This window comes from Arachis ipaensis, chromosome B10, assembly GCF_059453495.1.
Source record: "Arachis ipaensis isolate K30076 ecotype BB chromosome B10, ASM5945349v1, whole genome shotgun sequence".
Taxonomy (NCBI): domain Eukaryota; kingdom Viridiplantae; phylum Streptophyta; class Magnoliopsida; order Fabales; family Fabaceae; genus Arachis; species Arachis ipaensis.
In genome coordinates this window covers 2,767,885-2,901,881 of record NC_142435.1, presented here as the reverse complement: position 1 = coordinate 2,901,881, position 133,997 = coordinate 2,767,885, and the positions used below count along the sequence as shown (strand labels likewise).

The 133,997-nt window shown below is 34.0% G+C and overlaps 5 protein-coding genes, 2 long non-coding RNA genes and 2 pseudogenes across 18 annotated transcripts; 3 read left to right on the top strand and 6 right to left on the bottom strand.

The window, feature by feature from the left end:
- Positions 1-12,612: 12,612 nt before the first annotated feature.
- On the bottom strand, positions 12,613-19,171 carry LOC107621917 (uncharacterized). Of its 5 annotated transcripts, none has more exons than XR_015903294.1 (3): positions 15,307-15,444; positions 15,161-15,214; positions 12,646-12,782 (listed from the first exon to the last, which is right to left on the bottom strand). XR_015903294.1 is itself a non-coding variant. In XM_088503362.1 (2 exons), the coding sequence occupies exons 1-2, from the start codon at positions 19,041-19,043 to the stop codon at positions 12,757-12,759; spliced, it is 672 nt and encodes a 223-aa protein (XP_088359488.1). In that variant the 5' UTR covers positions 19,044-19,171; the 3' UTR covers positions 12,613-12,756. The 5 variants fall into 5 exon arrangements, 1 of the variants encoding a protein (XP_088359488.1); XR_001615989.3 differs by lacking the exon at positions 12,646-12,782 and adding an exon at positions 14,953-15,083; XR_015903300.1 differs by lacking the exon at positions 12,646-12,782 and adding an exon at positions 14,983-15,083 and having other exon boundaries at positions 15,166-15,214.
- A 484-nt stretch (positions 19,172-19,655) lies between these two features.
- Positions 19,656-22,481, bottom strand: LOC107621994 (uncharacterized). The gene is made up of 3 exons (XR_015903317.1): positions 22,318-22,481; positions 22,172-22,225; positions 19,656-19,793 (listed from the first exon to the last, which is right to left on the bottom strand). It is a non-coding gene; the product is annotated as an uncharacterized LOC107621994 (long non-coding RNA).
- Positions 22,482-30,440: 7,959 nt separating this feature from the next.
- LOC107622864 (GDSL esterase/lipase At5g45670) lies at positions 30,441-32,280 on the bottom strand. The gene is made up of 5 exons (XM_016324919.3): positions 32,004-32,280; positions 31,800-31,924; positions 31,472-31,717; positions 31,028-31,274; positions 30,441-30,951 (listed from the first exon to the last, which is right to left on the bottom strand). Exons 1-5 carry the CDS (start codon positions 32,245-32,247, stop codon positions 30,668-30,670), a joined length of 1,146 nt encoding a protein of 381 aa, XP_016180405.1. The 5' UTR covers positions 32,248-32,280; the 3' UTR covers positions 30,441-30,667.
- Positions 32,281-48,023: 15,743 nt separating this feature from the next.
- On the top strand, positions 48,024-48,896 carry LOC107619922 (putative receptor-like protein kinase At1g11050 pseudogene; annotated as a pseudogene).
- Positions 48,897-52,893: 3,997 nt separating this feature from the next.
- On the bottom strand, positions 52,894-58,860 carry LOC107619921 (GDSL esterase/lipase At1g29670-like). The gene is made up of 4 exons (XM_016322153.3): positions 58,567-58,860; positions 56,881-57,005; positions 56,003-56,245; positions 52,894-53,526 (listed from the first exon to the last, which is right to left on the bottom strand). The coding sequence occupies exons 1-4, from the start codon at positions 58,808-58,810 to the stop codon at positions 53,077-53,079; spliced, it is 1,062 nt and encodes a 353-aa protein (XP_016177639.1). The 5' UTR covers positions 58,811-58,860; the 3' UTR covers positions 52,894-53,076.
- Positions 58,861-63,530: 4,670 nt separating this feature from the next.
- On the bottom strand, positions 63,531-66,667 carry LOC107622865 (GDSL esterase/lipase At1g29670). Its single transcript, XM_016324920.3, has 4 exons — positions 66,322-66,667; positions 65,202-65,326; positions 64,847-65,092; positions 63,531-64,215 (listed from the first exon to the last, which is right to left on the bottom strand). Exons 1-4 carry the CDS (start codon positions 66,578-66,580, stop codon positions 63,736-63,738), a joined length of 1,110 nt encoding a protein of 369 aa, XP_016180406.1. The 5' UTR covers positions 66,581-66,667; the 3' UTR covers positions 63,531-63,735.
- A 3,474-nt stretch (positions 66,668-70,141) lies between these two features.
- LOC107624267 (uncharacterized) lies at positions 70,142-77,247 on the top strand. 8 transcript variants are annotated; one of them, XR_015903031.1, is made up of 14 exons: positions 70,142-70,426; positions 70,553-70,636; positions 70,764-70,894; positions 70,987-71,084; positions 71,647-71,735; positions 71,820-71,928; positions 72,034-72,188; positions 72,275-72,345; positions 72,550-72,664; positions 72,781-72,883; positions 73,944-74,083; positions 74,593-74,789; positions 75,524-75,609; positions 76,853-77,247. XR_015903031.1 is itself a non-coding variant. In XM_088503356.1 (11 exons), exons 1-11 carry the CDS (start codon positions 70,241-70,243, stop codon positions 73,733-73,735), a joined length of 1,167 nt encoding a protein of 388 aa, XP_088359482.1. In that variant the 5' UTR covers positions 70,142-70,240; the 3' UTR covers positions 73,736-73,793. The 8 variants fall into 8 exon arrangements, 2 of the variants coding, with proteins under 2 accessions (XP_088359482.1, XP_016182242.1); XR_015903053.1 differs by lacking the exon at positions 73,944-74,083 and having other exon boundaries at positions 75,519-75,609; XR_015903037.1 differs by lacking the exon at positions 75,524-75,609.
- A 1,191-nt stretch (positions 77,248-78,438) lies between these two features.
- LOC148578959 (uncharacterized) lies at positions 78,439-80,535 on the bottom strand. The gene is made up of 2 exons (XR_015902998.1): positions 80,091-80,535; positions 78,439-78,681 (listed from the first exon to the last, which is right to left on the bottom strand). It is a non-coding gene; the product is annotated as an uncharacterized LOC148578959 (long non-coding RNA).
- Positions 80,536-84,718: 4,183 nt separating this feature from the next.
- On the top strand, positions 84,719-85,573 carry LOC107619920 (uncharacterized; annotated as a pseudogene).
- The last annotated feature ends 48,424 nt before the right edge of the window (positions 85,574-133,997 follow it).

Genomic DNA, 133,997 nt, shown 5'->3' with positions numbered 1-133,997 from the left:
TAATTTATTTAATAATTAATTTTAGTATACACTTAATACAATAAATTCATCCATGAAGGATGATCACATCATAAAATTCAAATGTATCATTAGACTATTATATTCTTTGATATATGATGTACAAAAAGTTTCTACATGTATAAATACGTTAGTGTTTGCTTTAACTCCAAAGTTTTTGTAGTCCGCCAATCAAGTTATAATATCTTAAGAAATTTTACGTCACCAAAAAAAAAAATCTTAAGAAATTTTACAAATAATAAAAAATAGCTGAGATCATACTTTTTTTTTGTTTATATTATTTAATAAGCTAAATATATTTTATAACTGTTTATTCGTTATGATATTTTATAATAATGAATATAAAATTTTTTATCGGTTATGTATTAATTATATAGTAGTTTGTCCGAATTATATAACGATTACCATTGAATTATAATGAATTTAGCTAGTGTTAAATGTAAAAATATTATATTGAAAAACTAAACTGTGACACATGTAGGGTTAGTAATGAATAGATAGAGTAAGGTTTGGATTCTATTCTAATTTTACTCGTGAATTAATTTTTTTTTTTAAATTTTATCCTACTCTATTTGTGGGTTAAAATTTTTTTAATATTAATCCTACCCACACCCACTATAACAATATAGATTATTTTTTAGGGTTATAATGTGTAAAAGAAAATTAAAATTTGTCAAAAAACAAATTTTGACACTATTTTAACTATGAAAATATGTTAATAAAAAATTTGTCAAAAATAGTATTTTTAACATATAAGTGATTGTGAAAAAAATTTAAATCTTATTTTGATAAATATTGGCTGTCAAAAATAATTTGTTAGAAAATTTTGAGAACATATTTTCTGTAATACTTATTAATTGTCAAAAATACTATTTATTTTGACACTTATTGACTATAAAATATTTTCAACAAAAAATTTTAACAAAGAATGAAATGAGATCTTGAAACTAAAGAATAAATTGAGATTTTGAAGATAAAGAATGAGTAGTATAATCCTAAACTGAGAGCAGTAGTGTGATGTCAAAATTAACAGAGCCCAAAGAAGAAGAAAAATAGTGGAGTAAATTGAAAACAAATGAGTATCAAAATTGAGGAGTAATTTTCTACGGTCAAATTGTTCATCAAGAAAACATAGAAAATTTGACATTTGTGATATTTGTCAAAAATATATATTAATTTTGACATTTAATTATGATGTTAAAAAATAAAGTGTTAAAATAACTCTATTTTCTTGTAATGACCCTAAAATTCTAAATTCTAGCCTACTCGATCCTACTCGCAGAAAAATAAAAATTTTAAACAAATATAAAATTCAATTATTCCAAATTTCATATATATTAATAAAATAGAAAATAAAGAACTAAGTTTAAATTAAAATTTAAAAAATAAAATTTTAATCTAATATAAAATTACAAATAATATGATCATCAATTAGTTTAGTAGTTATTTCAAATTTTTATAAAAAAAAAAATTATAGGTTTAATATTCACTTTTTTCACTACATACATAACTTTTACACGTATATTAATATATTAGGGATGCAGGTAGAGTAGGATAGGGTATACCCTGAACCCATATCCTATCCTACCCATAAGCAAACTCGCACCACACCCTACTCTACTCGCAGCGGGTCCGATAGACAACCTTACCCGAACGGATTTAGGGATGCTCATGGATCGGATCCGATCCGCATATCCGCGGTGTTTATTCGGATCCGATCCGAAAATTGCGGATATGGATCCGATCCACAAGGCTTTCAGATTGGATCGGATCAGATCGGATCGGATTACAGATTTTGTGTTAGTATCCGCATATCCGCGTATCCGGAAAAATAAAGAAATACATAAGTAAATATTTTTTTTATGTTTTATTTCAACTAATAATGATCATATATGTTGTATTATTTTAATTTATTATTTAAGAAAAGTATGTTTAATATTATTTTAAGAGTAAACATATTTAAAAGAATAGAAGAAATGAATTTTATTGATTTTTTTTAATAAAAATAAGCGTTTAAAAATATCTTATCCGATGATTTTAGTGCGGATCGGATCGAAATTTTGGTCATATCTAATCCGATCTGCGTTCATCCCTAAACAAATTGATTCGAGTTAGATCCCCACAAATAAAATATATATTGCCAGCCCTAAAAACATTGCCCATTAATTGATGAGATTTGTTTGCTTTCGTCTGAAAAGTTCTACCATGGCACTATAGCACGCTATATATGAATCTATCATCTCCTCTAATCTTTTGTACATGATTCCTCAGTAAATTCTTTGTACTTTAGCTAATGTCTTTGTACAATCACAAGACCGAATCAACAATTTTTCTTTTCTCATGTAATTTTTTTTTGTACTTTGCTACTTCTGCTGTTAAATCTGTTACTTGGTTCTGTTGATAAATACGGTCATCTGATTTGTTTTAACTTTTTACGAAGGTATTTTAGTTCATTTGCTAATTTTTCTTTTTCATTTAGAGCTTCACTCTGTGAAGCCTGAAAAACCAAATATGAACAAACTTTAGGATGCTATACGAAAATAACAACTGGAAACTAATGCCAATAATTGAAAAGCACGTAACAGCATAATGCTCTAAATCAAAAGTATTTTCTATTTTCACAATAAAATTTTATGACATGTTAGGAATCAGAGTACAAGTTGAATTCCAGTGCCATCATGAAGAACTATGCTAGCACAGAAAACAGCAGAACTGCATTAGCAAGTGAAAAAAAGAAAGATCAGACTGAAAAAAACTTACTTTAAGAGTCGCCAACTCATTCTGCAGACCTCTAGCAAGGCTAAGGCTTCCAACAGCAGTCGCTTTTTCTGTTTCAAGTTTTCTCTGTGCCTCTTTAGCTTCATCAAGATCTAACCGAAGCCGCCTCTTGTCCTGCTGCAGAGTTAAATTGTATTCCTTCATTCCTTTGCAAAACTCAACAGTTTCAAAAAAAAATGATAAATAAATAACAATGAGGGAATCACCAGGAATCAAATAACTGACTAGCATTATTAAATCAAGTGAGGAATACTCCAAGAGAGAAATATTTTTGCCTGACATATTTGACCAGTTTATCAACGACTATCTTTTCTAGAATATAGCACAGTATTTATAAAGAGAACAGGATGAGTGTGGCACCATTGATTTCACCAAGGAAGACGGAGAACGTTGTTCAACAACGCCTCTACGTTCTCCTTAGTGAAGTCAATGGTGCCACACTCAGAGGGCTCGGCGCTTCCGGCATCCATGCGGTTGTTAACGGATGAATCGCGTCCTTATCCTGCCTCCAGTGGCTCTTTGTCTCTCCATCTTGTCAGCTCTGATCCTTGGACGCTTATCCGAGAATAATTCTTCTGAACCCACCTTCTTCTAAAACGAAAATTATTATCACGGTCAGTGAATAAAATTGAAAACAATGAAATCGATTTTGAAATTAGATGAAAGGGGAAAATGGGGACTTACGGGAGAGGCTGCGAGGAGGCCTGTTCTAGTTTCGAGAAGCCATGTTAGGCTTCGAAAAGGGTGGATTGGTTCTATTTGGAACTTAGGGTGCGTTTACTAGGATGTCGTCGACATAAACTTCAACTGATTTACCGATGAGATCACTAAAAACTTTGTTCATCATCTTTTGGTAGGTTGTCCCAGCATTTTTTAGTCCAAATAGCATCACTTTGTAACAGTAAGTACCAGTTGGCATTATAAATGCCATCTTCTCCTCGTCAGGTCGGTGCATGGGCATTTAGTTGTACCCAGAGTAAGCGTCCATGAAACTCAGAAAACGGTACCCCGCTGCTGCGTTAACCAGGGCATTGATGTTTGGAAGGGGAAAAAAGTCTTTGGGGGTAGACCTTGTTGAGGTCCGAGTAGTCGACACACATCCTCCACTTCACGTTGGCTTTCTTGACGAGAACTACATTGGACAACCATGTCGAGTACTCGAGCTCTCTTATGAACCCAGCATCTAACAGGCTGGCCTTCTGCCTGGCCACCTCGTTAGCTCTTTCCTGTGACATTTTCCTCTTCCGCTGCACTATGGGCTTAGCATCTGGTTTTACGGCGAGCCGGTGATACATGAATTCGGGGTCCACCCCCGGCATGTCAGCCAGGGTCCAAGCGAAGAGGTCACCGTTTTCTCTAATAGCCTCTACAAGAGGCTTCATTAAGTTGTGGGGTGAGGTTTCTATTCACAAAGGTAATTTTTTTTCTCCGCGTCCCCAACTCGAAACTTCTCTAGGTCCCCCTGGGGATCTGGCCTTGGGTTGTCGTCTATCCTTGCATCTAGGTCAGCTAGAAAGACACTGGAAGCCTCTTTTGACTTCTTCCTCAGGGAAATGCTGGCGTTGTCGCATGCGGACGACCATTTTTATATCTCCCCTTATGGATCTGACAGCTCCGTCCTCTGTGACGAATTTCATAACCAAAAACTTAGTGCATATCACAGCTGAGAACTCATTGATTGTCTTCCTTCCCAGGATGACGTTGTAGGCTGTGGAGTCTTTTAAGACGACGAACTCCGGCATCCCCGACTTCTTTCCTTCGGCCGACCCTACATAGACTGGGAGGGTAATTACTCGGTCGGGCTTTATGTAGTTGTCCCCAAGGCCTATGACCCCGTGTAGGTAGACCTTGAGATCAACTTCCCTGAGCCCCAAGACATCAAATATGTTCTTGAACATGATATTAGAGTCAACCTTCGTGTCAACGAGGATTTTTTTGACTAGGCTTGTGCCAATCCTTGCCGTAATCACCATGGGTGGGTTCTCCGAGAGGTCAGTAACCATTGATCCTCTAGGCCGTAGGATATCCTAGGGGGCCCTGGATTGGGTCCCTAGGTTTCCTGATGACACGGCCAAGATTTTGACGTCTTTCCTTGTTGCCGACTTAGACTTGGAGGGGATGTCCTGCCCTACCACTACGTTGACAACTACCGTAGGGGCGTCGTACGTGTTCCCTGTGGTCCCTTGCTTTTGTTTCACGGCCCGGCTTGATCCTCCTCGGATCATTTGTGCTCCCATCTTGTCGGTTCCCTTATGAATTGGGAGAATTCAGTTAGCTTCCCCTCACAAATAGCTTGCTCTTGGGCATCTTTCAGGTCAAAACAGTCCTGAGTCTTGTGGCGAAAGCTTTTGTGGTAGTCGCAGTACAAGATCTTGTTCCCGCCTATCATGTCCTTCAACTACCGAGGCTTTGATAGGATCCCCTTGTTCGCGATTTGTTGGTACACCTCCGTTATAGGGGCTGTGAGGGGGGAAGGGTATAATTCGTGAACTTTCCCACCTGAGGAAATGGTTTTGGCTGTTTTGTCGATGCCCCTTCGCTGGGGGCCTCTCTTTGTTTTTTCGAGTAGTCGGGTTGGCGAGGAGGAGGGTTAGTCGGCTGCCGTTTGTTGGCTACCACTACTTGGCTAACTTCCTCATCATTGATGTATTCTCTCGCTACATTCTGAATTTCTTGCATTGTGCAAACAGACTTAGTGGTGAGGTGCTTCCTAAAATCCTCATTTAGTAGACCGTTTGTCAAACACAGGTTGGCTACTGAATCTGTCAGGCCGTCAATCTCCAGACACTCGACATTAAAGCTATCCAAGAACTTCTTGGTCAGTTCGCCAGCCCTTTGTGTGACCCCTAGCAGGTTAATCGGGTGTTTAGCCTTGGCGATGCATGTGGTGAACCGCGCTAAGAAGCTGCGCCGTAATGGACTCTTGCGACAGTGCATTGAACCAATGGATCGTCAGGCATCTCACCGCATCGTCCACCCCCTCGAGGTTCATTCTGGCCTCAAAATCCGTGAGATGTTCTTGAGGGTCCTTGGTCCGTCGTACTTCATGTCCGTTGCTTTGTCGAAGTGTTTCGGCAACCGAACCTGAAGGATGGAGGGGTGAAAAGGGGTTACTCCCATAATGACTGGGCCCCTTTTTTCCTTCCTCCGTTTCCCCAGGTTTTCCCGTGTCCCTCCGTTCTCTCGGGAGTGTGAGAGCGAGTTCGAGCATTGGTTTCAGTTCGCCCGTCATTTCCCTCACAGTTTCTCTCGCGACCTTCCGACCTCCTGGTGGGGGAACGGTTGCGGGACAAGCTTGGGCGCGTGCCCTGCTTCGGGAGGGGCGGTATCGGTCTCGTGCCGCTAGTTCGCGTTCAAGATTCTGCACCCTGTGCCTGAGTTCGTGCATGATCTTTGAGTTGTCATCTCCCGTTCTCCCAAAAGGATGCCTTTCAGGAGATCGGGAGTGTTGGTTTTCTCTTTGCGTCACGAGTCTCGACAGCTCACATGAGGCGCCTACAGAGCTCACCCTGCTCCTCAGGCGAGCTCCTCCTTCTTTGCAGAGCTCGTCCGAGTGCAAGAAAAACGCCGCCAATCCAGGTTCCCACAGACGGTGCCAATATTCGGTTGCTCGGGTCCGGAATGGGTCTGGTCCAATGGATGTTGAGGATCGGTGGGTCGTTGGATGTTTGGCCCGGATGAGCTCTGGGGATGAAAAGGACGAGGCTCTTCGGAGCTGACGAAGTGTGATGGAGTGGGGGGGGGTGGAGAGCCACCTGCAAGGATTCCAACGCTCAAGTTAGTGTCCGTACAAGAGGCGGCTATAGGGTTAGAGTAGGTGACGTACTTAGGGGAGGGGTAGGGCCCTCCCCACTACAAGAAAAGGCAATATTTGTAACAAAAAAATTGTTACAAAAAATTAAAATTTTGAAACAAAAGGAATTTGTAACAAAAAAATGGTCGTTGTAATATGTCCTGTTACAAAAAATTTTTGTAACAAAAAATGAAACTGTTACAATTCAAAGTAATATTTTGTAACAAATTTTTTTATAAAAAAACCAAAATTCGTTACAAAAGTGATAACAAATCTTGATCTTCAAAATATTTTTGGTGACATTATATTTTTTCCTATCATAAAATTTTGTTACAAAATATAACTTGATTTTGTAAAATTTTTTTTTAGTTATAAAAGCACAGTATTTATTTTTTAACAAATTTTTTTAATACAAATTGCATGTATAATTTACCAAATTAATTTTTTAATTAAATGATATATTAATTATTTTACTGAGCAAGTCAATATCTGTATAATATGTAAAAATATAGATAATTCAAACATGCTTTATTTAACTAAAATTGTTTCAAAACAAAATAATATTAGTGACTACATTGATTTGTTCTACAAGTTATATTTTTTACACAAGTTTAACCAAAAGTTAAAAGTCTAACATAGATTAGTGTCTCTATGAATCAAAATATTCTTGAGTCCTTTAGGTAGCATGTTGTTGAGTTAAGAAATCAACTAATTTAAATTGATGATGACAAATATTATTTTATTAGGCTAATAATCCAATTAGTTCATTATTGTGTTTAATTAGTTTTGATCATTTTGTTTAAATGATGCAGGTCAAAATTTAATGTAGCAGTAGCCCAAATAAATGGAATAAAAATCAGAAGCTCCCATAATGTGCAACACTTACAAACAAAGCCCAAAATGAAAATAACAAAAAAATCAAACGGGCTGAGTGGTAAGTGAACAAAATCCAAGCCAAATGCATTTCTCTCAAGCTGATCCCTCCAAGTTGCTACCTCCAAAACCAACGTTCACCTTCATTCGGTCAGACTCAAAGAAAAGAGAGAGAAAGCTTCGCTCATAAGTTTTTCACCATAAAAGAAAGAAAGAGAAAGTTTAATCCAAAAGGCAAAGGTCTAATCACCCAAATCAAACCAATTCAAGCTAAGTCGGAAGTTAAAGGTGATTTATTTCCCTTTGCATGCATTTTACTTTCTTCCCTTCTTCTCAAACTCTCTGCTACTCCAATTTGGGATAAATGGAGAAAGTGATTTCTGATAATCACTGTAGTGAATCAAAGGCCAAAATTATTTCTTGGGGACAAAGTTGTAGCTCAGGAGTTCAGATCTGGGTTTACCATTGAACATCTTTCATCTTTGCTATTCTGATGCATTTAGTCAAGAAAAAAGGGTCTGTTCCGAGATTCCTAAATTGAGGATTAATGAAAGAAAGTGAAAAGGTAAGCTGGTAGCACACAGCTCGAGGAGTTGACCTGGAAGAGAGTATCTCAACAACATGCAAGGAGATACAAAAGAAAATTGTTCATGCTTCTGAAGGTAAAGATAGAGAACTAGGGTTTGAATTTTTTGTTCCAAGAAGTTTTCTCTAAAGATTCCATCAACTTGGACAGTGTTCTCTAGTTAAAGAGTCATTCCACCAGAATGAGGAACTAAATCAGAGTCAAGTGAATCGGGTTCAACCTATAGCAATTAAGGCTGTTGAAGCATCAATCCCCTTCATGTTTTACAGATTGTAATTTTAATTTCAATGTATATCTTTCTGTAATTTTTTGAGTGGTAAAAGGCTGAAAGAGAGAGCTTATGAAAAAGCCAAAGAGTGATAAAAGGCTGGGAGATACACTTGAGTGAAAAGTCTAGAGTGATTTCAGATTTCTTTAGATTGTTTCTTGTGTTGTGTATCTTGTACCAGTGAGGTACCCCTTTCTTAGTTGGGTAAGCACTAAGAGTGAATAGTTAGGTATTAGCATAGCCAAGTCAAGTTAGGTTAGAACTTGAGAGGGGAAGGATTGTGTCAATCCTGTACAATTGGTGTATGTAATACTTTAACTATAGTGGAAATTCCACCACTGTTGTGGTGGAGACTAGATGTAGGTTGCATTGCACAAGGCAACTGAACCAGGATACATAATGGTGTCAGCTTCTCTCTTCCCTTCTCTGTTCTATTTTCTGATATTCATGAGATAAAATGAAATTGTCGCATAAATTTTTTGCTGCTGAGTTCAAACAGAATCAGATTGAAAGTTTGTAATTAAAGGGTTATTTCATTAAAGTAGAAGAAGGTCATAGATTCAACTCCCTTCTCTAAACCTTCTACAACCTTCACATATTGTCACCATTTTAGCACTCTTGTAAATGAAAAAAATCGAAACAAAAAATTAGAATTTTTACACTTTCATAACATTATTAACCAAACTAACAAAGCTTGGAAACTATCAATGTTGTAGGGTCAGCACCAGTTCAAAAATAATAATAATAATAAAGGAAGAGAGAGATACACACACCACATATACTAGAGAGAGAAATATAAGTTCTCCCAATGATATCAGATAATGAAAAACTAGCAATTATAAGATTTAAACTCACATAAAGCATTAAAATATTGCTTAAGCACTAAAATTAAATGAAGTTAAGAGATACATTCATAGTGAAAGCAAAAATTTCTTTCAAGTAATTTCCTCCTTTTTCTTCTAAATTTTCAATTGGAGTGAGGGGATGCCGAATAGAGTTTTTAAGAATGTATTTTCAAAAGAGCAGTGAATTTGCCTAATGAGTAAACTTATTTTGTTAAAATTCAGGCATCAACTATATTGAAGACAGATTGTGTAGCATTTCATACCAAATGTGTGCGGTAACTGGTGAAGAAAGGCATCCCCCAACATAGCTCCTACCTGCAATAGGTATAATCAATGAGAATAAAGGAAAAGAAATGTGAACCGAAGAAAAAAAAAAAGAAAAAGGAGGATATTACTATGTTGGTGATAGATAAATGCTTAGTAACTTTCTTTATCAATCTGGTCTGGCTTATATCATATTCAAAATTAGATTGTCCATGTAAAATGAGCCATGAATTACAGGATATGGTTTGAACTTATTCATAAATACTTTTGAGGAAAATAACAGATGAGATAAAGTAGTAATCTTGATGAAATAAACAGTGTGAATGAAAAGCAATCAAAAGAAGCATTCAAGGTGCCGAAGCCAAACAGAGGAGGTAGAAGAAACCTAACCCCGAATAAAGCCAAAGAATCAACTCCCTTAATACCTCTTAAAATCAATTCCAAATCAACCATCAATCAAGTTCACCATCATTACAATATATCAATCAACCAGCTTAACGGCAATCAATAATCCAATGTAATCCACCAAAATTCAGATTTCACTGTAATTATTTGTCAAACAATTCATGATCCATCAATATCACTAAATCAACAATTCCAATTATATTTTCACGGTCACAATTTAACATTTATTTAATCAATCAATTACTCACAACAATTAAACCTATTTGTAGTTATTTGATAAGCTTTATAGGCATTCTTAAATTAAAACCATTTAAAATTAAACCCCCTACCTTGATGTCGCAAGCGTATTATTTAATGTAACAATTTCACTTAGTCTGAACTCACAACAGCAGCAGCACTTTCCACGAAGGTAATGATAGTTACAGCAGAACAGAGAATTCAAATTGAATAAGAATGGAAAATGAACACAACCCTGGAAAATTCAAAATATGGCATATACTAGAATTAATTCAACACAAGCGTGGTAGTGACAACCGAATGTGAAAATGGACTGTAATCAAGGAAAAGAACACACCAGAATTGAAGTAGCAATATCAGACTCATCAACAGTAGCTTTAACAGTTTCCTAATGGCATCAACACTATCCCCTATGATGGTTCTAGCAGCAAACAGGAAAAATAGAGTAGCAGTACTAAACAAAGACATAGGTTTTCTTACTCATAACAGAAAGAGACTAAGGAAAAAGATGGAAGCAGAGCAAGGATTAAAGCTTACGAATTCAAGAAAGGAGGAATTGGAGTTGAAGCAGCGATTCCCACGGCAGCTCTATCGATGGGAATAGGACGCAACTGTAACGGTTTTGACCCTAATCAACGGCAGCAGTGACGGTGGGGCAGGATGACGCGAGGACGGATCTTATTCTTCCCCTCCTTGTTGCGTTTCTGCTTCTCTGTCTCCTGTGCGTCTCGTGCGTCTCATCGCTTCTCTTCCTTTTGCATGGAATAGCAGCGGCAATGGCCAGAGCACAGCGGTGGCGACTCCCTCAATGGCGACAGAATAGAACGCGACGTTCTCCACAATAAGCCCTAGCAGCGGCGGCAATGGATTGACAGTGGTGGAAACACAGCGGCGCGGACAGCATCTTACCCCTCTCTCGTGTGACAGCTTCGGCCCCCCTCTCTCACCTTCCATGCGATAGCGACGGCAACGGCAGCACCCAACCTGCCGGCGTTGTCTCCCTCCTTCCCTTTCCTCTTCTTCTTATTCTCTGATTTCCCCCCTTCGAGCTCCCCTTGCTCAGATTCTCCCCTGTTTCTTTTCTTCCCCTTTTTAGACGTATATGCGTTTATGTTTTGTGAAATTAGGTTAGGTTTAAGTTTTAATTTGGGAATTCTAGAGTTAGAGTAAAATATACATGAGTAATATAACAATTTTATAAAATATTTAAGATAGAATCACAATTATCTTTGAATCTATCTAATTATTTCTAATAAAATAATTTTTAAAATTATAAAGTTTAAACTTAATAAGATAAAATCACAATTTATTCATATTTAAATTTTCATAAATGTGGGATGTTACACTATTTGTGTTAGGGGGGTTAGAGTTAAGGTTAGATAAAATTAGGATATATTGTATTAATTTAAAATTTAATTTAATTTCTTAAAATTATTTTAAAAATATTATTTAATTATTAATTAGCTAATTAACTTTTAATTAAGTATTTTAATTTAAAATTAGAGATAATATAATTTACTTTTGTTGTTTATAAAATTAAAGTATTAACTTCTAAAATCTCAGTTATTTAAACTAAATCATATAAATTTTTTATTCTTTTAAAACTACTAAAATTTATAATTTAAATATAAAAATTACTCAATAATTATAAAATTAAATAAAATTTTTAGTTTAACTATCAAAACTTGGTTTAATTACTTTTAATAAAATAGTTTATGAAAATAATAAAACAAGGATATTATAGTAATTAAAAATTAATTTTAATTTAACAATAATTATATAAAAATATTATTTAATTATAAATTTTTAAATTATTTTTAAATAAATAGTATAATTTTAAGAATTAGAGATAATTAAATTAATTATTCTTGAAATAACATTTTATTATTAATTTACAAATTGCTTTCCAATAAACACTAATTAAGATAAAATTAGAGATAATCAAATTAATTTTTTTTATTCATAAAACTTAAAAAATTAAATTTAAAAGTCTCAAATATTTAAATCAAATCATATAAAATTTTTATATTTTTTTAATTACTAAACATTTAAATTATAAATAAGTAAATACCACGTTTAATATAAAAATTTCTAAAAATTTATTTTGAATAAATATAATAAATCATAAATGAATTATTATTTAATTTTTAAAATAATTTTAAACTCAAAGTGTAACACCCTACCATACTTAATCTTATGCTTAAGTCATAAGACTGAGTTAGTAAGGTATTATGACCTCTAAGAATAGTAATATATATATAATAATAGAGAAAAGATACTTAACTAGGAGCCTTGAAAAACGGGTAAAACAAAATCGCAAAATAAAAAGCGCAACGCTCAGGAAAGAATTACTTGCGTGCTAAGAAACCTAATAGGAACATGATAAAGTTAAGCAAAAGAATAAAGGAAAGCCAAGGGAACAGCATAACTAGCCCCTGACTTAGCCTGCGAAGCTAAGGCTGGCCAGAGGATATATATATATATATATATATATATATACATATGAACATACATAGGTATCCCCAAAATATACCAAAATACCAAAATAAACTCCTATCTCTCCCTCAACCTCTAAGAGGAGCAGTATACATAAGTTACTTGGAGAGTAAGCTAAATACATATATACATATATACAAATAAAAAACCAAAATATACCCAAGGACTACTTCGCTTTCCAAGATCCAGACGCTTAGTGAGGAGCCTCTCGACCTGCATCTGAAAAACAACAATACAATATGGAATGAGAACCGGAGGTTCTCAGCATGGTAAAAGTGCCACGTGTATAATAAATAAGGTCCTGAGAATGCCATAGGCAATCCTAGAACTCCGTTATTCAATTATCCAACTTAAGTACTAAACAGAAGCCATAAATAGGGGCAGGTATTCTAAATCTACCTAACTTACTCAAATTCAATGCTAATCTAATACCCAACCATTTCTCCATTTCCTCCATTTCCTCCGTCAATCATAATGCAACAGAAACAAGCAACCAAACAAGTTCACGCACAAGTAATGATCAAATAGTACAAATAGCAAGTATAACAAATAGCAGGTAATATATATCAATTAGGCATACCCAGGAAATGCATAGCAATCAATACAAACAAATGCATATGATGCATGCCTGTCCTATGGCTGATGGGGCCCATCTGTCGGTTATCCAGCCAACCCGACAAGTCTGAAAACCTTAGATTGTCCCCCGTCGCGCATCCCCAAGAGTCTATGCATAGAGTTCACATTCAATCATCATATAAATCACTCAATGGGGGTTATCCATACCCGGGAATTTATACGTGCCCGGTCACCCTGACGACGTAGGGTTAACAGAGTATCGAGAATCAACCTGGAACACGTGGTGGCGAGCCACGGTTTTTACCCAGGGAAACTCGTATCTCAGATATCATCATTCATAAGCCATTTCATAATCATAATCATTATTTAATCATTCATCAAGCCATGGTAGGTTAACTTCTTTTATCAACAACTTCCCTTTCACATTTTTCATCATCATTCCCTTATAATTCATTACGTTTACCCTTTCCGGGTCCTGACCAAACCATTTACCAACCTCTTCTCAACCTTTTTAATATCGATTAATCTTAAAATCAACCCAAATCTAACATTAAATCATTCACGTAATACGAAGATTAATCTTTGACTTCTCGGACCCATGACTATCACTAAGACATTCTCGACACTCTATTTTCTTTTCTGTTTCTAATATAGCAAATGAAATCGGAATTGCATAAACTTTATGTCCAGGCGTTCATATTGAAATAATATTTCTAAAAAAAACTAAAGATCATAGTTTTCTAATTTCTCTAGTCTCAGGAATAAAGGAAAAACCGTGACTGCTCTGCAGTGCATAAAACCAGAAAAACAGTAGCAGCATGTGATATTCAAAATTCAATATAAAATTCAAGTTAAATCCAATGACTTTAAAAATTAATGTAGTTACACTTCACTCATCCAGGTTTCTTTCTCAATTGGTTCTGAGTTAATATCATTTTTAATAAAGAAGTTACATTACCTGGAAGTTAAGTAAAAATGAGTCAAAATCTGTTTTTGAAACCAACAAGCTTAGTACCTTTCAATTTGAATAACTTTTATTACAAAACTCCAATTAAGCTAAATTTTGATTTGGAAACTCCTAGATCATCCAGAAATAACTGTGTCTTGGTTGCAACCCAATTGCTATTCAATTCTAAGAGTTACAAGTATTGGAAGTTGATGCATAGCTTGCTGAAATCTGTTTCTTTTCAGTTTTGACCACCAATATTCAAAAATTCACAACTCCCAATCCTTAACTCTCAAAATTCTGAAGTTTTAGAGCAATAAAGCAAGTTAATCAAATTTTATAACAAAATTAGTTTCACTCCAAAAATCAACTCGTAGAAGTCGCAGCAAGACAAACAAGTTGCTGTTCTATTTAACCTTTTCTGCTGCAGGACAGATTTAACAATCTAACTTTAAAAATTTGCCATAAATTGTATATTTAACAAAAAGGTCCCAAATTTTCCAGTTTAGTTCCCTATATTCCCAAGTTTAGCCCAAACTTGGTCTCATGCAATTCTGACCATTACATAATTAGTTACAGCATATGCAATACCACCACAACACAACTCTACATCCTTATTAACAAACACCAATCCTAATCCATCATAAATAAATATAAGAGCACACCATTAATAACTTCCACATCTCATAATTCCAATATATAAATCCACCAACAAATCTATCCCAACAACATTATAAGGCTAATCATTAAATACAACAAACAATTCAACTTATCCTATGGTTCCTCTAACCTAAGTTTTCACAACACCGTAAATATTAAACGTGCGAAACTTGAACCATACCTTGGCCGATCACTTAGTTCACCCAAGGCAGCCTCACAACTCAAAATCACAGCCCCTCTAAGCTCAATCAAATAGCCCCAAAGTAAGCCTTGTCACCAACAAAGCTCCAAGTAATCCAAATTCAAGTCCAATGCATAAACACCCTCTTAAACTACACCTAATACACATATATATGTTTCAATTCAGTTTTCTATTACCAAAAACAAGATTGAGCTAGGGTTAGGGTGTTCTTACCATACCCATATGCTCAATAGCTTGAGCCCACAAGTTCCGGAAGCTAACTTGAACCTAGAACATAGAAATTGGACAAGATTCACCATAGGTTTCTAAGTTTACCAAAGAAAGAGGGATAGGGATTTTGAACTTAATAGGAGGCTTACCAGTGAAATTATTCGGATAGAAAGGTAGAGCTCAACGCGCTGAGCGCGTGGCCGTGAACGGTGCGGCGATCGGAGCCCGGACGGAAGAGTTATGGTGGATCAAAGGAGGTTAAGGGTTTGGGGGCTCTTCTTTCTCCCCAAATCTGTTTTGCTGCGTTGCATGCAAATGGGGGAAGAAGGAGCTGCTGTCTTCTTTAAGTGTTTGGGTCCGGTTGGACCCACGAGCTCGGTTTGGGCTCCGGTTCAACCGGTTCGGTCCTTCCGGTCCGATTTTGGGCCAAATTTTCGAAATTGGTATCAAAATTTTCGTTTTGACGAGCTCTATCCTATTTTGATACTAGTTTTGTATTTTTAATTTTTCTATTTAAAATTTGATTTATTGACTAATTATTTTCCGATTTTAGCGGGGTTTACATTCTACCCACCAAATTAGGAATTTTGCCCTCAAAATTCAGATTCAATTATCTGAAAAGAGGTGTGGGTAGTCCTTTGGCATATTCAGAGTTTCTTGAAACCGACTTCGTCACTCGATACGTCCATCTCCTTTCATTTAAGCTGGCTTAGGTTGTAAGACATGAATTTGATTTAGAGGCATGCTTCAGAAGTTACGATATACGGAGTATGTTGGAATAGGTTCGAAAGGTGCGACAAAAACTATTTGGCACGCCACTGACCATCAATACTCTCCAAAATTTGAAATAGGCTAACTTGGCGGGATTTAACTTCTTAGATCTGCCTATCTCTTTTGTCGGCTCCCATAATGAGAATCTTTACTCAAATTTGCGTAACTTTTCCTTTGTTGTCTCGGCTATCAAATTCAGGAATTAAGACATTTGATGTTCCAGTTTCCAATTAATTCAAGGCTGTTTAGCATACTGTAGAGTCTCACCTTCTCCCTGATGTATAGTCTCGTTGGTATTCCTAATAAGTAGTTTGCTCCGATGGGCAAAACGGACTTGATCACTTGATCCACGATTCCCTAATAGTATCACCTTTTGTCTTAGACCTTGGCAATCTATTACGAAATCGATAGCTATTCCCTTTTACCTTTAATGTAGAACCTTCGACAGCTGTGGCATTTCGAATGATTTCTGGTGGTCTCTCATTTCTTTCTCATACGTCAAACTTGTAATCACATAGATTTCCACCTCGTTCTTCATTTCTGTCTGCTCAAAATATCTTCTTTGATTCGTGGTAGGTTTTAGAAATCTCAAGGTAACTTTGAAAATTTTCTCTTGTAAGCTTCGAACAACAGTTTCTTTTTTCAACTTTCGACCTCAACACATAACCCTCTCTTGGTGTCTTCTGGATTCAACCGGTTTCAGTACTCTTAGTAGCCCCTTATCACCGTTATTGCACTCCTTAAGTCTTTGACTTTACAATCTCTCTTTCGACATTAAACATATAAATCTTTTCTTAGTTCCCTTTCGTTTGCCAGACTTCGACATCCTCGGTAGGTCTTTATCGTCCCCTCACGCTTCCTGCATTTCGTCTTTGCTATGTTTTAAAACCGCAATAGATTTAGTTTGACTCCTTTAGCTATATCCTTAATATTCAATTTAAAGTTCCAACTTATCTAGCCTTTCTTTCTTCGAAATTTATATCCAAGCATTTCTCCAGAAACTTCTTACTCAGGGCATCCGTTACCACTTCACGATGTTGTATTTACACGTATCCTAAACCCCTCTGGTAATGTATCGCACTAATTCCGAGTTGTTAAATAAGTTCGGGTATTCTAATTACTGGATTTGGGGTTAATCCTTCTCTTGGAGTTTGAAAGCTCTCTTCATATTCAGGTATCTATGTAACCGGTGTATTTCTAGCGCATTAAACTAATCATAGGCTTTGTGGTCGACAAGAATTTAAAGCTCCAAAACTCTTTTTGACGGCGCACGCTTACCTGCTTCATCTTCCGTATCCAAAAGTCATGCTCTTAAGGAACCAACATCTCCACAGTCATAACTATATTTTATACGTGATACTAATATAGGCTCAAGTTAATTTTCAAAAGAACATTAAGCTCGAAAAATGAATGAGCAATACAAACGGTGTTCGTAATGAGTCAGAAAGGAAATCTTGTACACGGTTAATCAGGATTATACCGAAATAATGGAATACACAAGGAGAGGAACTTGGGTGCATCTCAAGAAAAGAGTTCAAATTAGAGACCTTTTGTAGGAAGAATAGAGCGTACAGAGTCAAAGAAGTCTCAGCTGATTCTGAAGAACATGGTTTGCGAATAGGGGCAACTCTAGTAATAGCGAGCATACAAGATTCAAGGATTACGCGCTTATACCAAGACAAGCTCAGACTCATCCTGGAAGAAACAATATTCATTCGCACAAGGAGTAAAGTTAGAAAGGTAGTCAAGCTATTTAGGAAGAGCTCCGGATCGAATGTCAATGTAGGTTTCAAAAGAAGGATTAGATCAAATCGCGAAGATTCGTTAGCACACTCTCTCTGCATAAGGTTTCCTACCGTTCTCTTCCTTCTTCTCTGGCATAACCGACGCTTCCCACAAAGAAATAGTTGGTTAGGTGATTCCCTCTTCTAGTACTCCCTTCCACTCAATCCTAAATTCTACCGATTATAATGATGTCTTCGCTTGTGGTGCGATTGAAGTTAATCTGGCTTCCGGCACTAAGTCTATCACAAACTCGCTTTCTATCTGAAATGGAAGTTCTGACACACCTTCAAGAATTGTCTTAGAAACTCTCTCGTATAGAGGTTTGATTTCATCTCCACTTACCTCTTAACAATTAACATCTAAAGGCTGTGTTCGCTCTACTCCTCTTCCTCAAAGTTTCACCGTCACTGAATTCCAAATAATAACTCCGCGTAACCTTCAACACTCCTGATTTCTTAGATATGGTCCAACCTGCTTCCACTACGTTACTTAATCCTTAACCTTCAAAAGTCTAACCACCCCTCTAAGGTAGCTAAGTGTCACTCCGTCTCAATAACCAATAGTTTTTGACTAATTATCGACTTGGACCTCATGATTACTGAAACTTGTCATACATCACGAATGAGTATTACATATTAACTGTATGCAAGGAAATTAGAAATTCAACTGATGGTTTAAAATTACCTCGGCTATGAGAATTAAATTCAGTTGCATCCCGATTTTCTTTGTATGGACAATTCCAAGACATATGCCATGGTCTCCCGCACTTGTAACATACGCCTAATCCGGCCCTGCACGGTCTGTTTGGATGGTACTTCTTGCACCTTGGGCACCTTAAATTATCCAGTTGAGTACTAGTTTTCCCTTCAGCATTCGGATCCAGACGGTTATCGTTCCTTCGGTCAGTGCTCCAGCGCTGAGAATGTGAAGCGACAAAGCGATTCTTTTTGAAAATTTGGCTCCTCGGTGTAATCTTTCCCTTTTTCTTTGTGAAGGGTTCTCGGTGATCACTTCTTGCTACCTCAGCCCTCCTTGAGCTTTCTCCCGTTGCCTGACCCACGTTAACCTGCTCCAGATAACTCAGTGGTACCCTTGTATTCGGAGCATTATGTCCACCTTCATATTCATTATCATCATTGTTGCCAGTTCCAGCTTGTGGTTGCATCCCATCCATTACTCGGATGGTCGCGACAGCAACAGTACCAATGGCAGCAGCAACACTCGTCATTGCAGTCATGATATCGGTCAAACTATCTATTGGTATGGTTACCTCATTAGCTCGCCGTCTTTGACCTCGATTACGCTCACGACCGCGCCCACGAGATGCCATTTGGTTCCTGTTCACACCAAACAAGTGATATCAAGGTGATCAGTCTCAATATCTCTAGTTTAGTATTTCAAAGTCCCAAATGCATGCTCATGAGCATTCATGCCTCATATATCAGTTAGATACCCTAAATAGCATGTATAGACACCCAGAGTATGCCCAGAGGCATAATCAGTCCGTCCCTCAGGCTCTATAGGAACGAACTGCTCTGATACCATAATGTAACACCCTACCATACTTAATCTTATGCTTAAGTCATAAGACTGAGTTAGTAAGGTATTACGACCTCTAAGAATAGTAATATATATATAATAATAGAGAAAAGATACTTAACTAGGAGCCTTGAAAAACGGGTAAAACAAAATCGCAAAACAAAAAGCGCAACGCTCAGGAAAGAATTACTTGCGTGCTAAGAAACCTAATAGGAACATGATAAAGTTAAGCAAAAGAATAAAGGAAAGCCAAGGGAACAGCATAACTAGCCCCTGACTTAGCCTGCGAAGCTAAGGCTGGCCAGAGGATATATATATATATATACATATGAACATACATAGGTATCCCCAAAATATACCAAAATACCAAAATAAACTCCTATCTCTCCCTCAACCTCTAAGAGGAGTAGTATACATAAGTTACTTGGAGAGTAAGCTAAATACATATATACATATATACAAATAAAAAACCAAAATATACCCAAGGACTACTTCACTTTCCAGGATCCAGACGCCTAGTGAGGAGCCTCTCGACCTGCATCTGAAAAACAACAATACAATATGGAATGAGAACCGGAGGTTCTCAGCATGGTAAAAGTGCCACGTGTATAATAAATAAGGTCCTGAGAATGCCATAGGCAATCCTAGAACTCCGTTATTCAATTATCCAACTTAAGTACTAAACAGAAGCCATAAATAGGGGCAGGTATTCTAAATCTACCTAACTTACTCAAATTCAATGCTAATCTAATACCCAACCATTTTTTCATTTCCTCCATTTCCTCTGTCAATCATAATGCAACAGAAACAAGCAACCAAACAAGTTCACGCACAAGTAATGATCAAATAGTACAAATAGCAAGTATAACAAATAGCAGGTAATATATATCAATTAGGCATACCCAGGAAATGCATAGCAATCAATACAAACAAATGCATATGATGCATGCCTGTCCTATGGCTGATGGGGCCCATCTGTCGGTTATCCAGCCAACCTGACAAGTCTGAAAACCTTAGACTGTCCCCCGTCGCGCATCCCCAAGAGTCTATGCATAGAGTTCACATTCAATCATCATATAAATCACTCAATGGGGGTTATCCATACCCGGGAATTTATACGTGCCCGGTCACCCTTACGACGTAGGGTTAACAGAGTATCGAGAATCAACCTGGAACACGTGGTGGCGAGCCACGGTTTTTACCCAGGGAAACTCGTATCTCAGATATCATCATTCATAAGCCATTTCATAATCATAATCATTATTTAATCATTCATCAAGCCATGGTAGGTTAACTTCTTTTATCAACAACTTCCCTTTCACATTTTTCATCATCATTCCCTTATAATTCATTACGTTTACCCTTTCCGGGTCCTGACCAAACCATTTACCAACCTCTTCTCAACCTTTTTAATATCGATTAATCTTAAAATCAACCCAAATCTAACATTAAATCATTCACGTAATACGAAGATTAATCTTTGACTTCTCGGACCCATGACTATCACTAAGACATTCTCGACACTCTATTTTCTTTTCTGTTTCTAATATAGCAAATGAAATCGGAATTGCATAAACTTTATGTCCAGGCATTCATATTGAAATAATATTTCTAAAAAAAACTAAAGATCATAGTTTTCTGATTTCTCTAGTCTCAGGAATAAAGGAAAAACCGTGACTGCTCTGCAGTGCATAAAACCAGAAAAACAGTAGCAGCATGTGATATTCAAAATTCAATATAAAATTCAAGTTAAATCCAATGACTTTAAAAATTAATGTAGTTACACTTCACTCATCCAGGTTTCTTTCTCAATTGGTTCTGAGTTAATATCATTTTTAATAAAGAAGTTACATTACCTGGAAGTTAAGTAAAAATGAGTCAAAATCTGTTTTTGAAACCAACAAGCTTAGTACCTTTCAATTTGAATAACTTTTATTACAAAACTCCAATTAAGCTAAATTTTGATTTGGAAACTCCTAGCTCATCCAGAAACAACTGTGTCTTGGTTGCAACCCAATTGCTATTCAATTCTAAGAGTTACAAGTATTGGAAGTTGATGCATAGCTTGCTGAAATCTGTTTCTTTTCAGTTTTGACCACCAATATTCAAAAATTCACAACTCCCAATCCTTAACTCTTAAAATTCTGAAGTTTTAGAGCAATAAAGCAAGTTAATCAAATTTTATAACAAAATTAGTTTCACTCCAAAAATCAACTCGTAGAAGTCGCAGCAAGACAAACAAGTTGCTGTTCTATTTAACCTTTTCTGCTGCAGGACAGATTTAACAACCTAACTTTAAAAATTTGCCATAAATTATATATTTAACAAAAAGGTCCCAAATTTTCCAGTTTAGTTCCCTATATTCCCAAGTTTAGCCCAAACTTGGTTTCATGCAATTCTGACCATTACATAATTAGTTACAGCATATGCAATACCACCACAACACAACTCTACATCCTTATTAACAAACACCAATCCTAATCCATCATAAATAAATATAAGAGCACACCATTAATAACTTCCACATCTCATAATTCCAATATATAAATCCACCAACAAATCTATCCCAACAACATTATAAGGCTAATCATTAAATACAACAAACAATTCAACTTATCCTATGGTTCCTCTAACCTAAGTTTTCACAACACCGTAAATATTAAACGTGCGAAACTTGAACCATATCTTGGCCGATCACTTAGTTCACCCAAGGCAGCCTCACAACTCAAAATCACAGCCCCTCTAAGCTCAATCAAATAGCCCCAAAGTAAGCCTTGTCACCAACAAAGCTCCAAGTAATCCAAATTCAAGTCCAATGCATAAACACCCTCTTAAACTACACCTAATACACATATATATGTTTCAATTCAGTTTTCTATTACCAAAAACAAGATTGAGCTAGGGTTAGGGTGTTCTTACCATACCCATATGCTCAATAGCTTGAGCCCACAAGTTCCGGAAGCTAACTTGAACCTAGAACATAGAAATTGGACAAGATTCACCATAGGTTTCCAAGTTTACCAAAGAAAGAGGGATAGAGATTTTGAACTTAATAGGAGGCTTACCAGTGAAATTGTTCGGATAGAAAGGTAGAGCTCAACGCGCTGAGCGCGTGGCCGTGAACGGTGCGGCGATCGGAGCCCGGACGGAAGAGTTATGGTGGATCAAAGGAGGTTAAGGGTTTGGGGGCTCTTCTTTCTCCCCAAATCTGTTTTGCTGCGTTGCATGCAAATGGGGGAAGAAGGAGCTGCTGTCTTCTTTAAGTGTTTGGGTCCGGTTGGACCCACGGGCTCGGTTTGGGCCCCGGTTCAACCGGTTCGGTCCTTCCGGTCCGATTTTGGGCCAAATTTTCGAAATTGGTATCAAAATTTTCGTTTTGACGAGCTCTATACTATTTTGATACTAGTTTTGTATTTTTAATTTTCCTATTTAAAATTCGATTTATTGACTAATTATTTTCCGATTTTAGCGGGGTTTACACAAAGTATCATTAATTTGACTTAAATATTCTTAGTAAAATAAATTTTTGAATATGAAATCTTAAATAAATATAATAAATCATAAATAATTCATTATGTTAATTTTAAAAAATTTAAAGTTTTACATTTAATATGTTGAAAGAAAATTTTTTATTAGTTACAAAAAATATTTGAATTTTGTGACAAATAAATAACTTGTTACAAAATAGTGCATTTTGTTACAAAATATTTAGAACTTTTGAAACAAATAGATATTTTGTTACAAAATATTTTAAATTTTTGCAACAATATAATCTTTTGTTACAAAACATTATAATATTTTGCAACAAAACAACAATTCGATACGCCAACATAATTTGTAACAAAAAAAATTACATTATTACAAAATATTGAAATGTTTGTAATAATAACTAATTATTGTTACAAAAAAATCATAATTTATAACAATTTTAAATTTGATACAAAATTTTTGTTACAAATACTCAATTTTATTGTAGTGCCTGACCCTCTTTTTTAGAAGGGAAATGCTAGTTGTACAATATTAATCAGCCTTTAATCAGCCTTTAATCAGATTTAAATAATATTTAATTATTTTTTTAGTGTAACATGTTCCTATTTTGTAGATACATATCTATAATTAGATTTTAATTTAAATTTAAATTTTAAAATTCACCCACTTCATTGGTGGTTACGGTGACTTTGTTTTACTTTCGTAACTTCACGTAACAGATACAATTTTTTAAATTCCTTATTCTACGGGATATTCACACGCATTAGTGAATCCCAAACCAAAAAGGACGCTCCCAGCTGAATTCTCCATCTCGTCTTCATTGGTGAAGACTATCACCATCTTCTAGCTGAAACACTCTCTCATTTTGCATTGGTGAAAGGTATCATTATTTTTCACACATGTGTTTATGTAATTTGTTAAGAAATATCATGTTCAACATTTTTAATTATATTTTAATTTAAACATAAAAACACTCTGCTGATTTAATTGAAACAAGGTTGATCTTATTTAATTTTATTAATAAAATTGTTGCAAATAAAGTATATAATCAACAATTAATTTAAAATTGTGTTGTTATTTTTCGATTATAATACATATGATAGTATGATATTTTATACAAAATATTTTTAAAACACATCTAAAACCAGTCAACTTTAATAATACAATATAAATGTTAATAATACAATTATGAATGGTCGAATATAATTATATACATAAACTAAAATATTTTCAATTGTAGTTTCTTTTTCAATTGTAACACATCTAAAATATTAAGTTATACAAAAAATATTTTTAAAACATATCCAAAATCATAAATCTAGAATTTAAATTTAAACATTAAAAAATAATTGTAACACATCTAAAATTATGAAGTTATACAGAAAATATAAAATCATAAATCTAAAATCTAAATTTAAACATTAAAAAATAATTGTAACACATCTAAAATTATGAAGTTATACAGAAAATATTTTTGAAACACATCCAAAATCATAAATCTAAAATCTAAATTTAAACATTAAAAAATAATTGTAACACATCTAAAATTATGATGTTATATAGAAAATATTTTTAAAACACATCCAAAATCATAAATCTAAAATTTAAATTTAAACATTAAAAAGACAGCGTTGTAAATGAGCTCCGAAAAGGAGGAAGGCAGCGTTGAGGATGAGCGCGGAAGAGGATGAACGACAGTGGAGGATGACTTCTCGATGTACACCTCTGAGTTTTCCATGTGCGCCTCTGAATTTTCGACATGGCGCAAACGTGACTTCTCTGCTTCTTTGAGTGTTTTGTACGAGTTTAATTAATAATTTGATAGTTTAAGGTTTATTTTATATTTTTAAAATCAAAATTTTGAATTTTGAATAATTTGATTTTTAGATATGTATTTAAATTATAATATATTAATAATTAAATATATTAAATCTGAAACAAAAATTTAAAATTTAAATTTTAAATTTCAGTTTTTTTAGATTGTATTTTGAATGTGTATTTAATTTTAAAAAGACAATAAATCTATTCATAATTTTTAGTTGTGTTTGTTTTAATTTTTTTTAATTATTGTAATAAAAGGCTGAATGTTGTACAATTTTTAAAGGATACCTAGTTGAACCGTTTTTAGAAGGACCCGGCAGACCCTCTTTTTTAGAAGGACCGAAACATTAACAATAATTTTTATTTGATTCTATGATACCACTTATTTTATCATGTAATATATTTTAACAATGAGATAGAATATTAAAAATAGACTTATTTTAATAAAACTTATATATATTACTCGTCTAATAAATAATGTGAAATTAGTTTAGCTATTTTATAGTTTAGTTAAAAAATAATTTTGTATTATAAAATATAAAGTTACTAAAATAATATGAAATCTTTTATAGTTGAATTTTATTTAATAAAATCATTATAATTTGTCTTTTGGTGACTTAAAATCATTATAATTTAAAATAACTAATTTGGCCTTCTAATTATAAACATAAGAAATATTGTCTATAATTATAATATGAAATAAAAATTTTTTGGATTTAATGAAACACTTTAAACTTTAAAAACTAAAATAAGATTACGTCCAAACCTAAGAAACTAATTTAATATTTTACTCATAAAAATAAGTGGTACAGATTATTTTTTGTTATTGTTTGAATTATTTAGCAGAGTAAAAATATAAAAAAATTTCAGGTTAATAAGGATGGAGAAAGTTAATGAGATGTGATCTTGGTGGGTATGTAAAATATATATTTTTATCTATAATAATTTTATTGTTGGTGGTTACTTTTAAGATTTTCATGATATGATAAAGTATTTTATAGGAGAGAATGTTATTGAAAAATCTGATGGTGAAATTATTATTACAAGTCTCCAATTTTTTCGGGAGGAATTACCGGCCAAAGAAGAAGACATTGTAATCTTTATATTGACAACAAGAGTATAGTAGAGTGGCTAAACGAAGAGGAAAATAAGTCTTGGAAGCAATGAAAATTAAGAAATAAAGTTCATAGAATAAAGCATTTGATACAAAATATTGAGGTAAAAAATAGGAACATTGGAAATTTTAAAGTAAGAAAAAAATAGAAGAGTGTGACTTTAATAAACAATAACTATTGGATGAAATTGATCACGTAAATATAAGTGCATGGCAATAAGAGTGGGATGAATAAAGTGAGTAGGTAAAATTAGAATGATATGAATAGTTAGCGTAATAAAATTATTTGAAAGAAAATCAAAACAAGACAAACATAATATTTAAAATACTCAACAACAGACATGAATAGATTTATTTCTATTTTGTTATTATTATATATTTTATCATAAAATGGTCAAATAAAATCTACATATAAATAATCTTTCATAAATATAATACATGACAAAATTTAATAACATTGTTTAATTTATATAACTGACCTTACCTAATAAAACAAAATTTTACTATTATTATTTGTTGTTATAATTTATTTTTAATATTTATTTATATTTTAATATATATTTTATATTAAATTATTAATAATTTATTTAATAATTAATTTTAGTATATACTTAATACAATAAATTCATCCATGAAGGATGATCACATCATAAAATTCAAATGTATCATTAGACTATTATATTCTTTGATATATGATGTACAAAGAGTTTCTACATGTATAAATACGTTAGTGTTTGCTTTAACTCCAAAGCTTTTGTAGTCCGCCAATCAAGTTATAATATCTTAGAAATTTTACAAATAATTAAAAATAGCTGAGATCATACTTTTTTTTTGTTTATATTATTTTATAAGCTAAATATATTTTATAACTGTTTATTCGTTATGATATTTTATAATAATGAATATAAAATTTTTTATCGGTTATGTATTAATTATATAATAGTTTCAATATCCGAATTATATAACGATTACGATGGAATTATAATGAATTTAGCTAGCGTTAAATGTAAAAACATAATATTGAAAAACTAAACTGCAACACATGTAGGGTTAGTAATAAATAGAATAGAGTAGGATTTGGACTGTACTCTAATTTTACTCTCTGAGTTAAAAAATTTTTTAAAATTTTATCCTACTTTATTGTGGGTTAAAATTTTTTTAACATTAACCCTACCCACACCCTAAAATTCTAAACCCTATTCTACTTTATTCTACCTGCAGAAAAATAAAAAAATTTTAAATAAATATAAAATTCAATCATTCTAAATTTCATATATATTAATAAAATAGAAAATAAAGAACTAAGCTTAAATTAAAATTAAAAAAATATATTTTAAAAAAATCTAACATAAAATTATAAATAATATGAACATCAATTAATTTAGTAGTTATTTCAAATTTTTATAAGAAAAAAATTGTGGAGTCAATATTCATTTTTTTTTTTTACTACATACATAACTTTTACATATATATTATATAAGAGCAATGCTAGAGGGTCAGCAACTTTTATGATTAGTAGTCATCAAATAGCCATCAATAATGATTTAATGGTATGAGATTTCATCCAATGGCTCACCTTTCTCTGCTGGTTATATACTGGCCAAAATTCAATAAAATTACTGACCCTAGACTTTTTCATTATATAATATATTAGAGATGCCTATAGAATAAGATAGGGTAATGAATAAACAACTTTACCCGAATAAATTGATCCGAATTAGTTTCACAAATAAAATATATATTGCCTGCCCTAGAAACATGGCCATTAATTGATGAGATTTGTTTGCTTTCGTCTGAAAAGTTCTACCGTGGCACTATAGCACGCTATATATGAATCTATCATCTCCTCTAATCTTTTGTACATGATTCCCCAGTAAATTCTTTGTACTTTAGCTAATGTCTTTGTACAATCACAAGACCGAATTAACAATTTTTCTCTTCTCTCATATAATTTTTCTTTGTACTTTGCTACTTTCTGCGGTTAAATCCGTTACTTAGTTTTGTTGACAAGTACGGTCATCTAATTTGTTTTAACTCTTCACGAAGGTATTTTAGTTTATTTGCTAATTTTTCTTTTTCATCTAGAGCTTCACTCTGTGAAGCCTGAAAAACCAAATATGAACAAACTTTAGGATGCTATACGAAAATAACAACTGGAAGCTAATGCCAATAATTGAAAAGCATGTAATAGCATAATGCTCCAAATCAAAAGTATTTCCTATTTTCACAATAAGATTTTATGACATGTTAGGAATCAGAGTAAAAGTTGAATTCCAGTGCCATCATGAAGAACGATGCCAGCACAGAAAACAGCAGAACTGCATTAGCAGGTGAAAGAAAGAAAGATCAGACTGAAAAAATCTACTTTTAAGAGTCGCTTTCTCTGTTTTAAGTTTTTTCTGTGCCTCCTCACTGCTTCAAGATCTGACCGAAGAAGATCAATGTTCTTCTGCAGACTCAAATAGTACTCCTTTGATCTTTTGTATAACTCCTGATTTAAATTCGCCTGCAAAACTCAACAGTTTCAAAGAAAAAATGATAAATAAATAACAATGAAGTAATCACCAGGAATCAAATAACTGACTAGCATTATTAAATCAAGTGAGGAATAACCTAAGAGAGAAATATTTTTGCCTGACATATTTGACCAGTTTATCAATGACTATCTTTTCTAGAATATAGCACAGTATTTGTAGAGAGAACAGGATGAGTGGCACCATTGACTTCACAAAGGAGGACGTAAGAACGCCTCTACGTCCTCCTTTGTGAAGTCAATGGTGCCACACTTAGTGGCTCGGCGCTTCCAGCATCACTTGCGGCATCCATGTGATTGTTAACGGATGAAGTTCGCGTCCTTATCCTGCCTCCAGTGGCTCCTTGTCTCACCATCTTGTCAGCTCCGATCCTTCAACGCTTATCCGAGAATAATTCTTCTGAACCCACCTTCTAAAACGAAAATTATTATCACTGTCAGTGAATTAAATTGATTTTGAAATTAAATATAAAATATTATTAAAGTTGAGATTAAAATTTTAGTATCAATCTCTAAACTAACAAATATAATACTAAATTTTAATTTTCCAATCTCTATTTCAATATCTCAAAACAAACTCTATTTTGAGATTTGTCGGAAAAGAAAGATGAGGAGAGTGGGGTGTTGTGTTGGCGCGGTGGATGGAGCATGAAATTTGAATTGGCTAATCATCCAACGATAAAATAAAATAAATAGTGATTTTGTTTTTATAACTTGAGGCCTAAATAGTGATTTTGTATTATTATTTTTTTTTTGGTCAGAAGTGATTTTGCTTTTATAACTTCAGGCTCATCCAAGGGTGATTTGGTACATTTAGGCCCATCCAAATTTGGCAATTTGCATGGAGACTAGAGTGGACAACTAGTTATTACAAAATCATAATTAATTCAATTTCTATAGGAGCATGAAAGAAAATTATGACCAAAACAAAAAATTAGTAATAATAATAAGTCCCTTTCATGTTTATTTAAAGCAAAAAATAATTTTTAATAATAAAAAATTGATAAAAAGACTTTCATTACTTATTTATTCGTTATGAGTTTATTTGGTAGTGCGTGATTGTTTGATTATGATAAATTATGAAGTATTTTAAGGACAATTAAATAATATTTTAAGAGTTAGACAAGAATGATAGTAAAAAAAGGAGAAGCATAATAGATGATTAATTGATTTTTTTGCTATCATTTGACACATATAAATAAAAAAGAATAACAGAATCTTCAAAAGTCAAGAAAGAGGAATTGTGGATGTTAGCAATAAATTGTAGGTGAGATATAAAGAGTGGAGCAGAATTGATTTTAATAGTTGTTAATGACCATATCAAAAATGACTATAGATTGATTTTTGTATTTATTTACTGACTTTTTTTTATATAGATTCATTGATTAGTAAAATTTATTGTACAATATATTGTAACGACTAAAAATTTATTCATATCTTTGAACTGCAAGACTAATCTCTATAATAGTAATTGAAATTAAACTCATTATATATAAATATAGTTACATGGTGTACCAACTAAATTGATATATAACCATATTATTTATACATAAAAATTAGTCATTAAAATATTCATATACAATATATATTAAATGATGAAATATTCATTAAAAATATGTGAAACAAAACATACACAGGTATAAACGAACACATATATTAAGGGTTAATACTTTTTTATTTTATGAATTAGAAAGTGAAAAGAAAATTTTTAATTAACTAATATTAACTAATTTTAGTATTTAGGTTTAGGATTTAAATTAAGAATATATGATTTAAAGTCTACATTTTAATACAAACAAATTAATTTAAAAAAAAAATGCCAATGAATAATAGCTCAAATGGCATAAATTTTCCGTACTCATTTAAGAGGTTGCGGGTTCGAGTCTTCATATCTTTGGTTAAAAAAAAATTTCATTAATTAAAATAAATTCTGTTTGTTTTTTTTATTTTTATAATATTATCATTAAAAAAATTAGTTAAAAAAAAAATTAATTCACTAGCACTATTCTTATTAATATTAACTAACACGTTGGATTAACACTTTATTTTTATATTATTAGAATTTATGATTTAAAATTTAGTATTTAATGTTCGTCTAAATTTTGTCGGTCAGGTAATAATATTATTCTTATATAATAAGTTTAGTATTATTCGTAACCTTTTTTTTATATAAAAAAAAAAAAACAAATTTCATCTATTTTAAAATGAATTCATTCATGTATATCAGTATATATATAAATTAACGGTTATTTTTATTCAATCACTACACAAGGTACATACTCTCTCACATTTATTTATTTATATATAAAAACACCGCTTATACGAGATATAGTAGCTAATAAACAAGCTACTCTAATCTCCCGTCTCCACAATTTAACTTGTCCATTTATTCTCCTCGATTAACACTAATAACGATTCATCGGATCATATAAGTACCTTATTTTTTTATTATTTAATTTTAAAGGGCACTAGTAGTAGTGAGGTGTGTTTTGAAGTGGTGTGGAAATTCCGGTAGCATGATATTGACTTGTTGGTCAACAAGTTGCTTGATATCCATAGGGTGCACGAATGATGGATTGGTAGCAGCATACGAATTTATTGCATTTATTTGATTCCATGCTTCTGTGGGATGGAAATCATCCCAAAACACGTACTCTTTCCTATTATTGCATGGTTCTTCATTTTCAATACACTCTCCACTCCACCCCGTAACACAGCAACCAACTGTTGAAACCGTAAAGCCTACAGATATACGTACAAAACATGAGTCCATACAGTATTTTATACAAAAAAGAACACGTATTATAATATTACGTACCAGGTGCATTGGTATTTGCAATGGCAACTGCTGTAGAGTCTATAAAGATGGATTTGGAATAAGGAGAGAGGTTGAAATTGAGAGTATCCACCAGTGATACTAGCTTGCTATTGAAAATGGACACTGCTTCATTTCCCTCTTCATAACAAGATCCGTTTGTTCCAAAAGTTCTGATGGAATTTGGAGTGCAACCTACAAGGCCCAACCCAACTATCACCAACTTTCTTGCTCCAACATCAATCAGATCCTACACCAAACAAACAATAATAATTAATCAGCAGAGAACTATAACAATGACCCTTAGCTCAAGTGGCATATGCTCTTTTTTTTTATCATGAGGCTTGAACAGGTCTTGAGTTCAAGCCTCATGTAGTGCAAACTTGATCAATTCTATAAGATATAACATAGCATATAAATTAAAGTAGAGTTGGTTTGAATGAATACCAGTAAATTGTGTTCTAAGTGTTGAATGAGAAGTTGTGCATATTGATGAGGGGTATAGATTTGGCTTGTTGGGTACAATTGTGACAGGAAATAATTGTTTATGTAATCATTGTTGCCAATGTTCACATAATACAAGCATTTGCTAAGATATTCCTGAGCTTTGTTCATACTTCCGAGTGTGCTGGCGATTCTGGAAACAATTACTCTGTGATGTGCTATCTGTAGTCCTAGACTGACCACAGCACCCTACCACCCAATGTATATATAGTTACTAAACTATATGTTATATTTAAGTTGAAGAAATAATAAAAGAAAAGAAATTAATTACTGTATGAGAGCCACTCTCCACAAGAATTCCAGCAGCACCAGATGCATAGTTAACACCTTTAAGAATGTCATAGCCACTTGTGTTTGCAAAGGGTGGGATGAATTCCTCAAATCCCAGTTGCTGACCTGAAATAATAATTTATTAATTAGTTAATGAATATTACTAATTGAAGTTTAAAGAGAAGAGAAGTGTTAGTATTGTTACTAATTATGTCAATTGTGGTTAGGCCATTGGTGAATCTTCCGGTTGGGCCAAAAGGGAAGTCAATGCCATATGGTTTGAAATTGGCTTTGGCAACGGTTGCAAGATCGTTGTTGTTTCCACTATCAGAAAGTGAGTCACCGAAGATGAAAAGGCATGGCACTTGGGGTGCTCCCTTCACAAATACCACCATAAGAAGATGCAAAACCAACCACAGGATCTTCTTCCTTTCACATGCCATTGCCATGTCTCTTAGTTACACACAATACCAACATTAAATGTGTATTTATAGGAGAGGGAGTGTTCATCATAGTGCCGAGCCAATCACAATGAGAAAAGTGTGTATCCATTATTATAATATTACTTAGAGGAATGTTAGGGGAGAGCAATTTTGGTATTTTGTAATCATCAATTAGTCATTAATAGTGTTTTTAATGGTGTGAAATTACATCTAATGGTGGGAGATGACTCACTTTTATTTTGATGGTTAAGTGCTGGCCAGAAAACACAAAAGTTGCTGACCCCCTAAGCTTTTCCTATTACTTATGTTATGTATATACTAAAATCAATCACTAAAATTAATTTATTAATATAAAATTTATATTAAAATATAAATATATATTAAAAATAAATCAAACTATATATATATTTATACATAAATATATTAATAATTAATTTTCGTAATTAATTTTGATATATAAATAATATTTTTATGGTAATATTCATAATAGAGTAGTGGGGCCTAAACAGAGAAACACACCATGTCCAAGTGATTGAAGCTATATAGTAATATTTGTTAGTATTAAAATAGTTATTTAGAAGAAGGGAGAAATACTAAATTTAAAATGTACCATTTTAATGTATAATCTAAAAATAAAAGTATTGATATCTTTACTTCTAATATGTATGTTTTTTCAATGTCCTATGAACCTATATATCTCACTCTCTAGTCCACCATCTTATCCTCTTGTTCCAAAGGCAGCTTAACAAGTTTTGTGGTCTATTGTACTGGTCTGTTTCCCTGAGACCAACGATAAATTATGTCGGTACCATTAAATGCAGAGCTAAATGTTAAAAGTGACAACTAATGTTATTTTTTTTATTTTTTTCCATAAAAAATTATGTTTGCAAAATAAAGTGTATATATGAATAATTATATATAAATGGCTAAATATGTTACAGGCTTTTTATTGAATTTTGAATTTGTCATAGACTTATAATGCCATGTTAAAATATTATATATCTAAAAAAATTAAATAAAAAATGCATAAATAAATATATGTTGAACATTAAATTAAATAAAAAAAATATATTGTAGATGGGATATTGCTCTGAAAGGAGAGAAATATAATAAATACTATACCATAATATCTATGGAAAGAGAGAACACCATAATAAGTTCAACTCAAACCACTTAAGGCAGGGAGTTATTAACTTGAACAACATCGTATATACCAACTTCGTTATTCATTGTCATTAGAAATGAAACGTAATGGGATGAGAGAGATAGCCAGATAGGAATGTACTATATGATAATGATAATTGGATCAGATCGTTCAGTTCAACTAAATTAACTATTAAACTGGTTTAATTCATGAAAAAATCTATTAAATTGGTAAAATTAATTGAGTGAGAGATGAGAGAGAGAGAGTGAGAGTGGGAAACACTGAGTGAGGTAGAGCTAGGAATTTATCGGTAAAGGATCCTGGGATTTGGAATCGAGAAGAGTATCAACCTTTGGAAAATGATTCTTTTACCGTTTTTGTCAATAATCTATCACAAGATATTTCGAAAAAAGAAAGAACTTTATCACTTGTTCCATTGGACAGGACGAATCAATGACATTTATCTTGCTTGAAAGATCAAAAATGGGAAGGTTCTTTTGTTTGCGTTTGTTCGCTATACAACGAAATGGGGGGCTGTGAAGGCTATATCAGAAATGCATCAAACGTGCATAAGGGGGAAGATAATCTACATAAGTGAGGCTAAGTATAGAAGGCCAATGGAATGGAAGAACACTGAGCTACGTAAGGGAGACATTGCAAGATCTGTTGAAGAAAGTAGGCATCCTCAGAGAGAGAAAGGTCTTACAAGAGTGGAAGAAACAAAGAAGGATACTTCTGTCAAGGACCCGCATGAGAATGGTTGGACGAAGAAGATTGAAGTCCCAATAGCAAAAGAGAATTTCGATTAGCTGCTGAGGAGCTTGGTCGGAGGAACGATGACGGCTATTGATTTCAAATCGTTAGAGAAAGCAATCAGCAAGAATTTTCCTCAGATTGTTGAAGTCAGAGAACTTGGAACATATAAAGCCTTATTAGTCTTTGATTCTGTGAAGAACGCAGAGGAAGCGTATACCTTCAAAATGAATAGCTTTTTGCAATTCTTTCATAGCGTTTGGCGATGGGAGGAATCAGAACGCAGTGAGACTAGAAGAGTCTGTTAGAATGTTATGGAGTGCCCCTACATGTTTGGTCAGTGGGTACATTCAATACGATAGGCGGTCTATGGGGGGAAGTAGTAAAATGTCATGAAATGACAAAGTCCGCCTTATCTTTCAGTGTTGGTCGAGTGTTAATTGACACTTGTGTGTTTGATATAATTAAGGAATGGGTGCATATCACTGTGGGCACTAGTGGCTTTGATGTCTTTGTAAAGGAGGTGGGATGTGAGATATATGGAAAAAAAATGCTTGACGGAAGATGCAATCGTCAGGCCAACGTGTGGAAGCTCTAGTTCACATGGTGGTGGAATGGTGGCCATGGCGGCGGTGTGGGATCCGGCGGCTGAGCTAATCATGACACGGGCTAACGACAATGATGTAGATAAGGGCAGAATGGTAACATCATATATTTTTTTGAACGAATGCAATCAAGAGCATTTAAATCCGTATCAATTGCAATTGATAACGGATTCGTTCAGAATTAAAGAAATTAATGGGGAGGCTGATTGTGAGAATTTTGATGATTGTGCGAAGATTGAGTCAGAAAGAACGGTTACACAGGTTTGTTTTGATAAAGGAAGTGGGTCCAAGAATTTTGAAGACAAGATCAAAGGACGGGAAGAGAAGGGTGTGGGTTTTGCAAATAACAAGGCCCAAAACGAATGTTATAATTCAAAGCTCCTTCTGGGCCATCAATTTGGTGGGCCTCCATATCATGACCAATTAGGTCTGCCCACTCAACAAGATTGTGCCAAGGAAGCTGGGCCGATTCGAAGGCTGCTCATGGGATCCGATTCTAGGCAGGCGGGCCCCTCTGCTGTGAATGATGAGCAACGCTGCACGAGTGGAGCGCTCCAACTCTCACATGCTCCTGTTTACGCCGCTGCCAGGGACTATGAGTCACGTTCTTGTGCGCTGCGAGGTGGCGTGATGCATGGTCAAGGCTTGCACGGCTTGGAAGCGCCAGATGGAAGCCAAGCATGGGGCGGCTGTAGTATAATGGAGAAGAGCTTGGTAGCGCCGAACATGGTGAAAGGGTACAACCAAGGGCTGGAGGAGGAGGAGTTGGCTGAAGGAAGAATGGACCGGACAAACCAGAGGGGCCAAATATTGCAATTGAAAGAGAGGGAGAACGATGTGGTAGTAGTACAGGTGAAGACAAAGCTGTGAAACATGATAACGTCAAAGAACGGGTTACTAAGGATGTTGGATCCGAAACAGGAGCAGAAGTCATAAATCAAATTGTTGACCAAAGGTTTACGGAGGAAGAACAGATGGCCGAAAATAAGGAAACATGGAAGTTAGCTGTGGAATCTGGTGCGATTTTTTATGATGAACAGGAAGACATTATGGCGATTTTACAAAGCCAAAATGAGGACCTTGCGGCAAAGAAAAGGATGGCAAAACAGAAAGAGAAAGCTAGGAGGAGCAGGCCCAAACAACATAACAAGGTGTGTAAAAATTCGTTTAAATGATTTATAGTTGCTGGAATGTTAGAGGACTAAGAGGAAATGGGAAGTTAAGTATGGTGAAAGAGTTGAAGAAAAATTATAGATTAAATATGTTAGGGTTGATTGAAACTAAGAGGGAGGTAATGACTAAGTTTGATGTAGTACGTTTGTGGGGTTGGGACTATGTAGAATCAGTAGGTGCGTCTGGCGACCTATTGTTAATGTGGGATGACTTGTTGTTTAAACGGTCGAACTGCTATAAAGGGGATGGTTGGCTATGCGTTGAAGGTTTGTTGACAAAAAATGACTTGAACTGTGCATTCTGCTTGGTGTATGGAGCACATACGCGAAGGGAGAAACTGATGATGTGGGAGGAGTTAAGCTACATTGTGAGCTTATGTCAATCAAGATCCGTTTTATTTCATGGGGACTTCAACGAGATACTAAGGTTGGAGGAAAGGAAAGGCGCTGTTAGTTTGCCGGCTATGGCGGAAGATTTTAAGGAATGGGTGCTAGATTTACAGTTAGTGAATTTACCGTTAACTGATCGGCAGTTCACATAGTTTTGAGGTTGTTCTTGTAGCCGCATTGATAGGATTCTGGTTAGTATGGAGTGGCTTGAGGAGTTTCTAGATACTTGATTGAAAGGGGGACCAAGAGGTCTATCGGATCATTGTCCGTTGATTCTAGAAGATACAAGATTGAGTGCGGGTCCAAGACCTTTTCGAAGCTTGGATTCCTGGTTTACACATGAAGGGTTTCCGAGAATGGTGAAGGATGAGTGGCGGAATTTGGGTGAGGCTCAGTTCACTAATAAGTTGCAGGCCTTGACGATACTGCTGAGGAGATGGCATAAGGAAAATTTTGGCGGCATGGATGACAGGATAAAGAAGTTCGAGGAGGAGATTAAGAAGATTGATGATATGGTTAGTGCTGGTAGCTATGACGGAACAGTGGAGGCCAGACGGAAGGCTCTTGTGACTTGTTACGCGAAGTGGTATGCCAGAAAGGAGATCCATTGGAAGTAGATGTCTCGCTCTCAACATGCTAGAGATATGGACAAGAACACTAGATACTTCCATAACCTGGCGTCGGCTAGAAGGAGGAACAACAAAATCGATTATCTAGTAATTAATGGCAGATTAGTGAGGAACCAGGCCAGAATAAAACTTGCTATTACAGGATTTTATAAAGATCTGTATCGGCATGAATTTGCTCCTATGATTGAGATCCGGGATGGGTTGGTAAAACAGATTGATGACGACGATGCAGCATTGTTAGAGGTGATGCCATCACCGGAAGAGATACGAGAGGCAATTTGGAATTGTGAGTCCAGCAAAGTGCCAGGTAGTGATGGATACAATATGAACTTCATAAAGAAATGTTGGGATGAGATTGGTCAAGAATTTATTATAGCTGTGTTGGGATTCTTCCAAAGTGCAAAGCTACTAACGGACGTGAATATAACATGGGTAGCATTAGCTCCAAAATTTGTGGGAGCAAAGGAAATCAAAGACCTAAGGCCGATTAGTATGGTTGGGTGTGTCTATAAGGTGATATCCAAAGTACTGGTGAGACGGATGCGTCCAGTGATGCCAGGCTTAGTAGGAGAGACTCAGTATGCGTTTGTAAAAGATCGCAAAATACACGATGGTGCTCTCATTGCTTGTGAGACGGTCCATTGGCTGAAATTGCGCAAGAAGCAGACGGCAATTATCAAATTGGACTTTCAGAAAGCGTACGACAGTGTGAGATGGAGTTTTGTGGATATTGTGCTACAGTAGATGAGTTTTGGTCTTAGATGGAGGACTTGGGTGAAGGAATGTGTGACTACAGCGTCTATGTCAGTGTTGATTAATGGGTCACCATCCAAGCCGTTCAAGATGGAGAGAGGTCTTGGACAAGGAGATCTTCTTTCTCCTTTTCTGTTCGTTCTTGTCGTGGACGTCTTGCACAGGATGGTGGGTAAGGCAGTCAGGAATGGCCGCATTTCTCCATTGTTGGTGGGGAGTGACAACATAGAGTTGTCGCATCTCCAATTTACATATGACACCATATTATTTTGCCTACAGGAAACGAAGACGCTAGTGAACTATAAGAGACTTCTGCTGGGATGTGCTGAAGGAATGGGTGGCAAATATATTTAGTTTGTTGGGATGTGCTGAAGCTACTCTACCTATCAGATACTTGGGAATTCCTCTAGGTACAAATCCTCGGCTGGTGAAAACTTGGAAACCAATCATTGATAAGGTGGAAGATAAGCTGAGCCTATGGAAAGCGAAGTCTCTCAACAAAGTTGGTAAGTTGGTTCTCATAAAGTCTGTTCTCAATAGCTTGCCAGTATACTACTTAAGCTTGTATAAAATGGCAAAGGCGGTTGCAGAAAAGATTATAGGGTTACAAAGAAGGTTTTTATGGAGTAAAGATGATGGGAGTAATGGTATACCTCTTGTGAAATGAGAATTGGTGCAAGCTCCGAAAAATTTGGGCAGTTTAGGGGTGGGGATGCTTTAATCAGAAATGTATCGCTTCTCTTCAAGTGGTGGTGGCGCTTTTCGAAGGAAGATTTCCCGTTGTGGAAGAAGGTGATTTGTTCTTGTAATTAGCTGAACCCATCTGTAATGTTGTCAAAACAGCCTTTACCATCAAGAGGTGGCCCGTGAAAAGATATTTGCCAACTTAATATTAGAGAACAAGAGGTAAGAGATATGATGATAAGTAGTTTGTCTATGGAGTTGGGAAATGGCAGACGTATTAGATTCTGGCAGGATGATTGGTTATAAGGTGGCTCTTTGAAAGGTAGTTTTTCAAGACTCTTCTCTGTTTCAAATCAACAAGGATCTGTCATAGGAGACTGTGGGTTTTGGGATGGGTTAGAGTGGATATGAAACTTTCAGTGGAGGAGAAAATTATTCCAATGGGAGCTAGAGTTACTCAATCAACTCCATGACAGATTACGACTAGTCAGACTAGCATCTGATAGAGAGGATACAATTATATGAAAATTTAACAGGACAGGTATTTTTTCTACTATTTCCTTTATGCAGATGCTGCAGAAAGAGACTCTTTCGAAGGACATCACAAGCTATAGCTTCACTAATACCATATGGAGAGGATTGGTCCCTCCAAGAGTCGAACTGTTTGCATGGTTCGTCTTAGTAGGCAAAGTCAACACTAAAGAGAGACTGAGTAGACTAGGAATTATACATTATAGTGATAATATTTATGTTTTGTGTAAAAATGATATAGAATTTGTGCATCATCTGTTTCTTGGCTGTGAGTTTACATGGCATGTGTGGTGCGCGAGGTTGACAAGTGCTGATAGAGCTTGAACAATTCCAGGGACGGTCAAAGAGCTGTTTGAGAGTTGGACTGAAATGCCTGGTGGTAACTCTGAGCAAAAGAAGTGGTTGGTAGGATTCTTTGCAGTTGTCTGGAACATTTGGCTCGAACGGAATCGCAGAATTTTCCAGAACTCTGTGACAGGAGTTGATGCTATTAAGAATAGATCATTTTTGAGTTATAGGGAATGGTGCGGGGTTGATCCGTTTGGTTATTGATGGCAATGACGGAGATGACAACAGATTAGATTCTTTATACCGTGTTTATGTTCTTGTTTTTGTTATTGTCTTCATTTCCTATTTGCTCCACTTTAGTGTGTTAAACTTTTTTTGTTCAAAAAAAATATATTTTACATATAATTATATTATTTTATGATATTTAATTTATCTTTTAATTAAACTTTTAATTCTTTAATTTTATCGATTTAATAACCATTAGATTTTTATAATCTTAAAACTTACTTTTAGCTTGACCACATATTGATGTCGGAGATTCTTAGTCCACACATATTTATATTTGGTATTTATTTATTGGGGAGTGCTAGTGGAACAATGAAAATTTTGAATAACATAAACAACCACCAATCAAATGAAAATACACTACACTCTAATTTAATACTACTAATTAAATTTATTTTTTTTAACCTTATTAATTCACATTGTTTACACATTGTTCAAAAATCATGTTAGTTACCTATACTTTTCCTTATTTATTTAACAGTTAGTAACAACGTACACCGATTCATTATTTTAGTAACATTATGTTTCAATTATTGTGTCTCTATAAAAAACAAAATGAATTTATCGGATAATAATATAGCAACCAATGTATACTTTCTACTTACATATATAGAGAGATCAGAATTGGAGTCATTTGATATAAATTTCAGTTTTTTTTTCTTTTTATTTTTTTAATCTCTCTCACGTAATATTAAAGAATAGGTAATATTTTTCTTTTAAAAAATAAAAAGGCAATCCATTAAGTGATTTTGGTATCTAATTTGTCCTTCATATGGATAGTGTAAAAAAAAGGTAAGTTTTCTTTTGTTCACAGTATCTTTGTGTCTCACATGTCCAAAGCTAATTTATTGTAAATTGAAATTTTAATTGAGATAAGTTTAAATTTTTATATTTATTTAAATAAATAAGTGAGTTAACTATTCGAACAACTTAAATAATAATTGAAGTGATATGATTGAAATAATTTACAAAGGTGAGAGAGATTTTGCTAAGCTGTGAAACATGGCCCATTAATTGATGAGATTTGTTTGCTTTCGTCTGAAAAGTTCTACCATGGCACTATAGCACGCTATATATGAATCTATCATCTCCTTTTCTGAATCACAAGTTTGCAACATCATATGACCCACACTAGCTAGTATCCAATAATGCATGCACCATTCATGCTAATGCTACCTAACTTTCTCACTTCTTCTATAGACTCCACGAGAACAGAGTGAAACATGTGCTCTAATATTCAATTAACAAATAAAAGTATTATTCCTTAATTAGACTCTGTTAAGCTCAGGAATAATACTTTCACAATAATGCTAGGAACCGAAATGGTTCCAGCAAAAAATTAGCTAAATATTTTTGCGTGAATTCAAAATTTTGATGTGAATAATGCTTATACTAGGCATTAGAATATTTTTTTTCTTTGTAAATTAGATGGTTTTGAATTTGTTTTCTGATTTATCATGTTTTAGGCATTTGGAGAGAGAAGAAGTGTGAAGAGACGGAAGCTAATTGAATCAGTTTCTGTGATTCACGATGCAATTTAAATCATAAATAAATAAAACTAATTACTATATTTATAATTAATTAAGTTATTCCATTTTTTGCTAATTTAGAAGTGTTCCATATACTTTTCCATATTTTAAATATTTCAGTTTTTTGTTGCATTTTTAATGTGATGTTAACTTTTAATTATTACTACATGGAATCAAAGTTCCAATCGAGACTTAGAAGAGATATCTCTTAAGCTTAAATTCAACATCAGATTTTGATCTGTTCTACATTGCCATTGCCATAATAAGGAGAGAAAATGATAGAATCTTGAATATAATCTGTTGTAATAATGAACGTGAAGAGTAGAAAAAGAAAGGGGGACAGTTGCAATTGTCTATTAGTGGTGAACAGTAAGATGCTCTGCTCTGTGGGATCATATGAAAATTTCTTGTATTTTTATTCCGTATTATTTATGTTATCACTTTGAAATCAACTTTTATTTTATTAATATTTTAAAACTTAAACTAAAAATAATGATAAGCTGATAATACTAACGTATAAGATAATTAACTCATCAGAATAAAAATATTCAAAGCATCTAAGAATTTTGGGGCTAAAACATTGTGATTTGTGTTTTTGTGACACCATAACCTCTTTTATCATTGCTTGCTTCCTTTCACCTCATTATTTTACCTTCACTCAACTAGGATATTAATACAATTAGCTTGAATATAAAATATATGTTTTTTAGTAATGTATTAATATATGTTAAAAATTTTAAATTTTGTATTTTATTCTCTTAACAAGTATTCTAAATTTGTTTCTAAAACTCTGTTTTGTTAAGGTGGATAGTGAAAAATCGTTTGCCATATATGCATATAGTTCCAATTAACCAAAAGCAAGCTTGGTAGTTGTGTTTTTCCCTTTTTTTTTTTTTGGTATTATTTTATCTTTTTATATATATATTTTTTGTGGTCTGAGTTAGTTTTTGTCATGGTATAACACGTCTCCCTCGTCCCACCCCTCTATGTAGTAGTGTTTGGTTTTGCTCTAAAGAAAAATAATTCATTTGTTTTCCCAATATGTTTTATTTTTGGTCTGAGAGTCCGGTGGATATTATATGGGCCTTAGGTATTATCTTTATTTTCAGGCTGTGGCCATTAGGGATTTAATATCCACTTTCTTTAAATTTGGATCCGATCACACGAATATCGGATATATACGTAAAATACAAAAATATTTTTAAAATTTATTTTTATTAAAAAAATATCAATAATTTTTTTTTATTCTTTTAAATATTTTTACTTTTAAAATAATATTAAACATACTTTTCTTAAATAATAAATTAAAATAACACAACATATACAATAATTACTAGTTAAAATAAAACATAAAAAAAATTTATTTATTTTTTTTTATTTTTGCGAATACAGAGATATGCTGATACCTACACAAAATATAAAATAAACAAGCAAAATATATATAATAAATATCTCATCAAAAAACTAAGGAAAGGACAATTTTTTACTGTACCAATAATAAAAAAATAGAAAAAGAAAAAAGCTTGATTTCTAGAACGTGTAAATGGGTCTCTTGGAGTTGCCCCAAACTGCTTGCTTGGACTTAGCGAAAGCAATTTTTTCCTGTCTATTCCCAATTATTGCCAACAACTTTAGAAACAAAAAACAAAAAACAAAAAAGAGAACATATTAGCTCACATCATGAATCATACACATAAATTCAATTCATTAATGCAATGAATAAATAGTTTTCACATCACAATTTTTATCGAATTATATTATTTATTTGCACTCAATATCAAATAGCTTAGCAAGTCCATTATTAAGTATGACATTCACATATAAACATATTTGAATTTTTTCTTTAGTAAATTATAATTAACAACTAGTAATATACTCAATTTTTAGAAGATAGAAAGAACTAACTCAAAACTTGAGCAGCTTCATTTGTAGCATTCTTAGTCCAAAGAGCAATTTTCTCTTGCCTATTCCTGATATTTATAATAATTCTGTAAATTTCATCACCATGATCAAATTGTTCTCCAATCATTCCCAACAACGTTAGAAACAAACAAAAAAAAAACATATTAACTTACATCACAAATCATACACATAAATTCAAATCATCAATATAATGAATCAATGATTTTCACATAACATTATCCTAAAAAACTCTAAAAATCATAAAAAATCCTAAGAAATCCTAATAAATCCTAAAAAATCTGAAAAACCCTTAGAAAATCTTAAGAAATCCTAAAAAAACCTTAAAAAATCCTAGAAAAACCTAAAAAACTTTAGAAAATCTTAGAAAATCATAAAAAACTTAAAAGATCATAAAAATATTAAAAAATTCTAAAAACTCTAAAAGACCCTAGAAAACTCTACAAAATCCTAGAAAATTTTAAAAAATTCTAGAAAATTCTAAAAAATCCTAAAAAGTCCTAGAAAACCCTAAAAAAATCCTAGAAAACTCTAGAAAATTCTAAAAAATCCTAGAAAACTCTAAAAAACCCTAGAAAACCATAAAAACCCTAGAAAATCCTAGAAAAATCTAAAAAAATACTAAAAAATTCTTAAAAAAATCTTAATAACTCCTAGAAAAACCTTAGAAAATCCCAAAAAATCCCAAAAAAATCCTAAAAGAATTCTAGAAAATTCTAAAAAACTCTAAATACCCTAAAAAAATCCTAAAAAATTCTAAACCCTAAACCAAAAAACAAACAAGCAAAATATATATATAATAAATATCTCATCAAGAAACTAAGGAAAAGACAATTTTTTATTTTCCCAATAATAAAAAAATAGAAAAAGAAAAAAGCTTGACCTTTAGAACGTGTAAATAGGTCTTTTGGAGCTGCCCCAAACTGCTTGCTTGAACTTAGCGGACGCAATTTTCTCCTTCCTATTCCCAATCATTGCCAACAACTTTAGAAACAAAAAACAAAAAAGAGAACATGTTAACTTACATCACGAATCATACATATAAATTCAATTCATTAATGCAATGAATAAATGATTTTCACATCACAATCTTTATCCGTCACTGTAAATAACTGAATTATGTTGTTTATTTGCACTCAATATCAAACAGCTTAACAAGTCCATTATTAGGTATGTCATTTACATATAAACACATTTGAACTTTTTCTTTAGTAAATTACAATTAACAACTAATAATATACTCAATTTTTAGAAGATAGAAAGACCTAATTCAAAACTTGAGCAGCTTCATTTGTAACATTCTTAATCCAAAGAGCAATTTTCTCCTATCTATTCCTGACATTTACAATAGTTCTGCAAATCTCATCACCATGACCAAATTGTTCTCCAATCATTCTCAACAACTTTAGAAATAAAAAATAAAAAAAAGAACATATTAGCTCACATCACAAATCATACACATAAATTCAAATTATCAATGCAATGAATCAATTGGTTTTCACATCACATTACCCTAAAAAATTCTAGAAAATTCTAAAAACCGTAAAAAATTCTAAAAAATCCTAAAAGACCCTAGATAATCCTAAAAACTCTAAAAAATCCTAGAAAATTCTAAACACCCTAATAAACCTTAGAAAACCTTAAAAAACCTAAAATATCCTAAAAAAAACCTAAATACCCTAAAAAATCCTACAAAATCCTAGAAAACCATAAGAAATCCTAGAAAAACCTAAAAAATCCTAGAAAATCCTAAAAAATCCTAAAAATCCCTAGAAAATACTAAAAAACTCTAAGTATCCTAACAAACCCTAGACAAACCTAAAAAACTCTAGAAAATTCTAATAAACCATTAAAAAAATTTGAAAACTATAAAAATCTTAGGAAACCTAGAAAACTCTAAAAATCCTAAAAAATCCTAGAAAACTCTAAAAAATTCTAAAAATTTTAGAAAATCCTAAACAATACTAGAATACCATAGAAAATCCTAAAAAATCCTAGAAAATCCAAGAAAAATCTATAAAATTCTAAAAAATCCTAAAGAGTCCTAGAAAATCCTAAAAAATCATAGAAAATTCTAAAAAATCCTAGAAAACCCTAAGAAATTCTAAAAAATCTTAGAAAATTCTAAAAAACCTTATAAAATCCTAAAAATCACTAAAAAAAATCCTAAAAAACCCTAACAAAACCTTAAAAAACCCTTAAAAAATCTCCAAAAAATCCTAAAAGAATCCTAGAAATTCTTAAAAAACTCTAACTATCCTAAAAAATCATAGAAACTTCTAAACCCTAAAACAAACAAGTAAAATATATATATATAATAAATATCTCATCAAGAAACTAAGGAAAAGATAATTTTTACTGTGCTCAATAATAATTAAAAAAAAATAGGAAAAAAAAAAGCTTGACATACAGAACATGTAAATGGGTCTCTTGGAGCTGCCTTAAGCTGCTTGCTTAGATTTAGCGGAGGCAATTTTTTTCTGCCTATTCCCAATTATTGCCAACAACTTTAAAAACAAAAAACAAAAAACAAAAAAGAGAACATATTATTAGCTCACGTCACGAATCATACACATAAATTCAATTCATCAATGCAATGAATAAATGGTTTTCACATCACAATTTCTAACCGTCACTGTAAATAACATAATTATGTTATTTATTTGCACTCAATATCAAACAGCTTAGCAAGTTCATTATTAGGTATGCCGTTCATATATAAACACATTTGAACTTTTTCTTTAGTAAATTATAATTAACAACTAGCAATATACTCAATTTTTAGAAGATAGAAAGAGCTAATTCAAAACTTGAGCAGCTTCATTTGTAATATTCTTAGTTCAAAGAGCAATTTTCTCCGGCCTATTCCTGACATTTACAATAGTTCCGCAAATCTCATCACCATGATCAAATTGTTCTTGAATCATTCCCAACAATTTTAGAAACAAAAAAAAAAGAACATATTACCTTACATCACAAATCATACACATAAATTCAAATCATTAATGCAATGAATCAATGCTTTTTACATCAGATTACCCTAAAAAACTCTAGAAAATTCTAAAAATCCTAAAAAATCCTAGAAAATCTTAGAAAATTCTAAGAAACTCTTAAAAGCCCAAGAAAACCCTAAAAAAAACCTAGAAAATCCTAAAATACCCTAAATACCTTAAAAAATCCTACAAAATCCTAAAAAACCCTAAGAAATCCTAGAAAAATCTAAAAAACTCTAGAAAATCCTAGAAAAACCTATCAAACTATAAAAAACTCTAGAAAATCCTAAAAAATTATAAAAAATTTAGAAAACTATAAAAATCTTAGAAAACCGAAAAAACTCTAAAAATCCTAAAAGATCCTAAAAAGCTCTAAAAAATCTTAGAAAATTCTAAAAAGTCCAAAAAATTCTAGAAAATTCTAAAAAATAATAGAAAACACTAGAAAACCATAGAAAACCCTAAAAAATCCTAAAAACCCTAAGAAAAACCTAGAAAATTCTAAAAAATCCTAAAAAGTCCTAAAAAACCTAAAAAAAATTAGAAAACTCTAAAACACACTAAAAACCCCTAGAAAATTCTAAAAAATCCTAGAAAATTCTAAAAAAAACCCTAAAAAACTATAAAAACCCTAAAAAATCCTAGAAAATCATAGAAAATTCTAAAAAACACTAAAAAATCTTAAAAAATTCTAACAAGTCCTACAAAAACCTAAAAAAATCTTATAAAATCCTAAAAAAACCCCAAAAAAATCTTTAAAGAATCATAGAAAATTCTAAAAAACTCTAAGTACCCTAAAAAAATCCTAGAAAATCATAAACCCTAAATCTTAAAACAAACAAACAAAATATATATAATAAATATCTCATCAAGAAACTAAGGAAACGATAATTTACTGTGCCTAATAATAAAAAAATAGGAAAAGAAAAAAGCTTAACCTCCAAAACGTGTAAATGGGTCAGTGTGACAAAGTATATAACTAGTTTTAATATTTTGAATTTTACTAAATAAATATAGTAATTATTTTAAATATTTTAGTCTTTTAGATCTTATTAAATAAATATAGTTATTTTAAAAAAAATTATATTAAAATATTAAGATTCAACAAGTGATTTCACAAATCGATTTTTTAATTATTGAGTTTTACCATATAAATTACACAATAATAAAAATTAAAATTTTAAAAATTTAAAAGATTTAAATTTTAAAATAACTACTATATAGATTTAAAAATATTAAATTTTTAAATATATAATCAACAATAATTTAATAAATTCGTTTAAATAAAAAAATTTACTATAAAAAAATTATAATTTAAAAATGTAAAATTTTAAAATACAAATAACAAAATAACTTTATAATAATTTAATTATTTTTATTATTTTATATAAGAAAATTTTGTTTATTAAGGTCTAAAAAATAATATTAAAATTAGTGCTATCAAAAAATATTTTAAATTTAATATTATAAAAAATATATAAAAACTAATTTGATTAATTTTTAAAAATATATATTTTTAAAAATATATAAATTTAATTAATTTATATTAAAGTCTTTCGTTATATTGTTCTGTTTGAAATTTTAATATCATTTGGCATTGACAAATTTTCTTATTTTTCAAGTCTTAATTAATAAAATTAAAAGAGTACATACTAAAATTGAGAGAATACGTGCTAAAATTGAAAGAATACGTAAAATAAAAGTCTCTTAACTGTATTTTTTATTCAATTAAAAATATAAAAAAAATAACTAATTATATTATATATATATATATATATATATATATATATATATAAGTAAAATAAACTAACCAAATTTTAAATTTTAAACTACGCTAATAAACTAACAAAATTTTAAAACTTTTTCATAGACTTATACAGGTATAGTTGATTCAATATTAACTTTCAAAATGAGCTACAATAAGCTAGAACATGATGAGTTCTTGATCTTTATGCATCCGAGCGAGGCCATGGAATCTTCATGACATCATGGAGGCATTTCAAGAATCATAAAGCCTCCTCCTCAAAAGGTTAAAAGAGCACCACATAAGGATCCAATACAGAGTCCCCAAAAAAAACAGTATTTGTTCGTAGCAAATCTACAAAAATGGATACCCAATTAGCGCCCTTTCTCCTTCTCCTCCTTATCCTCTTCACCATTTTGGTATCTGGTACTGAATCAGCATCGTGCCCCTTTGATCTCAACTGCGTTGACACCTTACCATGGGACACATCAACATACAGAGCGATAACTTAAAAAGGTAAGAGGAGGTTTCTGGTTTATGATTATATGCCTAAGGACAGCCTCAGTTACCAATTGCTGGTGCTAATAGGCTAACATGGCCACAGAGGAAGAGCATAATTCTTGATGTGGCTAAGGGACTTGCTTATTTGCATTACGAAATCAAACCCCCGATTTATCACTGCGACATTAAAGCGACCAACATACTTCTTGATAGCAAGATGAAAGCAAAAGTGGCGGATTTCGGATTAGCAAAACAGGGCAAGGGTGGCTGGCACATACGGTTATCTAGCGCCAGAGTACGCGCTATACGGCCAATTAACAGAGAAGAGTGATGTTTATAGTTTCGGAATTGTGATCTTAGAGATCATGAGTGGGAGGAAGGTACTAGACACGACTAATTCGAATTCAAACGTGGTCTTGATCACGGATTGGGCGTGGACGCTCGCAAAATCAGATCGGACGGAAGAGATTCTTGATGAGTCAATAAGGGGAGAAGGGCCAGAGAAGATCATGGAAAGGTTTGTTCTTGTTGGGATTCTTTGCGCTTAGACCTACCATTGCTGAGGCAACGAAGATGTTGGAGGGTGATATTGACATTCCTGAGTTGCCAGACAGGCCGATACCACTTGGTTGTTTCGATCTTCTCTTTTCTTTGGATTACAAAGAAGCGGAAGGTCCATGCCATATCTCTCATCTTATGAAAGAAATATGACTACGAACACAATGTATGGATAACCACGTGAATTTACTACGTTGACTTGGCCATTCCCATGATTAAAATAATTGTGACATACGCTTAAGTCGATGACTCACCAGCAAGATTTAGAAAGAAATGTAGATTTAAGATTTACACTAAATTAAAAATGTGTAGCTTTAGGATAACAAATTTCAGTCCGAACTTGATATGTGAAGACTCGAATTAGCCTTTAAAACAAGTGCCATGAATATGTTAATTTTTTTCTTTTCAATTTCTTATCCCCTTTTGTGTATATTTGTAATATGATTACATATTATACTAGTGTGCCTCCTGCATTCCGGCTGGATTCTATGGTAAAAAAAAAAAGAGCACCACAAATACTAACACAGCAAACATCAACACAAATAAAATGATCCAGAGTATTTAAAAAATTATTAAAATATATTATTTTATATGTTATTTTTAATTTATTAAATAAATATTAATTTTATTATAAAAAGAATATTTAAAAAATTATTAATTTTTATATATTATTTTTAATTTAATAAATAAATATTAATTTTATTATAATAGTAAAAAAATATAATATATTAAAATAGAGTACTATAAAAAATATTATATAAAAAATATACTAAAAATGTTAAAAAGAATTAAATAAATTTAAAAAAATAACATTATAATTTAATATTATATTTTTTAATAATTAACTAATTATCTATCTAAAAGTGATTTTAATTAATATTATTCAAACAATATTTATTTTATCAAAATTAATTTTAATATAGAATTGTCAAACATAAATCATGTTGGTATAGATTCACTTCTACCCAAAATTAATTATACAAACAATTCAACTAAGTATCTTTTAAAAATTGTACAATATTCAACCTTTTATTACAATAATTAAAAAATAAAACAAACACATCTAAATAGATTTAGTATCTTTTTAAAATGAAATACACATCTAAAATACAAACTAAATATAATAAAACTAAAATTTAAAATTTAAAATTTCTGTTTCAGTTTTATTATTTTTAATTATTAACAGATTATCGTTTAAATACACTTCCAAAGATATAAATTCAGTAAAATAAAAAATTTTAATTAACTCACACCGCAGAAAACCCTAAAAGAGATCATAAAACTTCGTTCCAATCCAGCCGTCATCCCATAGAGCTGCGCCATTCGTGGGCTTCTTCGTCCACGCCGCCGTCCTCCTCGTAGCTGCCTTCCTCCTTGGCGTTGCCACTTATCGGCGCCGCCGTGTCATCCAGAGAGCAGCACGCCGTCCGTGTGATTATTCGTCCGCGCCGCCGTCCTCCTTGTCGCCGCCTTCTTCCTCAACGCCGCCGCGTCATCCCAGCGCCGTTCTTCTGCAACGCCGTTGTCCGCCTCGCTCGTCCTTGGAATCGCCTTCCTCCTCGCTAATCCACAGCCTCACTTCGTCCTACTCTTCATCAGCGTCGCTAATCCTTCTGTGTCAGAATTGGACCTCAAGTATTTTGGATGTGTTTAAGAGAAAGTTATTCATAGTTAACTTATGTATCTGATTAGTTATTCAATCACATTGATTTTGCATGCTATGTACAACATCCTAATTTGTAGTGGAGAATGGTTTAAGTAGAAGAATAATTTAAAGAATTACAATCCTCAAATTGTTAGCACTGTTATATCGGTAATTACGGCTCCTGCAAGGGTTTAAATTTTTTATGATTTTGAATGTGGTTTAGAAATATTTTGTATATCACTTCATAATTTTAGATGTGTTACAATTATTTTTTAATGTTTAAATTTAAATTTTGGATTTATGATTTTGGATGTGTTTCAAAAATATTTTTTGTATAACTTAATAATTTTAGATGTGTTACAATTGAATGCGAATTTAGTTTTTAAAATTTAAATTAATCTTAATTATAAATGTGTATCTAAAAAATAGGAATATATTTTAATTAAAAAATAATTAAATAATATTAAAGAAAATAATAACTAATTATAAAGTGGGTAGGATATTAAAAAAATTTTAATTTTTAAAATTTAAATTAATCTTAATTATAAATATATATCTAAAAAATAAGAATATATTTTAATTTAAAAATAATTAAATAATATTAAAAACTGAGCAAAAGCTGAATTTTATTATACAAGTAATATTTTTCTTATACAAAATGACAAAATCACTTTCATTCAAATTCTATCTTTAATACACACAAAAACTATAAAGTACTAATATGCAAGTTCGAGCCAAATAGATATAAGGATCGAGTCCAGGACGTAAATTAATAATCAAGTTTCAAATTTAAATAAGATTGATGTTCTTTCTTAAAAATCGACTCGAAAGAATATTATCTATTCATTTGTATTTTTTCTTTTAAAATTAGTTTTAATTTTTTTCATAATAACTACACTAATTAAATGAACTTTTTCAACTATGAACATCATTAAGAGCTAGTTCTATGAAAGTTGAGTTTTAAATGATTGTTAACGATATATACAAAAAAGACATTTTAATTATATTGTCAAAGTTTTAAAATATGAAATATAAAAAATTAAATTTTAAATTATATGTTATTATTTAAATTACTATTTTAGTATTTTAATTTGTAATTAGATATTTTGAAACCTAATCATATTTTACAATAATAAAATATAATTATAACAACAATTATACTACGTATATATAAAATAATCACTTGTACAGAATAAATCTTAAAATACAAATTTTGAAATACAAAATACACATTAAAAATAAATTGTATAATATATATATTTATACATAAATTTATAGTAGATAATTTGATAGCTAATTTTTTTATATAAACATAATATTTTTATTATAAAAATCATTATCATATTATATATATTTCGCCCCTATCATCAAAATTTTCTAGATCCGTCAACTGATCAAGCCTATCATGGGACCATAGGTGGAACTAATTAAATACCATGGAAAGTGGAAACATTCCAGTATTCATCAAATGTCAATGTGAGCTTAAACAGAAAGAGTGTATATAGGCCGTTATACACCATCATCTCAGCTTATCGTGAAGATGAGTATGAGAAGAAAGCGCAACTCAGGGACATTTCTAAAGTGAACTACGTTTGCATGTACTAAAACTAGAGCATCATAGATTAAACTAATTGCTTACCCAATTGTTAGGACTAAAAATATTAACTCATCATATAGTTCCAATTAACCAAAAGCAAGCTTGGCAGTTGTGTTTTTCCTTTTTTATTTAATTTTATTATTTAATTTTATTATTTTATCCTTATATATATCATTACCCAATTTGAATATAGATAGACTTGTATATTTATTCATTTTATTGTGACAACATACAAAGTTTACTTATATATGAGGTCAAACAATTGAAAACAATGACCAGGCGATAGATATAGTAGGCTGTATTAGAGTATAATATTAGTGGATTAGATTGGAATTAGGTTAAATATAGTTGGAATAGCAAAAAGTTAGTGTAGTAGGTAGAGATGGAACCACATACAAAGTTGTGGGAGTATTTACCTACTGAATTATAAAAAAAAATAATATAATAATAAATATACATAAAAATATATAATGTCCTATTGTATAATTGTATACTTGTATTTGTCCTTATATATGTATACATCTATATATATATATATATATATATATATATAAATTTATCTTTTTTACATTTTTTTTTGTTTTTTTCTCACAATTATAAGAACTTGAAAAAAAAAATCAACGTTAATCCATTCAAATTATATTTTTAATAATTTTGTAATTATTTAGCTATAATTTTTTTATATTATATAAAAAATAATCAATAAAATATGATTTAATGGGTATAAAATACCCAACAAAACGCTAGTATTAATAATAACTATATTACGCAACATCACAAATATTAAAATAAAAAATACTTTTAACATGTTAATTAAATTATTATAAATTTAATTAATATACTTTTAAATTTTAAATATCTAAATATATTTATGTTAATTTTTTAAATTATTTTTGCCTTTATTATTAAATATTTTTGGATTCGTCACTACTAGCCATAAATGTATTTAATAGAATTATTAGTGATTATTATATGTATCAATTGTTGTATGAGATTAACATATAGATATATAACACACTTTTTCTTCAATCTCTATGCTTATAACAGGCTGAACTTATTTGATCTAAAGTAATTAAGGAACACTGCTCAGCTATAAGGTATGATGATGAATCATTCAAGAGTGAACGAGGGTTTGGATATTCACTGGATCAGTGAATCCTGGAGTTGTACCATTATATGTTTCGAATGCAGATAAGGTGTTGACTGCTTGTGTTGGATGGAAATAATCGAAGAAGATATACTCTTTCCTGTTGCTGCATGGCACTCCACCTTCGGCACACTGCCCGTCTGCGCGAGTCGGGCAGCAGCCGGAGGTGAAGACCATGAAACCAAGAGAAGGGTCAGTAAGGTCGCCAACAGTGCTGTTTACAAAGGTGAATTTGGAGCCATCAGACTTGTTGTTGAATCTATCAACAAGGCCTTTCAGGTTTTCATTAAAGAGGAAAGCAGCAGCATTCAAGTCATTATTACATGATCCGGTTGTTGTATTGATAAAACGAGGAATACACCCTATAGCTCCCAGCCCAACCATTACAACCTTTCTAGCTCCAGCATCATGCAGATCCTGCAATAATCACTCTCATCATATTACTTATTAGCTTATTTATCTTATTAAATAATTACCAAAATTTTTAATTTATTTTATGTCATTTTCTCTAATGCATGGGTACGTACGTACCTTTCCAGTCGTAATAATTAATTAAAGCAAAAAGTTTAATTAAGGACCAATCAATTTAATTATATTAGTTAACATTTTTAATTAGTAGTCTAATATTATATTTTTACTCAATATTTTTAATGTTATTGACTAATAAGCTATGATGCACGGACACTGACACGGACACGGACACGGGATACGACACGGGACACGCCGACACGCGAATTTTAAAATTTTACATGACACGGGGACATGCATACATATAAAATATAAAGTATTTTTTAGATAAAATATAATAATATTTTAATATTTTATTGATATTAAAATATAAATTAATTTTTTAAATTATTTTTAATGTCTTATTTTAATTATATCAAGTATTTAAAATATTTTTTGTTTTAATAAATAATAATATATACTATATCTAAATTTATTTTAAGAATATAAATTAAGAATAAAACTGGACACACTGACACGTGATGGTATTTAGGTGTGTCCAGAGAAGAATTTTTTATTTTTTATTGAGATACGATTTGGACACAGCAAACACGCGTGTTAGATGAGTGTCGGTGAGTGTCGTGTCCAAAATGTGTCTGATACGCAGACACGGCAACTCAGCAAAGTGTCCGTGCTTCATAGCTAATAAGTGACTAATTATTGACAGAAAATAATAAATTATATTGATCTTATAACATTATTTTTAATTAAAAAACCTTTTATTATGGTCGATATCTATTAATTGAATGCTTTAATCTTTTTAGTAGATGTCCATTACTTGAATGCTTGGCAACTTTGTAGCCAGCAAAAACTTTTTCTTAGGGTTGCAAATAATTATGATGTACGTGTACTATTTTGTTTGCTAATATATAGTACGTGTTTTCTGTGGTACCTATTGTTTTATTATGACTATGGTGACTATAAAAAAAATTGTCAATTAGTTGTGAACATCTTGTTTTTTTAAAAAATTTTTGACTGTGTATTAAACATAGTAAAAAGGCTAATAATTAGGCAAACATTTTAAATGGAAATTTGGAAAAAATAAATTTTTTATGCTAAAAAAATAAGGAGAAAATAGATATTAACACATCATTCATAGATGTTGAAATATTATGAGTTAGATTTTTTGGGTTTGGGAAGACCAATAATTATAGTAGGCAAAAATTAAATTATATTTAAAAATTAAAATAGATTTTTGTTGGTATTTATAAATACTAAAAATTTACAAACATTAAAATTTTAAATCCATATAAGAATAAATAAATAAAATAAATAAAAATCCTTTTATAAAAATAATTTGGTTTTAAAAAGTAAAAAAAATAAATTTAATTAACATGAATAATTTAAAAAAATCCTTGTATATAAACAAAAATATAGAATAGTTGTCCAAATTAATCATTGGGCATTTAGTCTCTGATTTTAAAATAGATAAAACTATTTTTAACTTTTTATTTTTATTAAACGATTTAGGGCCCATTTGGAAACTCTAGAAGTAGCTTTTTTTAACTTTTGACTGATGAAAAGTAGTAGTATTAATGTCGGGTACAATTTTCAAAACCAAATTGCAACTTTCTAAGAAGCTATTTTGGAGCTTATAGAGAAGTTAAAAAAAATGACTTCTCTCATAATACTTCTACTTTTCATTACATTTCTTTAAAATAAGTACTTTTAGAATTAAAAATCCAAACACAAAATAATTTATTTATAAGTTACTTTTAATAGAGTCATTTATTGTTTAAGTTATTTTATCAAAAAGAGTTTAATTAAGTTAGTTACCCAAACTGGGCCTTAGTCTCTTTCCAATTTGATTCAAAGAGTAAAGTATAAAGTTGTCTTTAAGAATTTAAAAATCTCAAAACAATTTTTAAAAATATTTAAAAATTTTAAAATAGTGATTTTGATTACAAGAATCAAATTGAAGGGAGACTAGATTGTCTAACAAAAAAGTAAATATTATAAATTATTTTGTGTATTTTAAAATTTAAAAAATTTAAATATTTAATATTAAAAAATTCAAAGACGTTTTTGGATAATTATTCAAAAATATATTACATAATTAAATTTTTTTTTTGTAATCCTTTCGCAAAAGTCACATATTTATTGGTGGCTCAACAATTGGTCACCGCTAGACACCATTTCTTATGCATATCTTTTTATTTTTTTTTTGATATTTTATTATTTTTTACACACGTTCACATAAATTCGGTATAATTTACACTTATGTCTGACAGAATCTACACACAGATTTTATATAAAAAAAAAATAAAATACACACATAAATCATTATATTTTAATATGTGTATGCATATTTAATGATATTAAATTTTGAAATATAGTATTATTATTACTACATTTGAATAAAAAAGATAGTGAGATAGATATATACCTTTACATAGAGAGATAACTGATGAACAAGAACTTCGGCATATTGCTGAGGAGTATATGTGGCGCTGGTAGAGGAGTTAGGAAGAAAGTAATTGTTTATGTAATCGTTGCTTCCAATAGTCACGTAATACAAACACCTACCAAGGTATTCCAATGCTCTCTCATAACTTCCCAATCTTCCAGTTATTCTCGATACAATGATTTTGTGGTTTCTTATCTGTTCTCCCAGGCTGATAACGCTGCCCTGCATCATCAGTTTCATTAATAATGGTAAAAATTCAAGTGAAGTCAAAGTTGATATACGAGAGCCGTTAGATGAAAATTTAGTCAAATCTGTTAGAGAATCATTAGCATCAATTAGGATCAATTAGTATCGTCTATATTTATGTAGTATATCTGTATATTAATTATAGGATTCTATGCCTTTATTACTCTGATTCATTTAGCAGCTATAAATACCTCTTGTATATTGTACTTTTGAACACAACTCAATAATACACTTTTCATATTATTCTCTCAGTCTCTTGTTTCTAACAAAATCATCGAACGTCTCTCAAACATCAACTTCACGTGAAATCGACTGTACCTGAGTTTTTACCTTCAATAATACTTATTCTAATTTTATATAAATATATGTATATTATTATAAGGAAAAGTATACGTAACCAACAATATTTTTGAACAATGTGTGAACAATGTGAATTAATACGGTTAAAAGAGTAAATTAATCTTAAATTTAATTAGTAACATTAAATTATGGTGTAGTGTATTTTTATTTGATTGGTGATTGTTCATGTTATTCAAGATGGTCATTATTTACGTAACATTCTCCTATAATAACACCAAAATTGAAGTCAAATATAGCGTGTAGGAACGAACCAGTTGCCTGCCGCTCTCAAAACGAATTCCAGCAGCACCGGATGCATAGTTGACGCCTTTAAAAATGTCATAACCGCTTGTGTTTGCAAAGGGTGGGATGAAATCCTTAAATCCCAGAAGGAAGCCTGCATTATTATTATTATTCATGGTAAATATTATATAATATATAGTTATTGTAGGACCAAATAAACCTCGATTTTATGGGCCTATGGGGGCTTTATTTGTTTTAAAAGCCTATACCAATATACCATGATGATGATGATGTCTTTGTGTATGTGACAAAAGATTACGTGCAAAGTAGAAATTCACCTGTAATAAGAGGAAGTATGGGAGCCAATGGAGTATATTACGTGCAAAGTAAAAATTTATGTGTAGAAATTTATTTATACAAATATTCCGTTCATTCTCTAACGGAATTCTTTGTGTAATAAGCAAGAAGTGAATTAGGTGTATATTTAAATCTATTAAAATCAGTTATATATTATAGCAGAATATATATTAAAATATATAATATATTAAAAATAAATTAAATTATACATATATTTATATATAAATATTTAATGACTAATTTGGTGATTAATTTTAATATATAAATATCATTTTGATTATCATTTAACGCTTTAAGTGCTTTAAGAAAGAAAATCATTCTTAGAATATATTTTAGGGAATAAAAATATTATTTATACATTAAAATTAGACACTAATTTGTTTGAGGTGAAAATGGAAGGAAGATAAATGGAGGAAAAGAAATAAGAAGGAAAATAGTTATTTTCCTTTGTTCGGTTGAGGAGAGAAATGGAAGAGGAAGGAAAATGGATAGAAAAATATTCGTGGGATCCACCAATTTTTTTTTTCTTCCAACAATAGAGAGAAAATGGAGGGAAAATTAAATCTCTCTCTACTTCTAATATTACCTCTTTACTTTTTTCTATATCATTTATAATATAAGGATAAAATTATCTTTTTATAACATTACTTTCCTTCTTATTTTTCTTTTATCCAAATACATCTAAGAAAAATAAAAATTCACTCAATTTTTTTTCTTTCCTTTCTTTCCTTTCTATTTCCTTCATCTCTATTTCTTTCTTTCCAACCAAACATAGCCTAAAATCAACCATTAATGTATTTATATATAAATATATGTATAATTTAATTTATTTTTAATGTATATTTATATTTTAACACATATTTTATATTAGTAATTGAATGTAATGTATATGTAACATAATCGTTTAGGAAATTATGTATTAATATATTTCAAAGAATTATATAGTATTTGTTAATTCTAAAATATATTCTAACAATTACTTACAAAAGAAGATAAAAGCTAAAAAAACATTATTTTAAAAATATTAAATTATTAATATTTTTTGTAATCATCTTATTTGAGATAATATTAATCAATTTTCTATTTTTTCACTAGAAATATTGGCTTCTAGAATTTTCTTTTATTCTTATCCTAAATATTGAAGTGGTTTTAAATTTGTTCCTAATACATATTTTTTTATATCTAATATTTAAAAATGCTTTCAATTTTATACTTCTTTCTTATTTGATCTAAATTATTGGCACACAAAAGAATATTTTTTTACCATATATAATAATAAAAAATAAAAGATTACAACATAGAAATGAAACATTAACATACCCTTTAAAAAAAAAGAAGGATGAGAGAAATAGCATTACCAATTATATCAATTATGGTAAGACCATTTGTGAATCTTCCAGTTGCGGTTCTATTTGGGAAGTCGATGCCATATGGTGTGTAATTTGCTTTAGCATTTGTTGGAAGATTATTGTTGTTTCCATTGTCTGCTAATGAATCTCCAAATATATATAACCCTGGCACTTGAGATTCCCCATTCACCAACACAACAATAACAGCAACAACATGAGTTGTCACAACCAACCATGTCTTCGTGCAAACCATCTCTTCTGTTATTCTCTGATCTATGAAGACGCTAATATTAATGAGGATAGAGGAGCTAAAACTTCTGTATTATTTATACTACTACTACTATACGTGTATATATATAGGGTACGGTTATGCTACGTGTACACCAAAATCAGCTATTAAAGTCAGTCACTAGTATAAAATACATGTTGAAATACAAATACACATTGAAAATAAATTAAACCATATATATATATTTATATACAAATATATTGGTGGCTGATTTTAGTGACTGATTTTGGTGTAGAAGCAATATTTCTCATATATTTATATTTTCGTGCAGACGCACTATTTTTAATTTTTTATATTCCCTCTTTCTTATTACAATAAATAAATTGAAATGACAAAGTCACATTTGCAATGTTTAATTATGTTTGTATATACGCATCCTCTATGATCTTCCTTCAATTAGCTTTAATTTATCTCAAGGTGGAAAAAAAGTTACAAAGAAATTAAAATTTTGATTATTCAATAATAGCATGCAAAAATTAAATTATTGCAAAGTTCATACTTGATAGATGGGTAGTGGGGTGGCAATTTTGACTTTTCAGCATTGGATTGCAGGAATTAGTTAAATCATTTGTTTAATTTGCAAGATGTGTGTTATTTCAACAACAATAATGACAGACGTACGAAGACACATGCAGCAGGTTTGGCAAGTTATCACACTTTGATTAATTAATAATATTTGTGTGCGTGTGTATATATTAAGGCGAAAACTTAGGTGCAGTCGACTTCACGTAAAGTTGATAGTTGAGAGCCGTTAGATGAAAATTTAGTTAAATCAGTCAAATCATCTAACGACTCTCAGTTATCAACTTTATATGAAGTCAACTACATCATTGTCTCGGTTCTTTGCGTTTTCTGGTTCTAATATCTACATCTAGTTTTTTTTTTTTTTTTTTTTCTTTTTGCTATGCTCAAATTATACTTTGAATATCTACATCTAGTTAGGAAGTGAATACTGAATAATACTTACTGTTTTTGCGTGGAGAATAGACCTTTTTGTATACCTCGTTCACTTTTCAATGATCATTTGTATTTTTTAGATGCTACGAATTATACTTTGGACAAGACAAGAAAAAAAATTGATATATACAAAAGACATTCTGATATTTAAGGTAATATTTAAAATAGCTAATATAAAATTAAAAAATAGCTGAGATCATACTTTCTTTTTTGTTTGCATTATTTTATAAGCTAAATATATCTTATAACTGTTTATATCGGTTATGATATTTGATATAATAATGAATATAAAGTTTTTTTTATCGGTTATGTATTAATTACATAGTGTGTGTTTGGATTACAGTTTGCAAACGGGAGTTTGTATAAAATTGATTTTGCAAACTTGATTTTGATGAAAAGTAAGTTTGTGTCAAAGTGATTTATGTTTGGCAATCTTTATATCAAAATGGATTATAGTAAAATAAATGTTGTTTGGATTATACTACTCAAAATCACTTTTAGATAAAAAATTACTAAAATAGACACCAACTTAAATAATTATCTTATCATTTTAATTTAGATATTTGAATAGATCTTATTAATTAATTCTATAATAAAATTAATATTTATACACTAAAATAAAAAAAATATATAAAAATTGGCAAAATATATTTTTAATTAAAACTAACAAAATATAAATTTTAGAGAGTACTAAGAATAATAAAAAAATTAAATATTGATCTTGGTAGTAATTGAAATAAATAAAAAAAAATTTTATGATATTTTTTTATATAGTATATTTTTAGTACTCTTAATACTCTTTTTTAATATGCTATAATTTATTATTATTATTATTTACAATTAATTTTTTTTAATTTATTTTACCTAATAGAATCAATAAATCATATTATAAAAAGATAATAAAAATAATACAAAAAATTGTAATTATAAAAGTGTATAATATCGAATAAATAATTAATAAAAAAATAATAAATAATAGAAAAAAAGAGTTCATGTAAACAAAAATAATAAGAATTCTATAAATAATATAATAACATGTATAAAGGATAAAGTTGGTAAAAGATAAATAAAGATGGAGTATTGATGGCTAAAAGCCCGTTGGTGAAACGCAGAAGGTCAAAATTATAGCTTATTGTAAACGTGGTTTTGAGAGTAAAATCACTTCTGCGTTCATGGATCAAAAGTTTGCCAAACAAAAAATTGAAACTTTCAAGAAGGCTAAACGTGCTTCTTCTCTTGTAACGTGTTTGCCAAACACACCCATAGTAGTTTTGATATCCGAATTATATAATGATTATGATTGAATTATAAGGCTACGTTTATTTCTGAGAATAAAATAAGGTAAGACACTAATATAAGAATAAGACATAAAGAACAGAGACACAAGATTTAGTGTTTTTATATTCTGTTCGGTGATAAAGTTGAACAAATTATAAAAATTTAATTTATTTTTATTCTTTTATTTAAAAATTTGAGAAGAAAAATATAATAATAAAAAGTATAATTATAAAAAATTAACAAAAATAATAAAAAAAATAAAAAATAAATTGTGTTTGTTGTTAGAATCTTTTTTTTCAAAAGGCATGCATTTTTCAAATTTGCTATTATTCCTCCACAAACTCAATTTCTATCATCTTTTTTTCCCTCAATTTCTGATCTGATTTCTCATATTTTCTGGAAATATCTTTGCACATTGAAATTAGCATTTGATCTTTAAATATTTAATTTATTTAGAATTATTAATTTTAAAATTCTGATTTGTATTCACAACTAATAATGCAAAAAAAAAATTAGGCAAATATATAATTACTTATTAAATTTAATTATTCTATCAATCTTTATAATTTTATTAAATTTATAATTAAATCCTTTTTTATTTAAATTTTTACGTCACTTTTAATTTTATAATTAATTAAATTCTTTCTATATTGTTCCTCTATTTGTACAATCTAGTCAGAGAACAGCAGCTTGTCTCAAAAGGTCATCTTTACCCCTAACGATACTTGTTGGCTTGTTGCCAATCCCTTCATTAAGGGAAAAAAAAAAAAAAAACTTAAACAATTATGACATTATTCAATACCGTTTCGGAAATTCTACACAAATTAAACCTTACATCATTAACCAAAGGGGAAAAAAAACCTTTCATCCATTACCTATTGTTTTATATCACATTTTTCTTGTGTACCAAAAGTATGCACTTTGTATTGACGTTTTTTTTGTACTCGAAAAATTTATGTCATATGATTCATGATTCATTCGCTTTTCAATTTTTTTATTAAATTATTGTATTCCAAAATTGATCCCCGTTTGCTTTGGAAAGCTCCATACTATTTGTGACAAAAGCTATATGTTCTCTAGTTGAATAATTGCTTTTTCTTATAGAGTATAGACCATAAATTTAGAATTTCAAACGAAATCCAAACAAGTGCTATGAAGTATGAACACACAAAAACATATTTGTAGTTTGGAAGCACGCCAAACATTCAGCAGCGAAAGCTATTCTTTAGTTGCTTTCTCCTACAAATCATACTTAGACCTATTTTAGGTAAATAACTTAATTAAACTTCTTTTAAAAAAATAATTTAAATAATAAATGATTATATTAAAAATAATTTATAAATAAGTTATTTTGTATTTAAATTTTTAATTCTAAAAGTAGTTATTTAAAAAAAATATAATAAAAAAGAGTAGTATTATAAGAGAAGTCATTTTTTTTAATTTCTCTATAAGCTCATAAAAAAACTTCTTAAAATACTGCAATTTAATTTTAAAAATTACGCTAGACATTAATACTATTACTTTTCATATATCAAAAACTAAAAAAAGTTACTTTAGAACCTTCGCATACCCTTAGTGCTTTTCAAAAGGAAATTAAATTTATTTTATAAATCTTCATAAATTTACACCGTGTCACCGTCTATATATCTATATAGTGTTACATAAAATTTCATCTCCAAAAGCTTAATTTTGGTGCATTTACAATTTAACATTTTTACATAGTTAATTTATATATATATATCAAAAGCTAAGTTTTGTTAATAACATCTTTATAATACTATCTAATACTCTTTTTCAATTTGTCAAATTTGTATATATTAAAGTTAATTGCCTGTCATTTCCATGATTTATATATAGGGCTAGGCTATGTGCACTTTGTCTTATTATACATATTAAAAAAAATTAAATTGTATTTTTTCAACTTCTTAAAAAAATCAATTTAGTCAAAATGAGTGCATTATACCTTTTTAAAATTTAGGTATGGTGTAATAAATTATCTCTGAATTTTTCTAATTGTGCAACTCGGGCCAATCTTTGTTGAATGTGCATTTTTTTTTGTCAAATAGATTAAACTAACTCCTAATTTTACTGCACACTGATTTACACAATATTAAAAAAAATTATTTTTTCAATACTTAATGCATTCACCAACGTTCGAATCTGGATATATTTTTCATTTTTAACAAAGAAATTTGGTTGAATTAAGCCTAAATCATTTGAAAATTCGTAGATTAGCAGTTAAAAGTCCACTATAACATGATTTTTTTTTGTTTTCCATGATATTTTTAAACTCGACAGGTCAAGGATTAATCCGTCGCGGATTTAAGCTCCATTTAAGAATCTACTGCTGGTCAATGAGTTGTTGCATGTACAAGGCGGGATTCGAACCTCGATACTTATTTAAGCAGACGAGTGAACTGATCACTATAACATGATTAGGCACAAGAAGTTTCAATCAGTAAGCAAATAAGTTTTACCAAAATTCATTACAAATTGCACTTGTATCTGTGAACGCTACTTAGACATTATTATAAGTATAAATTACGGTATAGAAAAGAGAAAATTTAAGAGGTGTTTCCTCTAGTATACATATGACATAATAATAATTAAAACTTGGGGAGAAATTGAAGAGAACATTGTAGAGGATGTGAATCTCAGAGAGAGGCTAAGCGATTGATATCAATAGGGTAAGCATCAGATGAAGATTGAGCACTGTAAGCCCTTCTACCAATGATTGTGTTGGCAGCGTCCGTTGGATGAAATGCATCCCAAAACACGTACTCCCTTCTGTTCCCGCACGCTGGTTGCAGGGGCAGACATGTAATTTGACCATTGTTCCTCCCTATTCCGCAACACCCTGCATTTGTAACTCTGAAACCATAGGATGCAGGGTTGCTTATAATATCTTGAAAGACACCATAAGTGTTGATGTAGGTGAACCTTGCATCGGGTAGCTGATTGTTGAGTTGATCAACAAGGGATTTCAATCCATTGTTGAATATTTGGTTTGCTGAATTGATCTTTTCTACACATGTTGTACCATCTGGGCTATTTTGGGCCAATTCATTAGGACTACAACCTATCTGACCTACTCCAAATAGCGCCATCTTCCTTGCTCCATAGTTATACAGAATCTTCAGAAAAAAAAAAAAGGAAACTTCTATTAGTTAGCTTTTATTTACAAGCACGAGACACTGAAATAAGAATATAGAGACACAAAATCGTATTTAACAGATAAAACATGAACGAAAAAATTTAGAGAGCCAACTATAACATAAACCAACTCAAGTCAGTTCTTTATATTTTTAGTTTTCAAATTCAAAAAATTAGGGTAGTAAAAAGTTGTTTTTTCTTTTTTATAAGAGATCTCATATTTTTCAACTAGTTGATTAGCTCTAATTAGCTACCTTTCTAATTGGTTCTCTAGCAAAATCGGATATGAAAAGACGTTGTAAATTAATATATTTTGTATCTATCATAATAGAAACAACACAAAGATATTAACAAAAGACACAAATTATTTTTTTATTATTCTTGTTAATTTTATATAATTATATTTTTTATTATTATATATTTTTTTAATTTTTTAAATGAAAAAAATTAAATTAAATTAAATTTTTATAATTTATTTTAATTTATCATCAAATAAAATACAGAAATATTAATTTTTGTCCTATCTTATCATGTTTTTAGAATAAAACATAGCCATATTGACGTATTATTTGCAAATAAAAGTGAATAAATGAAGGGGAAAAAGAGAGAGACCCTGAGTTGCTGAGCATATGCTTGAAGAAGATTATCGGCATATTGTTGTGGTGTGTATTCCCTGCTGGAGGAATATAATTGTGGCATGAAATAGTTGTTAAGGTAATCATTGCTTCCAAGTCCAATTGAGTAAATGCACTTGCTCAGGTAATTTGCAGCTTGGTTCTCATCTCCTAGTATATTTACAAGTTGGGCTACCGTCTTTTGGTAATTTTGCACTTGCCCACTGAAACTAATACGGTCTCCCTATAAAAAGTTAACAAATTTTACACAAAACAACATAATTATTTTGCATGCCCAAAAATAGAAAAACCTTCTAACATTTTTGAAGAAATGAAATTAAATTAAATAGTACCAATTGCCTTCCAGTTTCTTCTCTGATTCCAGCAGCTGCTGATGCATAGTTGACTCCTTTGAGTATTTCTTGCTCACTGGCGCTTGAAAACGGAGGTATGTAACCATCAAACCCCAAAAGCTCAGCTGTTAATTAAATTAATAAATTCCAACATAAATTAGTTAGAAAAATTTCATGTATGCACATATCTTCCCCCACTACCATCTTTGTTAATTTCAAAAATATTTAGTAACAAAAAAAATAGCCAAATTCAGTCATAATTTACCTTATTTAATATTTATTAATTATTATGACAATTAATAAATTTTAAATAAGATAAGTTTTGACTGTTTTTTTTTGTCACTATAATATTACGGTTAATTTTGATTTTACTAAACCACCCCTCCAAAAAAATTTTGTACATAGGTATATATATATCATCAATAATTAAGGTGACAAAACTGACAAGGGCATGTGTTAGTAGAATTTTTATGCTGGTGCACTTTAAATTCTTCTACCGATCAAAGGACTACTATCTTATACTGCATATTAATGGCATACCTAACAAGCCCATGTGATTGGAATTCAATTTAAGTAAGGGGTAGGCAAAGACCTTCTAATATGGTGCCAACATTTATATGCATAAATAAAAAATGAACGCATGCATGCATGAAAAAACAATAACTCAAATTTAATGATTGAAAAACTGGCCCTAGATTGAAAGTCGATAAATTTATTTAAAGGTAATTAATTAGCCATATTAAAAGATGTCAAATCTTAGACGGTTGACTATAGATAGATATTAGGTGGAAACTCAGGTGCAGTCGACTTCACGTGAAGTTGATAGGTAAGAGCCGTTAGATGAAGATTTAGTCAAATCAATCAAATCATCTAATGACTCTCAGCTATAAACTTCACGTGAAATCGGCTGTACCTAAATTTTCACCTAGATATTATTATTATTATTATTGTGAATTTGTGATTAGTTAATAAAGATGGTTATGACAATGATAGATGACGTTAACAAGCAAGGTCATGCATGTGAAAAGCAGTTAAAGAACCTTATAAAAAGGATGTGATTTTAATTAAGGACATGATATTCATGCAATTTAGATGAGTTAGAAGTTAGAAGGAAACTCACTAATGACATCAACAGTGGTTTTGCCATTGGAGAACCTTCCAGTTGGGCCACCAAAGTCAATCCCATAAGGCAGGTAATTGGCTTTAGCCAAAGAGTTAAGATTGTTGTTGTTGCCATTGTCCACCAATGAGTCCCCAAATATGAAGTAGCATGGTACCTGTGGTGCACCTTCAACTACTTCACTACTACTACTCAGAAGAACCGCCACCAGCAATGTTGCCACTATCATCTTCACAATCCACTTCATCATGAGCACCATTGATCTAATTGAATGAAGCTAAGTCACCCTTGGCAAAGTGGAAGCTGTGTTGTTTACTTTGTCGATGCTATGAAGTATTTGTGAAATGAGAACAACTATATATAGAAGTAGAAGAGTACCGAGTATGCTTTATTTTGTTTTATTTTATTTTTTACAACTTTTACAGTTGAGAGTGTTAGTTAGGAACATTAAATTCACGCGGACATAATGTGATGAAGAAATTGGAAGACAGGGCCAAGCTTGGCAGTGTACCACTACCTCTTAATATTATATTATTCTTATCGAACTTTGCAATTATGGCAATTTTCGCATTATTAGTAGTAGTACCTTAAACATTCATTATATATTATATGTATATATTTTATGATGCGCTAGGAGGGGTGTGGTTATTCGATTTAACCAATTAACTGAATTAATTAAGCACAAATTAAAAGAAATGTTCACATTGGCTACTTCCTATATATCGTATTGTCGCTATCATATTAATTGGGCTCGCGCTGGTGTTCGTTACTCAATGGAACCAAACTATATCTATAGTAAAAAAAAAAAATGTGAAAACTCATTTACAGTTGACTTGACGTGAAGTTGAAATTTGATAAATGTTAGATGAAAATTTAGTCAAATCAGTTAAATCATTTAACGGCTTTCAATTATTAACTTCACATAAAGTCGATTGCACCTGAACTTTTATCCTAGTAAAATCATATGTATGGTTTATAAACGGGGTAATGGTTTATAAACTGGGTAAAATATTAAATAAATAGTATTAGCTGGCTACTGGGAATGTTCAATACAAAAAAGATATAATAACATGTATGAAATGATGACATCCAAAATTGGTTAATATGAATTACAGTAATCATTATTTCTCCTTATGAAAAAAGAAAAATATCTTTGTCTGAAAATAGTATGCATCGTCGCCTACGCCTAATAAGGGTGATTTAATTTTATTTGGTTGCACCATATACCAATGTTTGTTATCTCAAGTCGCATTATTCAACATTCAGTAGATTTAAATTAGGCATGAATATTGGTGGTTCTGGATTAGTTAATATTATTGATTGACAACAAACTATTATGATCAGCATATCGGTCACGCACATGGTTAGATATAGCATTTGAATGAAACAAATTATTATATAAACATAGATAGGGTATGGCTATAGATAAAATGTCAATGGAGACAACTGTAACAAAATACAAGACTAGGGAGTGATGTGTGGATTAATTTGCACATATATATCTACAAATTAAAATGGATGATATGCCTCAATTTATCAAAAGGGTTTATATATCTTGTGTTTTAAAGATATATATTAATATTACAAATTAATTTTTTTCTAAATTTATCATCTATTTTAAAGACATATATTAACAAAACATAAGATATCAAACTTAAAACCTTAAGGTAGAAAGTTAATGGGTAATTAAGCGAGAGAACATAAGATAAAAAGATATCACATCCAACTCAAAACCTTAAAGATAATAATTTAATGAGTTTTTCATCTTATAAATTCTTCACTCTTCCTTACTTTCTGTAATGTGGGACTAACTTTATGCGTTCCTCACACTCGCAACATTAACACATATATAAAACAATAACCTTGTATATCTCATTCTATCTCCTTTTAATTTTAATTTGTTATGATGGAACTTTGACCCATTCAACAATTAACGATGCAACTCAATAGACAATAATAATGAGTGTGCTTTTCCAAAGGGAATTAATGAGAGATGTTGAATTGAATGAAGGAGAAGGAGAGCAGTGTTTATGGCTTCATTTAGTCAACAAATCATAAATGGTGGTGGGTATAGCTAGAGAGAGTAGAGAGCAGAGAGGAGTATGTAATGGTTTTAGCTAGAGAGAGATATCAGATATAGCTGTCACGCCGTGTAAAGTGAAGTGCAAGCAAAAATTGCAGACTCCATTAATCCTTAATTATCAGCTTAACCTCTGCTTTGCATTTTCTGTGTCGGCGTTACCCTTTCTCCATTCGCTCGCCATCAACATCCCCTTATGCCTTTGGGACCAAACTTATTTCTTATTATAACACTATTTATAACTTAACTTTTTATATGTGGCAAAATTATATATATGCTAATTAAAAAAAATTTGTTGAAATTTATGTGTAGTCAACTTCAAGTATAATTGATAATTAAAAATAATTAGATGAAAATTTAGTCAGATCATTCAACTATTTTTAACTATTAATTTTATATAAAGTTGACTGGATCTGAATTTTTAAGGAAAAAAATTCATTTGTACTTCTTTTTACTTTGTATTAGCTTTGTTCTCCTTTAGTTATTGCTTTTCATGGATCTATGTAGTTACAAATATAAATGAACAAGTAACTATGCAAATTAAACATTTGGACAATCAAGGCGTCATGCATTTGTTGTTGAGGCACCATGATCACATGCACATGGGTCGTCGTCTTAATAATAACGTGTTTGGAGCAGTACGTGAGGCAGAGGTCAAATCACTATTACGCAGCTTTTTTTTATCATTAGATATGGTCTCCTCCTTAGATCAAAATTATATATTCAATCGACTTCTTTTCCCCCATTTTTCTATGGCCAAATCACTATTGCATAATGCTCAAACGATCTATTACAATTCTTAAGTAAGAAACAAACTTCTCATTGATATATACTCCATGCATGATGCGTATCTATGATGAAAAAGGTCTAATAACGGTGTATTTGGTTAATGGATTTGAAAACGTGATTCCTAATAAAAACCATATGGTTATTATTGTTTGGCCAAGTTCCAATTTCTTTACTCCTTAATTAATATGCTTTGAGCCAAGTCAGCCTAATCTCTATGCTGCCTTGCAAGTTGTGGTTGACATTTTCTTTGTCGGTGTTACACTAGTTTTTGCATTGGGTTGCCATCAACATCTATCCCCTTATTATCCCACCAATTCAACAACAGGGAGTTGGGTAAAAACTTATTTCTTATTCCGTTTATGAGAGCAAATCATTAAAGATGTGCTCGAAAAATTAAGTACGGATAAAAATAAAAAATTTAAATAAAATAAACTTTTATTAAGGAAATAAATTTGCCTGACTAGATTATGACAGTCATCTTTAACATTTACTGATTTTATTATTTTACTTTTTATATTCAAAATTTACTATATTAATTTTTAGATTTTTTTTATTGAATCAACGAAATATTATCAAATTATACACAAAATTAAATAACCTCATTTTGATTTGGAGGATGAGGCAGATAATAATATAATACGATCTACACATTATATAAATTTTTGTCTTTTTATTTTTTGCTTTATTTAATCATCAAGACGAAACGACTTCGTTTAGCTCTGTATTTAGCATAATAAATTATAATTAGTTTAATATTTTATTCGCTAATTTATTATTAGAAAGAGTTTATAGATTAATATAACGGTCAGAATTAGCTTTTATGGATTAATATAATAAATTTTGGGCCTTGGCTTCATGGGACTTGGGTTTTCAACAAAGAGAACTGCAAGCCCACTCTATCTTGTCAACTACAAGTTGTTTATTCAGAAATTTTATTATCCGGTTTAATCTGGTTCAATCCGGTTCATTTATTCGATAGCCTGACTGGTTTGATATTCAGAGCTTTGCCTAAAACCCTACTCCTGAACCTTCGTTCTCAAGCATACTACTATGGACGTTGACGCCATAGGAGACCATGCCGAGAAGCTCAAGTCCCTTCGAATTGACGAATACGAAGATGATGACGACGACGATGACGAAGAAGAAGAAGCTGTCACGCTTGGTTTCGTTGAGAACCCCAAAAATGAATGGTCTCTTGAGCGCCAATTTTTCCCCAGCAAAGCTGGCGGAGTACCGGTACTCCCACTATGCTTCTGTGTTCATCCCTCTTATTCAATGAAACTAAAACCTTGCTGTTATATAAAAAAATGGAAAGTTTCAATTTTTTATGGTCGTATGTTCATTTTATGAATATTGGTGTAGGCTTGGCTTGATCCTGTGGATATACCATTAGGGAGGTCATCAATTTGTGACATTTGTGGCGAACCTTTACAATTCTTGCTTCAGGTATTCTATTCATTCAAAGATGTGAGTGAAATTTCAAGTTAGGAGAAGTTTTAGCTGCACCAATTAGTAGGATATATCCTTTTTCTTCTACCCAGCTAAGGGATTAGTGGAATTCTTGAAATGATAGGTTTATGCACCTACTAAGAAGGAAAGTGCATTTCATCGGATGCTGTTTGTTTTCATGTGCCGTTCCATGAAATGTCTTCTCAGGGATCAGCATGAGCAGTGGAAACGCCACCCGGAGAAGCCATCTAGAAGGTTGGTAATGTCTGACAACAAAGAAAGTTTTCTTCCATTTTTTTGGGGTTCTTTTGGCCAATCAATTCTGATTGTGTAATGATTTATTGAAGTGTGAAGGTTTTCCGTTGTCAGTTACCTCGCTTTAATCCTTTTTACTCAAGTGAACCGCCTAAGTATGATGGGAATTACAAACCTTCTGGCATTGGAGGTTGGTTTATCATCATTTTATTTTTTGGCTCTTTTGTTGGGTATCATACATATATTAAATGTATTTGCTATTGCAATTTGATTCATTAATTCTAGTGTTTGTGTGATTTTGTATCTTGGGAAAATGGGTATCCATGATTATCAGATGGTCTCTGCTTCTGTCTCTATGTGGTGTCTGTTCTGTTTTTCAATTGCTAGTTTTCTTAGTTGTATCTGTTGATTTATGAATTTTTTAACCGGTGACTGTTTCATCATGAAGAGTAGCATTCTAGAGTTATTGCATGAGTTATAGAGTTCATGTGTGTGTACATGCAAGATGCAACCCATCTTTTTGATCTTGTGACACCATGCTTTTGCTACATTTCAATCTCAAAATTTGATTCCACAAACAAGTTGCTCTTACATTGTATCTTTATTGTTCTTATACTCTGCATTATTTCTACTATTATTTTTGCTTTGTATATGACTGATATATGGCCTGCTTTTACATTAAGATCGCTGTATTAGTACTTCTATTGATTAGGCATATTTTATTAAAAGATAGGATTCTCTCTTTCTTTTAGCTACTCTTTGCAATTGGTGTGGAACATGGAAAGGAGATAAACTCTGCAGTAGTTGTAGACAGGTGTGGTACTGCTCTGAGAAACACCAGGTAGTTGAATTGATTAAATGTCTCATTTAGTCTCCTTTTCACAAATTTCATCCTATAAAATTCCTTCCCATTTTCAATTTGCAGGTAATGAGTTGGCGCTCAGGTCATAAATTTGTTTGCCAGCAGATGAAAGTTTCTTCACCTATTGGCGAATCGAATAAAACTGGAGCCACTTCATTGGAGTCTCATAAAGGTCACAGTTGTTTAAGACCTGTATATTTCATGAGTCACGTAGGTTAATCTAAAATTTAATACTTTCTAGCATAATGTTCATTACATCTGATGTCTTACCATACAGTTGGAAGCAAGAATGTGTGGCCTGAATTTGAAATCATCATTGAACACGAAAGTGAATATAACACAGACATTCCTGAGGATAACGACTTATCTAATTCCTTGATCTCGAAGAACAAGATTGATGACACAATGAATTCACTTATGGATAGTTTTCAGGTACTATCTGCAGCTGTTTTCATCACTGAAATTATCTTGCTTATTGTTTAAGCATATCATTTGCTCACAATATTATTTGCAAACAGGGTGATGATGACAAAAAGAGTTGGGTTGACTTCCAAGAACGCATTGCCAAGGCCCTCGAACAAGTGTTGAGGTGATTATTATTTATTTAGAGTGCTTAACTGAGTTGAAGAACTTCTTTCAGCGTCTTCATGATGGCAGCTTATTTGCTAAAAATGTTCCAAAACCAGATTTTCTTGCCTAAGGGATAAACAAATTCAAAATAACCCAAGTAATTGAACTGATTTCAAGATATATTTCCATTCAATTGACTGATACAAACTTATGGTAACTACAGGTACTATAGGGATACAAATGCGAAGCCAATATGGCCTGTTTCGAGTGGTCGGCCATCCAATGCTGATATCCCTAAATGCAGTTATTGTGGTGGACCAAGATGTCATGAATTTCAGGTAGTTAGATAGGCGAGAAGTTTTTGCTCGAAAGGTTCTTCATGGTTTTTCTATTGGTGTTGATGTTACTTTTAGAGTTTTAGTTAATAAGCTGTTATTATTGTTGGTGGCGCCAGATTTTACCACAGCTGCTATATTACTTTGGAGTAGACAATGAAGCAGACTCTTTGGATTGGGCTTCAATTGTGGTGTATGCATGTGAAGCTTCTTGCGAAGCAGGTTTGCCTTACAAAGACGAGTATGCTTTTGTTCAACTTTTTTCACCTTCCCATAATACAATACACTGAAATTTTGACCTTGCCCCTGTATTAGAAAAAAAATTAAGATGTTTTTGTTAGACTTTTTGGATGTGGGGATAGGAATATATGCATTTACCTTAGTCCTCAACTTTGAGGATCATGACTGGTTATGTGTAATTTATAGTTTTTTGTTGAAACTTTTCTCTTTCATTAGAAGTAGGCTCTTTTGACTTAATACTCAATTTGGTCCTTGAACTTACATGCGAGTCTCAATTTAGTTCCTGAAGTTTCAATTGCCTCTATTTAGTCCCCAAAGTTTATAAACGTGCCTCATATTAGTCCCTGAAACGATTTTTAGTATAAAAACGTTAATGGAGCACTGTTATAGACTAGTTAAAACTTGTAAAATGATGCAGTTTTGGTTTTGGCATTTAAATAGCTCAAAAAGGGCATCGTATCACTTATTTTGTTAGGTAAAATGTTAATAAACACTATTTACAATGTTGTTTTTGGGTTATTTGAGTGCCAAAACTAAAACGACATCATTTTACAAAGTTTAGTGTGGCATTCGGCTGTTCACGATAGTGTTCCGTTAACGTTTGTACGTTGAAAATTGTTTAAAGGACTAACATGAGTTATGTTCACAAAGTTTGGGGACTAAATAAAGGCAATTAAAACTTTAAGGACTAAATTGAGGCTTGCATGCAAGTTTAGGTACTAAATTGAGTATTATCTCGGCTCTTTTTTGTACCTTTGTGTTGTTTTTGGAGTTCCTACTATGTATAATGTATTTTTCTTTTTTCTAGAGATATTTTTGTTCGTGATGCATTAACCATTTAATCAGTAAGGCATTGCAAGGGTCCATAAATCAAAGTTCAAAACTTAATCAAGAGAAGAGAAGAGAAGATGATTACACTGTTGAATAGAAGCTTCTTTAAATAAAATAGAACTTCACTAAGTTGATGTAGACGGAATATGATAACACGAAATGAATAATATTATGCTTCTCTACCAATTGACAATAGACTTGTTTTTTAAAGGGAAAAAATACAAACAAGAAGCCAAGTTAGGAAATTGAATTTAACACAGTAGCTATAGCTCAGAATTTCGATCAGAAAGAGGAAAGAATTGCAAGAGCGAATCCTTGAGAAGCGGAATCAAAGAACTAGGACAATCAAAGGTTCTTCATCTCTTGTTATTTGAACATAATTTTAAATTTTTTTTATGTATGAGAGTTTTAATATGATTACTGTTTTTAATCGGCCCACTTCAAACTGCTAGATATCATCTCAAATTGAGTTTGATTTAGAATTTGAATTTATCAAATCCAATACAAAGTATAGCAAATTATATAATCCGAGACAAAGACACACTAACTAATTCATTATATTGCTCATTCATGAGATGATAGAATATATGTGAGGCCTATGCCATTTTACTATTTTAGAGGCACAATTTAATTTCGGTGGTGATTGGTGAATCTCAACACTCAAAACAGGGAGAAAATTCTGCCTCTAAAAGAGGGCCATGGATTCTTTACTCCCATTTTTATGTGGGAGTATCATTAGCCAACACTAAAATAATTATAAAAAGAACCCCATTTTTTTGTTTTTAAAAAAATCAATAATTAGATATTGACCCTCTAATTACTTTTTTTTACACATTTTTCTTTTTTCTCTTTAATTTCAGATTCAACGTAGCGGTGAGGGTGAGACATTTGGTCTGCTAGGGTTTTTTTTCCCTCTTTCAATCACTGTAGCGGTGTAGCCATTCTCTCTTCCTCTCCCTCCGCAGTCTCTCTCGTTCGCTTCAGCCGCCGCCGCAACCCGCTTCCCCTGCCGCCGCGCAACACGCTTACCCGCCGCCGCAACCTAATTTTCTATTAGGTGTCGTTTTTTCCCAATCTCTTGTATATGATATATTTTATTGTTAATTGTCCCTTTATGTGTTTTAATCTATGTTAATTGCTTTCATATTTTTTGTATAATTCAAATGTGCAGTTGTCCTTTAAGCTTTTGATTTTGTTCTTCAAAGTCTCGCCTATTTGTTTTTCTTAATATTATACAGTAATTTTCAATTCTCTTTGAAGACGTGTTGTTATGGCTTACGAATGAACTTGTGTCAATTTTATATGAGAAATAAAAGGTTCCACAGGTCTAGCATGCACACACAAGTGGTACTAAAGCTGCAAAGATAATTCTAAATTTTACTGACATTCAATTATATTTTTGTTTCTGAAGCAGTGTCTCTTTTTTGTTTTTGTCATATTAATTACAAACACAACAACACTACATAATTCAATTGAAATACTCATTGCTGCATATTTACTGGAACATTGAACATGAAATCATTCTCAATTGTATTAATGTTGATCACTGGTTTTAGAGTTCCAATAATTTAGAAATAGCGGTGATCTCAAAATGAAAATAATAATAACAAATATATAAAGTTGACTACATGTGTAATTTTGATTTAGTTAATTAGATCAGTTACTGTTCGAGTGCAAACTGAAAAGGTGTAATAGCATATAAAATTAAAGTATAATAATAAGACAATATTCATTAATTTTGAATCTTAGAGCATAACAAGTAGTTAATAAACAAAATATGAAAAAGTGTAGGAGAGGAAAGAGGCACACAAAACCCAACGGCTGCTGTGCATCTTTTAATTAAGGAGCTTCTGCCTCATCTGTTCTTGTTTTTTGAGGTAACCTTTATCTTGTGTGCGGAAGATTGTCATAAGAAATTGCTTGTTGAGATTTGTAGCACCTGTATTTGTGTTTTTTTTCTTCTTTTTTGTTATTTAGAATGAGGCAATCCAAGCCACAAAATACTTACTTTTATTTAGCCTTTAGAAGTATTATAGAAATAGCCTTTGGGGATTTTTGGTGCTGACTTTATCTTCTTCCAATCTCTGTTATACTATAATTTATTCAAGCAAAAAAAAAACAAAAAACAAGAAATAAGGAGATTGACTTTAGTGAAAAATTCACTGTGGCTTGGGGTAATGTTTACATACATACTTTTATGTTGTTGAAAATATCTAATTATCAATTCTTTCAGAAATAAAATAGTTTGTCTCAACTTGTTAGTATCTTTTAATATGTTTAGCCTTGTTTTTCACACATAAAGAAGAGTCTTGCTCCACTAGCTGACCTCATCTAGTGGGACAAGACTCTTCTTCTTATCTTCTTTCAAATTACTTAAGCAACTTATTTAAATAGTATTAGAAAATTGTTATTCGAATTAAAGACGATCTGTTGTCATTGTTGCTCTCTTGTATATTATGGATTCTCTTTCCTGTCATAGGGCAAGCTGCCAGATGTTTCCTAGAAAAACACATTGGGAGATGGATATTGTAGGAGCTAATTGTTTTCTTATTTTTTCAATTTTGCCTCTTTAATAAATCCAGTTTCACCAAAATGAATAAATAAGTAAACTACCTGATGTCTCCTGATATTTTTATCCTTTGTATCCAGAAATGTTGTTAGTAATAATGAAATTTGAAATTTTAAAGGTTCTATTGAAATTATATGTTTGTGATAACTACAAATTTAGATGTTATATTCTTATCGAATCACAGAAAATTATATTTTACACACTGTTGAACTGTATCATGCTTGTTGATTTTACATTTATTTGACAAATGCAAAAGCAACTTATCACATATAAGAAGCTAATTAAGCATTCTTGTATGTCTTGTCTACTAGTAAAGTAGTATATACTTATATTCAGACATGTTTTTATTTTGAGATGTAGTGGATTTGAGTACCATTTACTTTCTGGTTAATCTCATTTTAATTAAGCTTTCCTTGTAATTGTTTTTAACTTGATATTCTTTTTCTGCTGGATCATTTGACGTGAATACTTTATGCCTTCCAGCCTCTAAAGAAATAATTAGTTTTCCAGCTCCTGCCATATTAATTGTTTTTATTTTGGGTCTTAAACAGGCACAGGTAAGACAGCTAGGAGAACATAAAAGTGTCCACCGTGACTTAAATGTTGCATTTGGGAAGTGGGAATTCAGTCCTTTGGATTTGCAAAATCTATTTCCAACTAATGAAGGTTCAGCCATATTTAGCAAGGAGATGACAATTTGATAGTGCCTGTTCAAGTGCAACGTTACAAGAATGAGCTGGTGAAAATTGGTTAACCTTTTTCTGTTTGGTACCGAAGATTGGTTATCTTAGAGAGTTTTTTTCTTTATATGATTGAATCTATACCTTATATAGCAGTTTTTTTATACAAGGTTTTGTGGAAACGCTACCTAAATAGCTATACCATTCAGAAGTTGGTTTTCTCTATATGGAAGTATATTTTGCATGACTCTACTGATTCAACCAAAGTCTTGAATTAGATAAAAGTAGTTGGCTAGAGACCTAATATTTTGAAACCAATTCTTAATTAAAAGATTGGTTCTTCTAATTTATTTCCTCCTTACCCTATTCTCGAATTTACATTTATATATCAATAACTTGGACTTTCATTGTACCTTAGTTAAAAACAATCAAGGCATCCTATTATTCCGATCCTTGGACATTAGCTTTCACTTGCATGTGATGTCGAACCAGTTGTAGAGGTGGAGTCTGGGTGTTCCACTTGGAGAGAGAGAAATCAAGGTCGTCAAGGATAAAATTTTAAGAACTAATTTGTTATTGGTGTCTTTTAGACATAATTATTAAATTTAATTTGACCAGACCGTTGAATGGTTAAATAATCAACTCGGTAAAAATCAGTTTAAATTTGGTCAAAATTAGTTAAAATTAGAAAAATTAATCTGGTCAAACTCAGTCAAATTATAAGTCAGTTTAAATTTGGTCAAAATTGGTTAAAATTAGAAAAATTAATCTGGTCAAACTCAGTCAAATTATAAATACATATATAGTTTAATTCATTTTTAGTGTGTATTTGGTATTTTTTTGCATCATATATTAATAGTTAATTTTAATAACTGATTTTAATATACATGTAATATAATTATTTTTTAAATTATATATTTTTTTTAAAAGCAAAAGAGCTCAACACAATTTAACCATTAAACTATAATTTTTTGTTTTTTATTATAATATATAACAAGTAATAATTAATAAAAATTTTGATTAACGGATATAAAATGTTCAACAAGGTTGTAGCACAAATAATTATAATAGAAAATTATACAAGGCAAGTTACATAAAAATAGAGGATCATGTAATATGTATTATGTATTATATTATTAATTATATTTTCTTTTTATGTAGTTGTCTTGTATAGTTATACAAAATTTATTTGCGTAATATTATTAATAGAAATATGAAACTTTTCATCTTTTTCCATGCATGATCTATTAGAGGTTAGAGTCTTAAGAGGGATATGGGTTGTGTGAAAATTTGTGCGCCATGTTCTCCTGGGTTTAAATTAAAATTTCTTAGGTAATGTTTTAAATTAAGTTTTTTAATTAATTTAAAGCTTCCTAATAATTAGATGTAAATACAGTGACAACGAAATTGTGCAAGTAAATGGTTTAATGGTTTACAACCGGATAAATGCTACTGTGTAAAAATTAAAATGTTTTTATAATTATAAAATATATATACTATACACATTTTTTATTTTAATAAAGAAGAGTTTATCATACACACGAACATTCTGCTTTGTACAAATAAACACTCTGTACAAATAAAGAAAATGGAACGAGATGAATAGAAAGTTGATCTAACAGCAAGTCCATGTAACTTGAATGAAAATATTTGTGTAAGCTTCTTCGATAATTGGTGTATCAGAACTGCTCTTGATTCACCTAAAAAACAAGTCAAGTAATAAAAAAAGCAGCCAAGCCTGATTTTAATATTCAATTCCTAGTTACTTTTTATCCAATTAAAAATTTAAGATATACTAATTATCTAACACTTTATTGAACAAGAACCAGCATAATACAGTTAGTTTTACATAAGATCCATCAATCAGATAATCACATAAAACACGGTCATAAATACCAGCAAATAAAACACTAAACAGGTGGAACTACATGACTAATTATTACCAAGCCTAGCTGGTTCTATTCATAATCATTAGCTAAAAAGTCAGGCAGATATGAACAGAAAAATACAGAAATTAAGCATGATAAAGTGAAAATCAAGTCATCATCATACTAGTTGCAGGCTTGGAGAGCAACCACTATGAAACTGGGCCATTGAGGACAGGGACAATTTCAACTCCAAGCCAAACAAAAGAAAATAGATACTCAATCACAATGTTAATAATCTAATTTGCATAAACACATGAAAAGGCTAAGAATTGTGTTTTAAACATAATGATACACTAATGTGGTAGGACAATGTCAGATACAAGAATCAAGAACAGCATAATCCTAAGCCAAGTAATCGCTTGACAGTAATAAAATATAATACAAACATAATAGATTGAATTAACATGCAACAACTTCTATGAATATGCTATAATATCTTCTGAACTTGAACCCTAGTCCATGCATAATAATGGCATAGCAATGTTTCTCAACAACAAATGTAAACGGTTTTGCAAAATTTTTATCTTCCACCGACAAAAAACATAACTAGTCAAAATTGCTAAAACTAATCAATGCTATCTGAAAGTAAGAAAAACATAACTCTCTGAAGTGCTAAAATTGCTAAAACTAACCAATGCTATAATTCCACACATGTTAAAAACCCAGCAATACTTTTATATATTTATTATTGTTATTTTCATTTTCATTTTGAGATAACATCTATTTCTAGATTATGAACTCTAAAACCAGCGATCAACATTAATACAATCTTCATGTAGTATTGTTGTGTTTGTAATTAATATGACAAAAACAAAAAAGAGACACTACTTCAGAAACAAAAATATAATTGAATGTCAGTAAAATTTAGAATTATCTTTGCAGTTTTAGTACCACTTGTGTGTGTATGCTAGACCTGTGGAACCTTTTATTTCTCATATAAAATTGACACAAGTTCATTCGTAAGCCATAACAACATGTCTTCAAAGAGAATTGAAAATTACTGTATAATATTAAGAAAAACAAATAGGCGAGACTTTGAAGAACAAAATCAAAAGCTTAAACGACAACTGCACATTTGAATTATACAAAAAGTATGAAAGCAATTAACATAGATTAAAACACATAAAGAGACAATTAACAATAAAATATATCATATACAAGAGATTGGGAGAAAACGACACCTAATAGAAAATTAGGTTGCGGCGGCGGGTAAGCGTGTTGCGCGGCGGCAGGGGAAGCGGGTTGCGCAGCGGCGGAAGATTGTTGCGCGGCGGCGGATGAAGCGGGTTGCGGCGGCGGCTGAAGGGAACGAGAGAGACTGCGGAGGGAGAGGAAGAGAGAATGGCTACACCGCTACAGTGATTGAAAGAGGAAAAAAAAAACCCTAACAGACCAAATGTCTCACTCTCACCACTACGTTGAATCTGAAATAGTGAAATTAAAGAGAAAAAAGAAAAATGTATAAAAAAAAGTAATTAGAGGGTCAATATCTAATTATTGATTTTTTTAAAAACAAAAGAATGGGGTTCTTTTTATAATTATTTTAGTGTTGGCTAATGATACTCCCACATAAAAGTGGGAGTAAGGAATCCATGGCCCTAAAAGAGTTGCATTCAATTCTTTTACTATTTTTTTCCCTTTTTTGCAGCCCTTCGAATCTTATTAAAATGCAAATAGAAATAGTGCTAATTTGAAATAAGTTTGCAAAACAAAATAATGCAAACATTAAATAGAAAATCATATTAGCAATTGCATAGTTTCATGGTTGGAATCAATGAATGGATAATATGAGAATAATAATAAAGTACGAATGCACGAGAGCCAACTGGTGCCAGAGCCTAAATGACCATGCAAATTGGAGACTGTGGATAATCACCATTATCATCCACAAATCAAACCCCATAAATTTTATTCCTTTTTCACACTTATATTTATTTAGTTAGTAATCTATGAAATTGATTTTGCATATGTATATGGTATATCTAAATAGAAGTTTACCATTGTTCCGTTACAAAAAATAGACACAATTATTTTCGTTTAAGAAAGTCTTAATTGGATAACCTTAGGTTGCTTCTAAACTGAGAAATGAAATACCATTTCTTTATTCAACATAATAAAAAAATATTACTTGTACTTTTACCATTAGTTTATAGGCATATATAACCTAATAATTTGAAAAGATCTTATCATTCTAATTGGCTGCGGATAAAATTGAGTGTGGAGTAAGTTGGATAGATTGCGGTTTGAGATTCAATTTTATTTGATCAATTCGTCCTGCAATTATATCTATTTTTTTAAATGACTATTCACATTATTAATATAAAATATAATTATTTTTACTAATGTAGTGTTACGTAAATAGATATACGTGTAAAATTATTTTACACTGACAATACATCAAAATTAAATTTTATGTTATATTATATAAAAAATGTGTTAAGGTCTTAAGGATGAGTGTCAAACTAAGAATTTTTTATTTATATAAAAAAATCTTTAACTACTAAGCCAAAATTTTTAATTAGATATTTAATATTTTTATTTATATAAAAATCAAATTTATTTAGTAATATATAACTACCAAATTATAATTTTAAAATCTCATTAGATTATTAAATTATTGAATATTGTATTTTTTTAGATTCGCAGATAAAATCAAATACCTGCGAATTACTACATGTAAACTTAAAATTGGCATATTATAAATTCACAAATATAATTAGGATTGGGTTTAAATCATATCTTACCTTACTCGTTGCCGTTCCTACTCTCGACAAACCTTAAAAAAGAAAATCCTTCTCTTCCCCACCATGAATTTCTCCAACCATTTTTATATCCCAAAGCTTATTCTACATATTAGAATTGAATATAATGCATCGTTTAATCCTAAAAATTAATTTAAGAAACGGAATTATTTAGCATTTTAGCTAGATTCTAGATTATATATTTTTTCAAGCATAATAGGACGCTAGGTCCCAACTCCTAATACCTTGTCAGAAAAAAAAATATAAGAAAATAATTTTTCTACAGATTAACATAAGCCAACTTTATTATAATTTAAATTTTATAAATAAATAAAATGTAAAAATTAAAATTTAAAATTTAAAAAAATTCTATCTACATTTATTCTAATCATATTTATAGTACACAATAAAAATAGTCCATAAAAATTTAATTCCTTTTCATTTATTTAAAAATTGTCAAATCACTCCATCCACGAACCGTCTCCACGCAGTTTTCGACACCACCGTCCACAACCACCACCGCGTCTTTCGTCACATTGCGTGGCCTCTTTCTCGCGTCTCGCCGTCGTCCTCTTCGTTGGACATAGCAACCTCTATCAGGGACGGATACATGTTGAAGGGAGTGGGGGCAAGTGCCCCATTGGAATTTAAAAATTTGTTAACTAATATATAATAATAAAATTTATTTGCCCCCACTATATAATTAAATTTAACCCCACTATAAGTGAATTTCACTTATTAACTTCAATGATAAAAAAACAAATAATAATTCAAAATTTAAATAAATTTGTTACAACAACCTTTAAAAAGAAAGAGTGAAATAATTATAGATTTGTTATTTTATAATTGTGACTAATAAATAAATTTAAAGCCAATGAGTAATAGCTCAAATGACATAGTCTCCCCATACTCAATTAAGAGGTTGCGGGTTCGAGTCTCCTATCTTTGATAAAAAAAAAAAAAATTTAAAATTTGAAAAAATATATTTATATACTTAGTGAATATCACTGTTGTGCTGTGTATATATATTATATATATTTGATTATTTATTTAAAATAGAAGTAACTACCAATTTGATATCTAAAAGATTCAGACGCAGACAAAATAATCGTTAAATTATTTAAAAATTGTGATAAAAATAACTAATAAATATTATATTTATTAAAAGTGATAAAAAAAAACTTTTAATATTTAACAAATAACATATTCATTTAATCTAAATATTTGATAGTCAATAGAATTCAGCCTAATATTTTATTAGATTTGATTATAAATATATAAAATTATTCTGTTAAATTAATTTCAAATTAAATAGATTATCTTATTAAACTAATTTTAATATTAAATTAAAAATGAATAATAAAAATATTAATCTTATATTGACTATTAAATAAAAAATGGTTAAATAATAATAATAATAATAATAAAAATAAAATAAAAAATCAAAATAATACTGTTTATTCATTGGTGTTTTTTTTTAAAGTTAACTTTAGTTTTTTGGATAACATCAGTTGAAAAAACTTTTTAAATATGAATAATATAAAGAATCGATTTTGTAATTATATGAGAGATGAACTTTTAAATGATTATTTAACCGACATATATAAAAAGAAAGACATTTGATTGTATTGAGAATGAAAATATTATTTAATCTTTTCAAAATATAAAACCTAAAAAAATGAAATTTAATTTATATATTATTATTTAAATTATTATTTTAGTATTTTAATTTGTTGATTAGATAATTTAAAGACTAATTATATTTTATAATAACAAAATATAATTATAAAAATTATTATCATATTATGTATATTTTGCCCCCACTCACAAAATTTTCTGGATCCATCACTGGCCTCTATTGCTGCGTAATCATAATCCCGACGCATCTGCACCGTCGAACACCATCGCGGCCTCCATCTGTCGCGACGCAGCCACCGCAGGGTCCCATTCGCGACGCGCGATCAACAACTCCAATCTATGGCAACTCCTCCACTCACAATGCGCGGCCTCCGTGACTTCCTCCTCGCAACACGCCACCGCGAGTCTCCCACCGTTCACGCAACGCCGTCCAAGACATTGTTGCCGGCTACCATATGGCTCTTCTTCTCCTCTTCCTATTTGGTTTTTGAATGATTCTTTTAACTAATTTTTTATGTTTCTTTTTCCTAAATTTCTGAAAATTCTTTCTATTAGTTTTAGATGATTCTTTTTTCTATATTTTGTATGTTTTTTCGTAAAATTTAAATGATTTTTTATCTTATGTTTTAGTATATTTTTAGAGTTTTGACTTTTTTTTGGAAAGAAGAATTAGGGTTTGGATAATAAATGGTAAACGGTGAATGAAGAGGTAATTAATAAAGTTAAAACTTAAGTGAAGTCGACTTCACGTGAAGTTGATACCCGAAAGCCATTAGATGATTTGATTGATTTGACTGATTTGACTAAATTTTCATCCAATGACTCTCAGGTATCAATTTGACGTGAAGTCGACTTCACTTGAGTTTCCATCAATTAATAATTGTTGATAATTAAATCAACTTGTAAAATCATTCACCGCCATTTACAAAAGCTTAGTCAAAACTTGGTCAAACATTGAAGGAAGTAAAATTTGAAATGATTATTATGGAAGTAACTAGAAATGTTACAAAGGATCATGGTCAAATGTTCAAAGATTTACAGCTGGATAGTTTCTTCTACAACTTTCAATAAGTTACCGCCTTATATCCAAGCTTAATCATTAAGCTTAGGTTACAAGTTGTTTAGTTTTAAAACTGCCAAATACAACTATAAATAGGTGGTGCATCTCTTGTATTTTGTGTCCCATATATGAAAAAGAATGCTTAGTACTTGTTTTTTGTAAAATTCTCTTCTTGTTAATATGAGTGTTAGTGAGTTTGAAAAATTAAAAATATGATAGCATCATTTATATGAGTGAGTAATCCTGGGCCAATTAAGTGTGGGTATCCTACTTATATTTGGTATCAGAGCTGGTTAATCCAGCGTCTGGTGTTTGAGAGTTTGTGAGGTGTGGGAGAGTTCTCACATAGTTGTTTATTCATAGAGTCAGTATGGCAAACACTTTCAATATTGTGTGGTCCGGTCCCAAGTTAGATGGGAAACTTGATTATAGTTATTGGGAGACTTTGATGTCTACCTATTTGAAGGCCCAGAACCTGTAGAATTTCATTGAACCAGGTTTGCAAGAAGGAGCAGATGCTGCTCAACAGAGGAGAGATCAATTGGCGCTATCTCAAATTCATCAAGGAGTAGATTATACGGTGTTTGGCAAAATAGCAAATGCCAAAAGTGCAAAGGAAACATGGAACACGTTGAAGCTGTCATACAAAGGCGTAGATAAAGCTCAAAAAGCAAAGCTACAGTCTTTAAGAAGAGAATATGAAAGGTACGAGATGTCAAGCTCAGAAACTGTTGAGCAATATTTTACTCGTGTTACATATCTTGTCAATAAGATGAGAGTCTATGGAGAAGATATGCCCGATAGCAAAGTAGTGGAGAAAATTCTTCGCACCATGCCGATGAAGTATGACCATGTGGTGACTACGATACTAGAGTCACACGATATGGACAGCATGACGATTGCAGAGTTGCAAGGAACCATGGAAAGTCACATCAGTAGAATACTGGAGAAGTCTGAAAAATTAACCGAGGAAGCCCTGAAAAGTCGAGTGAATTTCAACAATGTTGCAGAATCAAACCGTACACAAGAAGGACGAGGTCGTGGTTTTAATTTTCAAAGTAGAGGTAGAGGAAGTTTCAGAGGTAGAGGTCATAGCAATTACAACCAAGGAAGTTACAATAATTTTACACCACCTAATCAAGGAAGAGGTGGAACGAATTTCAGGCCTGTCAATCGAGGAAGAGGTCGAGGAAATTTTCATCAAGAAAGAACCAATTTCAACTGATTTCATTGTGGAAAGTATGGACACAAAGCAACAGATTGTAGATTCAAAATGGTGGATAACAATCAAGCACACGTGGCAGAAAATCAGCATCAAAATATTGATGATAATCCGGGTACTCAAACTTTATTTTTTACAAGTAATTCATGTGCTGAAGATGAAAATATATGGTACTTGGATAATGCTTGCAGTAATCATATGTTTGGTAGAAAGGAGTTATTTTCTTCATTAGATGATTCAGTTAAACTATTATTGAAATTTGGTAATAGTACAAAGATCCCTATTGAAGGAAAAGGGCGCATACCAATTAGATTGAAAGATGGTTCTCTAAGTTATATTTCTGATGTTTTCTATTCTCCTGAACTTGATTACAATTTACTGAGTATGGGGCAATTATCTGAGAAGGGATATAAGATGATAACTTATCGTGGATATTGCACTGTATTTAACAACAATGGAAGGTTCATTGATAAAGCAAAGATGACTTCAAACAGAATGTTTCCGTTAAAAATTCAACATGTTAATCCCTCTTGCATGAGTTCTATGATACTTGATGATAATTGGTTGTGGCATATGCGGTTTGGGCATTTCCATTTTTCTGGCCTAAACTACTTGTCAAGAAAAGGACTTGTTTCTGGTCTACCACGGATTCATAATCCCAATTGTGTTTGTAAGATTTGTCAACTGGGAAAGAAGCACAGAGATCCATTCCCTACAGGAAAGTCATGGAGAGCTAGAAGATTACTTGAAATTGTGCACTCAGATATCTGTTCTGTAGAAGTTCCAAGTAATGGTGGTAGCAGGTACTTTATCACTTTTATTGATGATTTTAGTAGATACACATGGGTATACTTTCTGAAGCAAAAATCAGAAGAATGTGATGTCTTTAAGACATTCAAGGCGTTTGTCGAAAAACAAAGTGGCTGTAAAATCAAAATTCTCAGAACAGACAGAGGAACATAATATCTTGCGTGTTCAGAATACTTTAAGCAACACGAAATTCAACACCATTTAACAACTAGATACACTCCTCAACAAAATGGAGTTGCTGAAAGAAAGAACAGAACCATCATGGATATGGTCAGATGCATGCTCAAGTCAAAACAAATGCCTAAAGAGTTTTGGGCAGAAGCAGTCGCAACAACAGTTCATATTTTAAACAAGTGTCCAACAAAAAGTGTTCGTGATAAAACTCCAGAGGAAGCTTGGAGTGGAAAGCGGCCTTCCATTCATCATTTCAGAGTCTTTGGGTGTATTGCTTATGCCCACGTACCAGATCAATTAAGGAAGAAGTTAGATGACAAAGGCGAGAAGTGTATCTTTATCGGCTATAGCACAGACTCAAAAGCATACAAGTTGTACAATCCAGAAACAAAGAAAGTAATCATCAGCAGAGATGTGACGTTCGACGAGAAAGACATGTGGGACTGGAACAAAAAGATAGAAAAGCAGCTAACTATCATTCCAAATACATATGATGAAGTAGAAGAAAGGCAACCTGACACAACTGAACAACCAGAATCATATAGAAGATCGCAAAGAGAGCGGAGACTGCCTGCTAGATTAGCAGATTATGAAGTTGGCAATGACAACGATCCGTCCGATAAAGAAATCATAAACTTTGCTCTATTTTCAGATTGTGAGCCGTTGAAATTTGAAGAAGCCTCTAAAGACAACAATTGGAAAAAAACAATGGATGAGAAGATTCATGCCATTGAGAAGAATGACACATGGGAGCTGACGGATTTACCAACAGATAAGAAGCCGATTGGAGTAAAGTGGGTTTACAAGACTAATTACAAACCCAATGGTAAAGTTGATCGTTATGGAGAAGTTCCTATAGGAGTCTTGAATGCTGTTCTGTATGCCCATAGAGCATCATCCAAGCTCTTTGCCCAATCCCTTCTACGGGAAATTACAGTCCGTTCCAGGATTCTTTTTAGTTATCTATTAGAGACTTCAGCTTGCCCATTTGTCTGTGGATAATATGGAGTTGCCACCTTGTGGCTAATTCCATATCGGACCATAGCAGAGTAAAGCTGTTTATTGCAGAAATGAGTGCCTGCATCACTGATTAATACTCTGGGGACACCAAATCTGCTAAAGATATGTTTCTGGAGGAACTTCAGCACTGTCTTAGTATCGTTAGTGGGTGTTGCAATTGCCTCTACCCATTTAGATACATAGTCTACTGCCACCAGAATATAAGTGTTTGAGTATGATGGTGGGAAAGGCCCCATGAAGTCAATACCCCATACGTCAAACAACTCAATCTCTAAGATCCCTTGCTGAGGCATGGCGTAACCATGAGGCAAATTACCAGCTCTCTGACAACTGTCACAGTTACGTACAAACTCTCGGGATTCTTTATAGAGGGTAGGCCAGTAGAAGCCACATTGGAGGACTTTTGTGGCTGTTCGCTCACCTCCGAAATGTCCTCCATATTGTGATCCATGACAATGCCATAGGATCTTCTGTGCCTCTTCTCTAGGCACGCAGCTACGGATTATTCTGTCTGCGCATCTCTTAAAGAGATATGGTTCATCCCACAAGTAGTACTTTGTTTTTGTTTGCTGCCTGCTGTACTCCTTGGGTATGAATCTCGTAGCTTTATAGTTTGCAATGTCTGCAAACCATGGCACTTCCTGAATGGCAAAGAGTTGCTCATCCGGAAAGGTTTCAGAGATCTCAGTAATGGGGAGGGACGCCCCTTCTACTGGTTCTATCCGGGACAGGTGATCTGCTACTTGGTTCTCTGTCCCTTTCCTGTCTCCTATTTCTATATCAAACTCTTGCAGAAGCAACACCCATCTTATGAGCCTAGGTTTTGAATCCTGCTTTGCGAGTAGATATTTAAGAGCAGCATGGTCAGTATACACAATCACTTTTGATCCTACTAAATAGGATCTGAACTTGTCAATGGCATAAACCACTGCAAGCAACTCTTTTTCTGTGGTTGTGTAGTTCTTCTGTACGTCATTTAAGACACGGCTGGCATAATAAATGACATGCAGAAGTTTGTCATGCCTCTGTCCCAATACTGCACCAATGGCATGCTCACTGGCATCACACATTAGTTTGAATGGTAATGTCCAGTTTGGTGCAGAGATGACTGGTGCTGTGACCAGCTTAGCTTTTAGAGTCTCAAACGCCTGCAGACATTCCTTGTCAAAGATAAATGGCGTGTCAGCAGCTAGCAGATTTCTCAGAGGTTTTACAATTTTTGAAAAATCCTTTATAAACCTCCTATAGAATCCTGCATGCCCTAGAAAGCTTCTGATTGCTTTAACATTGGCAGGTGGTGGTAATTTTTCAATTACCTCTACCTTAGCTTGATCCACCTCTATTCCCTTATTTGAAATTTTGTGCCCAAGGACAATTCCTTCAGTCACCATAAAGTGACATTTTTCCCAGTTTAAAACCAGGTTAGTCTCTTGGCACTTTTTCAGAACAAGTGCTAGATGATCAAGACAGGAGCTGAATGAGTTTCCAAATACTGAGAAGTCATCCATGAAGACTTCCAAAAATTTTTCCACCATATCAGAGAAAATAGAGAGCATGCATCTCTGAAAGGTTGCAGGTGCATTGCATAGACCAAATGGCATCTTTCTGTAGGCAAATACTCCAGATGGACATGTGAATGCTGTTTTCTCTTGCTGAGGATCTACTGCAATTTGGTTATAGCCTGAATAGCCATCCAAAAAGCAGTAATAGTCATGACCTGCTAGTCTTTCTAACATCTGGTCTATGAATGGTAAAGGAAAATGATCCTTTCTGGTGGCTGTATTGAGTCTTCTGTAGTCAATACACATACGCCACCCTGTAACTGTTCTTGTTGGAACCAGTTCATTCTTTTCATTATGAACCACTGTCATGCCTCCCTTTTTGGGTACAACTTGGACAGGGCTCACCTAGGGGCTATCAGAAATAGGATAAATAATCCCAACCTCTAGTAATTTAGTGACCTCTTTCTACACCACCTCCTTCATGGCTGGATTCAGTCGCCTTTGTGGTTGGACCACTGGCTTGGCATTATCCTCCAAGAGGATCTTGTGCATGCATCTGGCTGAGCTAATGCCCTTAAGATCACTTATGGACCACCCAAGAGCTGTCTTGTGTGTCCTTAGCACCTGAATTAGTGCTTTCTCTTCCCGTGGCTTTAAGGCAGAGCTTATGATTACAGGAAAAATGTTGTCTTCTCCCAGAAATGCAAATTTCAGGGATGGTGGTAGTGGTTTGAGCTCGGGTTTAGGAGGCTTTTCCTCTTCCTGAGGAGTTTTCAGAGGTCCTGCTGTTTTCTCTGGTTCCTCCAGATCAGGCTGAACATCTTTAAAGATGTCCTCTAGCTCTGATTCGAGACTCTCAGTCATATTGACTTCTTCTACCAGAGAGTCAATAATATCAACTCTCATGCAATCTTTTGATGTGTCTGGATACTGCATAGTTTTGACAACATTCAACTTAAACTCATCCTCATTGACTCTCAGAGTCACTTCCCCTTTTTGGACCTCAATGAGAGTTCGTCCAGTTGCTAGGAAAGGTCTTCCTAGAATGAGAGTTGCACTCTTGTGCTCCTCCATTTCCAGCACTACAAAGTCATTGGGAAAGACAAATGGCCCAACCTTGACAATCATGTCCTCAATTATGCCTGATGGATATTTAATGGACCCATCAGCAAGTTGAAGACATATCCGGGTTGGCCAAGCTTTCTGATAGTGGATGCAGGGATTAGGTTGATACTTGCCCCAAGATCACATAGAGCTGTCTTGGTACAAGTACCCTCTAATGTGCATGGTATCATAAAGCTTCCGGGATCCTTAAGCTTCTTTGGTAAGCTTTTTAGAATGACTGCACTGCATTCTTCAGTGAGAAAAACTTTTTCAGTTTCTCTCCAATCCTTCTTATGGCTTAAGATTTCTTTCATGAACTTAGCATAAGAGGGTATTTGCTCAAGTGCCTCTGCAAACGGAATCTTTATTTCAAGAGTCTTGAGATAGTCTGCAAAGCGGGCAAATTGTTTATCCTGTTCCGCTTGGCGGAGTTTCTGAGGATAAGGCATTTTGGCTTTGTGTTCTTCAACCCTAGTTGCTGCAGGTTTATTTCCTACAGAGGCAAGTTGAGAAGTCTTCTTGAGGGATTTATTATCAGCACTTACAGGTGTCTGATCCCTCATTGGTGTTTGAACGCCAGGATAGGAGGAGGGATGGGTGTTTAACGCCAGATTCCTACCCTTTTCTGGCATTTGAACACCAGAACTAGACATGGGTTGGGTGTTTAACGCCAACTTTTCACCCTTTTCTGGCATTTGAACGCCAGAACTGGGCATCCACTGGGTGTTTAACGCCAATTTTTCACCCTTTTCTGGCGTTTGAATGCCAGAATTATTCCTCTCTGGGCTCTTACTGTCCTCAGAGGGATTTTGGGTAGCAGTTTGCTCTTCCTCTATAAGTTGTTCTCTTCTTGGCTTTCTGCTGCTTTGAGTTGAGGTATTTAGTGTTTTTCCACTTCTTAATTGAACTGCTTGGCATTCTTCTGTTATCTATTTTGATAACTGCTGTTTTGTCTGATTCAATTGTGTTTCCATATCCTTATTAGCATTGGTGGTTTCTTGTAGCATCTCTTTAAATTCTGCTAATTGTTTTGTTATAGAAGATAGTTGCTGATTGAGTTCAGCAACTTGTTCCTGAGGACTAAAGTCAGTGGATACTGCCTTAGCTTCTTCTTTCATGGAGGACTCACTATTTAAGTACAGATGCTGATTTCTAGCAACCGTATCTATGAGCTCTTGTGCCTCTTCAATCGTCTTTTTCATGTGTATAGATCCACCAGCTGAGTGGTCTAGAGATAACTGAGCTTTTTCTGTAAGCCCATAGTAGAAGATGTCTAACTGCACCCACTCTGAAAACATTTCAGAGGGGCATTTCCTTACATCTCTCTGTACCTCTCCCAGGCATCATAAAGAGATTCATTATCCCCTTGTTTAAAGCCTTGGATGTCCAGCCTTAGCTGTGTCATCCTTTTAGGAGGAAAATATTGATTCAGGAATTTGTCTGACAACTGTTTCCATGTTCTTATGCTTGCTGTGGGTTGGTTATTTAACCACCTCTTAGCTTGATTTTTCACAGCAAATGGAAATAGTAATAGTCTATAGACATCCTGATCTACTTCCTTATCACGTACTGTGTCAGCAATTTGTAAGAATTGTGCCAGAAACTCAGTAGGTTCTTCCTGTGGAAGACCAGAATACTGGTAATTTTGCTGCACCATGATAATGAGCTGAAGATTTAGCTCAAAATTACTAGCTTTAATGGGGGGTATACATATACTACCCCCATATGAAGCAGTAGTGGGATTAGCATATAATGCCAGACTCCTTCTGGACTGTTCATTTCCACTTAGATCCATGATGGAGAAAGGGAGATGATGTGGATTATAAAAATTTTATTCTTTTATTTATTTATTTTTTTTAAATACCGAAATTAAAATAAAATAAAATAAAAGGAAATTGAAAACTAAAAGAATTAATTAATTAAAAAGATTTTGAAAAATTTTGTAAAATATTTTCGAAAAAAGAGAGAGAAAGTGGTTAGGAGGTTTTGAAAAAGAGATATGATTTCAAAATTTTAAATGTTGAAACTTTCTTAATAAGAAAACACCAAACTTAAAATTTTTCAATCACAATAATAGAATAAGACTAAAATTTCGAAAATTATGAGCAATTAAAGGAAAGGATATATATATATATATATATATATTTGATTTTTGAATTTTATGAGGAAAGAGAAAAACTACAAAATGACACCAAACTTAGAATTTTTAGATGAAAACAAGGGAAACGAACAAGAAAACTTTAAATGTCAAGATGAAAACCAAACTTAAAACATGAAACTAAACTCAAGGAAAAATAAGATTTTTGAAAAGAAAATAAGAGACTCTAAACTAACAAAAAGACAACTTTTCCTAATCTAAGTAACAGGATGAACCTTCAGTTGTCCAAACTCGAACAATCCCCGGCAACGGCGCCAAAAACTTGGTGCACGAAAATTGCAATCACACGTTTGTAATTCCGCACAACTAACCAGCAAGTGCACTGGGTCATCCAAGTAATACCTTACGTGAGTAAGGGTCGATCCCACGGAGATTGTCGGCTTGAAGCAAGCTATGGTTATCTTGTAACTCTTAGTCAGGATATTAATAATAATTCTCAGTTTTGATTGCGAAGAGTAAAAGAGCATGAAATAAATACTTGTTATGCAGTAATGGAGAATAGGTTGGAGTTTTGGAGATGCTCTGTCTTTTGAATCTTTGCTTTCCTACTGTCTTCTTCTTCACGCACGCAAGGCTCCTTCCATGGCAAGCTGTATGTTGGTGGATCACCGTTGTCAATTGCTACCATCCGTCCTCTCAGTGAAAAAGGTCCATGTACATGGCTAATCATCTGTCGGTTCTCACTTATGTTGGAATAAGATCCATTGATCCTTTTTGCACACTGTCACTGCACCCAACATTCATGAGTTTGAAGCTCGTCACAGTCATCCCTTCCCAGATCCTACTCGGAATACCACAGACAAGGTTTAGACTTTCCGGATCTCAAGAATTCTGCCAATTGATTCTAGCTTATACCACAAAGACTCTGCTCTCACGAATTGAATGCTCTGTTGTTAGGAGAGGCAGTCAAACTCGTGAGCCAGGAACCCAAGAGATACACATTCAATCTAAGGTAGAACGGAAGTGGTTGTCAGGCACGCGTTCATGGGTTGAGAATGGTGATGAGTGTCACGGATCATCATATTCATCATGTTGAAGTGCGAATGAATATCTTAGAATAGAAACAAGCGTGATTGAATGGAAAACAGTAGTAATTGCATTAATCCATCGAGACACAGCAGAGCTCCTCACCCCCAACCATGGAGTTTAGAGATTCATGCCATAGAAGATACAAAATTCAGATGTAAAATGTCATGAGGTGCAAAATAAATCTCTAAAAGTTGTTTATACTCAACTAGTAGCCTAGGTTTACAGAAAATGAGTAAGCTAAGATAGATAGTGCAGAAATCCACTTCCGGGGCCCACTTGGTTGTACTTGGGCTTAGCATTGAAGCTTTCATGTGTAGAGACTTTTCTTGGGGTTAAACGCCAGGTTGCTGCCTGTTTATGGCGTTTAACTTTAGCTTTTATGCCAGTTCTGGCGTTTAACACCAGAAGAGGGTAGAAAGTTGGCGGTAAACACCAGTTTGCGTGATCTCAACTCGTGCAAAGTATAAACTATTATATATTGCTGGAAAGCCCAGGATGTCTACTTCCAAACGCAATTGAGAGTGCGCCAATTGGGCTTCTGTAGCTCTAGAAAATCTATTTCGAGTGTAGGGAGGTCAGAATCCAACAGCATCTGCAGTCCTTTTTTAGCCTCTGAATCAGATTTTTGCTCTGGTCCCTCAATTTCAGCCAGAAAATACATGAAATCATAGAAAAACACACAAACTCATAGTAAAGTCCAGAAATGTGATTTTTGCATAAAAACTAATAAAAATATACTAAAAAGTAGCTAGATCCTACTAAAAACTTTATGAAAATTCCCCCAAAAAGCGTATAAAATATCCGCTCATCAATAATCTACTTGTTTCTTAACAACTCCATGCAGCTAACCAGCAAGTGCACCGGGTCGTCCAAGTAATAAACCTTACGTGAGTAAGGGTCGATCCCACGAAGATTGTCGGCTTAAAGCAAGCTATGGTCATCTTGTAAATCTCAGTCAAGCAGATTCAAATGGTTATGAGGTTTTAATAATTAAAAGATAAATAAAACATAAAATAAGATAGAGATACTTATGTAATTCATTGGTGGGAATTTTAGATAAATGTATGGAGATGCTTTGTTCCTTCTGAATATCTGCTTTCACACTGCATTCATTCAATCATTCATACTCCTTTCTATGGCAAGCTGTATGTTGGGGGATCACCGTTGTCAATGGCTACCATCCATCCTCTCAGTGAAAATGGTCCTCTACGGTTTCTGTACGGCTAATCAACTGTCGGATTGCTCGTCTCGGATGAAAAATACCAGGCACAGCTACAGTATGGCTAATCATCTGTCGGTTCTCACTCGTGTTGGAATAGCATCCAATAATCCTTTTGCGTCTGTCACACGCCCAACCTTCATGAGTTTGAAGCTCGTCACAGTCATCCCATCCCAGATCCTACTCGGAATAACACAGACAAGGTTTAGACTTTTCAGATCTCAAGAATGCTGCCAATTGATTCTAGCCTATACCACGAAGATTCTAATCTCAGATTCAGATGCTCTGTTGTCAGGAGAGACGATCTGAATCGTTGATAAGGAATCCAAGAGATACACACTCAAGCTATTGAAGATAGAACAGAAATGGTTGTCAGGCACGCGTTCATAGGTGAGAATGATGATGAGTGTCACTGATCATCACGTTCATCAGGTTGAAGTGCGAGTGAATATCTTAGAAAATGAATAATCTTGAATTGAATAGAAAACAGTAGTAATTTCATTAATTCTTGAGGAACAGCAGAGCTCCACACCTTAATCTATGGTGTTTAGAAACTCCACCGTTGAAAATACATAAGTGATGAAGGTCCAGGAATGGCCGAATGGCCAGCCCCCTAAACGTGATCAAGAGATCAAAAGTGATACAAAGATAGTCTCCAAAATGATCTAAAGATGTGAGTACAATAGTAAAAGGTCCTATTTATACTAAAACTAGCTACTAGGGTTTACAGAATTAAGTAAATGGTGCAGAAATCCACTTCCGGGCCCACTTGGTATGTGCTTGGGCTGAGCATTAAAGCTTTCATGTGTAGAGACTTTTCTTGGAGTTAAACGCCAGGTTGCTGCCTGTTTCTGGCGTTTAACTCCAACTTTTATGCCAGTTCTGGCGTTTAACGCCAGAATAGGGTAGAAAGTTAGCATTAAAACGCCATTTTGCGTGATCAAAACTCGGGCAAAGTATGAACTATTATATATTTCTGGAAAGCCCAGGATGTCTACTTTCCAACGCAATTGAGAGCACGCCAATTGGGCTTCCGTAGCTTCAGAAAATCCATTTCGAGTGCAGGGAGGTCAGAATCCAACAGCTTCTGCAGTCCTTTTTCAACCTCTGAATCAGATTTTTGCTCAGGTTCCTCAATTTCAACCAGAAAATACCCGAAATCACAGAAAAACACACAAACTCATAGTAAAGTCCAGAAATGTGAATTTTGCATAAAACTAATAAAAATATACTAAAAAGTAGCTAGATCTTACTAAAAACTACCTAAAAATAATGCCAAAAAGCGTATAAATTATCCGCTCATCACTTCCCAACCTCTTCTTCGAATCTCACGTCGGATCTCCAGATATTCACTCTTTTTGAGCATGAAAGGGACCTCACGGATCACCTTTTTCTTGGCCACAACTTCATTGAAGTGGTCTTGATGGACTTTTGAGATGAATCTTTCCATCTCCCATGACTCGGAGGTGGAAGCAATTGCCTTCCCCCTTCCTCTTTCTAGAGGCTTCTCCGGCCTCAGGTGCCATTAGTGGTTATGGAAAAATAAAAAGCGGAGATTTTTCCCACACCAAACTTAGAAGGTTTGCTCGTCCTCGAGCAAAAGAAAAAAAGAAATGAGTAGAAGAAGAAGAAATGGAGGAGATAGAGGGGGAGGTTGGTTTCGGCCAAGGGGGGTGAAGGGTGTATGATGTGTGAAATTGAAGGTAGTGAGGAGGGTTATTTATAGGGTAGGAGAGAGAGGAAATTCGGTCATGAAGGGGGTGGGTTTGGGAGGGAAATGGTTTGAATTTGAATGGTGAGGTAGGTGGGGTTTTATGATGGATGGAAGTGAGTAGTGAAGAGAATATGGGGAAGAGGGTAAGATTTGATAGGTGAAGGGTGTTTAGGGAAGAGTTATTGATGGGATTGGTCAAGGGTATTTGGGGAAGAGTGTTATGGAAAGGTATGAAGAGGAGAGAAGAAGAGATGGGGTAGGTGGGGATCCTGTGGGGTCCACAGATCATGAGGTGTCAAGGAATTATGCTCCCTGCACCATTCTGGCATTCAAACGCCCTCTGTGTGCCAATTCTGGCGTTAAATGCCAGCTCTGCTACCTTTCCTGGCGTTAAACGCTAGTCTGCTGCCCCTTTCTGGTGTTTAACGCCCAGAATGCTACCAAGCTGGGCGTTAAACGCCCATTCTGCTATCCTTACTGGCGTTTAAATGCCAGTAAGCCTGTACTCCAGGGTGTGCTATTTTTGATGCTGTTTTTGATTTTTCAGTTATTTTTGTGGCTTCACATGATCATCAACCTAAAGAAAATATAAAATAACAATGGAAAATAGATAAATATAATTAAATAACATTGGGTTGCCTCCCAACAAGTGCTTCTTTAATGTCAATAGCTTGACAGTGAGCTCTTAGAGAGCTTCACAGAGACTCAGAGCTTGATGATGGCCTCCTAACACCAAACTTAGAAGTTGAGTGTGGGGGCTCTGTTTGACTCTGTATTGAGAGAAGTTTTTCATGCTTCCTCTCCATGGCTACAGATGAAGATCCTTGAGCCTTAAACACAAGGTAGTCCTCATTCAATTGAAGGACTAACTTTCCTCTGTCCACATCAATCACAGCTCTTGCTGTGGCTAGGAAGGGTATTCCAAGGATAATGGATTCATCCTCATCCTTCCCAGTGTCTAGGATTATGAAGTCAGCAGGGATGTAAAAGCCTTCAACCTTCACTAAGACATCCTCTACAAGTTTATAAGCCTGTTTTCTTGAGTTATCTGCCATCTCTAGTGAGATTCTTGCAGCTTGTACCTCAAAGATCCCTAGTTTCTCCATTACAGAGAGTGGCATGAGGTTTATACTTGAACCAAGGTCACACAGAGCCTTCTTAAAGGTCATGGTGCCTAGGGTACAAGGTATTAAGAACTTTTCGGGATCCGTTTTCTTCTGAGGTAATTTCTGTTTAACCAAGAGATTTAGTTTCTTAATGAGCAATGGAGGTTCATTCTCCCAAGTCTCATCACCAAATAACTTGGCATTAAACTTCATGATTGCTCCTAGATACTGAGTAACTTGCTCTTCAACAATATCTTCATCTTCTTCAGAGGAAGAATACTCATCAGAGCTCATGAATGGCAACAATAAGTTCAGTGGAATCTCTATGGTCTCTGTATGAGACTCAGATTCCTTTGGTTCCTCATTGGGGAACTCCTTAGTGGCCAGTGGATGTCCATTGAGGTCTTCCTCACTGGAAATCACTGCCTCTTCCTCCTCTATAGTTTCGGCCATGTTGGGTATATTGATGGCATTGCACTCTCTCTTTGGATTCTCTTCTGTATTGCTTGGGAGAGTACTAGGAGGAAGTTTAGTAACTCTTTTACTTAGTTGACCCACTTGTGCCTCCAAATTTCTGATGGAGGACCTTGTTTCAGTCATGAAACTGAGAGTGGTCTTAGATAGATCAGAGACTATGGTTGCTAAGTCAGAGAGGCTATGCTTAGAATTCTCAGTCTGTTTCTCAAAAGATGATGGAAAAGGCTTGCTATTGCCAAACCTATTTCTCCCACCATTATTATTATTGAAGCTTTGTTGAGGCTTCTGTTGATCCTTCCATGAAAAATTAGGATGATTCCTCCATGAAGGATTATAGGTGTTTCCATAGGATTCTCCCATGTAATTCACCTCTTCCATTGCAGGGTTCTCAAGGTCATAAGCTTCTCCTTCAAAGGAAGCTTCTTCAGCACTGCCGGATGCAGCTTGCATTCCAGTCAAATTCTGAGAAATCATATTGACTTGCTGAGTCAATATTTTATTCTGAGCCAATATTGCATTCAGAGTATCAATCTCAAGAACTCTTTTCTTCTGAGTCATCCCATTATTCACAGGATTTCTTTCAGAAGTGTACATGAACTGGTTATTTGCAACCATTTCAATGAGTTCCTGGGCTTCTGCAGGCGTCTTCTTCAGATGAAGAGATCCACCAGCAGAGTGGTCCAATGACATCTTGGATAATTCAGACAGACCATTACAAAATATACATAAGATGCTCCATTCTGAAAGCATGTTAGAAGGACACCTGATCAATTGTTTGTATCTTTCCCAAGCTTCATAGAGGGATTCACCTTCCTTCTGTCTGAAGGTTTGGACTTCCACTCTAAGCTTACTCAACTTTTGAGGTGGAAAGAATTTGGCCAAGAAAGCATTGACTAACTTTTCCCAAGAGTTCAGGTTTTCTTTAGGTTGTGAATCCAACCATGCCCTAGCTCTGTCTCTTACAGCAAAGGGGAAAAGCATAAGTCTGTAGACCTCGGGATTAACCCCATTGGTCTTAACGGTGTCACAGATTTACAAGAATTTAGCTAAGAACTGATGAGAGTCTTCCAATGGAAGCCCATGAAACTTGCAATTCTGCTACATTAGAGAAACTAATTGAGGCTTAAGCTCAAAGTTGTTTGCTCCAGTTGCAGGAATTGAGATGCTTCTTCCATAGAAGTCAGAAGTTGGTGCAGTAAAGTCACCAAGCATCTTCCTTGCATCTTGATGAGCGGATATTTTATACGCTTTTTGGGGGTATTTTCATATAGTTTTTAGTAGGATTTAGCCACTTTTTAGTATATTTTTATTAGTTTTTGTGCAAAAATCATATTTCTGGACTTTACCATGAGTTTGTGTGTTTTTCTGTGATTTCAAGTATTTTCTGGTTGAAATTGAGGGAGCTGAGCAAAAATCTGATTCAGAGGCTGAAAAAGGACTGCAGATGCTGTTGAATTCTGACTTCCCTGCACTCGAAGTGGATTTTTTGGAGCTACAGAACTTCAAATGGCGTGCTCCTAATTGCGTTGGAAAGTAGACATCCAAGGCTTTCCAGCAATATATGATAGTCCATACTTTGAGCGAGTTTTGACGATGTAAATTGGCGTCAAAACGCCAGCTCTCTGCCCTTTTTTGGCGTCAAAATGCCAGAACTGGCATAAAAGTTGGAGTTAAACGCTCAAACTGGCACCAAAGCTGGCGTTTAACTCCAGGAATAGCCTATGCACGTGAAAGCTCTAATGCTCAGCCCAAGCATACACCAAGTGGGCCTCAGAAGTGGATTTCCGCACTACCTATCTTAGTTTACTCATTTTCTGTAAACCTAGGTTACTAGTTGAGTATAAAAACTACTTTTAGAGATTTATTTTGTACCTCATGACATTTTCACGTTTTACATTATATCTCTACGGCATGAGTCTCTAAACTCCATTGTTGGGGGGTTAGGAGCTCTGCTGTGTCTCAATGGATTAATGCAACTACCACTGTTTTATATCCAATCACGCTTGTTTCCATTCTAAGATATTCATTCACACTTAAACATGATGAATGTGATGATCCGTGACACTCATCACCATTCTCAACTTATGAACGCGTGCCTGACAACCACCTCCGTCCTATCTTAGATTGAATGTGTATCTCTTGGGTTCCTGGTTCACGAATTTGAGTACCTCTCCTGACAACAGAGTGTTTGAATTCGTGCATCCAGAGTCTTCGTGGTATAAGCTAGGATTATTGGCGGCCATTCCTGAGATCCGGAAAGTCTAAACCTTGTTTGTGGTATTCCGAGTAGGATCTGGGAAGGGATGACTGTGACGAGCTTCAAACTCGCAAGTGTTGGGCGTAGTGACAAATGCAAAAGGATCACTGGATTCTATTCCAACATGATCGAGAACCGACAGATGATTAGCCGTGCGATGACAGCGCACATGGACCATTTTCACTGAGAGGATGGGAAGTAGCCATTGACAACGGTGACACCCTACACACAGCTTGCCATGGAAGGAGCCTTGCGTGCATGAAGAAGAAGATAGTAGGAAAGCAGAGATTCAGATGACAGAGCATCTCCAAAACTCCAACCTATTCTCCATTATTGAACCACAAGTACCTTTTATTTCATGCTCTTCTATTATATTGCAAACAAAAACCCTTTTCATTATTAATCTCCTGACTAAGAGTTACAAGGTAACCATAGCTTGCTTCAAGCCGACAATCTCCGTGGGATCGACCCTTACTCACGTAAGGTATTACTTGGACGACCCAGTGCACTTGCTGGTTAGTTGTGCGGAATTGCAAGTGTGATTGCAATTTCGTGCACCACATCTCCACCATTGTTGTTATTTTTGGCCATGTCTTCTTCTTTTTCGAAAAGTTCTGTAAGGTCCTCTCCAGAGTGTTGTGTTTTAGCTTCTCTTAGCTTCCTCTTTAGAGTCCTTTCAGGTTCAGGATCAGTTTCAACAAGAATGTTTTTATCCTTGTTCCTGCTCATATGAAAAAGAAGAGAACAGAAAAGAAGAGGAATTCTCTATGTCACAGTATAGAGATTCCTTTACGTGAGTAGAAGAAGAGAAGAATAGAAGAATGAGGTAGAGAGAATGAAGGGAATTCGAACACAGAGAGAGGGAGAGAGTTTGAATTTTAAGAAGAGAAGTGTTAGTAAATAAAATAAATAGAAAGAGATGAGAGGGAGAGAGAATTCGGATACTAATTTAAAAGAAAAGAAAATATTTTTGTTTTTATTTTAATTAATAGTTAGAATTCGAAATTATGAGAAGAAATAAAATAAAATTTGAAAACTAAATAAATTAATTAATTAAAAAGATTTTTGAAAAAGTGGTTAGTGATTTTCGAAAATTGGAGAGAGAAAAGTAGTTAGGTGGTTTTGAAAAAGATAAGAATTAGTAAACTTTTAAAATCAAACAAAAAAAATCAAGTGGTTAGTTGAAAAAGATTTGAAAATCAATTTTTGAAAAGATAGGAAGTTAGAAAAGATTCTGAAATTGAATTTTGAAAAAGATATGATTGACATTTATTTTGAAAAAGATTTGAAAAGGAAATTTAAAAAGATTTGATTTTTGAAATTAAAGTTGATTACTTGACTAGAAAGAAACTAAAAGATATGATCCTAGAATTTAAAGATTGAACCTTTCTTAATAGGCAAGTAACAACTTAAAATTTTTGACTCAAAACATTAAATGTTAGCAATAACTTCGAAAATATGAAGTAAAAATAAGAAAAGGATTTTGAAAAATTTTGAGAAAGAATTCAAAAATATCAAAAGAAAGATGGAAAAGATTTGATTTGGAAAAAGATTTGAAAAGATAGAATTTTTAAATTTATGAGTAAAATAAGGAAAGATATTTTTTTTATTTTTGAATTTTTAATGATGAGAGAGAAAAAACACGAAATTGAAACAAAACATAAAAATTTAAGATCAAAACACCTAATGCATGCAAGAACACTTTGAATGTCAAGATGAACACCAAGAACACTTTGAAGATCATGATGAATGGTACACGGAATTGTGATCCTTGGTATGGCTCCAAAAACTTGGTGCACAATATCATAATCTACTAGTTTCTTCACAGCTCCATGCAGCTGACCAGCAAGTGCACTGGGTCGTCCAAGTAATAAACCTTACGTGAGTAAGGGTCGATCCCACAGAGATTGTTGGTTTGAAGCAAGCTATGGTCATCTTGTAAATCTCAGTCAGGCGGATTCAAATGGTATGGAGTATTGATAATTAAAAGATAAATAAAACATAAAATAAGATAGAGATACTGATGTAATTCATTGGTGGGAATTTCAGATAAGTGTATGGAGATGCTTTATTCCTTCTGAATCTCTACTTTCCTACTGCCTTCATCCAATCATTCATGCTCCTTTCCATGGCAAGCTGTATGTTGGGGGATCACCGTTGTCAATGGCTACCGTCTGTCCTCTCAGTGAAAATGGTCCTCTACGGTTTCTATATGGCTAATCAACTGTCGGATCGCTCGTCTCGGATGAAAAATACCAGGCATAGCTACCGTATAGCTAATCATCTATCGGTTCTCACTCGTGTTGGAATAGGATCCAGTAATCCTTTTGCGTCTGTCACACGCCGAACATTCGTGAGTTTGAAGCTCGTCATAGTCATCCCATCCCAGATCCTACTCGGAATACCACAGACAAGGTTTAGACTTTCCGGATCTCAAGAATACTGCCAATTGATTCTAGCCTATACCACGAAGATTCTAATCTCAAATTTAGATACTCTGTTGTCAGGAGAGACGATGTGAATCGTTGATGAGGAATCCAAGAGATACACACTCAAGCTATTGCAGATAGAATGGAAGTGGTTGTCAGGCCCGCGTTCATAGGTGAGAATGATGATGAGTGTCACGGATCATCACATTCATCAGGTTGAAGTGCGAGTGAATATCTTAGAACAAGAATAAGCTTGAATTGAATAGAAAAACAATAGTAATTGCATTAATACTTGAGGAACAGCAGAGCTCCACACCCTAATCTATGGTGTGTAGAGACTCCATGATGGAGTGCAGAAGTTGGTGAATTAAAAATTATTGAAATAGTTACGTTGCAAGTATAGTTCTTAACTCACCGAAAATCTGCCTATCAATTTAGAAAAATGTCACAAAAAATTAAAATGAAAAATACTGGGAGTTTGAGTCCCAGGTCGTCTCCCAACGAGTTGCAGGAAAGTGTGCTATTTTATTAATCAGAGGTTTTCAAAGAAGTGAGTTGAGTAAATAGGAAATTAAAATTGATGAAATTAATTAATATAAATAAAAGCCTTGACTAGGAGTTGATTAGTTGGAATCTCTATTATTGTTGGAATGCTTTCAAGATTAATTGATAATTAATGGTTGTTCTGTTTAGTTATCCTTTACTAGGTAAAGGAAAGTCAAACAAGTTGGAATGCTACGTCTGTTCACGAGTTGCAACCCATTTAGTTCAAAGGGATTGGTGTTAGTGACTAGAGAGCAATCCAACAGTCAACCCAATTACAATTTCTCTTTCAATCCTTCCAACTCAAGAGTTCCTTTCAATCAACCCCCCATCAAGTGAGGGAACTACTCGCTCATTGTAAATAATAAATCCATAACATATGAAAGGGAATTAAAAGAAGACATGATTATTAGAAATTAAAATGAATTAAAATAAAAGAAATAATCCTTGTATTAAATAATCATAAAAGTATTCCAATGGCAAAATTGAACAAAGCAAAGAACATGGAAGAATAAAACAAAGTTAAGAGATCGAACTAGAATGACGAAGTCTTGATGAGGTAATGACTCTTCTCAATGTTCCAATGCTAAGACCAATTGAAATTTAAAAAATCCTAAAAACTATGAATGTCTAGAGAGAAAACCTAGAAGAAGAGTAAAACTAGATCTAAAACTAAAAACTGTGTAGAATGAATGTCGTCCCTAGTTTCTGCATGTTCTCTGGCTCTAGTCTGCTGTTCTGGGCCGAAAACTGGGTCGAAATAGGGTCCAAAATTGCCCCCAGCGAATTCTGCAGATTATGCAAATCGCACATGTCACGCGATCGCGTCACCCATGCGGACGCGTCATTCGCGCCTTTCCATGCCATGTGTTCGCATCGTCTACGCTTCCGCGTCGCTCGAGCTTTTCCAATCCGGGCGGTTGCGTGAGCCATGCGGCCGCGTCACTGCGATTTGCCCTCTTTCGCGCGGTCGCGTGAGCCATGCGACCGGGTCACTTCTCGCTGGTTATCTCCTCAAATTCTTGTGTTCCTTCCATTTTTGCTAGCTTCCTTTCCAATCTCCAACTCATTCATGCCCTGTAAAGCCTGAAACACTCAACACACAGATCACGGCATCGAATGGAATAAAGGAGAATTAAAAATACATGATTAAAGTCTCTAGGAAGCAGTTTTCAAACATGTAATAAATTCAGGAAGGAAATATAAATGCATGCTAATTTAATGAATAAGTGGGTAAGGATCATGATAAAACCACACAATTAAACACAATATAAACCATAAAATAGTGGTTTATCAACCTCCCCACACTTAACATTAGCATGTCCTCATGCTTAGTTGAAGGAGATAAAGTAAATAAGTATGAACATGTAGAAACCCATGCAATGCAATCCTATATATATAAATAAATGCAACTATATGATTCTTGCCCACTTGATCAAAAGTAAATAAGCTCTTCAAAACAATTACAAATCAAATTCCACTAATTCTATCATTATACAATCAGACAGATAAAAGTGCAAGAAGATAGCTTATGAAAGCAGGGAACATGAAAATTCAAACATTGAACCCTCACTGATAATGTATGTACGCTCTAATCTCTAGTGTATAGGGTAATCGCTCTATCCTTCTCTAATCATGCTTTCTAACTTTTGTTCTTCTCCTAACCAATCAACAACAGTTAATATACCAATGCAAACATCATGAGGTCTTTTCAAGGTTGTAATGGGGCCAAGGTAAGGGTAAGGATATACATATGGTTAAGTGAGCTTATAAATTGAATCTTTAATTAACCCAAGCTTCAACCCAACCTATATATTTTTAATGTAATCTTAAAGTTCATACCTAGCTACCCAGAATTCCCTTTTTCAATCCATACTCATGTATCAACTTTTTATTTTGATTTTATCATATGTGCATTGATCTTTGAATTCTTAATTCATCATTGGGGTAATTTTGTCTCCTTATTTATTTATTGATTTTTTTTAGACATAAAAATAAACATAGCTTATCAATACACATAGATTTTTAATTCTTATAGTTTCACATGAGTAGGTATCCAAATTCCCATTAAATTCTCATGACACATTCCCTTAACAACTTTTGTTCTCACAATTTCCCATACTTAACTAGCACACACAATTCTATCTTAAGCTAACCAAAGATTCAATTTGGGATATACAATTGTTTTTCTGCTTAAGGTTAGTAATGTGGTAAAATATAGAACAAATGGGATTTAAAGGCTCAAAGTGGTTAACAAAGGTAACTGAAAAGGGTAGGCTTAATTTGGATAAGTGGGTTTAAATAAATAATGGCCTCAATCATGTGCAGGCATACAGATATAACAAATATTGGACATATAAGATAAAACAAAATATAGATTACAATCATAGAGAAGTAAACACACAAGAATGAAATAATTATGGTTAAATAATGTAACCATACATAAAGGCTCAAATCTTCACAGGTTGTGTGTTCTTTAGCTCAAACATCATGTTCCAATTACAACTCAAGCAAATTTATCATAAAAATTTTGAAAAATTAGTGAAATTTTGTTCCAAAGATAGAGTCTTAGAAGAAACTTATTATCTTTTCAATCAAGTAGAACATGCATGCAACTATCCTAACCTATGCAATTTATTCTATTATATAAAAGAAAGAAAATCTAACTAAAATATCCTAATTATTGGTGCTAGGGAAGAGAAATTACCTCCAGAAATCAGATACTGACCGACCTCCCCACACTTAAGGCTTTGCACCGTCCTCGGTGCCATCTGTCAGGAACAGGGGTGGGCTGGTAGCAGTATCTCCACAGTTGGGACCATCATGGCTCCCTGTGCTGGTAAAAAAAGTGGATTTCGGGGTGTCTGAGTCTCTGCAATCTCCTCTAAGTAGCTCCCTGAGGTGTTTGAATCTTCGGTTGTTACGGCGCTCTCTCAACTTCGCTTTGTGTTCTTGCCGATCCAACCTTTTGATTATCTGCTAGAGCAATTCATCAGTTGTAGGTGCTTGTGGTGTTGAAGAAGGAATATCTTCAACTGGAGCAGTAGGAAGGCTTGTAGTGGCTGCTGGAAGTCTGAGGTATTTCCCGTTAGGGACATACTGATCATCCCTTGGAAGCACGGCTTTGGTGTCCCCAGCTCTGTAGGAGACTCCGGCTGCTGAGACAAGATCTGAGACCAAGGCGGGGAAAGGTAAGCTGTCCGTAATTTGTACGTGTCCCATGGCATTCCGGATATGTCTTGATAGATTCAGAGGTTGGTCTGTAAGGATGCACTATAGTAGAACGGCCATGTCCGCAGTGAAGGATGACTCGTGAGTGCTCGGAAAGACGTAATGGGATATGATCTGTGCCCATACGTGAGCCTCCAAGGTAAGTGCTAAAGCCAAGATTCCCTTAGGGCGGGTACGATGGTATCCGTAGATCCAACGGCTGCCAGGTAATGCGATGACTCTGAGAATGGCGTCCCAGTCAAATTGGTACATCTGGCACTTGACTGCGGCTTCTTGGAAGGCGTCCATTCCTTCTGGAATAGGGGGAAGACCCAGAGCATGTTGAATGGCCTCTTCTGTAATGGAGACTTGCTTCTGGCAGAGATAGACAGACTGCAGAGTTGGCAAGTAGAAGTTGGAGTAGAACTCGACTACCCAAGAAAGATTGACCTGCCTTGGCTGTCTCTGTAGAAAACCCCATTGTCATTGTTCAATTTGCGGCTCAACAAAGGTAGCAATATTGGGCGGGAGGATAAGAAGGTATTCGTTGTTATAGCTCCTCTCTTCCAGGATAGGGAACATCTGCTCACAGTAGCGATTGAGAAATCGCGCAGTGTCCTTTGCTGGAAAGGCTTTCTCTTTTTCATCAACCTTTATGATCCTCTTAACTCTTTTTGTTGAGGGCTTGACTGCAGTCGAAGAAGGCTCTGCCACTAGTACTCTTTTAGTTCCTCTTCTTGCTGGTGGTTTGGGAGTAGCTTTCTCCTTTCCTTTCTTCGTGGCCATCCTGAGAAAGGGAAGAGAAAGTAATTTAAATTCAAAGAGATATAGAGCAAGGAAGAGAACGGGAAAGGTAGTGATGGATGCACATTAGGATGTAACTGAAATTAACACATGCTCGCGAGTACATGTGAAAAGACATCAATGAAAAAGAATAGCTAGTGCATATAATGACAAGTGAATGCAAGGTGGTTATTGGCATGCCGGAAAAGGGCATGAGTGGCATAGACCAAGCATTATTTGTAACAAACCATCACGTTTGTATTGACAATTAAATTCAATTAAAACAATAGTAAAGGAAATTTGTGAAAAGCAAGCATTGAATAGTAGAGTAAAGTAATGTAGAAAAGTGCATAATGCTATATGGGCTTTTTTCACAAACACATAGCATGCGTGGTAAATAAGGTATAGAAAGTAAGAAGGTGAACATGCAAGCAATCCCTTAAAGAAAATAATAATAATTGTCAAATAATTTGCAACAATCCACAAGCATATAATGAGGAATAATGACTCAAATAAATTTCTAACACCATGTAAAAAGGAAAAGAAGAAGAAAGAAAATATGAATAATGAAAAGAAGAAGAAAAGAAAAAGAAAATAACATATAAAAAAAATAATAATGATAGAAAAGGAAAGAAGGGAGAAGAAATAATAATGATAGAAAAAGAAAATAACAAATAAATTTCACAACTCTCTGTTCAAATTAATTTATTTGCCAACATTGGGGTGACGCGATCGCGTGGGGCACGCGATCGCGTGAGTGGGCTTCAGAAAAGGGATGACGCGGACGCGTCGGCGACGCGGTCACGTGATAGGGATTGTGCGTCCAGCACCAATCCAGCACCACTCTCGCACAATATTTCGTTGTGCACCCTTTTTACGTCGAAAAATCAGTGCACGCGGCCCCGTGGGGCACGCGTTCGCGTGGGAGGCCATTATTCCCATGCAACACAGACGCGTCAGTGACGCGGTCGCGTGGGTTGATTTGTGCCATTGGCACACCTCCAGCCACGCTCCAGCGTGACTCTCTGTTCATTTTTATTTTTCTTTACTCTCCTTGCGACGCGGACGCGTCGCTGATGCGATCGCGTCGCGTGGCATTTTTTTTATATGAAAAATAAAAACATGTAAATGTAGATGCACGAAAGTACTAATAAAGAGAAGAGTTATTGAATAGGAAAAACTAAAAAAATAAAGAAAAGAATGATCATACCATGGTGGGTTGTCTCCCACCTAGCACTTTGCTTTAACGTCCATAAGTTGGACGCTCCACTAGCTCAATCTTCTGCTATGTGGGGATCTTCCAAGAGGAAGATCTCAAACTCCTTATTTCTCTGCATCTTCTCGCCATGGTATAGCTTCAGGCGTTGTCCATTAACCTTGATAAGTTCAGAGCTTGAAGGATGGCTTAGGTGATAAACTCCGTACGGTTCGGCCTTCTCTACTCTGTATGGACCTTCCCATTTTGATCTTAACTTACCGGACATTAGCCTTAGTCGAGATTTGTAAAGGAGGACTAAATCCCCAGGTTGGAACTCTTTCTTCTTGATGTGTTGATCATGTACAGCCTTCATCTTCTCCTTGTATATTCTTGAGTTCTCATAAGCTTCTAGGCGAAGGCTCTCCAGTTCTTGCAGTTGCAACTTCCTTTCAGCTCCGGCTTTCTCAATTCCCATGTTTCACTCCTTAACTGCCCAAAAGGCTCTGTGCTCTACTTCAACTGGGAGATGACAAGCTTTTCCATAAACTAAGCGGAAAGGACTCATCCCAATGGGTGTCTTGTATGCTGTTCTATATGCCCAGAGTGCATCTTGTAGCCTGGTGCTCCAGTCTTTTCTATGAGGCTTTACTATCTTTTGTAAGATACGCTTAATTTCTCCATTTGACACCTCGGCTTGCCCATTGATGGAGTGCAGAAGTTGGTGAATTAAAAATTATTGAAATAGTTACGTTGCAAGTATAGTTCTTAACTTACCGAAAATCTGCCTATCAATTTAGAAATATGTCACAGAGAATTAAAATGAAAAATACTGGGAGTTTGAGTCCCAGATCGTCTCCCAACGAGTTGTAGGAAAGTGTGCTATTTTATTAATCAGAGGTTTTCAAAGAAGTGAGTTGAGTAAACAGGAAATTAAAATTGATGAAATTAATTAATATAAATAAAAGCCTTGACTGGGAGTTGATTAGTTGGAATCTCTATTATTGTTGGAATGCTTTCAAGATTAATTGATAATTAATGGTTGTTCTGTTTAGTTATCCTTTACTAGGTAAAGGAAAGTCAAACAAGTTGGAATGCTACGTCTATTCACGAGTTGCAACCCACTTAGTTCAAAGGGATTGGTGTTAGTGACTAGAGAGCAATCCAACAGTCAACCCAATTACAATTTCTCTTTCAATCCTTCCAACTCAAGAGTTCCTTTCAATCAACCCCCCATCAAGTGAGAGAACTACTCGCTCATTGTAAATAATAAATCCATAACATATGAAAGGGAATTAAAAGAAGACATGATTATTAGAAATTAAAATGAATTAAAATAAAAGAAATAATCCTTGTATTAAATAATCATAAAAGTATTCCAATGGCAAAATTGAACAAAGCAAAGAACATGGAAGAATAAAACCAAGTTAAGAGATCGAACTAGAATGACGAAGTCTTGATGAGGTAATGACTCTTCTCAATGTTCCAATGCTAAGACCAATTGAAAATTAAAACATCATAAAAACTATGAATGTCTAGAGAGAAAACCTAGAGGAGGAGTAAAACTAGATATAAAACTAAAAACTGTGTAGAATGAATGTCATCCCTGGTTTTTGCATGTTCTATGGCTCTAGTCTGCTGTTCTGGGCCAAAAACTGGGTCGAAATAGGGTCCAAAATCGCCCCCAGCAAATTCTGCAGATTATGCAGATCGCACATGTCACACGATCGCGTCACCCATGCGGATACGTCATTCGCGCCTTTCCATGCCACGCGTTCGCGTCGTCCACGCTTCCGCGTCGCTCGAGCTTTTCCAATCCGCGCGGTCGCGTGAGCCATGCGGCCGCGTCACTGCGATTTGCCCTCTTTCACGCGGTCGCGTGAGCCATGCGACCGCGTCACTTCTTGCTGGTTATCTCCTCAAATTCTTGTGTTCCTTCCATTTTTGCTAGCTTCCTTTCCAATCTCCAACTCATTCATGCCCTGTAAAGCCTGAAACACTCAACACACAGATCATGGCATCGAATGGAATAAAGGAGAATTAAAAATACATGATTAAAGTCTCTAGGAAGCAGTTTTCAAACATGTAATAAATTCAGGAAGGAAATATAAATGCATGCTAATTTAATGAATAAGTGGGTAAGGATCATGATAAAACCACACAATTAAACACAATATAAACCATAAAATAGTGGTTTATCAACCTCCCCACACTTAAACATTAGCATGTCCTCATGCTTAGTTGAAGGAGATAAAGTAAATAAGTATGAACATGTAGAAACCCATGCAATGCAATCCTATATATATATAAATAAATGCAACTATATGATTCTTGCCCACTTGATCAAAAGTAAATAAGCTCTTCAAAACAATTACAAATCAAATTCCACTAATTCTATCATTATATGGTCAGACAGATAAAAGTGCAAGAAGATAGCTTATTAAAGCAGGGAACATGAAAATTCAAACATTGAATCCGCACATGGACGCGTACGCGTACAGCGTGCGTGCGTGTCCTTGCCCCCCCTTTTTTTTTTCAGAAACACTAAATATAGCTTAAAACCTTCCTATCACTACCTACAACTCAAAACCAATCAAAATTGCAAAATTACAAAAATCTTTTTGGCTTTTGAAGAGTTTTCAAATATGAGCAAGGAAAACTTGCATCACAAGCAACCAACAACCGAATTATTAAAACAACTATATGAAAAGAAAAACTACCTACAATGGTAACTCAAATCACTTATTAATCAAAGTTACAAAAGAGTGGATAGAGTTTACCATGGTGGGGTGTCTCCCACCAAGCACTTTTAGTTTAAGTCCTTAAGTTGGACATTTTGGGAAGCTCTTTGTTATGGTGGCTTGTGTTTATACTCATCCTTGAATCTCCAAGGATCTTTGTTCCTCAAATGGTTGACAGAAATTCCAACCATCTTCACCAAGCTTGGGTGGAGTTCCACCCAAGAAATGTGCTCTTATAGTTGGTCTTCATGTAGCGATGCGGGATCCCATATCTTATTTTCGCACCCGTCTTCTAGTTGGTCGTCATGATTTTTCCATCCGGGTGGTTGGCATATAGAATTCTCTTTAACATACCAAATCTTCTTCCTAGACCCATACGAAGTAGCATTCATCCAATCATGGTCCCTATGCCTTGAAAGTTTGACCTCAATGAGCCTAATTCTAAACTTCCAACCGCTACACAACTCTTCCTTACTTTTAATTCCACAAAGAGCTCTAAGTTGCCCATCCGTTTCAATCAAACCATATTCAAATGAGAAAGTGAAGCTTAAGGATAAGAATTTTACCCACTTGAATGTTGTGGTTGATGGTGACTTAGGGAGGAGCATCTCCCCACACTTAGACAATGCGAGGCCGACTTCTTTGTGCTCTTCTTTGATAATTTCCACCACTATACAACTTCTTTAAAGTTCTTCTTGCTTGTTGACTTCTTCCAATTCCTCCTCATCATCAATAGAGTCAAACTTGGGAGGTTGTGTGAAATCTACTTCCATATTAACTTCACATTCGGTGAAAGAGTCTTCAATGAGATCACCAACATCATTTGGTGTTGAGTTGTCTTCAAATACTTCAATTTCATGTCCCATGGGAGGGGATTCAATTTTTGATAAGAAGTCATTGATGATTGACTCCATCTCTTGATCAACCTCTTCATATTCTTCAATTTTGATGTGTTCCGGAGGTTGTTGACGCTCCCACGGTGGTTCCGCATCCCCTAAATCTTCAACCACTTCTTTTTTTTCTTCAATAACCATAGGTTTCTCCAATTGTCCCAATACAAAATTTGTTTCCTCCTTTTCCACCGGGTTTTCCAATTTCTTCTTCATGCTTTGCTCCTCTTTTGATTGTTCACATGTGGTCATGGAAGCACCTTGAGTGTTTAAGCATTGGTAGGCTAAAGTATGCACTACCTTGATCAAGTTAGTCGTAAACTCTAGTGTATCCCATCGCATGGCCTCTTGTCCTTGGAGTATCAAAGTGAGGGAATCATCTATTGGGGCTTGGGGTGGATAGGAAGGTTCATTATTTTGGAGAAAGGGTTTACAATGGGAAGGTGGTTCTTCTAGGTAAGGGTATGGAGATTGTACGTGTTGAGGTGATTCTTAGTAGTAATCATGATGGGGTTGTGGTGGTTCTAAAGGTTCTTGCTCATAACGATCGCAAGGATGTGGTATGGGTGATTGGTCATATGATGGATGTAGATTGTAAGATGGTGCTTGGTAAAAAGAGGCTTGTGAGTATGGTTGAGGGCTATGTTGAGGGTATGGCTCATTGGCATACGATGGTGGTTCTTGAAAGTCACAAGGAAGTTCACCATAGCCATTGGATTGGTATGCATCATAAAATGGCTCTTCTTCATAGTGCATTGGTGGGGGTTGTTGCCAAGAAGATTGACCACATGCATATACCTCCTCCCACCTTTGATTGTCCCATTCTTGATACACATTCTCATTATAATTTCCATTACCTACAACGCTCATAGGCAAAGTGAGAATCCATGATAGCAAGGGAAAACAAAAACTAAGAGTATTAACAAATAAAGAGAGCAAACTAAAAACTAACAAAGAAGCAAAAGGAAAACGTATTCACAATATTCACATATGTACAATAACCAATAACATAACACCATTGCAAATCCACGGCAACGGCGCCATTTTTGATGAATGGAAAATTGATGGTGTAGAAATTCACTAATGAAGTCTCGTTGCAAGTATAGTTTCTAAACCAACAATAATCCTTTCATACAAAAATTTGTTTGTCACAAGTACAAACCCCTAATAATCCTAATAACCGAAGTATTTAAACCTCGGGTCATCTCTCAAAGGAATTGCAGGGTAGTGTTCTTGTTATTGGTTATGAGTTGTATATTTTGGGGGTTTTGGATAAGGAACATGAAAAGTAATTGACAATGAATTGTAAATGATAAAACAGTCTTGGCAAAGGTTGGTGGTCAAGGATCTCTATCCCTATCACTAACCACAACATGAAAATTGGCAAGGATAAATCTCACTAAATCATCCTCTAACTATAACTAGTAAAGGAAAGTCAAATGAGTTATATCAATCCAAGTCCATAAATCCTAGCCATTCACTAATTGAAGTAATGAGAACTAGAGTTAATGGCAACCAATCGTTAATCACTTGGACATTAGTAACTCAAGAGTTCCTAAGTTACCTTCCAAGCCAAGAGCATAAAATTCTACTCTAAAATCCTTCCAAGCATTTTATCAAACACTTGGAGGGCACTAAAAGAAAGCATAGTAAATTGACAACAAGAATAAAATCTAATCAACAATTAAATGCAAGGAATTAACAACAACAATCAAAGCAATCACAATTGACATGAATTACCTTAAATTGAATTAAAAAGAAATAGAAGAAACAAGAGTACATGAATATAAAAGTAGAGAATTACAAGAATTAAATGCTAAACTAGAGAGAGGAGATGTAGAAGAACAAGAATTGATAAAGGAAAAGTAAATCAAAGCATGAAATTAACCTACATCTAAGAATTCCTAATCTACCTCTAACCTAATCCTAACTCTAGAGAAAAGAGAGAGCTTCTCTCTCTAGAAAACTAATTCTAAACTAAAGCTAAGCTAAACTAATTAGTAACTAACTTCTAATGTGTTGATTCCCCCTTGAATTCTGCCTTAAATAGCCTCAGAAATGAGTTGGATTTGGGCCTGGGAAGCCTAGAATTTGCCTCCAGCGTTTTGCCTTTAAGTGAGTCACGTGCGAGCATTGACGCGTACGCGCCATGTACGTGTACGCGTCGCTTGGCAATTTCCTACCCACGCGTCACCATGCGACCTCATCGATTTATGCGTGCGCGTCCGCGTCGATGAATGCATCCCAAATCCTTGTTTCTTCATGAGTTCTCCACTTGCATGCTTTTCTTCTCCATCCCTTTGATCCATTCCTAGACTTTCCAATCTGAATTCACTAACAAACACATCAAGGCATCTAGTGGAATCAAAGGTGAATTAAATTTAGCTAATTAAGGCTTAAAAAGCATGTTTTCACATTCAAGCACAATTTAGGTGACAATCATGAAACCATGCTATTTCCTTGGATAAATGTGAGTAAAAGGTGATAAAATCCTCTAAATTAAGCAAAAGATAAACCCTAAAAATGGGGTTTATCAAGGAGATGCAAAAGGAATTCAAGGAGATAGAAGCCAAGATGGCTATCATGGCGAAAGCCGTTAGCAACATGTACTCATCCTTCCTAAGCTTACACAATCAAGGCACTCCCATTGTTGAATGTGGAGAAGCAACCAAAGAGCTTAGTGAGGGAGTGAAGTTGAAGCTCCGAGGTGAAGAAGAGGAGTTAAATCAAGAAGTGCAACAAGAGGGGGAGGCAGATATAATTGAACCAAAGGAAGTGGTTGAGAATTTAGGAGACGTTGAATGCAAAGAGGAATCTTAAGTCGAAGAGCCTTCTTCCATGGAGTGTGAAGTTGGTGTTGAGGAGGAAAGTGCACAACCTCCAAGGCATGACGAGATTGAGGAATTGGGAGAAGTGGCAACAAGTTCCCCTATCTATGATGATTCCGCATCAACATGTGATCCTTTTGAGTTTGAGGAATCCTTCCCCATTTTACTTGCAATTGATGATGAGGTAGTGGTGCACGAAATTGTGATTACACTTTTCACAACTCTGCACAACTAACCAGCAAGTGCACTGGGTCGTCCAAGTAATACCTTACGTGAGTAAGGGTCGATCCCACAGAGATTGTCGGCTTGAAGCAAGCTATGGTTATCTTGTAAATCTTAGTCAGGAGATTAATGATAAAATGATTTTGTTTATGAAAAGTAAATAACATGAAATAAATGGTACTTGTGATTCAGTAATGAGAAACAGGTTGATGTTCCGGAGATGCTCTGTCATCTGAATCTCTGCTTTCCTACTGTCTTCTTCTCTAAACACGTATGGCTTCCTTCAATGGCAAGCTGTATGATCCTCTCGGATGAAAACTACCAGGTACAGTTTCTGGACGGCTAATCAACTGTCGGATTTCTCGCCTCGGATGAAAAATACCAGGTACAGCTACCGCACGGCTAATCATCTGTCGGTTCTTACTTATGTGGGAATTGGATCTCTCTATCCTTTTGCACACTGTCACTGTGCCCAACATTCGAGAGTTTGAAGCTCGTCACAGTCATCCCGTTCCAGATCTTACACGGAATACCACAGACAAGGTTTAGACTTTTCGGATCTCAGGAATGCTGCCAATTGGTTCTAGCCTCTACCACGAAGGTTGTAATCCCACGGACTCGGTCCGTGGATTAGAGACCCAAGAGATATGCACACACGCTGTCGCCCAATGACTACGTTGAGCTCAGGTAGAACGGGAGTGGTTGTCAGGCACGTGTTTATAAGTTTGAGAATTATGATGAGTGTCACGGATAATCATATTCTCTTATTGAAGTACGAGTGAGTATGTTAGAACAGAATCAAGCGTGATTGAATAGAAAACAATAGTAATTGCATTAATCCATTGAGACACAGCAGAGCTCCTCACCCCCACCTATGGGGTTTAGAGACTCATGCCGTAGAAGATACAATATGAGATGTAAAATGTCATGAGTTACAAAATAAATCTCTAAAAGTAGTTTTTATACTAAACTAGTAACTTAAGTTTACAGAAAATGAGTAACTAAGTGCAGATAATGCAGAAATCCACTTCCGTGGTCCACCTGGTGAGTGTTTGGGCTGAGCTTTGAAGCTTTCACGTGCATAGGCCATTCTTGGAGTTAAACGCCAGCTTGGGTGCCAGTTTGGGCGTTTAACTCCAGTTTTGGTGCCAGTTCCGGCGTTTTACGCCAGAAAAGGGTCTCTCACTGGGGTTTAACGCCAGTTTGGGCCATCAAATCTCGGGCAAAGTATGGACTATTATACATTACTGGAAAGCCCAGGATGTCTACTTTTTCACACAATTGAGAGCGCACCAATTGGGCTTCTGTAGGTCCAGAAAATCCACTTCGAGTGCAAGAGGGTCAGAATCCAACATCATCTGCAGTCCTTTCTCAGCCTCTGAATCAGATTTTTGCTCAGGTCCCTCAATTTTAGCCAGAAAATACCTGAAATTATAGAAAAACACACAAACTCATAGTGAAGTCCAGAAATATTATTTTTGCATAAAAAATAATAAAAATATAATAAAAAGTAACTAAAATATGCTAAAAATACCTAAAAACAATGCCAAAAAGCGTATAAATTATCCACTCATCACAATACCAAACTTAAATTGTTGCTTGTCCCCAAGAAACTAAAAACAAAATAGGATAAAAAGAAGAGAAAATATAATAAATTCCAAAATTATCAATGAAGCTTAGTTTCAATTAGATGAGCGAGACTAGTAGCCTTTTGCTTCTGAACAGTTTTGGCATCTCACTTTATCCTCTGAAGTTCAGAATGTTTGGCATCCATAGGAACTCAGAATTTAGATAGTGTTATTGATTCTCCTAGTTCAGTATGTTGATTCTTGAACACAGCTACTTTATGAGTCTTGGTCGTGGCCCTAAGCATTTTGTTTTCCAGTATTACCACCGGATACATAAATGCCACAGACACATAACTGGGTGAACCTTTTCAGATTGTGACTCAGCTTTGCTAGAGTCCCCAGTTAGAGGTGCCCAGAGTTCTTAAGCACACTCTTTTTGCTTTGGACCACGACTTTAACCGCTCAGTCTCAAGCTTTTCACTTGACACCTTCACGCCACAAGCACATGGTTAGGGACAGCTTGATTAAGCCGCTTAGGCCAGGATTTTATTTCGTTGGGCCCTCCTATCCATTAATGCTCAAAGCCTTGGATCATTTTTACCCTTGCCTTTTAGTTTAAAGGGTTACTGGCTTTTTCTGCTTGCTTTTTCTTTTTTTTTTCTTTCTTTTTCTTTATTTTTGCCATTTTTTTGCAAGCTTTGTTTTTCACTGCTTTTTCTTACTCCAAGAATCAATTTTATGATTTTTCAGATTATCAATAACATTTCTCTTTTTTCATTATTCTTTCAAGAGCCAACAATTTTAACATTCATAAACTTCACTATCAAAAATATACACTGTTCAGGCATTCATTCAGAAAACAAAAAGTATTGCCACCACATCAAAATAATTAAACTATTTTCAAGATAGAATTCAAAATTCATGTACTTCTTTTTCTTTTTCAGAAAACATTTTTCATTTAAGAAAGGTGAAAGATTCATGGAACATTCATAGCTTTAAGACATAGACATTAAACACTAATGATCATGTAATAAAGACAAAAACATAGACAGAACATAAAGCATAAAAACCGAAAATAGAAAAACAAATAACAAAGAGATTAAAGAACGGGTCCACCTTAGTGATGGTGGCTTCTTCTTCCTCTTGAAGAACCAATGGAGTGCTCTTGTTGAGGTCCATGAGTGGGCTTCTCTTGTTTGCTCCATCTTCTTTCTAGTGATGGACTTTTGAGATGAATCTCTCTATCTCTCATGACTCGGAGTTAGAAGCAACTGCCTTCTCTTTCCTCTTCCTAGAGGTTTCTCCGGCCTTAGGTGCCATTAATGGTTATGGAAAAATAAAAAGCTGAGCTTTTCCACACCAAACTTAAAAGCATTGCTCGTCCTCGAGCAAAATAAGATAGAAGGGAGTAGAAGACGAATGATGCAATTAATTTTAAAAACCTATTAATGTATACAAGAAAAATTAAAAAGAGTTGAGAAGAATTTGATAAGATATGTAAGTTTTGAAAACGTTTTAGAAGGATTTGAAAAGAATTGAAAAAGAATTGGAAAGATTATTAATTTTTGAAAATAGAAATTGAAAGATGAACGTTTAAAATATGTTTGATGCAAAAAATTATGAATTAAAACATGAAAAAAAATCGAATTGGAAACAAAATTACCTCCCTTGTGTCATCCTGGCGTTAAACGCCCAGAATGTTATCCATTCTGGCGTTTAACGCCCACCTGACTACCTCTTTGGGCGTTTAACGCCCAGCCAGATACCCTGGCTGGTGTTAAACGCCAGAAATCCTTCTTTACTGGGTGATGACAAGTCATCTTATGCTAGCTTTAAAAGCATTTTTCATTTATTTCATTAGGATTTATGCACTTTCTTGCACAATAAGTAAGTGATTTGGAGTGGATTTTCATGGTTATGTTAAACCAATCAACCATCATTTAATTGACACAAAATCATAGGGTTTAAGCTAGAATTAGTTGATTTTATGAATGATTTAGAAACCTTGTGAATTTGTTGATACTTTGATAAGTTTATTTGGTTGCTTGTAGGAGAAGAAAAGAAAGAACCATGAAAGCGTGCTCAACCAAAGCGTGGCCCATGATATTAAAGCGTGGCGATCATCCAAAGGAACAAGGCACAACGCTCAAAGAGTGAGCATAGCGCTCAAAGAGTGAGCATAGCGCTCAAAGAGTGAACGCTAAGGAGCGCTACGTTCAATTGATTGAACGTTTTCACGCATAATGAAGAGACCCAGCAAGGGCGCTACGTTGAATGTCCCAACTGAGCGCTACAAGGAAACTTAAAAACAAGGCCAGTGCTCGAATCAGTGAGCGTTACGTTTACTTTTACAACGTTTTCGGGCTCCCAACAAAGAAAAACAAGGCGCAACACTCACAAAATGGGGCAACCAAGGATCAAAGAGGGGGCAAGGCGCTATAAGGCTTGGCATGAGGAAATTTCAAGCATACAAGGAAACCCACAAAGTGAAACAGCCAAGGCTCGAAGAGGGAGACCAAGGCCTAAAAGTAGCGCTACGTTCTCTTCTCTTAACTGAGCGCTATGGCACAGAAAGAGGAGCAACCAAGGCTCGAAAGGGGGAACAAAAGCAAAGCTAGTGAGCGCTCAGTTCACTAACCAAACGGAGCGCTCTACTGGAGCTAGCACCCTTGGTTCATTTTCAAATTAAATGCCATCTTGGATCCACTTCTTCACCAATTTGAAAAGCCCACTCCAAATTCTGAAAACCAAAAATAGAAAGTGTATAAATAGGAGTTAATTTGATTTGTAAATGAGGGGAACTTTTTGCTCAATTTTACTTTTACCTTTGGACTTTGAGCTCCATTTTATTTTTCACTTTGATTTGAATTGTTTTGAATTTGAGATTTGGGAATTTGGATCTCAGTTTTTCTTTCTGCACTTTCATTTCTTCTGCAACTTCTGCTATCTGTTCTTGGAATTTGAATTGAGATTGAAGAGCTTCATTGATTCTAAGTTTGAGAATCATCTTTTTGCCTCTCTTCTCAATTGTTCTAAGAATTGGATCTGAGTTTAGTTTTTTGTTTTCATCTTCTTCTTCTGCAACTTCTACTTTTCTGTATTGGGAATTAGAGAATTGGATCTAAGTTTCATTTACTGTCTTCCTTTTTATTTCTTTTGCAATTACTTTTCTGCTGGATCAAGAGAGCAAGTGAGATCTAGATCTACTTTCTAATCTCTTTGTTCTTCTTCGATTTTTAATTTCTCTTTAAGAATTTCATAATTGAATCAAGTTTTCTAGCTGTTTGTTTCTTCAAGCAATTTTCCTTTCTATTTTGCTACTGAATTGAATCCCTTTATCTAATAGCTTTCTGATTTGCTTTAATTTACATTTTCTTGTTGAATTCTGAATCCCAGCACCCAAATCCCTTTTACTCTTCAAGCAATTTACATTTCTCAGCAATTTAGATTCAGCAATTTACCTTTCTTTCACTTTAAGTTTCTGCAATTTACTTTTTTTGCAATTTAATTTACAGCTCTTTTACTTTCTTGTTCTTTGAGTTACTTGCAATTTAACTCTTCTGCACTTTATTCTTCTGCTCAATTTACTTTCTACACCTTTATTTACTTGCAATTTAGCTTCTGTCAATCAAAATCACTCAATTCATCAAATATTCGCTTAACTAAATTCATCACCTAACTAAAATTGCTCAATCCATCAATCCCTGTGGGATCGACCTCACTCTTGTGAGTAATTACTACTTGATGCGACTCGATACACTTGCCGGTGAGTTTTGTGTGGAATCTAATTTTCCACCCATCACTGGGCGTTTTTCTTAACGCCCAGAATGCTGCCTGCATGGGCGTTAAATGCCCATTCTTCTATCCTTACTGGCGTTTAAACATCAGTAAGCCTGTCCTCCAGGGTGTGTTATTTTTGATGCTATTTTTGATTCTGCTTTAAGTCTGCAGCTGTTTTTGTGACTCTACATGATCATCAACCTAAAGAAAACATAAACTAACAATGGAAAATGAAATGAAAAAGTAATTAACATAGATAAATAAGATTGGGTTGCCTCCCAATAAGCGCTTCTTTAATGTCAACAGCTCGACAGTACTGAGCTTTAATCTAGTCTCAGTCTTGAGCATTCTTGCTCAACATTGCCTTCAAGATAATGCTTGACTCTGTGTCCATTAACAATGAACTTTTTGTCAGAGTCAATATCCTGAAGCTCTACATATCCATATGGTGACACACTTGTAATCATATATGGTCCCTTCCACCAGGATTTCAATTTTCCAGGGAACAATCTGAGCCTAGAATTAAACAACAGAACCTTCTGTCTTGGCTCAAAGACTCTAGATGACAGCTTTCTGTCATACCATCCTTTTGCTTTCTCCTTGTAAATTTTAGCATTTTTGAAAGCATTGAGTCTGAACTCCTCCAGCTCATTCAACTAGAGTAATCTTTTCTCTCCAGCTACTTTAGTATTAAGGTTTAGGAACCTGGTTGCCCAGTAGGCCTTGTGTTCCAGTTCCACTGGCAGATGACAGGCTTTTCCATACACAAGCTGGTATGGAGAAGTCCCTATAGGAGTCTTGAATGTGGTTCTGTATGCCCACAGAGCGTCATCCAGACTTCTTGCCCAATCCCTTCTATGGGTACTTACAGTCTATTCCAGGATTTATTTTAGTTCTCTATTTGAGACTTCAGCCTGCCCATTTGTCTGTGGATGATATGGAGTCGCCAGTTTGTGGTTAATTCCGTATCAGACCAGAGCAGAGTCTAGCTGTTTATTGCAGAAATGAGTGCCTCCATCACTGATCAGTACCCTAGGGACACCGAACCTGCTGAAAATATGCTTCTAGAGGAACTTCATTACTGTCTTAGTATAATTAGTGGGTGTTGCAATTGCCTCTACCCATTTAGATACATAGTCTATTGCCACCAAAATATAAGTGTTTGAATATGATGGTGGGAAAGGCCCTATGAAGTCAATACCCATACATCAAACAACTCAATCTCTAAGATCCGTTACAGAGGCATGGCATAACCATGAGGTAGATTACCAGCTCTCTAGCAACTGTCACAGTTACGTACAAACTCTCGGGAGTCTCTATAGAGACTAGGCCAGTAGAAGCCATATTGGAGGACCTTTGTGGCTGTTCACTCACCTCCAAAATGTCCTCCATATTGTGATCCATGGCAATGCCATAGGATCTTCTGTGCCTCTTCTCTAGGCACACATCTACGGATTATTTCATCTACACATCTCTTAAAGAGATATGGTTCATCTCACAGGTAGTACTTTGCATCAGAAACCAATTTTTTCATTTGCTGCTTACTGTACTCTTTGGGTATGAATCTCACAGCTTTATAGTTTGCAATGTCTACAAATCACGGTACTTCCTGAATGGCCAAGAGTTGCTCATCCGGAAAGGTTTCAGAGATCTCAGTAGGAGGGAGGGACGCTCCTGCTACTGGTTCTATCCGGGACAGGTGATCAGCTACTTGGTTCTCTGTCCCTTTTCTGTCTCTTATTTCTATATCAAACTCTTGCAGAAGCAACACCCATCTTATGAGTCTGGATTTTGAATTCTGCTTTGTGAGGAGATATCTTAGAGCAGCATGGTCAGTGTACACAATCACTTTTGATCCTACTAAATAAATCTGAACTTGTCAATGGCATAAACCACTGCAAGCAACTCCTTTTCTGTGGTTGTGTAATTTCTCTGTGCGTCATTTACAATACGACTAGCATAATAAAAGACATGCAGAAGCTTGTCCTGCCTCTGTCCCAATACTGCACCAATGGCATGGTCACTGGCATCACACATTAGTTCAAATGGTAATGTCCAGTCTGGTGCAGAAATGACTATTGCTGTGACCAGCTTAGCTTTCAGAGTCTCAAATGCCTGCAGACACTCTGTGTCAAAGATAAATGGTGTATCAGCAGCTAGTAGATTGCTCAGAAGTTTTACAATTTTTGAAAAATCCTTTATAAACCTCCTATGGAATCCCGCATGCCCCAGAAAGCTTCTGATTTCCTTAACATTGGCAGGTGGTGGTAATTTTTCAATTACCTCTGTCTTAGCTTGATCCACCTCTATTCCCTTGTTAAAAATTTTGTGTCCAAGGACAATTCCTTCAGTCACCATAAAGTGACATTTCTCCTAGTTTAAAACCAGGTTAGTCTCTTGGCACCTTTTCAGAACAAGTCCTAGATGGTCAAGACAGGAGCTGAACGAGTCTCCAAATACTGAGAAGTCATCCATGAAGACTTCTAGAAACTTCTCTACTATATCAAAAAAGATGGAGAGCATGCACCTCTGAAAGGTTACAGGTGCATTGCACAGACCAAATGGCATCCTTCTGTAGGCAAATACTCCAGATGGACATGTGAATGCTGTTTTCTCTTGGTCCTGAGGATCTACTGCAATTTGGCTGTAACCTGAATAGCCATCCAAAAAGCAGTAGTATTCATGACCTGCTATTCTCTCTAGCATCTGGTCTATGAATGGTAAAGGAAAATGATCCTTTATGGTGGCTGTATTGAGCCTTCTGTAGTCAATACACATACGCCACCCTGTAACTGTTCTTGTAGGAACCAGTTCATTCTTTTCATTATGAACCACTGTCATGCCTTCCTTGTTGGGGACAAGTTGGACAGGGCTCACCCAGGAGCTATCAGAAATAGGATAAATAATCCCAGCCTCTAGTAGCTTAGTGACCTCTTTCTGCACCACCTCCTTCATGGCTGGATTCAGCCGCCTCTGTAGCTGAACCACTGGCTTAGCATCATCCTCCAATAGGATCTTGTGCATGCATTTGGCTGGGCTAATGCCCAAGACCACTTATGGACCACCCAAGAGCAGTCTTGTGTGTTTTTAGCACCTGAATTAGTTTTTTCTCTTCCTGTGGCTCTAAAGCAGAGCTTATGATTACCGAAAAAGTGTCATCTTCTCCCATAAATGCATATTTCAGGGATGGTGGTAGTGGTTTGAGCTCAGGTTTAGAAGGTTTCTCCTCTTTTTGAGGAGTTTTCTGAGATTCTTCTGTTTTCTCTGGTTCCTCTAGATCAGGCTGAACATCTTTAAAAATGTCCTCTAGCTCTAATTCGAGACTCTCAGTCATATTGACCTCTTCCACCAGGGAGTCAATAATGTCAACGCTCATGCAGTCTTTTGATGTGTCTGGATGCTGCATAGCTTTGACAGCATTCAACTTAAACTCATCCTCATTGACTCTCAGGGTTACCTCCCCTTTTTGGACGTCAATGAGGGTTCGTCCAGTTGCTAGGAAAGGTCTTCCTAGAATGAGAGTTGCACTCTTGTGCTCCTCAATTTTCAGCACTACAAAGTCAGTGGGAAAGGCAAATGGCCCAACCTTGACAATCATGTCCTCAATTATGCCTGATGGAGTTTTAATGGAGCCATCAGCAAGTTGGAGGCATATCCGGGTTAGTTTAACTTCTTCAGACAAACCAAGCTTTCTGATAGTGGATGCAGGTATCAGGTTGATACTTGCCCCAAGATCACATAAAGCTGTCTTGGTACAAGCATCCTCTAATGTGCATGGTATCAAAAAGCTTCTGGGATCTTTAAGCTTCTCTGGTAAGCTTTTTAAAATGACTGCACTGCATTCTTCAGTGAGAAAAACTTTTTCAGTTTCTCTCCAATCCTTCTTATGACTTAAGATCTCTTTCATGAACTTAGCATAAGAGGGTATTTGCTCAAGTGCCTCTACAAACGGAATCTTTATTTCAAGAGTCCTGAGATAGTCTGCAAAGCGGGCAAATTGTTTATCCTGTTCCGCTTGGCAGAGTTTCTGAGTATAAGGCATCTTGGCTTATATTCTTCAACCTTAGTTGCTGCAGGTTTATTTCCTACAGAAGTGGTTGGAGAAACCTGCTTAAGGGGTTTGTTATCAGCACTTGCATGTGTTTGATCCCTTATTGGCATTTGAATGCCAGAATTGGGTGCTTTTTGGGCGTTTAACGCCAGATTGTCACCCTTTTTCTGGCATTTGAACGCCAGAATTGGCCATCCATTGGACGTTTAACGCCAACTTCTGACCCTTTTCTGGCGTTTGAACGCCAGAATCATTCCTCTTTGGGCTCTTATTGTCCTCAGAGGGATTTTGGGCGGTGGTTTGGTCATCCTGCTTTGAGTTGAGACATTCAATGTCTTTCCACTCCTTAAATGAACAGCTTGGCATTCTTCTGTTATCTGTTTAGATAACTGATGTCTTGTCTAATTCAATTGTTTTTCCCTATTCTAGTTAGCATCTTTGGTTTTTTGTAGCATCTCTTTAAATCTTGCTAACTGTTTTGTTATAGAAAATGGTTGCTGATTGAGTTCAACAATTTGTTCTGGCGGACTAAGTTCAGTGGATGCTGCCTCAGCCTCTTCTTTCATGGAGGTCTCACTACTTGAGTACAGGTGCTGATTTTTGGCAACTGTATCAATGAGCTGTTGAGCCTCTTCAATTGTCTTTTTCATATGTATAGATCCACCAGCTGAGTGGTCTAGAAATATTTGGGCCTTTTCTGTAAGCCCATAGTAAAAGATGTCTAACTGCACTCATTCTGAAAATATTTCAGATGGGCATTTCCTTAGCATCTCTCTGTACCTCTCCCATGTATTATAAAGAGATTCATTATCCTCTTGTTTAAAGCCTTAGATGTCCAGCCTTAGCTGTGTCATCCTTTTAGGAGGGAAATATTGATTCAGGAATTTGTCTGATAACTGTTTCCATGTTCTTATGCTTGCTGTGGGTTGGTTATTTAACCACCTCTTAGCTTGATCTTTTACAGCAAATGGAAACAGTAATAATCTGTAGACATCCTGATCTACTTCCTTATGACGTACTGTGTCAGCAATTTGTAAGAACTGTGCCAAAAACTCAGTAGGTTCTTCCTGTGGAAGATTGGAATACTGGCAATTTTACTGCACCATGATAATGAGCTGAGGATTTAGCTCAAAATTGCTAGCTCTGATGGTGGGTATACAGATACTACTCCCATATGAGGCAGTAGTGGGGTTAGTATATGACCCCAGAGTCCTTCTGGACTGTTCATTTCTACTTAGGTCCATGATGGAGAAAGGGAGATGATGTGGATTGTAAATAAAAATTTTATCCCCTTTTTTTTGTTTTTATTTTATTTAATTAAGGATAAACCGAATTTAAAATAAAATAAAATAATTGGAAAATAGAATATAAGTTTCGAAAACTAAAAGAAAAAAGAAATAAAAGAAATTCGAATACTAAAATGATTAATTAATTAAAAAGATTTAAAAAATTTTGGATATGATTTTTAAAAATGAAGAGAGAGAGAGTGGTTAGGAAGTTTTGAGAAAGATATGTCTAAAAAAAATACTTGAAAAATTAATACTTGTAAGAAAATAAATAAAAGAAAAGATTTGAAAAAGATATGATTTTAAAATTTTAAAGATTGAAACTTTCTTAACAAGAAAACACCAAACTTAAAATTTTTCAATCAAAATAATAAATATGACAATGAATTTGAAAAATATAAAAGAAATTAAAAAGATTTTGAAAAGTTTTATAAGAGATTTAAAAGAAAAATAGAAAGAAAAATTTAAAAAGAATTTATTTTGAAAAATATTTGAAAAGATAAATTTTTAAAATTGAAATTTTCACTAAGTCAACCCAAGAAATTCGAAAATGATGAGTAAATAAAGGAGAAATGGTGCACGAAATTGTGATCACACTTTTCACAACTCCGCACAACTAACTAGCAAGTGCATTGGGTCGTCCAAGTAATACCTTACGTGAGTAAGGGTCGATCCCACGGAGATTGTCGGCTTGAAGCAAGCTATGGTCATCTTGTAAATCTTAGTCAGGTGGATTCAAATGGTTATGAGGTTTTGATAATTAAAAGAAAAATAAAAAATAAAATAAAATAGAGATACTTATGTAAATCATTGGTGGGAATTTCAGATAAGCGTTTAGAGATGCTTTGTTGCTTCTGAACATTTGCTTTCCTATTGTCTTCTTCCACTCATGCGTGCTCCCTTCCATGGCAAGCTGTATGATCCTCTCGGATGAAAAATACCAGGTACGGTCTCTGTACGGCTAATCAACTGTCGGATTTCTCGTCTCACATGAAAAATACCAGGTACAGCTACCGCACAGCTAATCATCTGTCGGTTCTCACTAGCATCGGAATAGGATCTCTCTATCCTTTTGCACACAGTCACTGCGCCCAACATTCGCAAGTTTGAAGCTCTTCACAGTCATCCCTTCCCAGATCCTACTCGGAATACCACAGACAAGGTTTAGACTTTCCGGATCTCAAGAATGCTGCCAATGGTTCTAGCCTATACCACGAAGGTTCTAATCTTAGATTCAGATGCTCTGTTTTCAGGAGAGACGATGCGAATCGCAGATTACGGACTTAAGAGAAGATACTCTGGCTGTCGTCCAATGACTACGTTGAACATCATGTAGAGAAAATCCACTTCCGGGGCCCACTTGGTGTGTGCTCGGGCTGAGCATTGAGCTTTACACGTGCATAGGCCATTTCTAGAGTTAAACGCTAGTTTGGATGCCAGTTTGGGCGTTTAACTTCAGTTCTGGTGCCAGTTCTGGCGTTTTACGCAAGAAAAAGGGTCTTTGGTGGGCGTTTAGACGCCAGTTTGGGCCATCAAATCTCAGGCAAAGTATGAACTATTATATATTGTTGGAAAGCCCAAGATGTCTACTTTCCAACGCAATTAAGAGCGCGCCAATTGGGCTTCGGTAGCTCCAGAAAATCCACTTCGAGTGCAGGAGGGTCAGAATCCAACAGCATCTACAGTCCTTTCTCAGCCTCTGAATCAGATTTTTGCTCAGGTCCCTTAATTTCAGCCAGAAAATACTTGAAATTATAGAAAAACACACAAACTCATAGTAAACTCCAAAAATGTGATTTTTTTCATAAAAACTAATAAAAATATATTAAAAGGTAATTAAAACATACTAAAAACTATGTAAAAACAATGCCAAAAAGGGTATAAATTATCCGCTTATCACAACACCAAACTTAAACTGTTGCTTGTCCCCAAGCAACTAAAAACAAAATAGGATAAAAAGAAGAGAAAATACAATAGTTTTGGCATCTCACTTTATCCTTTGAAGTTCAGAATGATTGGCATCCATAGGAACTCAGAATTCAGATAGTGTTATTGATTTTCTTAGTTCAGTATGTTAATTCTTGAACACAGCTACTTTATGAGTCTTGGTTGTGACCCTAAGCATTTTGTTTTCCAGTATTACCACCGGATACATAAATGCCACAGACACATAACTGGGTGAACCTTTTCAGATTGTGACTCAGCTTTGCTAGAGTCCCCAGTTAGAGGTGCCGAGAGCTCTTAAACACACTCTTTTTGCTTTGGACCACGACTTTAACCGCTCAGTCTCAAATTTTTCATTTGACACCTTCACGCCACAAGAACATGGTTAGGGACAGCTTGATTTAGCCGCTTAAGCCAGGATTTTATTCCTTTGGGCCCTCCTATCCATTAATGCTCAAAGCCTTGGATCCTTTTTACCCTTGCCTTTTAGTTTAAAGGGCTATTGGCTTTTTCTGCTTGCTTTTTCTTTTTCTTTTTTTTCTTCCTTTTTCTTTATTTGTTTTCACAAATTTTTTTTCCCGCAAGCTTTTGTGTTTTTCACTGCTTTTTCTTGCTTCAAGAATCAATTTTATGATTTTTCAGATTATCAATAACATTTATCCTTTTTCATTATTCTTTCAAGAGCCAACAATTTTAACATTCATAATACTTCACTATAAAAAATATGCACTATTCAAGCATTCATTCAGAAAATAGAAAGTATTGCCACCACATCAAAATAATTAAACTAATTTCACGATAGAATTCGAAACTCATGTACTTCTTTTTCTTTTTCAGAAAACATTTTTCATTTAAGAAAGGTAAAGGATTCATAGGACATTCATAGCTTTAAGACATAGACACTTAACACTAATGATCATGTAATAAAGACAAAAACATAGACAAAACATAAATCATAAAACCGAAAAATAGAAAAATAAGAACAAGAAAATTAAAGAACGGGTCCACCTTAGTGATGGCGGCTAGTTCTTCCTCTTGAAGATCTTATGGAGTGCTTGAGCTCCTCAATGTCTCTTCCTTGCCTTTGTTGCTCCTCTCTCATCGCCTTTTGGTCCTCTCTGATTTCATGGAGGATAATGGAGTGCTCTTGGTGTTCCATCCTTAGTTGTCCCATGTTGGAACTCAATTCTCCTAAAGAATTGTTGAGTTGCTCCCAATAGTTGTGTGGAGGGAAATGCATCCCTTGAGGTATCTCAGGAATTTCTTGATGAGGAACTTTCTCATGTTCTTGTTAAGGTCCATGAGTGGGCTCTCTTGTTTGCTCCATCCTCTTTTTAGTGATGGGCTTTTGAGATGAATCTCTCCATCTCCTATGACTCGGAGTTGGAAGCAACTGTCTTGCCTTTCCTCTTCCTAGAGGTTTCCCCAGCCTTAGGTGCCATTAATGGTTATGGAAAAACAAAAAGCAGAGCTTTTTTCCACACCAAGCTTAAAAGATTTGCTCATCCTCGAGCAAAATAAGATAGAAGGGAGTAGAAGAAGAATGATACAATTAATTTTAAAAACTTATTACTGTATGCAAGAAAAATTAAAAAAGAGTTGAAAAGAATTTGAAAAGATATGTAAGTTTTGAAAACGTTTTGAAAGGAATTGAAAAGAATTGAAAAAAAGAATTAAAAAGAATTGGAAAGATTATTAATATTTGAAAATAAAAATTGAAAGATGAACGTTTAAAATATGTTTGATGCAAAAAATTATGAATTAAAACATGAAAAATTAAAAAAAAATTGAATTGGAAACAAAATTACCTCCTATGTGTCATCCTGGCATTAAACGCCCATAATGCTATCCATTCTGGCGTTAACACCCATTTGACTGCATCTTTGGGCGTTTAACACCCAGCCAGATACCCTTGCTGGCGTTAAACACCAGGAATCCTTCTTTACTGGGCATTTTTCTGAACGCCCAGGATGCTGCCATTTCTGGCGTTAAATGCCCAGAATGCTGCCCATTCTGGCTTTTAATGCCCAGAATGCTGCCTGCATGGGCGTTAAACACCCATTCTGCTATCCTTACTGGTGTTTAAACGCCAGTAAGCCTGTCCTCCAGGGTGTGCTATTTTTGATTCCGCTTTAATTCTGCAGCTGTTTTTATGACTTCACATGATCATTAACCTAAAGAAAACATAAAATAACAATGGAAAACAAATGTCTATAAAATTAAATATAATTTAATAACATTGGGTTGCCTCCCAATAAGCGCTTCTTTAATGTCAATAGCTTGACAGTGAGCTCTTAGAGAGCTTCACAGACACTCAGAGCATGATGGTGGCCTCCCAACACCAAACTTAGAGTTTGAATGTGGGGGCTCTGCTTGACTCTGTATGGAGAGAATTGGATGAAGTTTTTCATGCTTCTTCTCCATGTTTACAGAAGAAGATCCTTGAGCCTTAAACACAAGGTAGTCCTCATTCAAATGAAGGACTAGCTCTCCTCTGTGCACATCAATCACAACCCTTGCTGTGGCTAGGAAGGGTCTTTCAAGGATGATGGATTCATCCTCATCCTTCCCAGTGTCTAGGATTATGAAGTCAGTAGGGATGTACAGGCCTTCAACCTTCACTAAGATATGCTCTACAAGTCCATAAGCCTGTTTCATTGATTTGTCTGCCATCTCTAGTGAGATTCTTGCAGCTTGTACCTCAAAGATCCCTAGTTTCTCCATTACAGAGAGTGGCATGAGGTTTATTCCTGACCCCAGGTCACACAGAGCCTTCTCAAAGGTCATGGTGCCTATGGTACAAGGTATTAAGAACTTTCCAGGATCTGGTTTCTTCTGAGGTAATTTCTGCTGAACCAAGGCATTCAGTTCATTGATGAGCAATGGAGGTTGATAAACCACTATTTTATGGTTTATCTTGTGCTCAATTGAGTGGTTTTTATCAAGTCCTTGCCCACTTATTCATACAAAATGCATGGTTTACATTTTTCTTCCTGATTTTGTGCTATGATTGAAAATATGTTTCTTTGGCCTTACATTTGCTATGAATAATCCTCTCTCATTACCATTCGATGCCTTCATATGTGTGTTAAGTGATTTCAGGGTTTATAGGGCAGGAATGGCTTAGAGGATGGAAAGGAAGCATGCAAAAGTGGAAGGAATACAAGAAATTGAAGGAATTGCCAAAGCTGTCAGCCTGGCCTCTTCGCATTCAAATGGTCATAACTTGAGCTACAGAAGTCCAAATGAGGCGATTCCAGTTGCGTTGAAAAGCTAACATCCAGTGCTTCATAACAATATATAATTTACCGTAGCTGCTCTGAAGATAGGTGACGCGCACGCGTGGATCACGTGAACGCGTGACCTGGCAAAAACTCAATCCACGTGAACGCGTGGACGACGCTCGCGCGTGACTTTGCCGCGTGCTGGACGTATCAGAAATTGCTGGGGGCAATTTTTGGGCTATTTTGACCCAGTTTTTGGCCTAGAAAACACAGATTAGAGGCTATAAAGTGGGGGAATCAATCCATTCATAGGGAACGCTCAAAATACATAATTTTAGGTTTTAGATGTAGTTTTCTAAAGAGAGAGGTTCTCTCCTCTCTCTTAGGTTTTAGAATTAGGATTTCTCTTAGTTTATGGTTCATTCCTCCTTCATTCCAGGTTCAGTGTTCGTTTAATTTGGCTTCTCTTTTACTTTTATTTGTTCTACTACTTTGGCTTTCCTATTTCACTTGGTAATTACTTATTTAGCCAAATTGGCTTATGAACTCTTCATGTTAGACTTTGAATTCCATTTAATACAAATTGAGGTATTTCAGATTCACGATCGCTTCTTCTATTTATGATATGAATAATTTGGATTTTTCCCTTTTGGCTTCGGTTAAGTAATTGGTGACGCTTGAGTTATCAAACTCAGCAGTTGATTGGAAATTGGAATCTGCTGATTGATTTGGATCCCTCTAAAGCTAGTCTTTCCATAGGAGTTGCCTAGGACTTGAGGAATCAAGTTGATTAGTCCATTTGACTTTCCTTTATTTAGTAAGGGTTAACTAAGTGAGAGCACTGAACAATTTTCATCACACCTGATAAGGATAACTAGGATGGGACTTCTAGTTCTCATACCTTGCCAAGAGTTTTTATAATTATTAATTTATTTTTCTTGCCATTTAAATTACTTATTCCCTATTTCAAAAACCCAAAAATATACCTGTTTTCATAATCAATAATAAATACACCTCCCTGCAATTCCTTGAGAGACGACCCGAGGTATAAATACTTCAGTTATAAATTTTATTGGGTTTGCTTAAGTGACAACCAAAGCTTTTATATGAAAGGATTCTCTGTTGGCATTCAGCTTCATGATTGCTCCTAGATACTGAGCAACTTGCTCTTCAACAATATCTTCATCTTCTTCAGAGGAAGAATACTCATCAGAGCTCATGAATGGCAACAGTAACTTTAGTGGAATCTCTATGGTCTTTGTATGAGCCTCAGATTCCTTTGGTTCCTCAATAGGGAACTCCTTAATGGTTAGTGGACGTCCATCAAGGTCTCCCTCATTGGAAATCACTACCTTTTTACTCTCTCCAGGTTCGACCACTTTGGATATGGTTATGGCCTTGCACTCTCTTTTGGGATTCTCTTCTGTATTGCTTGGGAGAGTACTAGGAGGAGTTTCAGTAACTCTTTTACTCAGCTGACCCACTTGTGCCTCTAAATTTCTGATGGAGGACCTTGTTTCAGTAATGAAACTGAGAGTGGTCTTAGATAGATTAGAGACTATGGTTGCTAAGTTAGAGAGGCTTTGCTTAGAATTCTCTGTCTGTTGCTCATAATATGATGGAAAAGGCTTGCTATTGCCAAACCAAGTTTTCCCACCATTATTATTATTGAAGCCTTGATTAGGCTTCTGCTGATCCTTCCATGAGAAATTAGGATGATTTCTCCATGAAGGATTATAGGTGTTTCCATAGGATTCTCCCATGTAATTCACCTCTTCCATTGCAGGATTCTCAGGGTCATAAGCTTCTTCTTCAGAGGAAGCTTCTTTAGTACTACCGGATGCAGCTTGCATTCCAGTCAGATTATGAGAAATCATATTGACTTGATGAGTCAATTTTTTATTCCGAGCCAATATTTCATTCAGAGCATCAATCTCAAGAACTCCTTTCTTCTGAGTCATCCCATTATTCACAGGATTTCTTTCAGAAGTATACATGAACTGATTATTTGCAACCATTTCAATGATTTCCTGGGCTTCTGCGGGCGTTTTCTTTAGATGAAGAGATCCACCTGCAGAGTGGTCCAGTGACATCTTGGACAATTTAGACAGACTATCATAGAATATACATAAGATGCTCCATTCTGAAAGCATGTCAGAAGGACACCTTCTGATCAATTGCTTGTATCTTTTCCAAGCTTCATAGAGGGATTTACCTTCCTTCTGTCTGAAGGTTTGGACTTCCACTCTAAGCTTGCTCAACTTTTGAGGTGAAAAGAATTTGGCTAAGAAGGCATTGACCAACTTTTCTCAAGAGTTCAGGCTTTCTTTAGGTTGTGAGTCCAACCATATCCTAGCTCTGTCTCTTACAGCAAACGGGAAAAGCATAAGTCTGTAGACCTCGGGATTAACGCCATTGGTCTTAACAGTGTCACAGATTTACGAGAATTCAGCTAAGAACTGATGAGGATCTTCTAATGGAAGTCCATGAAACTTGTAATTCTGCTGCATTAGAGAAACTAATTGAGGCTTAAGCTCAAAGTTGTTTGCTCCAATTGCAGGAATTGAGATGCTTCTTCTATAGAAGTCAGAAGTTGGTGCAGTAAAGTCACCAAGCACCTTCCTTGCATCTCCACCATTGTTATTGGGTTTGGCTGCCATAGCTACTTCTTTTTCAAAAATTTCTGTAAGGTCCTCTCCAGAGTGTTGTGCTTTAGCTTCTCTTAGCTTCCTCTTTAGAGTCCTTTCAGGTTCAGGATCAGCTTCAACAAGAATGTCTTTATCCCTGTTCCTGCTCATATGAAAAAGAAGAGAATAGAAAAGAAGAAGAATTCTCTATGTCACAGTATAGAGATTCCTTTATGTGAGTATAAGAATTGAAGAATAGAAGAATGAGGTAGAGAGAGAATGAGAGGAATTCGAACACAGAGAGAGGGAGAGGGTTCGAATTATGAGTAGAAGAGAAGTGTTAGTAAATAAATAAAATAAATAGAAAGAGATGCGAGAGAGAGAGTATTCGAATTTTACTTAAAAGAAAAGAAAAATGTTTTTGTTTTTATTTTAATTATAAATTAGAATTCAAAATTTAAGAAAAGAAATAAAAGTAATTTGAAAACTAAATAAATTAATTAATAAAAAAGATTTTTGAAAACTTTGTTAGTTAT

Excerpts from the sequence above, each read along its gene's own strand:
- LOC107621917 (XM_088503362.1), bottom strand. The coding sequence starts at position 19,043 with ATGGCATCTCGTGGGCGCGGTCGTGAGCGTAATCGAGGTCAAAGACGG. Across the intron at positions 12,783-18,397 it reads ATTTAATTCTCATAGCCGAG|ATGCAGGTCGAGAGGCTCCT; the intron begins GTAATTTTAAAC and ends GTTGTTTTTCAG.
- LOC107622864 (XM_016324919.3), bottom strand. The coding sequence starts at position 32,247 with ATGGCAATGGCATGTGAAAGGAAGAAGATCCTGTGGTTGGTTTTGCAT. Across the intron at positions 31,925-32,003 it reads AACCACAATTGACATAATTA|GTCAGCAACTGGGATTTGAG; the intron begins GTAACAATACTA and ends TTATTATTTCAG. Across the intron at positions 30,952-31,027 it reads TGCAAATACCAATGCACCTG|GCTTTACGGTTTCAACAGTT; the intron begins GTACGTAATATT and ends GTATATCTGTAG.
- LOC107619921 (XM_016322153.3), bottom strand. The coding sequence starts at position 58,810 with ATGGTTTGCACGAAGACATGGTTGGTTGTGACAACTCATGTTGTTGCT. Across the intron at positions 57,006-58,566 it reads TACCATAATTGATATAATTG|GCTTCCTTCTGGGATTTAAG; the intron begins GTAATGCTATTT and ends ATAATAATGCAG. Across the intron at positions 53,527-56,002 it reads AGTTATCTCTCTATGTAAAG|GATCTGCATGATGCTGGAGC; the intron begins GTATATATCTAT and ends TGATTATTGCAG.
- LOC107622865 (XM_016324920.3), bottom strand. The coding sequence starts at position 66,580 with ATGGTGCTCATGATGAAGTGGATTGTGAAGATGATAGTGGCAACATTG. Across the intron at positions 65,327-66,321 it reads AACCACTGTTGATGTCATTA|CTGAGCTTTTGGGGTTTGAT; the intron begins GTGAGTTTCCTT and ends TTTAATTAACAG. Across the intron at positions 65,093-65,201 it reads AAGAAACTGGAAGGCAATTG|GGAGACCGTATTAGTTTCAG; the intron begins GTACTATTTAAT and ends AACTTTTTATAG.
- LOC107624267 (XM_016326756.3), top strand. The coding sequence starts at position 70,241 with ATGGACGTTGACGCCATAGGAGACCATGCCGAGAAGCTCAAGTCCCTT. Across the intron at positions 70,427-70,552 it reads GCAAAGCTGGCGGAGTACCG|GCTTGGCTTGATCCTGTGGA; the intron begins GTACTCCCACTA and ends ATATTGGTGTAG. Across the intron at positions 72,346-72,549 it reads GCCCTCGAACAAGTGTTGAG|GTACTATAGGGATACAAATG; the intron begins GTGATTATTATT and ends TGGTAACTACAG.